The 136506-nt window shown below is 38.3% G+C and overlaps 30 protein-coding genes across 32 annotated transcripts in view; 12 read left to right on the top strand and 18 right to left on the bottom strand.

The window, feature by feature from the left end:
- Nucleotides 1-8154, top strand: part of LOC117788835 — a 13222-nt gene extending 5068 nt beyond the window's left edge. The window contains exons 3-5 of the mRNA XM_034627721.1: nucleotides 6795-6991; nucleotides 7053-7362; nucleotides 7757-8154. Of these exons, the coding sequence (XP_034483612.1) occupies nucleotides 6795-6991; nucleotides 7053-7362; nucleotides 7757-8140 (891 nt within the window). The 3' untranslated portion in view covers nucleotides 8141-8154. The remainder of the gene's footprint in view (nucleotides 1-6794; nucleotides 6992-7052; nucleotides 7363-7756) is intronic.
- Nucleotides 8155-19330: 11176 nt separating this feature from the next.
- LOC117787877 (larval cuticle protein A2B) lies at nucleotides 19331-21910 on the bottom strand. Its single transcript, XM_034626500.1, has 5 exons — nucleotides 21859-21910; nucleotides 21643-21792; nucleotides 21360-21456; nucleotides 21056-21280; nucleotides 19331-19749 (listed from the first exon to the last, which is right to left on the bottom strand). The coding sequence occupies exons 2-5, from the start codon at nucleotides 21730-21732 to the stop codon at nucleotides 19601-19603; spliced, it is 561 nt and encodes a 186-aa protein (XP_034482391.1). The 5' UTR covers nucleotides 21733-21792; nucleotides 21859-21910; the 3' UTR covers nucleotides 19331-19600.
- Nucleotides 21911-29156: 7246 nt separating this feature from the next.
- Nucleotides 29157-30731, bottom strand: LOC117787876 (cuticle protein 7). Its single transcript, XM_034626498.1, has 3 exons — nucleotides 30646-30731; nucleotides 30384-30527; nucleotides 29157-30218 (listed from the first exon to the last, which is right to left on the bottom strand). Exons 1-3 carry the CDS (start codon nucleotides 30658-30660, stop codon nucleotides 29805-29807), a joined length of 573 nt encoding a protein of 190 aa, XP_034482389.1. The 5' UTR covers nucleotides 30661-30731; the 3' UTR covers nucleotides 29157-29804.
- A 13423-nt stretch (nucleotides 30732-44154) lies between these two features.
- LOC117788101 lies at nucleotides 44155-49055 on the bottom strand. Its single transcript, XM_034626767.1, has 5 exons — nucleotides 48992-49055; nucleotides 45266-45494; nucleotides 44871-45201; nucleotides 44748-44759; nucleotides 44155-44672 (listed from the first exon to the last, which is right to left on the bottom strand). The coding sequence occupies exons 2-5, from the start codon at nucleotides 45473-45475 to the stop codon at nucleotides 44599-44601; spliced, it is 627 nt and encodes a 208-aa protein (XP_034482658.1). The 5' UTR covers nucleotides 45476-45494; nucleotides 48992-49055; the 3' UTR covers nucleotides 44155-44598.
- A 2295-nt stretch (nucleotides 49056-51350) lies between these two features.
- On the top strand, nucleotides 51351-53502 carry LOC117788879 (CUE domain-containing protein 1). Its single transcript, XM_034627804.1, has 2 exons — nucleotides 51351-51628; nucleotides 51717-53502. Exons 1-2 carry the CDS (start codon nucleotides 51464-51466, stop codon nucleotides 52527-52529), a joined length of 978 nt encoding a protein of 325 aa, XP_034483695.1. The 5' UTR covers nucleotides 51351-51463; the 3' UTR covers nucleotides 52530-53502.
- A 588-nt stretch (nucleotides 53503-54090) lies between these two features.
- LOC117788878 (ras-related protein Rap1) lies at nucleotides 54091-56978 on the bottom strand. Its single transcript, XM_034627803.1, has 2 exons — nucleotides 56775-56978; nucleotides 54091-56296 (listed from the first exon to the last, which is right to left on the bottom strand). Exon 2 carries the CDS (start codon nucleotides 55627-55629, stop codon nucleotides 55075-55077), a length of 555 nt encoding a protein of 184 aa, XP_034483694.1. The 5' UTR covers nucleotides 55630-56296; nucleotides 56775-56978; the 3' UTR covers nucleotides 54091-55074.
- A 163-nt stretch (nucleotides 56979-57141) lies between these two features.
- Nucleotides 57142-59379, bottom strand: LOC117788877 (HBS1-like protein). Its single transcript, XM_034627802.1, has one exon. It carries the CDS (start codon nucleotides 59270-59272, stop codon nucleotides 57242-57244), a length of 2031 nt encoding a protein of 676 aa, XP_034483693.1. The 5' UTR covers nucleotides 59273-59379; the 3' UTR covers nucleotides 57142-57241.
- A 559-nt stretch (nucleotides 59380-59938) lies between these two features.
- LOC117788075 (transmembrane protein 134) lies at nucleotides 59939-63465 on the top strand. The gene is made up of 2 exons (XM_034626740.1): nucleotides 59939-60679; nucleotides 62198-63465. The coding sequence occupies exons 1-2, from the start codon at nucleotides 60501-60503 to the stop codon at nucleotides 62547-62549; spliced, it is 531 nt and encodes a 176-aa protein (XP_034482631.1). The 5' UTR covers nucleotides 59939-60500; the 3' UTR covers nucleotides 62550-63465.
- A 1997-nt stretch (nucleotides 63466-65462) lies between these two features.
- Nucleotides 65463-67190, top strand: LOC117786952. Its single transcript, XM_034625383.1, has one exon. It carries the CDS (start codon nucleotides 65567-65569, stop codon nucleotides 67127-67129), a length of 1563 nt encoding a protein of 520 aa, XP_034481274.1. The 5' UTR covers nucleotides 65463-65566; the 3' UTR covers nucleotides 67130-67190.
- LOC117786951 (FACT complex subunit spt16) lies at nucleotides 67162-72208 on the bottom strand. Of its 2 annotated transcripts, XM_034625381.1 has the most exons (9): nucleotides 72140-72208; nucleotides 71614-71877; nucleotides 71251-71550; nucleotides 70008-71188; nucleotides 69083-69949; nucleotides 68754-69022; nucleotides 68547-68694; nucleotides 68300-68410; nucleotides 67162-67661 (listed from the first exon to the last, which is right to left on the bottom strand). In XM_034625381.1, the coding sequence occupies exons 1-9, from the start codon at nucleotides 72206-72208 to the stop codon at nucleotides 67502-67504; spliced, it is 3369 nt and encodes a 1122-aa protein (XP_034481272.1). In that variant the 3' UTR covers nucleotides 67162-67501. The 2 variants fall into 2 exon arrangements, with proteins under 2 accessions (XP_034481272.1, XP_034481273.1); XM_034625382.1 differs by lacking the exon at nucleotides 68300-68410 and having other exon boundaries at nucleotides 67502-67661.
- Nucleotides 72209-72599: 391 nt separating this feature from the next.
- On the top strand, nucleotides 72600-76681 carry LOC117789026 (WASH complex subunit homolog 5). The gene is made up of 7 exons (XM_034628011.1): nucleotides 72600-72783; nucleotides 72842-72944; nucleotides 73001-73192; nucleotides 73249-74481; nucleotides 74548-75932; nucleotides 75996-76367; nucleotides 76431-76681. The coding sequence occupies exons 1-7, from the start codon at nucleotides 72662-72664 to the stop codon at nucleotides 76582-76584; spliced, it is 3561 nt and encodes a 1186-aa protein (XP_034483902.1). The 5' UTR covers nucleotides 72600-72661; the 3' UTR covers nucleotides 76585-76681.
- A 354-nt stretch (nucleotides 76682-77035) lies between these two features.
- Nucleotides 77036-79697, bottom strand: LOC117789027 (phosphoglucomutase). Its single transcript, XM_034628012.1, has 4 exons — nucleotides 79540-79697; nucleotides 79235-79481; nucleotides 77470-78688; nucleotides 77036-77405 (listed from the first exon to the last, which is right to left on the bottom strand). Exons 1-4 carry the CDS (start codon nucleotides 79615-79617, stop codon nucleotides 77267-77269), a joined length of 1683 nt encoding a protein of 560 aa, XP_034483903.1. The 5' UTR covers nucleotides 79618-79697; the 3' UTR covers nucleotides 77036-77266.
- A 558-nt stretch (nucleotides 79698-80255) lies between these two features.
- Nucleotides 80256-81523, top strand: LOC117789028 (translocon-associated protein subunit beta). The gene is made up of 3 exons (XM_034628013.1): nucleotides 80256-80389; nucleotides 80571-80946; nucleotides 81004-81523. Exons 2-3 carry the CDS (start codon nucleotides 80572-80574, stop codon nucleotides 81199-81201), a joined length of 573 nt encoding a protein of 190 aa, XP_034483904.1. The 5' UTR covers nucleotides 80256-80389; nucleotide 80571; the 3' UTR covers nucleotides 81202-81523.
- LOC117789029 (probable trafficking protein particle complex subunit 2) lies at nucleotides 81520-82133 on the bottom strand. The gene is made up of 2 exons (XM_034628014.1): nucleotides 81949-82133; nucleotides 81520-81892 (listed from the first exon to the last, which is right to left on the bottom strand). Exons 1-2 carry the CDS (start codon nucleotides 82033-82035, stop codon nucleotides 81560-81562), a joined length of 420 nt encoding a protein of 139 aa, XP_034483905.1. The 5' UTR covers nucleotides 82036-82133; the 3' UTR covers nucleotides 81520-81559.
- Nucleotides 82134-82443: 310 nt separating this feature from the next.
- Nucleotides 82444-84305, top strand: LOC117787514 (T-cell activation inhibitor, mitochondrial). The gene is made up of 2 exons (XM_034626061.1): nucleotides 82444-83095; nucleotides 83157-84305. Exons 1-2 carry the CDS (start codon nucleotides 82571-82573, stop codon nucleotides 84102-84104), a joined length of 1473 nt encoding a protein of 490 aa, XP_034481952.1. The 5' UTR covers nucleotides 82444-82570; the 3' UTR covers nucleotides 84105-84305.
- Nucleotides 84306-84421: 116 nt separating this feature from the next.
- LOC117787515 lies at nucleotides 84422-85827 on the bottom strand. The gene has a single exon (XM_034626062.1). The coding sequence runs from the start codon at nucleotides 85810-85812 to the stop codon at nucleotides 84490-84492; it is 1323 nt and encodes a 440-aa protein (XP_034481953.1). The 5' UTR covers nucleotides 85813-85827; the 3' UTR covers nucleotides 84422-84489.
- A 500-nt stretch (nucleotides 85828-86327) lies between these two features.
- Nucleotides 86328-91845, bottom strand: LOC117787523 (organic cation transporter protein). Its single transcript, XM_034626068.1, has 3 exons — nucleotides 91267-91845; nucleotides 87696-88138; nucleotides 86328-87628 (listed from the first exon to the last, which is right to left on the bottom strand). Exons 1-3 carry the CDS (start codon nucleotides 91653-91655, stop codon nucleotides 86478-86480), a joined length of 1983 nt encoding a protein of 660 aa, XP_034481959.1. The 5' UTR covers nucleotides 91656-91845; the 3' UTR covers nucleotides 86328-86477.
- A 2844-nt stretch (nucleotides 91846-94689) lies between these two features.
- Nucleotides 94690-95691, top strand: LOC117789228 (brachyurin). Its single transcript, XM_034628322.1, has 2 exons — nucleotides 94690-95271; nucleotides 95332-95691. The coding sequence occupies exons 1-2, from the start codon at nucleotides 94710-94712 to the stop codon at nucleotides 95640-95642; spliced, it is 873 nt and encodes a 290-aa protein (XP_034484213.1). The 5' UTR covers nucleotides 94690-94709; the 3' UTR covers nucleotides 95643-95691.
- A 1235-nt stretch (nucleotides 95692-96926) lies between these two features.
- LOC117789227 (brachyurin-like) lies at nucleotides 96927-97934 on the top strand. Its single transcript, XM_034628321.1, has 2 exons — nucleotides 96927-97503; nucleotides 97562-97934. Exons 1-2 carry the CDS (start codon nucleotides 96942-96944, stop codon nucleotides 97876-97878), a joined length of 879 nt encoding a protein of 292 aa, XP_034484212.1. The 5' UTR covers nucleotides 96927-96941; the 3' UTR covers nucleotides 97879-97934.
- LOC117787141 (brachyurin) lies at nucleotides 97866-100064 on the bottom strand. Its single transcript, XM_034625582.1, has 4 exons — nucleotides 100045-100064; nucleotides 99183-99611; nucleotides 98947-99122; nucleotides 97866-98581 (listed from the first exon to the last, which is right to left on the bottom strand). The coding sequence occupies exons 1-4, from the start codon at nucleotides 100062-100064 to the stop codon at nucleotides 97941-97943; spliced, it is 1266 nt and encodes a 421-aa protein (XP_034481473.1). The 3' UTR covers nucleotides 97866-97940.
- Nucleotides 100065-101953: 1889 nt separating this feature from the next.
- On the bottom strand, nucleotides 101954-103333 carry LOC117787794 (protein tantalus). Its single transcript, XM_034626407.1, has 2 exons — nucleotides 103173-103333; nucleotides 101954-103107 (listed from the first exon to the last, which is right to left on the bottom strand). The coding sequence occupies exons 1-2, from the start codon at nucleotides 103241-103243 to the stop codon at nucleotides 102327-102329; spliced, it is 852 nt and encodes a 283-aa protein (XP_034482298.1). The 5' UTR covers nucleotides 103244-103333; the 3' UTR covers nucleotides 101954-102326.
- Nucleotides 103334-105608: 2275 nt separating this feature from the next.
- LOC117787796 (serine protease 1-like) lies at nucleotides 105609-106471 on the top strand. Its single transcript, XM_034626409.1, has one exon. It carries the CDS (start codon nucleotides 105631-105633, stop codon nucleotides 106423-106425), a length of 795 nt encoding a protein of 264 aa, XP_034482300.1. The 5' UTR covers nucleotides 105609-105630; the 3' UTR covers nucleotides 106426-106471.
- A 3121-nt stretch (nucleotides 106472-109592) lies between these two features.
- Nucleotides 109593-110430, top strand: LOC117787798 (serine protease 1-like). The gene has a single exon (XM_034626411.1). The coding sequence runs from the start codon at nucleotides 109603-109605 to the stop codon at nucleotides 110389-110391; it is 789 nt and encodes a 262-aa protein (XP_034482302.1). The 5' UTR covers nucleotides 109593-109602; the 3' UTR covers nucleotides 110392-110430.
- A 564-nt stretch (nucleotides 110431-110994) lies between these two features.
- Nucleotides 110995-111843, bottom strand: LOC117787799 (serine protease 1-like). Its single transcript, XM_034626412.1, has one exon. It carries the CDS (start codon nucleotides 111821-111823, stop codon nucleotides 111041-111043), a length of 783 nt encoding a protein of 260 aa, XP_034482303.1. The 5' UTR covers nucleotides 111824-111843; the 3' UTR covers nucleotides 110995-111040.
- Nucleotides 111844-113256: 1413 nt separating this feature from the next.
- LOC117787797 (serine protease 1-like) lies at nucleotides 113257-114122 on the top strand. The gene has a single exon (XM_034626410.1). It carries the CDS (start codon nucleotides 113285-113287, stop codon nucleotides 114083-114085), a length of 801 nt encoding a protein of 266 aa, XP_034482301.1. The 5' UTR covers nucleotides 113257-113284; the 3' UTR covers nucleotides 114086-114122.
- Nucleotides 114123-114403: 281 nt separating this feature from the next.
- LOC117787795 (serine protease 1-like) lies at nucleotides 114404-115394 on the bottom strand. Its single transcript, XM_034626408.1, has 2 exons — nucleotides 115133-115394; nucleotides 114404-115067 (listed from the first exon to the last, which is right to left on the bottom strand). Exons 1-2 carry the CDS (start codon nucleotides 115360-115362, stop codon nucleotides 114500-114502), a joined length of 798 nt encoding a protein of 265 aa, XP_034482299.1. The 5' UTR covers nucleotides 115363-115394; the 3' UTR covers nucleotides 114404-114499.
- A 2009-nt stretch (nucleotides 115395-117403) lies between these two features.
- On the bottom strand, nucleotides 117404-118386 carry LOC117786401 (serine protease 1-like). 2 transcript variants are annotated; one of them, XM_034624619.1, is made up of 2 exons: nucleotides 118089-118386; nucleotides 117404-118023 (listed from the first exon to the last, which is right to left on the bottom strand). In XM_034624619.1, exons 1-2 carry the CDS (start codon nucleotides 118346-118348, stop codon nucleotides 117456-117458), a joined length of 828 nt encoding a protein of 275 aa, XP_034480510.1. In that variant the 5' UTR covers nucleotides 118349-118386; the 3' UTR covers nucleotides 117404-117455. The 2 variants fall into 2 exon arrangements, with proteins under 2 accessions (XP_034480510.1, XP_034480511.1); XM_034624620.1 differs by having other exon boundaries at nucleotides 118085-118160.
- Nucleotides 118387-119615: 1229 nt separating this feature from the next.
- LOC117786403 (serine protease 1-like) lies at nucleotides 119616-120565 on the bottom strand. Its single transcript, XM_034624621.1, has 2 exons — nucleotides 120303-120565; nucleotides 119616-120237 (listed from the first exon to the last, which is right to left on the bottom strand). The coding sequence occupies exons 1-2, from the start codon at nucleotides 120563-120565 to the stop codon at nucleotides 119679-119681; spliced, it is 822 nt and encodes a 273-aa protein (XP_034480512.1). The 3' UTR covers nucleotides 119616-119678.
- Nucleotides 120566-129653: 9088 nt separating this feature from the next.
- Nucleotides 129654-130613, bottom strand: LOC117787610 (serine protease 1). The gene is made up of 2 exons (XM_034626181.1): nucleotides 130326-130613; nucleotides 129654-130268 (listed from the first exon to the last, which is right to left on the bottom strand). Exons 1-2 carry the CDS (start codon nucleotides 130580-130582, stop codon nucleotides 129704-129706), a joined length of 822 nt encoding a protein of 273 aa, XP_034482072.1. The 5' UTR covers nucleotides 130583-130613; the 3' UTR covers nucleotides 129654-129703.
- Nucleotides 130614-131778: 1165 nt separating this feature from the next.
- Nucleotides 131779-133333, bottom strand: LOC117787273 (brachyurin). Its single transcript, XM_034625755.1, has one exon. It carries the CDS (start codon nucleotides 133215-133217, stop codon nucleotides 132096-132098), a length of 1122 nt encoding a protein of 373 aa, XP_034481646.1. The 5' UTR covers nucleotides 133218-133333; the 3' UTR covers nucleotides 131779-132095.
- Between the last annotated feature and the right edge of the window lie 3173 nt (nucleotides 133334-136506).

Raw genomic sequence — 136506 nt, 5'->3', positions numbered from 1 at the left:
CAAAATACGCATTTGTATGGACGGTTGAGTCGTATAAATAGCCTGGGAACATGCTGGCAATTAATCAAAGTGCATAAGCAGATTTCATTTGGCGTCGATTTGATTTGTGTTAGTCTGGAATGTATGCAAAAATTGATGGATGACCTGTTGGGATAAAGGTCTTGGGGTATTTAACGAAATTGCCAGCAATTTTAAGTTGCCAAGATGAGTTGGCTCAATTTAGAAACTGAAACTGACATTCTAAATTTTGGTTTAGAAATGGATTGTACATTCACAAAACCAGACAAATCCAACGCCAATCAACTATCATAATTCAAGCATCTTCTTGAGTATGCGATACACGAAATCGATACCATCGACATCGCCATCTTCAACACATTTCTGATCCGAATACATTCAAAAACGTGTGCGCTCCAAATGCCTCACAAGGTTGTTTGTCGGCAAACTGCAATTGAGACTTGAATTATGGCTAATACTTGAGGCTGGCTATGGCCAAAAAGCTGACTAGGAAGCCGACTTCGCATTGTATGGAACAATGTTGTTTTTGTGATACGATTGCCGAGCTCGAGTACAATGCGAGCAATGCAACGAGCCGAAACGGTAATAGAAACAGAAACCATAGCCAAGACCAAATCCAAATCCCAAAAACCGATCAATGACTAAGACCAAAGGCGAGACCTATGCCAAAAATTAATTCGAACAAATGTTTCAGCTCTTAGTAACATGAAACAAGTTTGTGTCTCTTGTTATTTTGTCTTCTTGCAGCGTTGAGTTGCGCCTTCAAATTGGCCAACATTAAGCTGTGACAAATGAGCGCAGTCGCGAAAAATGAAACCAACTACCAACAACTGCCAACTTCTACATGGCTATCAAAAATGTTTGGCGTTAAAAAGCCATGTCAAAATTTAACGCCAGCTTAGATCGCGCATGCGCAGCGTTGGCCACAGCTCATAGACAGATAGACAGACAGACAGACAAACAATCAGTCGAGTTAAAGCTGACGGTAGCATTGTGGGGGCGATGTGTCATGTTTGTTGTTTTTTTTCTTTTTTTTTTTTTCGTTATTTTCGTTTTTTTGCTGTTTTGTTTGTTTGCTCTGGCGTTCAAGGTCGCTCGATTCAGTGCGCTAATTGATGGATGCCTGCAATGAGCGACAATTTGCCAAACCTTGAACTTCTACTCCAAAGAAGCGACTAAGCAAATCGAGGGGCTAAGCTAGGCTAGGCTAGGTCATGATAGTCAGCGCTTTATATGCAAATGAGGCACATTACCTGTGCCTCGTTGTAATGCTACAACAACTACAAGCAACTAATTACCTGACACGCTTCGTCTGTTTGCCAGCTATAGATGAAGTCATTTGGTTGTTGTTGTTGCTGCCTGCCATCTTAAACCCTTTATTTATTGTTGTTCTCTGTGTAATTCTTGAACGTCAGCCTGAAGGTTAGTCAAGCCGTCATTCTGTCTGTCTTTCACTTTGAAAAACGCGTCTGACTGGCCATTCAGAGATCTGCCTTTGCCGGATGTCTTCTTTTGATTCAGCTTTGTGCGAAAAGCGATTAACATGTAAATTTAATGACCATGTACCATGAGATTACAGTGTAGAACGCTAAATTTATGGTTCATATTTTTGATTTGGACGTATTCACAGCACACCCACATTACCTAACATAACTATATCCATAGTTGTCTTTCTGCATATATCAGAATTTATATACTTATATACTAAGTAAAGCTCAAATTTCCTGTTTTCCCACAATAGCTAAAGAAGCGTTTATAATATAAAGTTTAACTTGGCAGTGTTTTTTGATGTAATGCTTTTGTGATAATTATTTATAACTCTTCCTTTTCACATATGTTTTGGGCAAAAAAAAAAATAAATCAGCGAGTCAAATCTTATTAATACACTCGCATATTTATTTGATGACTAAAAACATTTTTAAGCTGTATTTAATTTTGAATAAGCTATCCTTATATTTATTAAGTCATTTTAAAAATTATTGTTTTAATAACATATTCAACTGTGCGAAATAATTCTAACTGATTAATAAATGCCAAAGAATAATTCTTATTTATAGCTTTATTCACGATAAGTTATGACAAAGTTATAATACCACAATGCAAGTGTATGAAATATAAATACAATATATTCTATAGGCTATAAATCAAGTCTTAAATGTCGATGAAAGAGCTAACATTTAAGTGCTGATAGAAATCGTTAATCCAATTTGGCAGTTCATTGAATATTTAATTGTATCAAGACAGATCATGTTGAAAGTAAAATGATTAATGAGTTTCTTCTTCTTCCCTTTGAACTATAATCGAACTCTGGCCACTTTCATAATCATCTAAGCCATTGTCTGACTATGATCATTTCACATTTGGCTCACTTTCATCGCCCACAAATGGTATGGGTGATATTTATGTATATCATTTTCAAAACGTAAGCAATTATCAAATATTCATTATTCATTTATCGAATATCATTTATCTTATTTATTATTATGCAATTGGAGCCCGCATTGTGAGCTTGCAAAACTTTATTACAATGCACAAAATGATATTTATTGAACTCGTTTAGCCAAAAGACCCCAATATATACATATGCTCCATATCAATAATTAAACTGCAATACCAAGCCCGCAGTAACCCCCAGAAAATTTGAAAAATGAAATGGAAACTCTGTTTAAGCATTGCCCTCATGCCACAAGTGAATTATTATTTCAATTAGGGCGTTTAAAAAATGATTATGGCATACTTACTATTATCGTATTACAATTTGAACGCGCCAATTGGTAGAAATTGTTCAATATTCCAGCACAATATTATTTTTTATTTTTATTTTCTGTTGATAATGTTGTGTAATAAAAGACAATGAGCATTGCGCCGCAGATAAAAGATTGGACCACACCGGACAGCTGGCGCCCCCGTACACTCCCCCTGCCCCCGCCCTCGCCCACGCCCGCGCATTGCACTTTTTGCTTGGCCACATTAAATTAAATCTAAGCTTGACCCAAAAAATGCAATTCTACAAGTAGTCGTACTACTTAAACGGTTTTCTTGGCTTCAAAAAAAATTTCGCAAAAAAAAGTAGAAAAAAATAAGCACTTAATTTGCAGCCAAAAAGCTGAGAAACGAATTCAAAAAGCCAAGCGAGTTATTTGATAATAAATGATTATTTTCGAGCTAAACTGCGTTAATCACAGATAATGATAATGCCATGTAATGTGCGCTGTACTCGTAGTTTACGTTTGCTCACTGCCTTTTTTATTGATTGTTTTTAATTAGTATTTTGTTGTTGTGGTTGCGGTTAGAATTGACACGCCCCGTTTGCCTTAATCGCCTGAGTAGCGCCTTCCTGCTCATTACGCCAAGACAACACAAGACAAGACGAGACAAGACAAGTTAAAGGAGGCGGCATTGAGGGCGGAGGCGCAGAGACCGATATCAAAGAGGGAGTGCCGTCCAATTAATGAGATCCACAGCTGCTGTTCCACCTTTGAAATGTGCTCGAAATTGAAGTTCATTCAACTGGCAGGTACTTTTCGGCAATTCGACGTTATTTTGGAACATTTGACTAAGCCAAAAAGCCGACAAACGCACAGATTCCCAGTCAGATTCCCAGCCAGTTTCCCATTGTTCCCCCTCGCAATTTTTAATTAACACGAAAAACTGCGAAAGCGGCAAGAGTCGACAAAGAAAACTTTTCAGGTAACCACAATTAGACTGTCAATTGAATGAATAGTGGTACACTCAGAGAAAGAAACAAGGAAATAAATTAGAGATCATAAAAGTGTTCAGCAATAAACTTCTACTGGGAAATACTATAAATGTAAGATTGATTTGGATTATCTTAGTACAATGCTTACATTAATCTACTTTCTTACATTACTCTTTTATTATTGTCTTAAGAAACTAATTTTGTATTTCTTCTTTTTTATTAACTTCACATCCGTAAACGTATTTAACTGCGAATCACAAATTAAATCGGTTTAATTTTCAGATTACACAGTCCACTTTTTTTTAAGTGTTGTTTCAATTTGGAGTTAAGTAAATTTCAAGTTCATGGTCATTGTCATTATGTCTCGGAAGTGACAAGAGCCCAGACAAGCTCAAGCTATGATCATAATTGAGTGTCCATTGTTACAAAATAATAATATTTTTTGATGCCGTCATGCCACTTGACAAACTGGAGCTAAAGCTGCTCAAGTGCTACAACTGCGCCATTTAAATGTCTTAGAGCCCTGCTTGTTGAGCTTTTGGCCAACTTATTCGATCTGTAATTGAATCAAAGCAGCTAAATATGATATGCAACTTAAAGACATTTAATTAGCGATCATCAACTGTATTGCAACATTCATTTTGATGTAACTGAAAAAGCCTATTCTCTTTTACCAGCTATCGCATCATAAACTTGGCCATTAAATCAAACTGTAAAAGTGACTGCTTAAAGCTCTTGTTAGTTGAATTTAAAATAATGTCGTCATTGCTGCAATTGTGAATATTTATTGACTTGTTTAGCCATCAAAGCAATATAAAATTCGCAGCTGAAATGTCAATGAAAAACTTCAAAAATCAATCAGTCTGTTCGAGTATGTGAGAATATATTTAATGACCAGCAGATACCCTGGCAGACCTCGAAATTTAACACCAGAAGTTAATTGACAGACGGATCATTAAGATGTATTTCTGAAGAAAATAAAATAGAAATACCTAGTAAATATTTTGTAGATAATATTAAATATTATTTTACCTTGAGCATTAAACTTAAACTGATTCTTCCACATGTCTTTTTAAATGGTTTTACGTTGCTATTGTATCGAAATTCTGTAAAAATAAATCTTCACAATCTCTGATCTGTGTACATATACATATGTGTACATTCATCTCGACATGCAGTCAATCTTACCTCGCCTGACTCAGCTGCTCTTGCTGATCAAGATCGATGCCGTTAAGATTGACGTATACACGCTCTAATTTGCTTTCATTTTATTGCTTACAAGAAGGCTTGACTCTGATTTGATGTGTGGTTAATGGGGCGCATTAAAGTGGGACATCATACCCTATTAACACGCCATCGCAGAGCACAATCTATAAAAAGCAATGGGGAAGGGAATATCATCTTCTGTGTGTGAGTAGTGAGTGCAGTCCATTAAATTTACATACTATTCTACAAATATAAACCACTCCATCTACTTCACATTGCGGCCACAGGGTATAAAAAGTAATATGAGCACTTAAAACATGCAAAAGCTTTGCCAACTTTATTTATAGTGTTGCATCTAAAAGTGATGTGCCAGCACATCACAGTGAGTCAAAAAAGTATATGCATACGAGCACCGCTCACTCATTTGTTTACATGTTTATCGTAATTGCTTAAGCTGACACATTCAATTTGCAACATTCAACGAATTCTGATCTTTTGAAAAGCCATTCGAAAATGAAGCTAAGAGAATCGCAAAGCAAAAAACAAAAATAATAAAGAGGAGCAAAGGTGCAATAAGTCAGACAGTCACCCACACACACACACACACACATGTTCACTGCAATGTTGCATGCAGGTGGCATCGATAAATCAGATGTATCGATATCTTTTGTGCATATTGTCAAAAGCGCCGACCGTTTGACAAATTGGCAACATACAAAATTTGGCCAAGGAGAGCGCCGATTGCCGATTGTCTGTGAGTTGGCCAACTTGCAAGTTGCAACTATGAACAATTTTTACATTGTAAAAATCTGTTTCCCCCATTTGTCCCCCTATCTGAGTTCCGCCTCGATTCACATTAAGCACCTTTCGCGCGGTTTTTGTAGCGTTTTAAATCGCATTAGCATGTTTAACGGCTCCTAATTGATCATTAGCGGCAAAAGCACTTGGGAGCCGGTGACAATGTTCACAATGCATAAATAAATAATAAAGAGTCATAAAGTCAACAATGTTTAAGCTTTCAAACGGTTTTTATATATGTAGTACAATAATAAAAATTAATTCATAAAATACAAAAAAAAATAGTCAATTGTCAGACAATAAAAAATCGCACCTTTTTAAGCCTTGTATGAATGCAACGTAATTAATCAACTATAAATCCATTATTAAACAAACTATTTCAATTAACAAAGCAAATATTTTCATTATAAATATTTATCATAATAATAATAAATAAATCACAAAGACAAAGAATGACTTTTAACTTTTCAACAAATTTTGATCAGACAAACAATTTCTAACAGAGAGTCTGCTTTAACTTCAACATGTTAAATTATGTCAGTATGTTGAGAAATTTCTCATATATATAAAAGCAACAATAAGAGTGTAAACAACAACAACAAGCAGACGAAACAATGCGAGACAATGCCATAATGTTAACAACAATTTGCGTTGATTATTATATTTGTACGCGTACAAACTTGACATTGTTGTAAGTCGTCATGTAATTAATGTGTTATTAAATTTTTTAACTTTTGAATCGTTTTGTATCTTATCGAGTTCAAGTGCACCATGCTCGATGCATCTAAATAAAGCGTATTTAATTGGTTAGCAGAGCATTAAATACGCATTCGATTTGCAAACTATGTTGAAATTGTATAAACTAAAAGGCAAAGCGAGTCGAACGAGTCAAATTTTGTGGCAGGTGCAAATAAATTTGTACAACATGTTGCGACTGTGTTTTTGGATGTCAATACCGAATGGAAGTTTCTTAACTTTGTTAAAACTTAAGTAATCAATGTTTAATCTCTAAATTTAATTTTTTTAAATTATTTTTACGTAGTTTTATAAAATTTTTAATTACTTTTTACAGCAATCAATTCTCCTGCTGCTAGTCATCTGCCTCGGTGCGAGCTGCCAAGCGATACGCGTCGACTGGGGCACAAACACTGGACCGATTGTGCCACCGCCGCCACGTACCACGCCCACACCGCCACGTCAGCCATATCGCGAACCGGCGCCAGTTTGGGAGGATCAAAGTGATGATATACCCAACCCGAAGCCATATGTGTAAGTGTAATAATGTTACATTTAACTCGACTTTTCATTTCTTATTTTAAATGTGTTTCAGCTATGTGCTGCCGCCTCCGTCACGTCCACGCACTTGGATCATACCCGCCGGACCCTATGCGCCGGCCAACTACAACAATCTGCCGCCCAAGCGCAACTATGGCGATCTTTTGACTCCGTACAGCACACCAGGAGCTGGAGCTGGAGCGGGAACGGGAACTGTGAGTGTGCCCGCCTTGGCAGCACAATATGTGCCCGGAGTGGGCATCAAGTACACTGCAATTGTGCCTAATAAGCTGCAGGGCAAATACAATGCAAAGACCAAGAAATACAAGGCCTACGAGAAGGCCAAATATGCGCCATGGAACTATGTAAGACAATATGATAATCGCAAGCGTTATCTGCGCTACTGATATGCATATATTAAGAAGAGTATAAGGAGTCGTTGACGTTTTTGTAAATTGCGTGTACAACATCAAATTAAAGCCAAATGAAAATGAGAAAAAAAATAACGAAATCCCAACTACAACAACTTAACGCTTTTGACACTTTTATAAATGCTTTTTGCACAAGAGCTACACCTACATACACACACACGCACACACAGAGCAACACGCACACCCACCACTCGCCACCATTCGCCACCAATCGCAATCGCAACAACATTTGCTTCATGCTCATTTACCATTTCCCCACCACATCCATATCCATGTCCATGTTCATGTCCATGTCCATGTCATAATCACATGCATCATCTCTTTGCAGTTGCAGCTGCTGCCAGCGGAGGAGAAGCCGCTGGATTGGCAAGCGCCGTTGAAGGAGCAGCAGAAGCAGGAGGCGGAGGCTGACGCTGAGACAGAGATGGAGGAGTACAACGAATTGCCACAACAGTCAGTCAGCTCCTCCACAACTGTAGCGCCCAGCAGCAGCCCAACTGCCGCGGCAGTTGCTTCAGAAATAACAACAACGTTAGCAACAAGCACAACTACAACATCCACAACACAAAAGCCAACAATTACAACAACAACAGACATAACAACTGTTAAGCTGGCACATGAGAAGAGCGCCTATCTGAAGAAGCACAACAAGCTGAAGAAGCTGATCGAAATGATGCAGGCTCAAAACAACTCATCTTTGACCTCAAGTTGAGCATGCTAAAAAAAGAAAATTAAAAAAAGGAAAACTTTAAACGCAAACTTAAACACAACATTTACTTTAAGACTTGCCCAAAATTTGTAAATACATAATAATAAATCGAATAATCTTTCGTCTATTCCTTTGATTCGATTACATAAAACCAAAACAAAAGACTTAGGCAACAAACTTGCCCAGTTGCGTGCAGCGGCAACGCCGCGGCGTTAAATTGTGCTTTAATTGCACACGCCGCATGGCAAAAGGGTAAATACTCACTTACTTGGACACCCCAAGAGAGCATAGAGCAGCGTCTAGCGGCAAGGTAAACTGTTAGTCAAAGAAATAACGGTCGGTGTTATATTAACTGAAACCATGATTGGTACTTTCTTGAACGGCTTTTCATAGCCGGCAGCTAAGCGCAATTAGTCTAAGCAATTAGCAATCGCTGTGACGGCTTCTCTTGGGGGCCCATCATTTAAATGGCGGTCCCGGAGTTGATCACAGAGCGGATAACTGACGACCCTGACCGCTGCTTTAGCGTCAGCCTCACAATACATGCAACACATCAACGACATCATTAGCAATCGCTGTCGCAGTCGGCGTTGCAGTTGCTGCAGCTACACAAGAACAACAACAAAAGTGAACTCTAAATTTGGTATACAACTCTGCATGTATGTGTGTGAGTACTATATGTTGCAGAAGTCATTAACCGCAGCTAATGTTCGTCGCATTGTCAACGGTTTTTTTAAATATTTTTTGTAAGTTTTAATTGTGCGCGCTTCACAAAAATACACATACACAAACACACAATATTGGCACTCATTAATAATAATTAAGGTGAACAATTTCAAGCAGAAACGAAGCTTCAATATTTCGTTGTATTACACAAAACTCTTTAATTAAATTCAATTAGTTAAATTTGACACCAATTTTCGTGCTCATCAGTTTGCCTTTTTAAAATTAATTAATGCTGTGTGTGTGGGAAAAATTTGTTATAAATTAAATATACAGGCAGCTATAATTAAAATGTACTTACAATTATTTAATTGCGCCCATTTTAATTTCAATAATAATAATTATTAAATAAATTTATTGCAAATAAATATTTAAAATGTTTTAAAATGACAATTTTTATGAATATATCACATAAATTCAAAGTTTATTCACTTTAAAACATATGAGTATATATCTGATATATTTGCAATTCAATTATTCACTTTTAAGATGTTCAATTTTAAATGGGAACACGACGAAAGAATTTCGGCGTCATAATTCAATTTTCAAATCAATTAACTGATTTAAATATTTGGCGAATACATTCGTTGGAGTACGTTCATTTGCTTGTATATATGTAAAAAGAATTTTTTAAATGTTGTTTATTTGTTATCCATTTCAAATCAATTAAATATTGTAAATTTACTGCCGCCGCATTGAAGACTAATTTGTGTAATTTGAAAATCTCGCTAAATGAGAATTCATTGATTGGCATTTGTATCGAAAGTGTGAGAAACAAATTCTTAATATTTCGCAAGGACCTTAAATCACGAATGATATATAGCTAAAGCAGTGGCAGTCGCTTAAGGAAACCTTAAAACATTGCTTCCGTTCAAATTCCAGAGCCGAAGTTTGCATTGGCCAATAACAGCGACGACACGACGACAGCCTTGGTCACCTCTCACCTCGCAGTGAACGCCGAGCACTTCACCTTTCGGTTTCAGGTGATTGTGATTGTGACTGCCTGAAACCAGATTCCCGCTGGTCTCGATTGCGGAAATCCGAAATTGTGGGTGGATTTTCGCTGAATTATGTAATAAAAGGGCAAGTTTGGGATATTGACGGAATTAAATAGAAATTCAGTATATATTAAGCTCGCCTACATACCAAAAATTAACAAAAATTCTAGTGTCTTACATAAAATTATTTCAATTACTTTACTTTAATTCAAAATATTAAATAATTCTTTGCCTATTTTTGTATGTGCAAAAACAATTTAAATAAATAATTTTGAGCTTTTAAATCAGTTTAAAATTTTTAAAAACAAACTAACCACAAAATTAATTTTTTTTTGTTAATTAACAATATTTAATTATACATATTCATACTAAATAAGTAGTAAAATTATTCTTTATGTATTTTTCAATAAATACACCTTGGCGATAATTGCGGCAATTTTTGTAAATTTTGTATGTGTAAATGTAAAGTAGTTAAAAAAATAACATACAATTATTTATTTATTATTTTATTTACAGCAGAATAAAGTTAAAGCAAACAAAAGATCCCAAAGACCTACGAACACCTAAAGATGCTTGATTGTTTTATTAAGCAATTATTGAGTTATGCATTTATCATTGATAATTTATTTATTTATCAAGACCACATCAAGTACTCTAGTTTAGGAATCTGATTTACCATCCCTGGAAGGCATCGCTACAGCAGCTCAACGAAAAATCACGATAAATGTTGTATATAATTTTAGATTTTTCACAGAAAACTAGACTTATGGCTATGAAGTAAGTGCAAGTTATGGATAAAAAAAATTGTAAAATATTTTCGCACTAAACGAAATTGCAAGTCGATTTGCTTTGAGTTATAGAAGTTCGAGTAATGCAAGTCTGATTGTATTAATAAATATTATTGCACAAATCATAAAAACTTAGATAATTGTATGCGGCATGCAATATGACTGGATCACCCTTCACCTTTGGCTCACACGACTTTCGTCATAATTATGTGGATAGACGTTATAAAATTCAATACAAGTATAAGTATATATGGCAGTTACACTCTGCGTATGCGCAATCCCAATTTAAGACTCAAACGTGTGATCTGTCCGTGTGTGTGTTAGTGTGTTGTTGTGTGCAGCTGGCGAAATTAATTTGATTAGAAACGAGACAAAACGAGTCTGTTGTATAGTGCTTAAAAAATCATTTGAAGTTTTGGGACAGCGGCCAGTTTGGGAGCAGTCAAGCTGAAGCTGGCCAATAAAGCAGCTGGGCGACTTCCTAGCCTTTTGCTACTGATGCTGATTACATAGTCACGTTGTTAACTACATCTTCACGGTGCACAGAGAGCAAAAAAAAAAAGGGAAAAAAATGAAACCTTGCAGCGTGTGCTGGCTGGTGCAGTGGCATGCCACTGTGGCGCAATCGCATCGAATCAGAGCCGACATCTTTCACACTTCGTTAAAGGTAACGCGGGCAAAGCCACCGCCAAGGCAATTTATTGTCAAAAGCGAGAAGCGATAAACAAAAAACAGAAGAAAAAAAACTGCAATATGCACATTATGGCCAAGACTCGAGGCCGCTTCTGTAGTTGCTTATGATTGTCTGTGAATGTGGCCCTAACGTGACGGGCCACTCCACACAGGCTGGACTATGTCTGACCCCGTCAACAACTGTCCGGCGTCCGGACTGCACCCGGACTCAGACCGGACCCTTATTTTTATACCCGTTACATAAAAAAAATTTAAAAGTATATTATGTTCATTGGAATGTATGTTACAGGGAGAAGGAGGCATCTCCGAGCCTGTAAAGTATATATATTCTTGATCAGCATCAACAGACGAGTCGATATAGCCATGTTCGTCTGTTTGTCTGTCCACTGCACCCACAGATAAGTAAGATAATACGTTTTTTATGATTATTAACGTTATCTATTAATATTAACCTGTTATCCCTCTTAATCGCATCAAGATTGGACAAGTAGAACGGCAGTAATAGGTAGCCAAAGTTATTAATAATGAAGGCAATACTTGCACCCAAAATTATGCAGTAGTTTTTATTAAATAGTAATTTCTATAAAGTACTTTTAAATACATATATTGAAATAAGAAACGGGTATTCTACAGTCGGGATCTTGACTATAGCATTTCCGACTAGTTTTTTTTCTTGTCTATGCTGGCGATTGCTCCGTTTATGAGCCCGTCTAAAGATCAAGCAACTTTCTTTCTCTCTTGCATCATGATGGTTAAGTTAAGTTTTTGCTAGAGCACGTTTCGTTTAAATACAAAGATTTGTACAAGTACAAGTGACGCCATCGCCATCGACATCGCCAGCACCATCAACATGGCAAACAACAATTGGCTGGCCAGCCTCAAAGCCAGGCCTTAGCATCAGCATCTTAGCCAGGCCCATTCCGATTTTCATTCCCAGCTACAGAGATTTGATGTACAGTTCGCAGTTCATAAAAATCAATGCCCTTTTGATTAGCTACAGCTGTAATTGAGCGTTGAGTGGGGATTTGTGTTGTTTGTGAAAGGCATTCGATACCCCATAATAGAGAAATTGTCTAATTAAGCCTGCACTTTTGAGCGCGCCTTTCAATTGGCCATGGGCATTATTACGCATACGCCCCATGGCCGTACTAAGCTAACGAATCTAGACATTTCTTGCGCCTCATTACACAATTGGTTCAAGCAATATTTGAGCATTTCAACTGCAGGCTGCAACACAAAACTGAAAGCAGTCAAGCATCCCGACTGCAATTCTTTTTTTTACAGCCAAAAATTGTTGGCATAAAGTTCAGGTTTGAGTTATTAACATAAAATTATTGTCATAATTTAGGCTCACGATGGGTCGATTGACTATAATCATGGCGCATCTCCTGACTCTCTTGCCTTAAATGGCAGCTGTTGGCCAGAAGGCAAACGCGTTGAAGTAAACAGACAGGCTGACAGTGAGACGGGCTGACAGGCGGACAGGCGGACAAGGAGACAAGAGCCTGCCAGACAACTGGCAGACACTAGGCTAGGAAAAGCCAGGAAATACGAGTTTGCAGCTGAAGCGTGTTTCCTTTGGTTTGTGTTATGTTTATGGCTAATTGCAAAGCCCGAAAATCACTTTGCTCTCTTTTTTGATTTTCATTTTCATTTCTATGACATTTTCCAAAGCTGGCTAATATTAAATACTTACAGATATGTATGCCAGGCCAAGAGAGACAGCGACAACTTACATGTGCCACATGTTTATTCATAATAGTGGCTGCAACACGCAACTGGAGCCGGACCGGCTATGACTGCAACTGCGAGTGCGGCAACAACAGTTACAGATTCCCAATAGACGTGCTCATATAGCCTGGCTAAGTCAGTCAGTTAGTCAGTCAGTCAGTTGGCCGGCTTGTTCGGGTCTCAGTCCACATCCCGACGCCCCATCAATGTTAAATAAAAACACTTTTTTCTATAGATTTGTTGCCAGATTTCTTGTTTTCCTTGCAGTGTTTACATAATGAAATGGCCTCGCTGTCTCCCGGCCAACTTTGTCCAGTTGGCCAGTTGTCCCGTTGTCCAGTTGCTGCTGCCACGTTAAAAGTTTGCACAGCTATGCGGGTGCCTATCTCATTTGCTGCACTCGTAAGCACGTATGAATCTGTGAGCGAGATAGCAACACAGTTAAAGACTGAGAGAAAGGGAGAGCTGCAATCGTGTCATCAGTTGCTAACCTTATTCAATGCTTTTTGTTGTTATCGTTGCTATTGTTGTCATTGTAGTTGTTACTGTTGCTGTTGTTGTTAAGATTGTTACTGATGTTGTTGCAAAGACCTCGCAATGTCGTGGCGCTACCGTTAAGTTGTAAATGTGCAAGCTACGAGTACTGTTAACTCCACTGAGCAAAATTATAGTTAACAATGTATTTGCAAGCAATATGTTTGAAAATTAAGTACTAAAACTTAACAGAAATTAATGAGGCAAGCCTCTAAACTTTGACAATTACTTAGAGAGCTTCCTAAGAATATTTCAGAATTGTTTTAATAATTTCTATTTAATTTTGTATGTATAAAATTTATTATTTATTTAATGTACAAAATTTACTTTTATACTTTTAAATGTTTTTAATTTGTATGTTTTTAATCATTTCAGCTTTAATTTTAAATTTTTAATTTTACATATTTTCTATAATTTTACAATAATTTTAGTTAACTCTTCTTGGTTGACATTAAATAAATAAATAAATACCAATTTTACATTATTTTGATAAAAATTGATACGATATATTTGTCATATAAATCTCTGTAAAACGCACCTGTATTTACCTTATCTACAATATACAAAGAACTGCACTCACATTTCAATTTTAAAGCCTAAAGGCAAGTGCTATTTTGTTTGACATGTTTGATATTGTCGTGTTTATTTTCATAAATTTGCCAACTTAAGTAAATTGCATTTTTACCACTTTCTTGTCAACTGTTGCTTACTCTTTTGTCTGCCCGAATTTGTAGGTATTTGATCAGGGGTTTTTAATTTCCAAAAACACAAACCTTGACTCTCGAGTCTTGATTTAACATGATTTGCATGCCTTTAATTGCCATTTTGTCATAAAAAATGCACAGTGTGTGTTAACTGCAGTTGCCAATTAAAATGAGCCTACTATAAAATCAAGCGAAAAAGACTCTTTAAAAAAAGATCGCTTAATGCGATACGAATGAAAAAAACAACAATAGCAACAGGAATTGCTTCGATTCGGCAAGTCAAGTGAACGAAATTGAAAACGCGAACCAGTTTTCAATGAAAAATTTACATAATGTGCTCCAAATGGGCAGCAGGTAAAAATAAATCTCTAGACAGGTCAACAGCATAAACAACAACAAAACGCCAAAGCAATGACAATGACAATTGCATGCAAAACTTGCGGAAAAGGCCAAAACTAAACCCCTTCCCCTCTTTAAACCCCCAGCAACTTCAGCCCAAACATGCAAATTGAAGTTCATGGAAAATCAATTGCATGAAAGTTGCACCAGACTAAATGAAGGGGAACTGGAGCTCTGACTATGAATATCTCTGAACATGAGTTGAGCCTGGCAATTTATGCTATTGAACTTTGCTTTATGCAAATTGAAATTTACAGTTAACAGTTAGTTCAGTTCATTTTTTGGCAGGTAATTGTTGAAGTTGTTAAACATATATATACTTCATTTTTTACAAAAAGGAAAGGCAGGCCAAAATATTTGAGTTTCTTCCTTAACACTCACTTTATGAATTTATGAATTGTTTGGTGTTGCATGTCGTGTGTGTTGCACTTGTGCGTGTATCAATGGCAAACACTTGCAACTTGCAACTGCCACGCATGCCACAATATCTAGAGTTTTGAAGTGCACACTTTGATTTATTTACACTCCGCAGAGTTGACTTGAAAGTTGTCTGTCAGCTGCGAAGATTCTGAGACTGAAACGTGCTTATTATTAAAATTATTATATGTATGAATATAGCTAAGGCTTGCAAATTAGGTCAAATGTAATGTGATTTGGCAATCCTGCTGCAATTGCAACTCCTCCTCCTCCGCCACCTGCTTCTGCGTGTCCTCCTCCAACACGGCTGCCACTTTGTTAACCAACTTTTGGCGCTTTTGTTCCACAATAATTGCAAATGGTGCACTCTTATGAGTGCCCCTCATGTATATAGTGTGTTCGTGGTCTCCTTTGCTACCTATTCAATAAGCCCCCACCTTACGAGCTAACAACAAAAGGGCATGATGCCGCAGTTTGTGTTTGGGCCACGAATAAAAACAGGCCGGCAGTCGCTTGTAACCACAAATTAGTTTGAACACCATAAAAAGCTGGCAACAAAACTGCAACAACAGAAAAAACACTAAAAACCATCAGCAACAACAAAGCAAATCAACATTAAAGCCTTGCAAAATGTTGCAAAAAATGAAAATCCATGGCAATAATCAGCAAACCCGTTCAACATCAACTGGAAAATCAGTTGTACATTTTGTTGATTTTGGTTTTTCTTTTCAATGCTGATAGCAAAAGTGACGCATCATATGGGAAGCTCATTGTTGTTGTTCTTAATGCTTATGAGCCAATACAACACACACATAACAAACACACATATTCTCCACATTTACAACTCATTTTGCAATATTGAAAACGTGATGAGACAATCTCTTTAAAAGGGTCTTGGTCTTATGTGCGGCGATGTATCTAATGGATACGTGAATCTTAAGAATCGCCAAAGATGTTTGCACAATCTACAAACAATAAAAACAAAAAAAAAGAATAATCAAATAAATAAACAACAATAACACAAATAGAGCCATCAACCAAATGGATTTCAAAGGCGCTTTAACCGCTCTAGCCATCATTTAGACGTTTTACTGAGCGATTCATTTTGTTTACGTTTTCATATTGTCTATGCAAAAACCGCAAATGGAGTTCAAGAGAGTTTGAGTTAAGTATTAAATGCGATTTATTTGTGGTTTATCTCTCTCTTTTTTTCGTTTTCTTTTTCACACTAATGTTGAAAACTTGGCTCGATTAACGTTTTATTTTAAAGTTCAGCACGTGGCTAATTCATTTTCCGTTAACGGAAATACTCTTCTTAATAGTTTGAAGATTTGTTTAAATAGCGCATAATGAAATACAATTTGCTATATGAGATTCAGCTAAAATATTTGTTAATTCGGATTTAAGTGCTATGTAAACTATTTATAGATTTTTTTCTCGATAAAAGACAACTACAAACTCGATGAAATAAATTATTCATTATAATTATTTTAGTTTTTAAATATTCTTAGAGTTCTTATTATTGTAATTTACAAAAATAAAAAAAAATATTTTCTATATGTAGTAGTATGTACACTATTTATTTTTAACGAATTGCAGCTGATATAAATGCAATTAAATAAATTTGAATAATAATTGTGCAAGCTAAATTAAAATATAAAATTATTTGAGTCAATAGAAAAATGTATAAGCTAAGTAAATAAAATCAACTGCAATCAATTAAAAAACCTGTCACTCATGCATTTAACTCCACAGACAAGACGATGGCCTAATAGACCTCTTGATAATCTCGACAGCTAAGTCGAACAGCCTTAAGATTATCTAAAATAATCTAACAACTAATACACAGAATGCAACTCCCAAAAGCAATTAACTCACACGGATTGCTTACAATTCTCAAGCAGTATAAGATCAGATTTGTGACTAGTGGTGTGACTGGTTTTACTAGGAAGTTGACTTAAACAATATGATTAACATCTTCAAAAAAAACAAAAAAAAATACTCTGTCAATTGAGCTATCCCTGCTCGCTTTTCCTTTACATAATCTCATTAAAGCCCTTCCCAATTTCGCCCGAAAGCAAGAAATACTTGCGCTCTACTTCGCTAAATCCATTAAATTTTTGGTAATTTCGTTAACCTCAGATGTGAGCCCAACAGTCCGCATACCACCCATCAAACATTTCTCAGCTAAGAAAAATGAGGCTTAAATTATTGGCTTGGCATTTAACATGACAGCCACATTAAATTGTCCACTTTGGCAACCTGTGCCCGCACCATATATGAGTGTCTCTTGGTGTGTGTTAGTGTGTGTATATACACAGATATTTGTTTATATATAAATAAGTATAAGCAAGTTGGCTGCCGGCGTTGCTATAATTGAGGTTTGGCGGCGCTGACACTGCCCGGCTCGGTTTGTACCGCCTTGGACCGTCTTGGTCTGGGCCGGCTCAGTTCGGGCAGAAAGCCTCTGGCTTTAAGTATCTGGGCGCGCTCTCTTAAGGAAATGCAGCAGCAGACGGCACGTCAACAGTTAAAAGATTTTAATTGTCACTTTCGTTGGCTATTTTCTGTTACCGGGCGAAAATTTCAAAAATTTTAATTCAAATTTAATGCGCTCAAATGAGTGAGCATTGTGCAAGAGACCACAGACTCTGGATGAAGTATTCGTATAAAAGCTGTTTGTATTTTAAAAGGCTTTCGTGTTGTTGTTGGTGTTGGTGTTGCAAGTGCAACTCGTAATTCAATCACACTGGAGATCACTTACTATGCAATTTAATCTACATTTTATGCAAAACTTAGAACTGAGTCGCAATTAGGAATCTCTGGGACCAGTTGCTGAGTTATTCCGGCCTTGAGCCAGTTTAAGCCGGCACTAAGAAGATGACGTCGGGTTTGTAAAGTAAACCAGATAATCTGTCGGCTATCAAGAGTTGAGCAATGATTTCAATGGATAAGCTAAATGCCTGTAACTTGAATTTGTAGTTGAATCACAGCTGGACCGGTTGTAATTATGAGCAACTATTACAAAAGTTATTAAAGTCTAATTTAAATCGAATACATGTGCTAATTAGCCAAGTGTTAAATTAAATGATTTGTTAGATTTATGTTGTCTTCTGTTTCAATTTATTATGCAGGCACGATATTAAATCTATTTCTATATAAGTCGTGCTTTAATTGTGAAGAACATGGTTATAATGGGGCATATAAGTGATAAAAACTAAGTGCAAACATAAATTGTGAATTGAAATTCTTAACATTTAAAAAGTCTAAAAATTTTAAATCAGTTGCTTATTCCAAAGTAAATATTTGCCTAAAAGTCGTCTATAATTATAAGCAGCCTCAAAGTATGTTAATATTGTCATTTATTAATACAAAGCTTTCAGCTTTAGTGCAGTTACAAACCTCCGAAAAGCTTTTAAGTAAGCCAACTTAAGCTTTGAGTTTTGAGCCAAACTTATGTCGCTTTACAGCTTTGCTCTCTTGATTCAATTGGTCAACGGAAACAGTCGGAAGAAAGCTTTCAATTGCCAATTAAGACATACAAATAGCCCAACTAAACTTTTCAAATAAAAAAAACTTATATAAGAAAAAACTTGGAAATTTGTTACTGCTGCTGTTTTTCTTTTGTGGCAACATCGAGAGAAGAGCGGAAATCTCCAACCACGCTAACTATTGTCATTTATTTCAATAAATAAAACTGCGCTCAATTGGCCATGAATTGTTGCCGCAATGGAAAAAAAATGTTATGGAAATATTCAAATAAATTTCATTTCAATCGTTTAAATAATAGCAAAATACTTGTATAAGTGCAAATTATAACGCCAACGTTAAAATCCAGTCTATAAGGTGGGAACTGTTGCATCTCTTGCCATTTGAGAGAAGAGCCCACATAAGATTGTTGACTTATGGAACACTTTTATGGATAATTACGTATAGATGAAAAATATTTTTCGCTCGCAAGATCATTAAGGCTGAGTGTAAAATCGATTCCCAGACTTGTTATACTAAGCGACATTTTGCTGGGATAAATATGAGTATAAACTAGTTTAAACACATTAATTTTTTTATAAGCCATATAAATTATGAAAATTCAAATAAAAAATCGAATGGTTACACAAGTGGAAGCCATTTCAAAAAACATTCTCATTTCTACTAATATTTTATTAGTTAATCCTTTCAACTCCCATTGCCATTTAAAAAACACAAATTTTCACTTATGAAATGTTGTTGAAACTTTATTTTACAGAAAAATTCACAACTTAAATTAGCATCCATATCGTTATTATCTTACTCAGCGTCGTGTGAGTGTGTGTGTGTGAGAAAAAGGGTCAGCAAGTTAATAGTGTGTGTGGTTTTCTAAGCGATCTCGTTTGGCAGCCACACAACTGCAATGGAGTCGACATAAATACTCGTAAATATAGCCAAGCTAGGGTTGTTTATCTTTTCTTTTATACAAACTAAATACGCTTAGAGTACTTAATAGTGTGATGTCGCATAGGGACTCGCATAGTGGCCATAGTGTCCGGCATCATACTGGGGCACGTACTCATACTGAGCCTGGTTGTAGTAGCCATCATCGTAGTCGTAGTGAATGGGCGCGGCAGCGGGCGCATAATGTTTGTTAACTTAAAGTACAAAATTACCAATAAATATTATCAGAGATTGCAATTGTTGTAAATATGATTCAGCAGCTGTCGCTTATTGTCGTTGTTGTTTGTATTATTGTTGTAAATTGGCTCAAACAATTTTCTATACATTTCTTTAGTTTTGGCCCATTTTGTATTGTCACGAATTTGTACGAATTTGTAACAAGCAAAGTCAATTGGTCACAGGTGTTGTTGTTTTCGCTAGCTGTTGTGACTTCCTTTTCATCTTGTGTTGTTGTTTATGTTGCTGATGCAAATTGCTGGTGAAGTTCGTTGCCTAAGTCTTTTGTTTTGGGCTTTGGCAAAAGTTTTGCGTGGTGCGTTTGCTGTGCGATTCTTAATTATTAAAATGGCAGCCACAATTAAAATAATGTTCACATGCAGTCACAACAACAACATTTCCCAGCGGCAACAACAAAACGTTGCGACATTGAGAAAAGATGTTGGCTTTGGGGCTAAAAACGGAAAATGGGCAACACAATTTTCCGCACAGTTTTTCAGAAAAAAAAAAAGCTGATGCGCTGCCGGCGCTGCTGCTGCTGCAATATGACATAATTAGTGTGGGAAAATGATGGGAAATATGAGACTGAAAGATGTATGCAAAATGCAGAAGCAAAACTTGAGCTAATCTCTTGATCAATGTTGAGGAAAAACTCGCTCATGACATAATTAACAGTTGCGCGGGCGTGTCAATTGTATTGCATTAGTCAACGCAACAAAATGTTACACATTTCACGATGCGATGATTCAGTTTAATCGCCTGACTGCACACCAGCTAATTGCCAATGCAAGGGGCATATTACAACATGAGTGCAAGGCAAACCTAAATGATGATTATGTATTAAAATAGAAATATGGTAAAGATATGCATAAGTGTATTGTAAACTGAGAACTGTTACGAATTCAGTAGGCTGCATAGTAATTGTTAGATGTAAATGCCTCCGCTGCAGTTGTTGTCGTCGTCTGTCTGTATGTATTAAATTCAGTAGCCATCACATCGTAGATGTCATCATAATCGGCTGGGCGCAATTTGCGATATTGATTGTTAAAATAGTTGGCATGACGCCTGAACAGCTTGAGCATGCGATACGTGTTCATGCCTAGAAAAGCAACAACAGCAAAGTCAGCAATGCATTATCTACCACACTAACAATAACTACACAAACCAACAACAACCACAACTAGCTGAAAGTGCGTGAGGGCGGCTAAAGAAAGTGAGTGCTAATCCAGTTTAGCTTACCAGGAAGTATCATAATTATCATATCTATAAACTCATTGTACTCACCATAAGGCGCTGGTGAGGCAACCACAACAGGAGCAGCCACTGGTGCCACATGTGGTTCGTAGTGGGTCAGAATGGGCTTGTGAGCCACAATGGGGCTTGTGACCAACGATTGGGCGTGCACAGTGGGTCCAGATTTAGTCACAACAGCATTAAAGCCATGAATGGAATCGGCTGTATAGTCAACAGTGCGAATGGAGCCATCAGGTTCGACCAGCGAGTATTGACCTGTAATGGATGGGAAAGAGAAAATAGGCAAGGAAATTGTAATTTTGAACATAGTGTGTGAGTAAATATTGTGATTTACCCTTGACAACATCGCCATCACGAGTTTCATGCTGGGATTTCACATCACCGGTGGTATGATCTGCCACGCCATAATTGAAGGCATATTTAGGATGATCCTTATAGATAAAACAAAGCATATTAGGAATTAACACAGCTTTAATAACTATGCTTACAATTAAATTTTTATATATCCAAGAGCAACTTATTTAAATATTATTTTTAATACATTTAATTATTTGGGTATAACACTTTTGAGTATAGCTCTCATTGTCTCTTGTATTTCATTTTAAACTGGAACTCACATAGTAATCCACAGCATATCCTGGCCGCGCCACAGCAACACTGGCGAACAGAGCCAACGAGAGGATAACAAAGCACATGAAATTGGCCATTTTGTATAAGATTTGTATTCTTGTATTTTTGTATGAACTTTTCTGAGTTTTGATAATTCGCTAAAAAATAAACAACACAAGATTCAGTTAGCACTTTGCACGATCCTTGGGTGGTATTTAATTTACTTTTAGTACTGCAACGGCAACAGATACAAACAACGCCAAGTTCACCGGAATACTGTGGCTATTCTAGTTTCGAGTTTCCATTTAAATAAGCGCAAAATGTGCGAAAACAGCGACGCAGCCGAGCAGCCAAGCAGCGCAGTCAGCGTCAAGACTCAGTCACTCAACTGTAGCGACTTGGCTGATGCCGAAGTCGACGCCGACGCCGACGTTGAAGTCGTCGTTGTCGACGGCTGCGTGGTGAGTATGACGTTGCTTTGTGGGGGCCATGTGAATGAAGTTGCAGCATGGATTGGGATATTGCTACACTAACCCCGTTGAATGAGGTCTGGGTATGTAAGCAGTGCAAATTGGCGACAGATTTCCAGAGCTGTGCATTGTGTATCTTGTGTCTTGTATCTGTATCGTTTTATCCCACATAATGAAGTCATCCGCAGTGGCAGTCACTTTTCAGCTAGCTCAGAATTATGGTATTAATCATAGCTTAATCATTAATTTCCTTCTACTAGCAGCCGCAACTCAAAACGAAAGACTTAGGCAACGAACTGCAGTGCAATAATTATTTGCCCTAGACGATAACAAATAGTATGCAATAAAATGCAATTTATTTTAACAACTTAATTCTAAGGAAAATCGCTATAAAATATATCTTGTTTACCTTAAATGAAAATCAGGTCAAGTTGCAGTCAAAAACAAGAACAATAACTGCAATTGTTGTTGTCTTAACAAAAAGCCCTAGTTATTTGGCACATGCGAAATTCTCAGTGATCTGATTGAATGGAAATCCAACAAGACAGCAACAAAAAGTCCAAGACTTCTGAAGTTCGCTTTACCCCTAAGCCGCCAACTAATTCTTGCCGTCTGTTGAAGGTCAAGCGCGTCAGCAAAGTTCAAACGCAATTCCATTCTAGCCAGCGAATGAAAGCAAAACTGGCTCGCAGAATAGCACAAAAAAATATGACACCGGCAATTTAAACTAATTTATATTTTTTATTTTAACTCTAACTAGTTATGGTAAAGTTTTTAGTTGCTTAGCAATCAATAATAAATTAACAATACGCCATTTTATAATAAGTCGCCATTGGAATTCTTTTACGACTGTCTAAAGGATATAAGTTACAGCGAGAATACGTTTAGTTGAGTCGTCTGTAGTACATTATGTATATTTTATGATCTATTTATTATAATTATTACCAATTTAATCTCAAGTATTTGTTCTTGTTATTTCTAGCTTTTAAAAGCATTGTTCCCACGAATATTGTACATCAAAAAAATTAGCTAATTAAAACAGAAGCGACTGATCGTTTTTATAATGAATAAATCATACTCTTGCTGAAAATGAATAGCAATATCTACATAAAATGTATGAAATTATTAAAACCTATAATTATGTTATCTTAAGCGTACTTTTCTTTTATTAAATAGAAGAAATAAATATATAAGCTAAATTTTTTTGAAGATATGTGATAGTAGTAAAAACTATACTTAATCAAATAAAATCTTGTGCATAGTGATTATTGATATTACACTTACATTTTACGTTATGATGTTCTTAAAAAATTAAAAGACAACTACATGTCAGATGCTAGAATACCCATTGTAAGAGTATATTTCTTCTTATTTTCTATAAACTAAGTGGTTAATTAGACTAGGTAAAAAGTTAGCAATAGTTTGTGGCATTAAACAAATGATATGCATGTGAATTTAGCGCAAATTGTTAACTACTCGGAGATAATTTGTCATCGTGAAGTACAGAAGAGCGAGAAAGAAAGAGAGACTTTATTTATATCAAAGAAACCGATCGAGAATATATATATGCTATTAAGCGAGTGATTTATGGTTTCGCAGCTCTAAAAAAAATCATTCAAAGAGTAATAAGATAGCTGAGACAATTTCAGTTTAAATTTCTGTTTTCAGTTGGAGTCTAGAGATTTGCTCATCCTTGAACCACGTCGAGAACGTGCCAATTGAGGTTGGCAGCTAACAAACTTATTAGAAATATTGACAAACCGCAAGAGTCACAGCAACACCAAAACTAAAATAACAACAAAAACAATTTGTGCTCAAGTTAATAATATGCGCTAGTTTATGCCCAGGTCAAAATTTGAGGCAGCTGCCCATTTTCACATAATTAAAAACGAGGGGCGTACTAAAGACTCTAATTAGAGTGAGCTCCATATGCGAGGAGTGCGCGAAAAGCAACAGAAACTATTTTTCTTTGATTTTCTTTTGGCTAACAACCTTCAGCACTTGCATACAATTGTCTGCATCTCCACCTCCGTCTTTGGCTTTATTTTTTTTCCTCTAGTTGAGGTTTAGGTTTCGGACTGCGAACTGCGGTTTGTCGACAGCCAAAGAAAAAAAATATAACTAAATATTAGATTAAGTCAATTTGCATGTTGGCCACGCAGACATGATAACTTGATGCTAAATTCTTGAGTCTCTTAGACTCTCTTGGGAAAATCAACCAACGATTGTCGGCATTTTCCGAAGGTTTTCCATATGCAGCAGCTTGACAGATTTTCAGGCAAGCAGCCGCATGACACATGTGCGTGCCTTCAACATGCAACATTGTATTTCTCCCTCTAACAAATGCTGGCAATTAAACAACAATAAATATAACTAAGTATCTGTATAAAACGTTACGTACACGCTAATCTGAAGAATAAATTGTATATATATTCTTTTTATTGTTAAATGTGGCGTGCAGTTTGACTTTACGACAGAGCGTGTGGCATGTGGGAGTGGAATTTCCATTATGTTCACCAAAATAATGTAGAACATAAATTTTAGAGAGCTTTAAAATATAATTAAGTAGATCGTTTAAATATGAAATATAGTTTACGATTCTGAGATTATAAAATAGCTAATTTTTACAAATTCAGAAAGTGAATTAAAATTAAATTCTTCTGCACAGACACAAAAATACTTTATAAATTGTAAAGTTTGTTTATCATGAAATAAATTAAAAATTAAAATGGATAAATGTTATTCATTTAAATTATTGAAAAAAAAATTGTAGAGATTACTTGATGTAATAACTTAATATATTTAAGTGTATATATTTTACAATATCGTACTTTAATTTTGTTTTTAAATAATTTGTTGTATATTTTTTCATCTCTCCTGCAACCTTTATCCATAAATACTAAGCACTAATTTGCAAGTTCATTCTGGCAATGCAATTGAAGATGTGCCAACATCTTATGAAGCCGCACATTTAAGACAAATGGTGTTAAAATCTGCCCAAGGCAGCTTAAATTGAAGCTAGTTGTATTTTTGGCCACGATGACGACGATGATGGCGACTTTGACTTAGTTTACTTTTAGCCACCGACACATAGTTGGTCACCTAATTTGAGCTTGTTTACACAGACTAATTTGACAATGGGCAGTGGGCAATGGGCAATGAGCATTACTAAGGTACGAGTACATTGCCGCTTGCAACATGCGAAGGCGACAGCTTCGGCTTCAAGGTGCGAATGTTGCAAGTCGATGTGGACTGCAGAAAAAGAAGAAAAGAAGTATGTCTGTGTGGGTGGGCATCATTGTTGTCGCTTAGTTGGACATGGCTGAGTGCCTCAGTCACTGCCGCATCTATGTCCGGGCCAATTGACTGACCATTGTTAACAAGAGCTTGTAACGCGCCATGAAAATGACCCGTGGCAAATGTGGCCGCTGTAATAAAATGCAAATTAATGGCTTCCAGCCCCAAAGAGAAGCTACTATAAATTTTCAGTTGTTATTGTAGAGCAAGCGAAAGAAAGAGATAGAAAGGCAGTGAGCGAGATAAAGCTGGAAGTGAATTCTCGCACCTTTTCGCCAATTTGTTGCAGGCTGCTGAGCTCAGTCAAAAGATGTTGCTGCTACCTGCCATGCATCAAATTAACCCTCAAATAATCCAGTTAGCTTTGTTATATAATTGACGCTGACAGGCTGCATGCATAACTAGCCAGGGCTGATTATGCCACAACCATGATACACATCTCCTCCTTCATGTCTTGGAATTTTTACATGATGCTGTTGAAGTGTCTATTTATGCGCGGCAAAATTCAAATAGCTTATAACTCTAATTATGTCTGCCCAGTTGGTTACTTGGTCAGTTGTTCACTTGGTCAGTTGTTGTTAGTAGCTGCTCAACATTAGCTAATTATTAATGGCATTTTTCAATTACGCAGACAGGCGGCGACATTTACATTGCACAGTGGTGTGAATAAAATGAAGAAGTGAAACCTGTTAAGGAATAATTGAAAATAAGTAAAAATATAGACAGAAAAATGTGAAAATGAGTATTAGTTATCTAAGTAAAAATAGATAGAGAATAAGCTTAAATTTTCAGCTCTATCAGGGAAATATAATTTATATAATATTATAGTAAAAAAAATTGTTCAACAAAAGTTATTTTTCAATTCTTATAACTAAAAATTGAATATAGAAATTATTGTTCAATTAATAGTATAAAAATTTAAAATAAAAGTTATTTTCAATTTGTATAGTAAAAAATTAAAAAAAAAAAATAAATAAATTTTCGTATAAGAAAATTAAAGTTTGCTTCACTGTACATCTCACAATTGCGACGCATCTTAGAGATCTAGTAAGAAGTCTGTATGAGTTTCAGTAGCGCCAACGCTACATTTGATTATCTATAAATTGTATTAACAACTCGAGCTGCCGATGCATATCTTCAGCATGTATCTTAATGTTGTTCAAGTGATCCAAGCACGTGTTTATGGGTGAAGGGGGGGGAAACGATTGAACGCTCTGAAGTTACTTGAATGTCAACTAGTAGAATCAATTGGTCGAGTGCAAAACAAAAACAAAAAGTCGTTAGTAACTGTCATTTATTGATGAAGAAGATTGCCAGTCTGTCGCATACATTGCTGATATTTTGCTAGAATTGAAATGTGAGTGCGAAAAGGTTATTGGAGCAGCTGATATAGTTAGTACTATTCGTACAGGTTTCTTGCCAGTCACCGGGGGAGACATTGAGCTGATTTTACGTGAGCTTTTGGGCCAACACGTAGGCGTATTAGATTTTCGCCAGCTAGCGGAACTTCCTTCCGGCATTTCCTAGCTAACACTTATCATAGAAACCTCAACCTAAGTAAACAGATGACCTTAACTGTTAAAGAACCCGTCCACAGGGCAGCTGCCAAGTCTGCCAAATGCCCAACTTAAGTCTTTAACTAGGCGCTGTCTAATTAATGGAGTGCACGTAAAATATTTAAAGTTTTGCTTTGGTTTTTGTATTGTTTCATTTTTTTTTTGCCGTACATTTAAACGCTTCGCTGATTTTTTTTGATTTTCAAGCAATGATAAATTCGTCTTTGCACCACTTTTGAGGCGTCTTTAACGTTTCTTTTGTACCCAGACATTCTGCTCAAATTGAATCTTCAGGTGGGGACCATTTAAAGATCAATATATGTATATTTCGCATTCTTATTTTATTTTTCTGGCAGTTCACACATAAAAGTGACGGAAGTACCAAGATTTGTTGCACGGCGGAAGCGACAAAACAACAACACAGACGATGCTCTTAAATGTTTATGTTTATAACTTATTATTTACATGAATGTGGCACACGCCCCCGAACTTGTCACCGCATTGACTGCCAATTGGTAGAGGATAATTGGAGCAGGCTTCCGTCTACTTGTGGTTGCAAAGGGTTGATGGGAAAACTATGGAAGTGTCATTAAAGCTGAGCTTTTGTGGTTGCGAATGATTAAATGCTGCTGCATCGGAAATAGCTGTTTCATGACCTTCTTTGATACCATTTTATGTCTGATAATATAGAAATACTAATTGTATATTATTTTTGACGCATACCAAAAACTTACGACCGGTTTTAGTTTTTATTTCAAGTTTCAGTTTAAAAGTAGATTTCGAAAATCAAATATATTGTCAGCCTACAAGTATGCAAAAAGCAAACAGCAAATCTAACGCCATCTAACAATCATTTTAAAATTTAGATTTGGTTTTCCATTTCTAAAACCTAAATCGTTAGACGAAGATTTCTTAAATTTGAAAATTTAACAAAATAAATTAGAAGCTCGCCAACCCTAGACTCGCTTCGGTGGCGTTGCTATAGTCGAGCATACTCGACTTTCGGTGACCCCGTACTTACCATAAAAAAAGCAAAGACTGGAAAAAAAAATTATAAAATATTTTGACTGTAGGAAAATTTTAAATTTTAACAAAATTATTTTTTTTGTAAATAGATAGATATTTTCGCTTATATTCATCGCTTCGGTTGATTTGGATTTATCTAAATCATAAGTTAAAAACAGTATTTTGTTTATTTAATTTTTTGTATTACTTTTACAAACGCGAGAACATTCACTTTTAGGCTCAAAAAGTTAGTAACGTTCTTTATAAAAATCTATTTTTGCATTAAATTAATTCTGTTATAATAAATGAGACACACAAACTTTATCATTATATGTAATTCTTGCTTTTAAAAATTTTAAATTTGTATTCTATAATGTATTTATGCCGTTTAGACCCTGTAAATATTATGTAAATGTACGTATAAGCAATTAGAATATTCTAGTATATGGATACTCTGTAAAGGTAAGTGTATTCTAAAATTGTGCAAAAGTGCATAATATTGTACTTTTTGATTTTATGACAAACTTAAAAGGTATTTAAAAGCGAAATGTCAGTGGAAAGAGACAGCTGCTTTCAGTGTACAACCTTCGTCTTGAGTGTGAGAGTGTAACCGGCAATTCGAGCACTCTAGATAATATGTTTAATATGTCTACACCTGCTTAATTCTACCTTCACTTTTAAGCTTCTCACCCACAAATTAACTAACCTATACTGTATACATGGTCATAAACATTGCATGGGCTAACCAGCAATTTACATAACTTAACTTATTCAATTTGCTAAATCCGAATATAAAGTGCAACCATAATTATTGTAAATGATAAACAATTAAAGTCGATTGAAAGCGCTTAAATTGTGTGCTAATTAAATATGCTGTCATCGTTGACCGTTGAGTTGAAGCAAGAATATAAGTAAGGGTATAGATAGGGTTATAATATTATAAGATAGACAATAAGAAGTATGTAGAGTAAATGTAAAATACGGTTTGATTTGAAGTAACGATGAAGGGAAGAGGAGGAGAATTATGGTTATTATGAGGAGTATAATTTAGAGAATAAGACAGGTTAAGTTAATAAATATGAGTCAGAGTATAAGACGCGATGAGTTGTAGTAAAGATTGTAAAAGTGGTAAGAGTATGCGAAAAATAAGAGTTGAAGAAAAGACGAGTGTAAATAAGAATATAAAACAAGGTATTTGATTTTTGTAATTCACTACATTTTATATTTATAGCATTTTGTCGCAGTTTCAATTAACTTAAAATTACACAGAAATTATAAGACATGTTACAAGATATAAATTCCCAATTTATATTTGTGTTATGTATATTCCGTTCTGTAATCCTTTTTATAACTTGATCATCACGATCTTGAACTTCTTGATCCGCATGATGTTCAGTTGCATCTTTCATTTCGTGGGCGTGGCATTGTTGATGGGCGTTCGTAGTATTTACAAAAAAAGATGTTGAATGTTTAAATTACATAGAGAATTGCACGAAAGCTGTATGTGTGTATGTGAGTGTGAGTGTGAGTAAGTGAGTGAGTGAGTGAGACAGAGACGGCGCATGAGCATATGAGCAAGAGGGATGACAGATGCTGGAGAGGTTATAGTTGTGGCATTGCTCCCGATTGACGCTGTTCTGATTGATTGATTGATTATTTACAAAGTGAATGACTTGAGTATTATGCAGGCTTCAACTTCAGCTTTATCTTCAGGATCTGCTTCAGGAGGCAATGGTGAGGTCGTCAACGTGTCGTCGCGTGCTTAATAAATATGAAATAAGTAGACGTGTATTTATTGTTGGTTGTGGAAGGGTGGGCGTTCATCTTGCAGTTCCAGGTTCCTTAGTAGTGGGCCACATGCGCATGGGCGTTGTGGGTGGCATAGCCGTAGGCGGGCACGGCAGCGGCATGATGCGCCAGGGAGCCACTATAGGGGACAGCTGGAGCAGCAGACACATGGTGGGCAATGGCGGGAGCGTGAGCAACCAGAGGAGCAGCATGAGCAACCAATGGGGCAGCATGGGCAACAACATGGGCGGGTGCGGCATGATGGACAGTGGGAGCGCTCTTGTGGACGACGGCGTTGAAACCGTTGTGGTCATCGGCGGTGTACTCAACGGTGCGCACCGAACCATCGGGCTCAACCAGAGAGTAGGAGCCCTTGACAACATCACCATCGCGCACCTCATGCTGGGACTTCACATCACCAGTGTGGGAGTCGGCAACACCGTAGTTGTAGTGGTACTTGGGATATGCCTGTCAAAATATATAATGCAATCAGTGGCAAGTTGCAAGTGGCAAGATTGCATGCAACACGCCAGCAACAAATTGGCCAAGCCGACAATCGTGAGAAAATCTCATCAAATGTCAGATGGTCATATCGCACTTGGCCCTGGCACACACAGAGAACCGTATACTTACATGGTAGTCCAGACCCTCATCATGGTGTCCATGTCCATGACCATGTCCAGCATAGGCAAGACCTGGCCCAGAGGCGTAGAGTGCAGGACCACTGTGCAGGACTCCGGCGGAGGCAACGCTCAGGACAGCCAAGCAGATCAAAGACTGTCACAAAATATAAGCACATTTGAAGTAAACATATATAGTAAATTAAAGACACAGTTTATATGATATTATATGTAGTTGCACTGTTAAAGGTGAACTTTGTATTCACAGCACTCACTTTGAAGAATGCCATTGTAATGGTTTTAGAGTTTGGAGTTTTGTTTGTCGGTAGACGCGTGTGTGCGATACGTTGAGCTGAATTCAACTGATAACTAGAACCAAGAAGGAAGCCGCTTTTATATACAAAGACAACGCCCGAGCTGCTGAGCTAAGCCGAGCCAAAAGCCACGATTACCAAGCCGACTCGAATACGAGCCAAGTTAACGAGCGAACGGTCAACAGCAACAACAACAATTGCCATTTGCAAGTGAAGCCCAAGAAGTTGGCATACCAACAACAATACATCCACAGCAACAACAACAACAGCAGCCGCAGCAACAATAAACAAAGTTATGCTGACGTCGACGTCGACGCTAGCAGCGACGCCAACGCCAACTGTCTGGCAATTATTTTATGCTTTTTTGAAAACGAGAGTGAAGTTCAGTTAGATTTAAGTAAGTGGAGTGCGCATTGTTGTTTTTGTAGTTGTTACAATTGTTGCTGCTGTTGCTGCTGCTGCGGTTTGTGTCTTTGCTTCGCTTTGAAATAAAAATTAACTCAAATTACTCATTTTTATGGGCTGAATGCATGTGAATGCGGTGCATATTCGCGCTTCAAGCTTAAAATTAGTAACATTAAATAATCAAAGTGAATCATATTTTAAAATTTCATTAAATATTTCAAACCTTTTATATTTAAATTTAGACTGAAATTATCTAAAATATTTTTTAAAAATACTTCAAATGTTCTACCTTGATTGACAATGTTATGGCCACATTAATTCTATTTATAATCATTTTTTTTTTTTAGCTTTTTAGTTTTATTAATACTAAAAATATTTTATAGTAAAATATCAACTAACATTGCAAATCGAATCTAGTAGACTATGGACTGGCGCGTAAACATCCAATTAATATTCATAAATATTCATTAATAGCAAACTCAATCTATGGAAAATCGCAAAATTCACTGATTTTCCATCAGCCATCACGATTTAATTGGTATGGCCTCTCCAAAGCTGCTCCCTCGCACAATACAAGTAAATGAAAAAAAAACTAATACTTGGAAAACTTGAATTTTTTTATTCTCTTTAAAGTTTTGAGCCTAAAAAATATTAGGTAAATATAAAGATATTATTATAAAATACAAAAAATTAAACGAGAAGAACTAATACTTGGAAAACCTGACTTTTTTAATGCTCTTTAAAGTTTTGGTCCTAAGAAAAAAAATATCTTGATATAATGAAATTATTATAAAACAACTTAAGTTTCTATTAAGTTTAACATTAAAATTTCTTGATAACATAGAAAAGTGAGTCTCAAATCGACTAACAATATTAAGGTACCCTCTGTAAGGTCATTAAAACCATCTAACAGCACGAACAAAATTAGCAATAAATATTGTATATATATGTATACATATTTATAATGAAACAATGGCTTCTAAACACATTTTAGTGGGCGGAGGTGTTGCCTCTCATAATGTAACTCAGATTGCATGCGCCTCTTGCAATTGTTATTGTTGTTGTTGTTTCTGTGTGTTCTTATGCCGACTCCACCTTCTACTCCTCCTGCCATAAAAGATACAGACTCCCATGATTCATTTCATTTTTGTGGCACACTCGAACATTTTTAATTGGCTTGTAGGCCGTTTTGCTTATTAACCAAAAGCGCTTGCGCAAATGAGCTATAAAGATGCAGGTTGTACGTATGTATATCTCTGCCACATGCAACAGCGGAACAGGGCGCCACAGTATTTTTTTATATTTTTATTTTTTTTAGGACAGTCATGGACTTGAACAAGTAATACCATAATCATTACCATAACCATTAACAGGCGTCATTTTGCCGTTTGTCTTTGTTTTATGGCATATTTTTGCTGTCGGAGTAATTTTTGTCTTTTGTACTTGCCCCGATTTGGCTCATTTAATAAATTGTCTCGAATTAGTAGCTCTGACTTGGTAGCAAAGGGGTATAAGGGGGGACTCTGCTTGACTGGCCAGCATGTACTTACAAAATTGAAGTAATCATCTCAAGGTTAGCACGACAACGACAACGACAACGAGACAACAACGACAAACAAATACAAACAACAGCAACGTGTAACGGATCACTAACAGTCGCAACAACAACACCAATAAGAGGCAACAACTATTTGCTGTTGTTTGTGGCTGCAACAGCTGCAACTCTCATTGCATTTTCGGAGACACAGCAAGGTAATAAAAACAACAACAACAACAACTTGGATATCTGCAGGCTGCCTGAATTAGAGCACGATCTGATTACTCCTTTTGTTTACCAAATGACGCACACTGTGCACACTGTGGCCAATTAATTGAATTTTAGTCAGCCATAGAAAATGCACATTGATAATCTTATTTTTCCATTTTGATTGATGATTGAGCCTCCCATATACCATATATGAACATGGGTTGGTCGCGTCAATGTGTTAAATCGGTCGAGTGGCTGACGAATCATTAATAAATAATTAAATATGTTTAACTACTATAAGATTAAAGATAAAACTTGATGTAATATTTAACATTTGAATCCCACTGCATGACTTTATGTTCTTTCAAAGTTAGTATTTATTATGATGTAAAAATTTAACGAGCAGACTTACTGAATTTTAACTTGAAAAGTTATTATTTATTATTATTATTAGTTATTATTACAATTACAAATTAAAACTAAATTACTTTGTTTAGATTGTTACAAGATTGTTAGATTGTTACATGTCATTAAATTTCTTAGTTTTATGAATATTACATATTAAAATGTTAAGTTCTTTACTCTTAAAATATTAAATCTCAGTCAAAGTTGACTTAAAAAGCTACATCATTTATTAGAACTGTATTTACTTTCCTTAAGGGGATTACATCTGATGATTGTTTACATTCACACATACAGACTTGAATTGTAATTTCAACCACTGTGCGGTTTTTGGCTGAACAACGATTTAGTGGGTTTGCCAGACAGACAGACAGACAGACAAACAACGATGACAATTACAAATTTGTGCAACGACAACAACGTTGTTGTTTGTTAAAGTGTTTGTTATTACAGTTTTGTCATATTGCTCGTTTCCTTTTCATTTAATTATTCAGCAATTGCTATGAATATTGCAACGTTCGCACTCATTTTTGCATTAGATCCGGTCAACAATTGTAGCCAGGGCTAGAAGTCCAGAATCAACTAACAACCGGATTCGCAGAAACGCCCAAGCTGTAATCCATTCGCTGACTGCCTAGCCATAACATAAACTTAATCGACGCTCGTCATGTTAGATACAGAGTCTAAGACCAACTTAGAGTCGGACTCGGAGCTGCAGTTGGAGTTGAAGTTGGAGTTGAAGTTGGAGTTGGAGTTGAAGTTGGGCACTTGAAGCTTGGGCATATTTCTAGATGCGGGTGCTTGAGCCTAACAATTGTTGACGTATTTCGCGCGATTGCATGGCAGGTAAGTCGCCAAGCTAGCGAGACTTTAGTAGCAGCAATTTCCATAAGCTTGCCCACATGCGAGAGGTCCAAAGAGACTCAACTTGATACCGAGTACTCGCAAAATTTGTTGCAATTAAAGCAATTTGTGTGCGTTGCAGTTGCCGTTTATGTTGTTGCTGCTGTTATTATTCTTGTTGTTGTTGTCGCTGCTGCCGTTGATTGAGTGGCAAATTTTTGTTTTGTAATGTATGCAATAGGCTGAGCAAACGGCCAAAACAAGTTCGTTGCCAGAGTCTTTCGTTTCATGGGATTCTGTCAGAAAAATGCATTTGCGCAATTGCATCGAAACGGATCCGTTTCCAAATTGAAATCAATTCAACCACTAGACATTAAGCTATAATTTAAATTAATTATCCAAAAACAATAATTAGCATTGGCTCATACACACACATTTTCAACAAAAGCAATTCATAGCAAAACCGCCACAAAAGTAAAAAAAAAAAGTATCAAATAAACTCAAGAAAGAAACATTAATTGCTATTCACATTATATCTAAAGAAAAAACGTTGAAAAAACTGCAGCGGTGGCATTTAAATTAATTCATTTAACTGCCCGTTGACCTTGATATGTGGTTACAAAAAAGAAATCATCGATAAAGCGATATTGGAAGCTGAAATCGACAATTATTTCGGGCAAAGAGCAAAAGGAAATTAAAAGGTAAAAATGATTTAATTGATTTTGAATTTCATATAGAAAACTGCATATCATAGTAGTACAAGAATCTCTCTTATCTTTATTCAATTTCCCGCCACCTTGAGAAACTCTAAAAGCGTTTCCATTAGTTTTACCAGATCAAACCGACCCAGTTACTGACACAAAAACCAAAGTGCAACCAGCAAACACAAGGTCGAAATGTTCAATGGATTTATTTGTTGTTGGCAGCTTTTCTTCATTTTGGATGTCGATTTGAATTTTGACTTTTTAGACAGCTTAATGTCAAAGTCGCCACTTAACTGTGGGCGTTGCTTATCAGCTGTCCAATTACATGAGACGGAAAAATCTGAACAACTACAACATAATCTTCGCAATTATGTCGCTTGAAAATTTACATAGTAGATCACGAGCGGGTTCCATTGTTTTCGGGTTTGTTCAGGAGACCGACGAGCGGCCTTGAGTGGCACTTAGAATGGGGCGACAATAAAAACCAAAAAGCAAATAGATAGACCCAGACCCAGCACAGTGGAGCAAAGCAACTGGCAATTTGCCATGACCAGAGCAAAGCGGATTCCAACTGGAGCCGCCTCTTGGGTCGCCTCACAATGACTTACAATTTGGCTTGGGTCATTTCGCAATGCATTCACCAGTTGCAAAGTTGCAAAGATACTCTGGCCAAGTGGGCGTGTCAGTTGCAGCTTTACAAAATTTCCGCTTTAGATTTTTGTATCGAATTCGCTTTTATATGCTTTTGTAATTGTTGGCATTGTCATTGTTGTTGCTGTTGTTGTTGCGCATTGTTCTGAGTTTCAAATTTGTGGCTCAGTTAGCTGATTTATTGGCTCTCGATAATGTCTATGTCTAGCTCTGGTCTGGCTCAGACTCTGTTCATTGTTAGACCTGCTGCGGACAATAGCATGTCGATATTTTTCCCTAGATTGCTTATCGCATATCCATATCCGGCTTAGAATCGCTTTGACTACAAGTTAATCCTGCTCGAGTTAGGCAAATGAATGGTTGCTCGTATTGCTTTTGACGCAACAACAACCACAACATGATATATGTATGGGCTATGCCGCTTCTTATGATCTGTGACACCCTCAGCCCACCACGTCCTCGTTTTCTGACTGACAACGGTGTCGTTAACCGCAGCGCAATTGTTGCCAATCGCTCGACAAAAATTACACAACTGACATGTGGCTACGGCTGCTGTAATCAAAGATTGAGGGCTCTGTCTCAACTCTGGGGTTCACTTTGGCTGAGGTGCACCTCAGCACCTCAACTGGCAACTGGCGTGGGTGTCAACGCCTTGTTGCCGTCAGAGAGCGCGTGTATCTATCACCATCACCATCGCCATCACCAACAGCAGCCGCTGTTCAACCAAATTCAATTTGCAACAACAAGTCCCGCGTCCAGTCTATAAACCGCCTTGGCTTATCAGCCAACTACACGATTGAGGTGGTCCCACAGGCGACCAAAACGACAACGACAGCGTCATCGACATGGTTTCTTGTCTGACAGTCTGAGGAAACTGTGGCCTCTCTGAATGTTGGCCTCCTCCTTTGATGTTGATCGTGAAACAATAGCTTTAATGACAAGTCGACAGCATGAACTTAAAGAGAAATTTTAAAAATTTGTTGTTATTGATATTGCTATATCTTTTGAAATTTAATTTTATGATTTTTGCAAATTCTTTTTCAAAATTAAAAAATAAAATAATACTTGTTCGGCAAATATTTAATAACATATTTTTGATTTCGGATTTTATTTTATTTTAGTTTTGTGCTCTAAATTTTTCTCCCCAATTTTGGAATTCTTATTGACATTTGTTAAAATTCATACAGGGAATGACTCCATTTTAATATTTTTTAATTTAATTTAATTTACTATGATTCGATTCCTTGCGCTATAACACAAAGCTAAAAAATAAATAACTAAATAAATAAATTTTTGTGTCGACTTATATTAAAATACAAAATTGCATTTGAGAGCAGAAAAAAATAGATTATGTTAAACGTCTTAAAATGATACAAAAGAAGAAACTTAAGCAGTGTGACTCATATTAATAATACTAATTATTATTATTCTTGCAATTGTAATATTTAGCTAAGTGTTAAATATTTCTTGGCGCTTTCTTTCCCTTTCTTCTTCATTTCATTGTTGCTCCAATTCAAGCTGCTAAAATGTAAGCAATTACAAATCGCGCACAACGGGCAGCTAGTTTATCAAGCTGAATTACCATCAATTTAAAACTCACACAAAATGTCAATTTGAATTTGTGTTGGCATTACCAAAGTTTTAATTACCATATCTGAATGAAACTTTGCGTGTGCTTGTGTATATGTCTTTTGGTCACAACTTGTTGCTGGCAACAAAATGATGGTTAATTGTTATTTTTGCATAGACTCTTAAGTAAAAAAAAAATTGGAGCTAAAGTCGGCGACAGCATGCATATTGCATTGAATGCCTTTCAGGCGGAGCTGCCTTTTGATTAGACGCCAGAGAAGCCTTACATAATAATCTAGTTAACAAATTGTGTCATGCAGAGCAACCAAATGGCCAAACTGACGGTTGCCGCTTAGCTGGATGCCGTTGTAGTCGATGGCAGTGCTGGAGTTGACTGGAGCGGGAGTCGGAGCGGGAGTTGGAGCAGCAGCTGCCTTAGCAACCGGGGCGGTCACTTTCGAAAGTGCTGTGGCAGCCGCCCGTTTTGCCAGGAGTAGCAGATCAAGCGACAGAATATATATAAATTTATATATGTATAAAAATATATTATTTGAATAGAAATGACTTGCATAACAGTCGGTTGGAATGCTTGTCGCACAATTGCGAGGGTGTTACCAGCGCAACTATAAAAAAGTCATTAAATATTTAAAAATAAATAATCCAAACTGGCAATCTACAATTTATGCACATTTTCTATTTTCCAGGGCGCTCACGAGTTTTTACCACATTTGTGCCTCTGGCCCCACCGCAGCCAATGTCCAGCCCAACCGCAACAACAACAACAATAAACCAAAAGTTGGCCAAAATGTTTAAATATGACAGAGCATGCAATAGTCAAACCAAAGAATTGAAGAGCTCAGACTAAAATAATAATGTATAATATAAATAAGACGAAACTTGGATACACTTAATTAATACTGAAATGATTTTGAATAATTTTAGAAAACAACTTTTTTTGTGTTAAGAGAGAAAAGAAAAAAAAATTCCTTGTAATAGAAATTAATTAAATAATTATTTATTTTTTATTTAATTATATATTTCTGAACATAAAATATTTGTATAACAAAAGTTAAAAGTACAGAAATTATTATGTTTATTACATTCCAATTCCACAGCAAAATGTGAGCATCCTATTTTTCTGAGCATAAAATATTTGTAAAACAATAGTTAAAAGTACAGAAATTATTAAGTTTATTGCATTCCAATTCCACATCAAAATGTGAGCATCCCTCTTTACAAAGTGTACTAAAAACAATCATAAAACATTTAAGTTTTTGGTTCCCTGCATTTGCCTGTAGTAACTAGTTCAAATTGGGTGTGGTTGAGGCAAGGAAAACTATAAAACTTAAAAAAAAAAAATTATGCTTTGCGGCGGAAAATGACTGAATGAAAATGAAAACTGGGCGAGCAAGTTGAGGAGTCGAAGTTAAAGTTGAGCGCATGTATTATTCAATGCGATTGTGGGTTAGTGGGTGAATGTGGATTTGAGCCAAGTGTGCACATTACAATGGATACGAGTACTCTTAAGTTGTTGTTGTTGTTGTGGTCGCTGTGTGACGTAGCAGTTGCATTGTCTGTTGATGGCTGAGCAAACAAAAGACTCAGTAAACAAACTCGAATTTAAACTGTTTTCTACGTAAGTGCAAATATTCGTATAGACTTTTATGATAATCTTATATTTTTGAAAGCTTTATTTTTCTATGAATTCGATCAGTGGTTGCCTAAAGGGTCGAAGTGTCTGACGCATGTAAAATAAAAAGTTAATGACTTTTTGAGAGGAATGAGGAAGTTTTGTATCTTTGATTTAAAGACTAATTTAAATTGGGTTTTTTTGTGTTTAACTAATTCTAGCGCCTAATAATCATTAATTACAGAAAACAATAGATACACACACACACCTCAATCGGAAATTCAATTTAAAAATACGTTTCATACACGATTTCAAGGCGTTGGCCCAAAGTTGCCCAAAGCCAAAAATTATTCCGACATGGAGCTGCAGTTCTAGCTCATAATATTATTATAACTTAGGTTCCACTTTCAGTTTTAATATTAAAATTAAATTAATTTTTTTCGACTTGGGCCAACTTTACAGTGTGAGAAACTTGGCAACTTAAAAGAAACCATTTGCGCCACTCCATAGACAGCTACATGATTAATGATCCAGACATGTGTGAGTGTTTGAATGTGTGTGTGTGTCTGTCTGCAGCGCACTGTAACTAACATAATGACTCAATTCAAGCTGGAGCAATGACAGAAAGAAGCGCATTAATTGGCACAAAATGTTGTCATAATAAGCTGATTTTATTTTGCAATTGCAACGCACGTAATTAGTTCATTTGCCCACAGCGAAGTGGTACAACAACAACCATACAAATACAACAACTATTTGTCCAGCTGTGAAAAACCATAGTGTGGAAAAGATAGTCACAAATTGTGTCAAGGTCATCGCAGCTGTGGCAATAAGTTGGCATTTTGCATACCTTTTTTTTGCCTCAAAAATCTCCTCACATACAAATGACTTAGGCAACGAACTTGTTTTGGCCAGCCACTAGAACGACATGTGCTTGGAAAGATGTGAGTATGAGTACTGCTAGTAAGCTCAGTCAGCCACACACCAGCAAGGTATGTAGGCTTCCACATGAAGTTGGAAACATGGAAAGTTAAAAAGTTCATTGATATAATATGAATGCAAGTCCTTAGAGTAAAGAATATTATAGCTTGCCAACTAGTGTTTCATTAAAATATCTGTTAGCTAGGGTATCTCCTAGTCAATTTCAAGTTTCTATTGTGTCCAGAATTGTTGACATTTTCAACACGAAACGAAACAAGTTACGCACGCTTACGCATGGCTCCGTTATGAATGGAATGAGATTTGGAGCCTGCGTGCAAAGTCGCGTTGTCGCCGCATTTTTTCATTCAGTAATTTTGGCCCCAGTCAATGGCAACACGGCACGCGCGAAGGCAAACGCAGTCTCTGTCTGTCTGTCTGACTGTATGTCTATCTGCGTGTGCAACTGACGTCTGTAACGAGTTACAGCTGTGTTGCAATTTCGTGTGCGTAGTTCAAGTTGAAGTTAATTGCAATTAATTACAAAATCATTTATTCCGTGTCAACTGTGGTGATTGAGCTACCATGTGACGTTTCTTATTTAGTAATAAGTAATTACATTTCTCACTTCCGTGCATAGATAATGGCACATAACCTGTCCTGATTTAATATTATGATAGAAAACTATTTACTAGTATATACGTGTATAAAGGAAGTATTACTTTAAGCACATATACAATCATTTTTGTTTATATATAAATTTTCCTTACTAACACTCCCACATTGAAAATTTGTTTCTATTATAAAACTACACGCTCATTAAATATAGGAAATCTAACTAGAGTTCCTATTAATAATCCAAGGACAAACTTCTTTCAAATTCAAAAATAAGTGTGAATTAGTAACTTGTAACTTCCAAAACTACGAGTTTAAGCAAAGACTATAAAAGTACACCTAATAACATACATAAATACACCAAAAAAGTATTCTGAAGAAATATTCTTATGCCTAACCTTAACTCTTCTATACTAAAGTTTAAAAAAAAAGTTTAAAGTCTATTGTTGTAGGTGTTTAGCTATAAAACTCCAACTCTTTCACAGCTTCCAAAGTTAATTTCGATCAGATAACATATAAACGAGACTACATTAACCCGCCCAGTAGCTAATGACATATACCCTTTTGTCAATTACGTATAATTGCATATGAATTAAGTTCATTACAGGTTACAGGGTATTTGCATCATTTAAGTGCATAAAATTACATATTTGGACGAAAACTACACAAACAGCCAAGAGAAAGAAAGACATCAAATGGCAATCGCACCACAAAGCAGTAACCACCAAGCACCAACCACCAACCACACTCCATATTCCGTATACTATACGCCGCCATTAACTCGTACCGTATTCACTAATGGCCTTGTCAATGCCGTTGCAAGCTTTGAGAATTTACATTCACAACAACAGCAACAACCAACACCTTTGCAAGACAATAATAAAAATCGCGCATATTTGGTAAAGCGCCACAAAAAAAAGAAAAATAGAAAAAGAGCGAAACAATTGCAATTGTTGTCGTGTTGCAGTTGCATTCATTGTTGCTGCCCATTGTGTGGCATGAGAATCTGGCTAAGGATTGGGAGCTGCAACAAGAAGTTGCATGTTCGCATATGAGAAATGGCAAATGGCCATTGCCACCGCCTCTGCTCCACATTAAGATTTCAATTTATTTATAACAATTTCAACCATTAATTAATTCTCAACAAATTTGTTAACGTAACGCGGCAAGTGTGAGTTTTGTGTTTATTTTTTAATTGGACTTTTTGAAAGTTCCATTAAAAGGCGAGTTTAACAACTGAATTAACTTAATTAACTGCTCAGGTAGTTAACTACCACATATATACTTTATTTACTTTTACTTTCGTCGAACTCAACGACTCGACTTGCTTATTAGATAATTCGTTTCAAATGTGCTGATCTGACCTTGACTTTAGACTTAACTATTGGGGTCTATCTGCCAGTTTAACAGCCTCAACGCTTGGCCAGTAAAACAGTAAGCTCTTTATGCTCAACTAACTTAATTCTAATTAAATTACACTGCCTGTAAAGTTGTAAATAAGTTTTCTTAATTATATATTTTTTTTGTAAATCGGTTAGGGTCGTCATCTCAAGATCGTTTAGAAGCGCGTGAAATATTTCCAAATAGACAGACAAGCATATAAAGATTAATTGTTGACTCAAATATTTTAAGCTGGCTGGCTTAATCCGGCTTTGCTCACGATTTAAACAGTCATATAAATACGATTAGCACCAGTATGGCTGGAAATATAGTAGACGAAACTGTTTTCGACCAACTGGACCCAACTTAGAAAATTAATTTGGCTCCATTTCCTTAACCTGTGGAAAAATAAATATATATCAGTTTCTATTTAGAGATTTAACAAAAAGTTTCTATTAACATCAGTTTTCTATTTTCCCCGCAGAAGGGGATAATGTCGAATTTTTGAAGCCAGTCAAAGAGAACTCGACTGACTGACTTGACAGTCCGTTAAAATAAAAAAAACGTTTAATAATTAGTTGCACAAATTATAAATATTTAAATCCAAAGCCAGCTGACGTTTTTTCTCTCGATGCAGTTTCTATAAAAATACATTTATAGCCATCAATTGTTACAGAGATTCGTGGGAAACTTTGCTTGTAAGAGATATAATTACAAATTGACTTATTAAGATCATAATTCTAGAAATCACTAGTTCAGACATTGATCAACAATTTGTCGCGATATGTTAAGCAAAGCAGAGACTGATCGGGTCTAATTACGAATGGATTTGCATTCCAAAGTAATAATAAAATAGCAGATTTACAAACTGAGAGACAACACGAGGCGGCTTTACGACTCGTACTTATGGTAGATAAATGTGTATATAGAGTGTGGTATGAATCACTTGGACAGAAAGCAGCCGCTGGCCAAGTGGCTTTTAGTTTTAAGTCGTACTTCGTAAATGGTAATTTCAAAGCCTTTGACGAAGCAACCAATTTGGATTCGTGTAAGCGCGTTAACAGAGAATAAATGTGAAGCACAGGCGAAGGTCAGGAGTGGCGATCGGTCGGTCGGTCGGTCGGTCAACTACGTCAGCCTCTGACAGGCGGGGCCGGTCGACAGATCTCGACTCGTAATCGTACTCGTATTCTTCAACTGCAGCCGGCGGGGCAAGCATTTAGATTTTCCCACAACCACAGAGGCGCGTTTGGGCGTTATGACTGTTGCCAAGTGTTCTCGTTGTTGTTGTTCTCGTTGCTGTTGTAGAGTGTTGAGTTGTGAGCATACTGCGCTTTTATGACTAACGGCGCCGCCATGACATTATACACGTAAGCCACGCGATTGTTGGCGATCGATTTCAATATTTTATATCCTGTAGTGTCGGTTCCGCATACGGTTGCTATAAATACACACCCTCCCACTGTTGATGTCTCGAACAAATTGCAGTGGCACTTGACCTTTAAGCCACGATCCGAAACTGTTTATGTTCGATTAAGATTGGGTCTTAAAACTAAATATGGAGTGTCTTAGCCAAATGTCTTTAATACAGTATCTAAACAAAAAGCTCAAGACATTTACACACAGAACGTAAAATATTAAAATTCTTAAAAAAGAAAAAAAAGCTATCGATACTTTTCAAAGGTTGAACATTTATTGGAAAGGTTCATGTCATTTATATATGAAAAACAATTTCGGTTTAATGACCACCACGGCTGACTTGGCAGTAGCCCATTTGATCCACCCAATTTTTGAGAATATTTTCAATTGCTTCGGTGCGGTTGTCAGCAATAGCAACTCGAATCTCATTCATCAACTCATCAATTGTTTCAGGATTATTGGCATAACATTCGTCAGATCACAGCTTCTTGAACAATAAATGTTTAAAATTAAATTCCACGTTTTAAATGGAGCACCCTTTAGATAAATAGTTTCACTGATATGCATTTGCACCCTTTAGATAAATAGTTTCACTGATATGCATTTAGACAAGGATTATATTTTTATTAACATTATAAGTAAATGGACACACTTTACTCTTTAAAACGAAAGGGTTAATCAAAAACTCACGGTATTACATACGAGCGTATATGAGTCTATTAAAGAAAATTACAAATATTAAAGCATTAAACTAAGCCCAAAAGTAAGCTTTAATTTTCAACACTAGAGCTTTTTATTCTACTATGAATACTTTTAGGCTCTGAACCACAAAGTCTAAAGTTAAGACTTTAAGCAAACAACTGGTTACTGGTGATAGCTGCAAACTATCTAAATCGTTATATTTTAATTTTCTAGTAAAGCATACGGTGGTAGCAAATTTTCCATATTAGCTGTACATAAGTCGCTTTTCGCACCCTTCGTGCAAAGGAAAATTATCAATAGTTTTACAGTACTGTTACGTCAAATTGGCTCACTTTTGCTGCTTTATAAAGTAACTTGAAAAATTTTACTCCACTTCTTGCTGTAATATAAATAATACATAGTTTATATTTTATTCAAGAAAAATAACCATCTATATTTAAGCTTTAGATTTTCAATAAATATGGTATAATATTGTTAAGCACTTAAGAAATAACAAACGCCATTTATAACTAAATACAAGAAGAATAATGCATATAATAGATTATAATAATTGTACAGCTACAATTTAACATTAACAGGAAATACTTTTTCGTATATATTATAAGTGAATGTATATTTATGTGGTGTATATATGTCTGTGTATGTGGTTGTATTTATATGTATGTATTTTTGCTGTACAAGAACAAACGCGAGATAGGTACAAATATATCGTATGGGATATATATAGGTAAGTACATTATTAACATATAGTATAGTATTATTTGAGTTCTTGCGAACTCTTTGGTACATTTCTATTTAAACAATAAACAATACTTGGATTGCATATAATTAACAATTATTTTGGAATTGCAGCATTTCTTTGTCTTGAAAATATGCATATATTTTACTTTTGGGCATTGGCTGTATATATAGATGTCTTTGGGAACTGTTTAGTAGGAAACAAAGGATCCGGCATTGCGTTTGCGCCCCATGTTGCAGATCTTAAAGTGGCAAGGTGACATGTCTGTAAGAAATTAATATGATATTAATATAAAAATAAATAGTTTACTAAATTTCTATATCCACATGCTGGACTTACATTGTCTACGAACTATTTTGCGAAATCATAATACGAAATACGGGTATAATAAATTGTACATGCAACAGTGAGTAATTAAATTAGATTTCATATAAATTTGAATTTGATATGTTTGCTACTCACATTGCACATTTTTCTTGATGTTGTGCTGATGGGAATTTGAGCCTAGTCTGAGACCCTCGCTTTGCTTCTTGGTGGGCATGGCAGCCATATCATCGATCATATTGTAGCGCTGCTCGTCTCCATCTCCATTCTCGCTCAGCCTGTGCAGACGTGCCAAGAGGTGGGATCCCAGCTGGGAACGCTCACGCTCATTGCTATCCTCCAGATTGGGCAGCACAGCATTGTCGTCATAGTCCGCAGTTAGGACCAGATCACGCAACGAGGGAAATTTGTTGACAAAGTTGTTGAATGACGACAATTGTTTTTGTTGTTGTTGCTGCTGGTGTTGTTTCTGTATAGACAACAGTTGGCCATGTGAATGGGTCTGGCTAAAGTCTGAGAGTTGTCACACTCACCAATTGCTCGCCATAGTAAAGGTTGTCCTCATTACCCGGCACAGAGCCGAGCAGCTCGTTGTACAGCAATTGCGTTGGCAGTGCGCCCACTGTGGGGCGTGGCAATGCATGTCCCGGTGACAGAAGCACAATTGACAGCAGCACAATAGAAATGGCCAACTGATGGCCGATAGAACCGCCGCACGTTGTATGTGACGCCAAAGTCATCATCACGTTGTTTTCGGTGGAACTGCGAAGTAGAAAATTGTAAAATGTTCACTAGGGTTGTCCATGTGTGTGTGCGTGAATGAGGTGAGAATTTGTTGACAACTTTGGCAAAGACAATTAACCAGAACCAACCCACATTCGCCTCCCACTCCCGTCCTTCTCAAAGTACTCAAAAGGGTTTCCTATTACACTTTTCAGTTGAATCAAACAAAGTTGTCAAGTAAAAATATGCGCAAATGTTTCTTTACTCTTTTTGTTGCTTTGCTTTTTTTTTTTTGCGTCCTGCAAATTTTTCAAGTTACGAGTTTGTTTTTTGCTTTTAAAGGGTTTCATCTCAAGGTGTTTGGTATTTCAATAAAGTCACGTTGCATTCGCTAAGTTCTTACATGGAAATAGGGCGCGTCCCGCTTTGACATTGCCTAAAAATATCATAGAGCAAGTGCCTAAGTCCTTTGAAGCCCCAAGCCCGCTCACATGCCACTTCAATTACTATGCCAGTCAGTTCATACTGGGTCAACTTGAAGTATAGCAGGGTTTGGGGATAAGGGTTCACGATTCAGAGTGATAGATACTCAACTGTGCGCGCGCCCGTGACGCGGTCTCCGACTGGCTTAATTGACATTTATGAAATATTAATGCCTAATTATGCTCAACTCTGACGCCAGCTCTGTAAACTGCTCTAACTGTAAACAAAAAAAAACAAGTCCTTTAATGTGGGGGATAAGTTAAAATGACCACTAAATAATGCCTTGTCATTAGTTAAAAGCGCAATTTACAATTATTAAGAAGAGTTTACTAAGGTAAGTTGACATTAAAAACTTTAAGAATTAAATGAATGCAATTACAATGTCTGAGGAAAGATAATAAAATAATAAATTATACTCGTTTGGAATAATAAAACTGGATATACAGAATAGCAAAAAGTAATCATAGTGCTCTGTAATATAATAAAAAAATCATAGCATATATAATAACGAAGAAGGGAAGATGACACATTTTAAAAATTTGATTTTTTAGGATGTGTCAACTCATAATATCAAAATCAAATAGCAAAAAAATATCATAATTCGTTAATAAATATAATTTAAGATAATTTGAAAGAAAGCTTTAGTATATATTAATAAAAAAATAATTATAAAGAAATATAAAATTATGTGAAACTTGCGATATATAATAAACTCTTTAACATAATTTGTTTATCTAAATTAACTCAGAAAATGCTCAACTTATTAGTCTTTAGTTTGATTTTGGAATTTTCTCAAAAGTTCACTATATTTTTTTTGATATTGTTTGATAAACGAGTTATAAAAATACACCGACTGTATTATAGATATACCCAACGAACCCCAATCATATTGATGAGCATGCCTATATATTGCCTGATTCGCAGCTGGCAACATACATATACTTAAAACATTAAATAATATATATTTTCATTTTTCATTTTTTTTTCGTATTTAAACGGCCTGCTCAAGTGCATGCAGCGATAAACTTTTGGCGACATTTGCATTGACTTACACGCTCTGCGTTTTGTATTCTATGATTAATGTTTAATGGGCGACTCGAAAGACTCGTAATCGTGGCAAACGCATTTTTATGCCTCTCCCAACTGATAATGCGCCGTTGTCGTGGCTAATTTTTACCACCCAACATACGCAAGGTATATATAAATAAAATATAGTATACATAGTTAGATTGTCGGCTATTTCAGATTCATCTCAGTTTTTTTTGAAAATCGAAGTCAAGGCCTAACGCGTACAAGTTTCATTGAACTCTCAGACTCTCCCAAGTGCATGCCACGCCCCATAATTACCTCAAAGCAAATGGGCGAACGTTTTCCCCATTAAAATAACATAACTGTCAGCTAAATTAGTCGGGGTTGGGGGTGTTCAAACACCTGTCGAATTTATTTGACAGCCTCAAGTGACGGCATTGTTATTAGAAATTAACCTGTTGCTTCCGAAGGTGATAATTGATAAGCATATTCATTTCTGCTGAGTGGTACCGATTGCCTTTCAGTTTCTAATTTAAATAGGTATTCGTGAGAAAAATCGACAAAAAACCAGTGCAAGGCAGTTTCCAATTTCATTTTGAATGATACGAAATTTGTTTCTTCTATATAAAATCCAACATTTAACTCAAAGTAAAAAAACAAAGGAGTCTTTTGAGAAAGAGTCGCAAAAGAAAACTTCAAGTAAAACTCTGAAAAATAAAGCATTCAAGATTTATAATTCCACTGCGAGTTTAAAGAATCAAATATCAACATCACTGTAACTTGTTATTATGAATAAAAATCTATTCAGCAATTCCAATTACCATTAATAGCCCATTGACTACAAAACCAAACAAAAATTCCACTATAAAAACAGCAAAAAACCAAATAGAATTTTTTTAGTAAGTTCTTCGAATAATCATACGCAATAGAGGAATATTATGTTGACTATCGTCTAGAACAATCTATCAATATAATAAAAACAGCTATTAAAATTGGAATTTAAGTTTATGAATATGAAATTGCAATTCCAATTATAGGGTGTACACATTGTATATCTATGGAATAATATCATCTTAATTTTATTAAGAAATCTTTTAAGTATAAAATCGTAAAGAATGGTATTCGGATAATTATTATTTTATATACAAATTTAATTACAGAATTGCATAAATTCATGATTCTAAGCAAAATGTTTGCTCAACTGGGGTATGCCAAAGTCGACTCTTTAGGTATACTATAGATTTCCCACTTTCGGTCTATACTTTATTGACTATAAAGTGCGTCATCAGCGTGTTAATAAAAATATCGCGCGACCAAAATATTAATTTCTTATCAGGGCACAAGTCGCATCTTATGACACGCCCTCTTTTTTCAAATAGCTATCATATAAATAAAATATTGCTTGATTATATACATATAAGTATTGTTTGTTGGGGTTCCAGCGGAACTAACCCCAAGTCTGAAGTTATCGCTAAAAGAAACGCTAAGACGACGCAGTTGTATTATTTCGTGACCTCAATTTAACAATTTCAAATCACGAGATTTGGGAATCGGCATTCCCCATTGATCAACTCTTAGAGAATGATTCGGAGTAAAAATAGTCCGCCCAAGTGCAGTTTAAATTACCAATTGGCGCTGATAAGACGACTATAATAATTTTAAATTATGTCTGTTTTAGTAGCATCAAATGAAATTTTAAATATATAAATTAAATTGAAATCGTACTGTCACATTTAAATGTACGCTGATAATAAGTTAAAATTGTGATGAGCTTATAAGTATAATAAATAAACATTATCAATGAACATAATTATTTTCCTAGGCGCCATTCGCATGAACGATGATTGGCCGAATTATTGTGTAAGTAAGTATGGATAGATGTGTATTCAATAGTATTTTAGCGTTGTATTCGATAGGAATTTAATAAGAAAAATCTAATTTATAAAAGAAAAATGCAAATAACATGAATTTTTTGAAGTTCATGAATAAAATATTACGTATACGCAATGTAATATTCAACTTACCTTTGAAAAATTATTCAAATGACAATAAACTTGGATTGGGATAGTTCTCTAATCTATTTCGCACTATTCACTTTACTTTTTGTAATTTATACACTTTAGTTTGACTTTTTATTGGAAATGTTGTTAACAGTTTTTACAATAGGTTCATTTATGACTCGCTTGACTAAATCTTAACCGTTAGGTGTGACACTGAAGAATAAACGCAAATCCGTTGCGAGCATTTGTTTATATAGGCGTTGACAGCGTTTGGGAACCGACGCAAAAAGGGTAAATCAACAGGTACAGTACACGCCGAACACACACACTTGAACAGTAAGCTCAACTAACGAGCGAGAGCTGAGACGACGACGCCGACACTTGTGACTTCGGCATGTCAAATTCCGGGGCTAAATCGGTGGGCGGGCGTCAGTTTCCAATGGACGAGTGGGCGTGTGGGCGTCTAGAATGGCGGTACTCAGTTGCAGTTGGTTATACGCAAGCAAACACTTGAAAGTTGTGTCACTTTTTTTAGGCTAATGTGCGAGTAATCGAATTACGAATTACGAGCAATTCTGCTTATATGTAGTATGATTTAGGGGGCTCCAAAAATAAGACGACTTTCGACAGAGCGTTCTTAACGCAAACTAAACACGACATTCAATTTGGAAATCTTTAACGAAGATTCACTGATCGTCTCTCTGTGAGCTGAGTTATTAAAAGTCAGTCTCGGTTTCAGACCTTCGGTGAACGATTGTCGTGCCACACTTTTGACAAATCTGTCCGATAAAGCTGAGATTTATGGCATTTTTTCTATAGCAGGAGAGAGATACCACAATGTATTAGTATACGCTTTGAAGTATAGGGTATATAAGCTGTTAGAGTGAATAGATGTTTTAGAATTTAAAAAAAAAATTTATTTTTTATATATAGGTAAAATATGCTCTAAAAAGTATTATTTTCACTGCTAGACAATAAATAAACTACAAAATTGGCTAATTTTATATGATTTAACAACAATACTTAATTTGGTTATTTTCTGTTTCCAAGACACATATCAATCTGATCATAAAATTTCTACCAGCATAAGGTTCATTAACATCAGTCAAGGTACTTTTGGCAATCTATGAGTTGAATATAAGAATTAAATACCTATGTCTATCATCAGGCAGAATACCCCAATTTATAGTTCAATAAACTTGCTATGGTCTCGCTAGAAAGTTATGAAAGTTAATTGGGTCAGTGTCGAACGGATGTTGAAATATAATGAGACTATTGCATTACCCAAAACTAAAAAATAATAATGTTAAACTTATATGTCAAGAAGGGTGCACAGTAAAGTATCATAAAAAAATATGAACTTCTCTTATCCATAAAAAATAACATACTTTTTAGAAAATAAATTCAGTTTAACAAACAGTATTGTTTCCAAAAATAGAATGGAAATTTACAAATTGTGCTATCATTTACGTTTTCGACATTAACATTGAGATAATACGGGATCATTATCATTTATGCTCAAATAATTAATGTCACATTTATAATTAAATTATGTGATGAAATACGGTTCAAAAATAACATCACATCGATGGAACATTCCTTCTATACGATTTATAATTATGCTTGTCTACTTACAATCTCATCTTTTCCCGTATTTGAAATGTGTACAATTTAATTAATAAAATTTTAGCTGACTCAGTCATTAAATCATTGTATAAAAATTTTGAATTCGAGCGGGATTCATATTATTTTTATTTCTTATTTGTGATCCCCAAAATATCGAATGAAAATCTCACCTCCGCATTGGCATTAAATTAATTTTTATGGTTACATCAGCCTGAAAATGTGAGATAAGCTATTTGAGGGTATCTCATCATTGTTCCGATAAGACCACAAACCATTATGACATGCTAATAAAACATTAAATATCAAACATATCAGCACTAATTGACACTTATTAAACAACGAGACACAGACATTGACATTCATGCCGGAACAATTGCTCACACGTGCTCACGTGCTGCTTATGCCGGCCAATTGGCAGAATCAGCAGTAATCACAATCACGAGACTTTCAAAGTGCAGTCATCACTGCTCGTAGTTAAACAAATTGTGCATTCGGATATGCAATTGAACTCATTTGTTAACATAACGGTACTAATAAAAAAGAATTAATGTTCAATTTACTACTACATTGATATGAAAATCACAGTATAATTATTTAAATTGCCGCTCATATTTTCCGCAAAGCCGAAAAGGTTTTCCAGCACTGTTAAGCTGCGTAAACAAACTCGTGCTCATTTTGGAACTGTTATGACGCTGTTAAGAGCGGAGGGGATATTGAAATGGGACTAGTTAACAGTGGAGCTCGCTGTTTATAACAGTTCATCGAAATGTTAAATATCAGAATGTAAAATATTCGTCTTCTTCTTTTTTCGGCTGTTCAGCTGGGGATATTAAGAAAAGGGGGGAGAAAATTAAAAGTAAGAAAATCATCATGGCTACATCTACGCTGCAGCTGGAATTTTCACAGGCAATGGCCGATTTCAAGAAAATGTTCCCGGACATTGACCGCGAAGTCATTGAAGCTGTATTGCGCGCTAATTTGGGAGCTGTGGATCAAACAATCGACCAACTACTTGCGATGTCAACTGACAACCAGGTAAATATATATGTATGTGTGTGTGTGTTTGTTTGTGTATACTAACAGCCTAATAGCTACTAACACTAACACTAACCGCATGTAATAGAACGAAAAACTGCGCAATGAACTGGATGCTAATGTCTCACCACAACAGAGTCTCATCAATCTCAACAATGCGGACAAGGAGCTGCGGCGCAATCAGCAGCTCATTGACACCACAGATGGCGCTGTCAGCAATCCCACAGAGGGCGTCGCTGCCGCTGCCACCGTCACACTGCTGAGCACAGCAACCGCTTCACCGAATCATCACAATACAGGCGCCTCGCCCAAACAACGTCCACTGGGCGCCTCGAATAAGATCAGCTCGACTAACAATACGCCCACCAAGCGAAGTCATACAGTTGCATTGTCCAGCAGCAACAACACATCGCGTCGTTGGAATCCGCCGATCCTAGGAGCTCTGCCAGCTGGTTTTCTGCGCATTGCTCCAGTGGCAGGTCAACAGGATTTTGAGCTGCCCGACGAGCAGTTTGCTCTGATGCTACAGAATGAAGAGTTTATGAATCAATTGAGGTGGAATCAGGATTTCATGAACGCACTGGAGAAGGAGCAGAGCGGCAAGGCCAAGGGCGAAGATGATGCACCATTCCAGGAGAGGCTCAAGAACATGGGAAAAATGTCGCGCAAGAAATTCCTACAAATGGCACGCGTCTTCACCTGGCAGCGTAATAAAAAGGTGACCACCGCCAAGCAAATTGACTCGCTGCCTTTGCGTGAAGAGCCCAGCGACGATGAGGACCATCACCATCAACATCAGCAATCTCAGCAGCAGCAGTCACAGTCAACTCAACAGCAACCGCAACAGCAGAGCCAGGTCCAGCAGCAGCAGCAACAGGGTCAATTGCAGCTGCGCAAGTAAAGTCAGGGCTACCAAGAAAGTCTGGAACCCTTGGACTAGGGTTCCTTTGTTTGTTATCTTATCCTTATCTTATTATCTCATTGGGCCATAATAACGTACGTCAAGGTCATAACATGTTATGATTACTTGATGCATAAGTAAACTCGCGCTAGTATTCGTAATCTCCCCCTTTATATCGTACTCGTAGTAATCTCAATGCGAGAAATCTCCGCATATTTATGTATGATTCTAGTTTTAAATGTCGTCTAATAACCTAAAGTGCAATTTTCCCCCTTTACACACACTTCCACAAAATTCCCAGTGCAATATCTCCTGTGAATATTTTTTAAATATATTATACTTATTGTTTTTTTTTTTCAATTTTCGTTGTTGCCAAATTAGCATAATTAAGTTTTATTGAAATATATGTATATTTATATTTTTAAATGGCAAGAACATGAAGTTGGACTGATACGAAATGCGTTAATTAATAATTGAAAGCATCACAGCAAATAAAAATTATACATATATGATATGATATGGAATGAAATGATATATTTATGTATATCTAGAGCACTTGCTAAAACTCAAAACTAGTCATTAATAAAAAGAACGACAGCACACCTACTCAATTTATGTACAGTAATCAAGCTACATTTATATCTTTCCATTCCCATACCCATACCCAATCCCTATATCCCCATACTGGCCGATTCTTAGAAGTTATAAAGTCCATATTACGTATTATTATATCCGCCTGCGCTTCTACTCTCGTATACATCGTAAATCTCCAGATATACTATATTATAATGTCCATATCAACTGTTGATACTGAACAGATACCGAACACCATCATGTATGGACATATACCATCCATAGTTATGATGGCTAAGCAAACATATGCAACTATTTGATTGTAACTGTACTTGTATTATAAACCATATTTGACAAACTATTATATTCATATTCCAAGTATAAAATACAGATAAATATTTAAAAAATTCACGTCTTATTATTTATAAAGTTCTTTTATATCTGTCAATCTAGATAGAGCATCTGCGACCGTCAGCGGAATTGATAAAACTCTCTCCCGAGGCAATAAAGATCAGTATTAAAAAAATTCTTGATTCTTACATGAATTTATTTAATTTTTATTTTGTTTTTGCTTTTAAATTTTTTTGTTTTTTATTTTTTATAAACATAATACATTTATTATGGATACACGTTGGTTTTCATGTGTGTTTTTGACTTTGATTTAAGGGCATATTGGTTACTTGTTACCTGTTACTGTACTATTATGAATTGTATATTCCTTTTTTTTTTAGTTTTTATTTTTATTTTATTTATTTTTTTTTTGTAAATTTATTTCGTTTTGGATTGACACTTGACGACGAATCTTGTGTTTCATACTATAATTTATTTGTTGGGATTTGTTTGTTTCGTTTTTAATAACAGGATTTAAATCGTTTTACATGCAACAATTGCAATTGCAATCAAAATTCAACTTTACTTTGTTATCTCTACTGAATGATTTCCTTTCTTCTGCATCTTCTCATCATCACTCTCTCAATCTCTCCTTCTCTTTGTGTATTGGTTATTGTTTAATTATAAATGTTGCATGCTCTCTGAGCATGCCGGAGTGTCAGTGTGCATGTGTATGTATGTGTGGGTGTGGGTGTATGCATGTATGGTTGATGTGTGCAATTTGTTGTTTTGTTAAATTTTTTTTTTGTTTTGTTACTTTTACTTACACAGAAATTGATCATTTTTAAACAATTATTTGTAAATTTGTTTTAAACTAATTACTAAAAATGGATTTTCTGGTTGTTTGCAACATTTTGACATCTCATTTGCATACAATATTTTTATAAAATATGTGATTTTTTTCTTTGTTTCTTTCAAGTTTTCATTAAGTGATTTTTAGGCATACAATTGAATTTAGATTTACGTTTAGCTTAATTTGATTTTATTAATCATCTCTCATTTGCTTATTGTTTTGAAGAGCAACGACATTTTTTTATATTATTATATTTCGTGTATTTATGGATCTTCTATGAATTTATGTAATATGTATGTAGATAAATTTTTGTATTTTCGTATAATTATTGTATGTATGTTTAATATGTATGTTTGTATAATCGAAAAGAATTTGAAAAAATAAAATAAATACGAATGTTTTTAGTTTACGAATGTTTCCATCATTTGTTGCGTATATTGCATAATTTTAAAAAACGGCTCAAAAACGAACGACAAATATAATTGTTTTTGTTTATAATAATTAATTGTTAATCAGCAAAAATAGCATAGTAATAATAGTAGTAGTAGTAGTAATAGTATGTAGTAATAATTACAAAAACTTTGCACAGTTAAAAACATTGTCAGTTAAATATTTATCTTTTTCTTTTAGTTTTTTGTTTTGTATATTGTTCTGTTGGTTATTGCAATTTTGACAATCTTAAATCTTCCTTTCTGGGCTGTGTATGCTTGTTACATTTTACTTTTTACTTGTTACTTTACTCATTTTTTGTTTTCTTTTCTTTTTGTTTTGTTTTTTGTTTTGGAAGTCTTATAGCAGAACACATAGGGACTTTTTCGGTTTCTTTTGTTTCTTCTCGGGTGACTTCTTATTGATCTGCCTAACCAAATCGTAGAAAATATCATTAACATTCACTTTGGCTTTGGCTGAGGTCTCCATGAAGGCGCAATTGAATTGAGTGGCCAAGCTCTTGCCCAAATCCTTGCCAACGACGCGCTCCTCCTCCAGATCGCATTTGTTGCCAACCAGCACCATGGGCACATCATCCGTATCCTTCACCCGCAATATTTGCTCTCGCAGATCCTGCAGATCGTTGAACGTCGACTGCGCCGTTATCGAATAGACAAGCACAAATCCCTGTCCATTCTTCATATAGAGATCCCGCATCGCTGTAAACTGTTCCGTGCCGGCAGTATCCAAGATTTCCAACATACATTGCTGGCCATCCACCTCCACCTGTTTGCGGTAACTGTCCTCGATGGTGGGATCGTATTTTTCCACAAAAATGCACTGCACAAACTGCACAGTTAATGCCGATTTGCCAACTCCTCCGCTGCCCAAAACAACAATTTTGTATTCACGCATTTTGTGTCCGACAATTTATAGTTGTGTGTGAGTGTGTTGTTGGTATATTTTAAAAACAGACGCAGGTAGTTACTAACGTAGGCGGTTAACGAGGTGGTTCAGTTGTTGTTGTTGTTATTATTGTTGCTGTTGTTGTGCAAATGTTTATTTAAAACGCGACCGCGTTCTCTTTTGCTCTCTCTCACTCGATTAGTCTCTCTTTTGTGCTTAAACACAACAAAAAAATCACTAGTTTTAGGCGTTGTTCGGCGATTGCTTTTGGGTTGCAGTTGCAGTTCTTGCAGAAAGCTTTTGTTGTTGTTGTTGCTGTTGTTGCTCGTGTACTGTTCTTTGTTATTGATGATAACCTTTGTGCCAACAAACAACTATATATGTATATGTGTGCGTCGTCTGTTTGTGGTCTCTCTCCCTCGCGCTCTCGCTCTCTCTGAATTTCTCCACTCAGGTAGTAAAGGTGCGAGCGTGCGTTTCGTTTTGGTTGTCGTCAAATTGTTGCTTTTTGAGGGGACGATAAATAAAATTACTGCAGCTCTGCTATCCCTGCCGCCTCTGCCGCGACTCTCTGACTACGACAACAACTTCCGTTTTACAGCAGCAATTGATATCTGTTGTTGCTGTTGCGTTGCTGTTGCCGTGCAACAATGATTGCTGAGTACTAAAGTGAACACTGTGGAATGTAAGAAAGCAATAGATGTATTTATAAATTAGATTCCACTATAAATTCGTATTGTTTCGTTTTGGTTTATTGGTTTTGGTATGCTGGTGCTTGTGCTGGCACTGCTTTTAGGAATTTACTGCACTCTTTTTCATTTATTTTTTTTTTTTTTTGTAATAATGAACTCAAAGTGTTCTCCTCGCTCGCTCGCTCAGCACAATTTCGCTCTACCCTCAACATTTTATGATTCATTTTTAGAGTTGTCAAGTATCCGGTTAAACTGTTGAGCACACAACAAACAATGCGCACACTTGTAGCGTGCAAGCCAGTTTGGTCTTTAATTAAATGAGAAACACAAATTATTGCAGCTGCAAATGCTTACAAACGCACACAAAATGTTGATAATATTTTATATTGGTATAAACTTTAATTGGGGCAGGGGGCTGCACCCGCATGTCACGCGCACGGCAACTCTATTCGGAGTTTTTACCTTGTTTGCTGCGCACAAACTGTTGTTTCTGTCTGTGCAGATTTCACACGATTTGCGAGTTTGTAACGATGCGTGTATGCGTGTGCAAGATAAAATGCCACGGCTCGCGAAATGTGCAATTTTTTATTGATAACAATATTAAATTCTAAGGCAAACAGATAACTTTTTTCGGCTTAGGCGCTTCTGCTTGCTAGCTCGCTCACACGCTCTAAAGTGATTCATTTTCGGTGTTGCCACACCTTGCAGCAGTGTCATTCGTGGCGATAGGCGATAGGTGCGCCCAAGTGGCAATACCCAACGATAACTGTCCTAGGAAAATATAACGCATTTTTGAATTGTTATCGTGTTAAAGTCTATACAGCAACAGTTGGTGGCGCAATCTCAACTATGTTTTTATTATTAACAAAAACAAAACTAAAAGCTAACTAAAATTTCGTACAAGTGTAAAAAAGAAGGAGCAAGCACTCTTAGCGTATTTTAGTCACCATGCCAGCGGCAATCGTAACTCCCGCCACCCGCAGCATAATCCGTCCCAGTTCCTTAAAGTCGGCATATCGCTCAATGCAAATCGGTCGAGAGGTTTCCACCTCGACAAGTGCGCACGAGTTGTTGCCTAGGCAACGCGGCTTCTTTTTGACAACCTCTCCGGTGCTCTTGTGTATTGATGCCGTCAGTTTGCAGACAACAGCCGGCTCGATGAGCGATTGGTGGTGCAACAGTACCGGATAACCCATTGTAATTGGCACCTTGACATTGAAGACGATGATGCGGCACTGGAAACGTGTCGTCACGGGTATTGGCATCTGCGGATCACAAATGATGCAGCCGACTGTAATGTTGTTAATGTCAACGCCGGCAAGTGTTACGGATATCTGGTCGCCGGCAAAGACACTCGTCTGTGTAAGCTCGTCCATGGTGAGGGCTTTCACCTGCGCCTGCTCCCGACTCGCACCCACCAACACCTTGTCATTCAGGCAGAGTACGCCTGTCTCGATCCGTCCCGAAATGCAAAAACCGGAGCCGGTGCCCTTATAGATGTCCGACACGGACATTCGCAGCGGCCGATCAATGGCTCGTTCCGGCACCTTAAAGTGCTCGATGACATCTAATAAATGAGGTCCTTCATACCAGGCTTTAAGGCCAGGCTCCTGTGCGGCCTTTGTGAGATTCTCGCCCGTCAGACCAGAGCACGGCGTAAAGCTGACATCAGACTCCTTGAAACCCGCCTGTTTGAGGAAGGACTTCAGCTTGTGGACAATCTCTTGGAAGCGCTCTTTGGACCAGCCCACTGTGTCCAGTTTGTTAATGACCACGCCCAGCTGATTGACTCCCAGTGAGCGCACCAGAATGGCATGTTCCCGTGTCTGTCCGCCCAGTTCAAAGCCGGACTCGAACTCGCCACGTGTGGCATCCACAACGAGCAGCGCCACATCCGCTTGCGTGGCACCAGAAATCATGTTTGGTATGAAATCTTTGTGGCCAGGAGCGTCTAAGAGAGTAACTATCTTGGATTTGGTCTCGATGCGCGACTGGCCCACATCCATGGTGATGCCGCGAGCACGTTCCTCCCCAGTCTCGTCCAGCACCCAGGCATACATGAAACTCTGCTTGCCCAGCTTCTTGGACTCCTGCTCATGTTTGTGCATAACTCGCTGGGAAACGTTCCCTGTGTCGTACAATAGATGACCCATCAGTGTGCTCTTGCCCGCATCCACGTGTCCAATCACAATCATATGTATGTGGCTCTTTTGCGAGGATCGCTCCTGGTCATACAGATGCTGGGCATTGCGCTGCGCCTGATCCTTGGATACCTTAAAGATAGACGTGGCACTTCGACCCGCCTCGTCGCCTCCCACATTGATATCGACTGGCGTATTCCGGCCAGAGACAACCGGCGAGGCAGGGGCCTTGGGTGAAGCTATATCGAATCCGCGCCGGGCATCCTTCTGGGCGGACAGCGTAATCTTGGTGGGCGTCACCTTTGGCGTTGTCAGAGCCGTTGTGATGGCCTTTGTTGTGGTCGTCGGATTCAGTTTGAGCTTTTGTGGTCGCTTCTCCTTCTCCTCCTTCTTGTTTGTCTCCTCGTTTAGAATCTCATCGAGTATTTTCTGTATGTTATAGTCAAAGCGCATTGAAGTCTCAACGATGCGACGCTCGGAAACGGCATCTCCCACCACACTACGCACTTCATCGATGCAGGAACTTAACTTGGCCTGGTCCATCTCATCCAGTTCCGGCATTTGGAAACTCTCCGAATCTCGTCTGGCTTTTTGATACGCCTCATCCTCATCATCGTCGCCATCCTCGGCCTCCTCTTGAATGTCCTTGTTCTTGTTAATAAACGCCGACATACTCTGTTGCCCACGAGCTCGGTCATAAAGCCATTGTTGATCCGTTGGCGAAACACAATCGTCGTCTACGGAATGACCGTAGACATCGTCGTAGCCATCATATTCGTCGTTGTAGTCCATGCCGCGTACTATTCTGTGTCGCGACATCTTGCTGTTTTAATATATTCCCAGTGGTTAAAGTTTATATTTCACAATTATTAAAAACGAAGACCAATTGGTGAGAATTTCATCAATTTGCATTCTATCCACAACGTTGCCACCTGGCCTAAATGCTGCCACCCAACCGAAAGGCTGCCACCCTGTTTTATTAACCGATTCGGCAATATGTACCATTTTGAGTCAATTGTCTAAATTGGTAATTTAAAATTTGTTAACCTTTTTTATGTAAATTTCTTAATTTTGAAGCTAGAGTTTTTTATGTTTTGGTAGCGTTTTTGTTGGAATATCTGAATTTTTTAACATATTTTTCAGAATAAAATTTGTAACTTCTCTCCCCTTGTGATGAAAAGCCTAAAACCTTCATTAAAATGTTTACCTTAATTTTATGTAATTTTGAGGTTTAAATTAACATCAAATATAATTATTTTTTATTGAGTTTTTTCCGTTTTTAAGTTTGCTATTTTTTTAGTGATGGGCGACAATATCGACAAAATCGGCTCGTTAATAATAAAGCTGCCAACTTTTTTTAGTAGTCAGGTCGCAACCAACAACAAGTTGACAGGCTTATCAATCTCAGTGTCGTGATGCGATAGTTCTGTTAAATTCATTGCTTCTCACTGATTAATCGCGTAAGCTGTGTTACTTAGCTGTTATAACTCTGTTATCTGTTATTAGAGGTCGTGATTGTGCGCAAGTAGACAGCTGTTTGAGTCTCACTCATAGTTCTTCTACCAAACAAGTCGCGTAACTAACCAATTTAGTGTTTAACCTTTGTTTATACAAATATATTTAAATATGAAATGTTGCAAGAACAACATAAAAGTATTCAACAGTGTTTTTAGAAAAGTTGTAGTACCCACTGTTAAATAGCAGTTCAATCGAATTTACATTTTTTTGGTCACTGTTATGGTGCTGTTAAAAATGAAATAAATGCGTGGTGTGTGTTGTTGTCTTTGTGTCGCGTTAAAATATTAAGAAAAGCGCTGAAAATTGTTACGGAGCAATCAAAAAATCATTAAAAGGTTAATAACACTCAGTTGAATGTGGCGAAAAATGCAGGCGACGCAGCATTGAGCGCTCGATTTTCTTCGAGTATTGAGAACTTAAACGTACGCAACCTACATACAATTTAATAACAACAAAAGCAGCAACAACAACAGCAGCAGACACAGCTAAAGAAAACAGAACACCAGCAGCAACAACAACAACAAACAGTATGTACAACAACGGCACAAGGGGCTTCTCCATACACGATGCATTCGAGGAGGAGGAAGAGGAGGCGATACGTGTCTACGGCTCCACAGTGATATCAACGCCAATGCGCGGTGGCGTTAGCGGCAGCGCCAAACAAGGTCGCTCCACCGAAGATGTATCCATACGCATACAGGATCCAAAGTAAGTGGCGAAAACAAAAACAAAAAACAGAACGAAACAAGTTCGCCTGTTTGTCTGGTTTATTCTCAGAATCTCAGTTCTCGGTGTCTCTCTGAGCGTGGGTAGCTGCTTGACAGTTGTTGACACCATTTTTGAATCACAACAAGGAAATTTTGTTAATGACCCCCTCTCCACGCCTCCCTCCAGTCTTCCCTTCATATAAAACAAGAGTTCAATTTATTAAGTAAACTAAATTGGCACTTGCAGCGCAAACTATTTAGCAACCAGATTTAAAACAAGCTTGAATGAGTCATTTGATGAAGCAGCCGGTATTATTTTTAGCGCTTACTTGACAATAGCTAATAAACTTCTTTAAAAATAATTATGACACTTCTTAACAATTTAAATAATTTAATAGTCAGTTTAATGACTCAAAGTCCAACTGACTTGCATATTTCATGCAGCTCAGGCTGTCGCCCTTTACCTTTTGTGGGCGCTGCTCTTACTTACTTACTTCCCGCTTCCTTGCTCTTGCCGGAAGTGCTTGTCGGACATTTGCATAAATTTTCTAGAGTGTGGCACTCTTTGCCTAAAACTGAACGTTAAAGGCGCGTGCGTGCTTCTTTCATTCATACATAAATATTTACAATTACTTTTGCTCTTCTATTCGCGATTCCATTGGATTCCATTATGAATGCATGCCGTGTTTTGCCGTAAGGCAAAGCCAACAACAACAACAACAACATGAAGAAGATGGAAATGAAGAAGACTGCAAACAGCATCGGACGTAATTATGGCGACGTCTGTCTTGTCCAGTGTCTGACATGCATTCATCCTAATTTGGCATTCAATTGTAAAATCGTTGCGCATAAATTTCGTCATTCCTTGAAGAATTTTGCACGACACCCAACACCTAGGCACGAGTGTGTGTCTGTGTGTGTGTCTTTGTGTGTGTGAATCTGTGTGTGTGGCCTTCGGTTGCGGTCGCAGCACAATTGCACTTGTGCGACTTCGTTGTAATCGAGTAATAATACATACAGTCAGCACAATATTTATTCGTACTCGTACTTTTAAATTACACTACAGGATTTAATGATTCAAAATATTCCCCCAAACTAAAATGTTTATTTTTCTTCTTAATACATACATACATATATGAACACAAACTGTATAATTCAGTGACCCTCAGCTTATTTGACCCACTACTTTTACATATTACGAATTTGAAATATAGTATTAATTAACTTGCAGAAAGTGTAAAGCTATTCGGCTGGGACACATCTGAAAAACCGCTAAATGCCAGATTTTTTAAATTAATAAACAAATTTAAAATAATTGCAAATATAAATTATAAAAGCTTAGTGTACGAATACAGGTTGGGCTGACTGTACATACTCACAAAGCAGTGTAACTTATGTTGGTGTGAGTGCAGCTTCTCTTTTTGATAGCCCCACTGATAAGAAGATTGAAATTAATAATTTAAATTGCGACTTGCTTCTCATTGATTGTTGTTTTTTGTTTGTATAATTATGTGTACAGGGGCTACAACAAATACGCAGAGGACACAACGTCAAGGGACAGTGACTCGCTAATACAGGAATACGGTAATCTGCCCACGGAGGAGACAAACACATATTGCTGGCGGCATCCAAAGGTCCGGGAGAATTGGCGCACTGTTCTGGCCGCCTTTACGCTGCTTGTCGTTGGCACCGGTTTATTTGTAATGGGCACCTTTGCCATTGCCGATCCACACAATACATCACAGGGTGTTGTATTTTTTGTTGCTGGACTCATTTGCTTTATTCCGGGCGCCTATCACGTCGTCTACATTTGGCTGGCAGCCAAAGGATATCGAGGGTTTGACTTTTATCACCTGCCACTGTTTACATAAGCAACAGAATAATATGTAAATTGTATGTCGCATTGGTTGATCCAATTCAAACCGCAATCCCTGTCTGTCTATATACATAATTATATATACTTATATATAAACATTTATTTTCTATGTATGGTAAATAACTCGAAAAGTCTCCTTTTGTGTAACTGATAATTTAATGTGTGTAGCGAAACAATTTCAATCCAAAATTCGAATCTTAGCAATAATGAATGTATGTATTTTTTTAAACAATTATTTTGTTATAATTATTATATACTCAGAAAGCTTTTGGTATACCCTCAAAAGTGCAAAAGATACGTATGGTAAACCCACACACACTTACACACATCTCATACACACACTAAAACACATTCGAAATTTATTTAAAATATAACAAGAAAAACGAAAGACTTTGTATATGATGCTAATTGTGAAGCGCGCGTTAGTGTTTAAAAATAATAACAAAAAAGAAATTTAAACTGTAATTTATTGAAATTTAATTGCACCAAAAACCAAATCGATAAAAACTAACGAAATGTTTTACGATTTTCAAACACGAATCTATATTTAATAAAAATATGATTAATAAATATATGTATATGATTAGGAAGCGTTCGATAAGAACGCGCCTTAAATACTTAGTATATAGATACAGTAATCTTATTTAACAAATTTTAATGAGAACTCTTCAAAGAAAATATTTCAAAACAACAAAATAAAACCAAAAGAGTAATCTGTTATTGATATAAGTGAAAAGCGCTGCTATTGCAATATGTACGTTTTTTTATAGCTATAAAAGTAATGCGCTATTTTTTCTAACCCTAAATAACCCTACCCGTCCTCTAATAAAATTATACACTCAACTCTCACAGTCATTACACACACACAAACACACTCAGACAGACGCCTCATCAGATTTCATATAGAAAAAGCAAAAAATGATGATTTAATAATATTTTTTTATTCCGCCGTTTAGTTTTTAATACTGTATTTTTTAAGTACGCTGAATATGGTTGTATGTAAAAAACAAAAAATAAACTTTTTTGATTTATATAAAAATTGATATATTAAAAACTAGGCACGTTTTTAATACATGCCTCGTCTATACTCGAAATTTATGTATTAAATATTATTTAGAGCTTTTGCTTTGACTATTGTAAGTAAATTCATTTATTGTTGGTTTTTTTAAATGCAAATTAAATACCTTTTTGAAATTGTTTATAAATTGTTTTTATTATTTGTTATTTTCATAATTTCTTGGAAATTTAAATTTAGAATTCTTGAAACATAATTTGTGGTCGAGAGTTAATATTATATTATTTATTTTTATTTTTCTTACTTAATTTATAAATAAGGAAGAATTTTTAGCATTCCTTACTTTCTAAGACATTGCAACTCACAAGGGTTTTAGATTTCGATGGACCATTGTGTTGGGTAGAAAAATGAATAGTCTATCTGGATTACAATGAAATTTTCAAATAATACTCAATATCTCTATTTGGTGGGATCATTTAATATTTAGATTGCAAAACTTTCATTATCATGGACTAGTAACTACATGTGATTATACGTGGGACTTTGATATCCAATTTTGTTTGTCGTACGATAGTTTGCACACGCCAATGATAAGTAAATAAATATATTTTATCTATGGTCATGGTTTATTAATTATTTTTTCTTACTTGCTTTCACATATTTTGAATGTTATTTAATTATAAGAATATTTATTTATACATCTTAAGCTATCACATTCCCATACCATTATCATTCATTATGAAATCTCATTGATTGAACACTTTAAAAATCGGTGGATAGGTTGATTGATTTTTAGATTTAGTGATTGGCAAGGATAATGACAAATCAAATGCGTTGGCAAAATAATGTTGCTCAATAATACACCAAAAGAAATAAGAGGTATATAATACGGTATACTTATATTTACAATGTATTTTTATTTTCAATTAAACGTTGCTCGACTTTGACGATTAATTGATGAATGATGATTGATCGTTAAGCTTTAAATGTGGTTAGTCAAGTAAGCTGAGTGAAATAAAGTGCATAAAATTAACTGACAAGCAAAGTTTTTTTTTTTATATCTTCATACAGTTGGTCAAGTACTTTGTTTGACAAAGAAAAAAATTTCATATTGTATTAAAAACAAATCTTTTCTTGTTTCTTTTTTTCTTATTTGATTAAAAATAGTTGTCTATAGTTCCCTAGCAGTTGAAAACAGAAAAATTAAGACCCGCTGGGTGAAGCTTGCTTAAAAAATATAAAACTTACATATTTGCTTTTTGTTTATATTTTGGTTTTTGTTTCAGTCATTTCAATCTCAATATTCAAATTTAAATTTAAAACTAGGTTGAAAAACGATGATGAAAGCTTAACAAACTAATTGAATTTTCAGTTACGGTTATTCATTTCAATCGGTTAATACAGGTTAAAGATTAGGGTCCTAATCACTGCAAAATAGTTAAGCCCTTCGTTAAGCTTGCTCTAAATATAATAAGCAACTTACGGAAAAATTAAATAAAATTAAAAAACTTTGAAAAGGTATTTTCCAATAATAGGGAAGTTTCTTCGTTGTTAAAAAAATTACTTGAATAACTGTATATATTATTCTTGTTGCTGGGAAGACAAATTGTCACCAGGCATCGACCAAACATCGACAGGCTTAAAGCCGGGAGGAAGCAAAGGGTGTGCAGGGAACAGAAAGAGAAGCCTGGCAACGGTACAACGTGGCGCCAGTGGAATATCCACTATGGATAAGCATAACCATAACCGCAACAGGAGGTGAGGCCTTTTAGTAGTGCATATCCCCAAGTTCATTAGACTTTGATGGCCGACTCACTGCGTCTCCCGCTGCTGGCAATGGGTTAATGCCTGGCGCTGGGGGCATAAAGCGTTCAACGGCACGAAATGGAAAGTTTTTTTCTCTATTTGTTTTGCCGCACATAAATCCGTTTTAGCCAAGAAAAACCTTATAGCCAAATTCTAAAAATAAGTAAGGCAATCGAAGCCAGCAGAGATGTATGAGCCCGAGGCTGAATCGGACGAGGATTGCGAAGTCTACTGTAAGTAAATATAAAGCTCTTGAGTCGTTAGCCATAGTTGCTGAGAATAACATGTCGCTTATGTTGGATTACGCAGTCCTCAAGCCCGTCAACGAGTACAACATTGTGGACAAGATTAAGGAGGCCAATAAGGAGCTGTTTGCCCTAGATGATGATGATGAAGCTGGAACGACTGCTGGCAGCGAAAATGTTAATAGTAGCAACAATCGAAAGGTGACCTTTGCCTTGAATTTGGAGAACTATGAGCCCACATCTCAACAAACTGTACAGGAGCCGGAGCCGGACTTGCAGATTCCCAGTCCGCCGGATGAGCTGCTGCAGCAGTTGGCGCAGCTGAAGCTGAAACCGGAACGTGAGCGATTTGCGCCCATTGCCGAGGAGCCGATCAAGGAGCAGGAAAAGCCGCCGGAGCAGGAACCTCAGCTAATAGAAAAAGAGGAAGAAGTGGAGGAGGAAATCTGTGAGGAGATACTAGAGCTGACTGAAGTGGACAGCAACCAGAAACAACCAGCGACAACTGTTCCAGCCAGCATGGACTACGAGGAGGATGATGACTTCTCAGGCGTGGATGAGGATGATTTGACGGCGGAAAGAGAAACAACATTGGTAAATGACACACAGCAGCATCGCATTAGTCGCCAGAACACCTTTGACTGCAACTACGATCAGACGGAGGGCGAGTCGGATCAGAGAAGTCTCACGAATCTGCTCACCGAGTCCGACTGCGAGGAAGATGAACGTGCCGTGAATGAAGCACGTCTCAAGTTGCGACAGGCCTACAAAAGTCTGTACAAAACGCTGGATGCCAGTGAGCAGGCGCAGATCAACAGGCTGACTTCCAATGGCAACGAGGAAGTGGAAGACGATGACTTGTCCATCATTGCAGCCAGCTATATACCCGATGACTTTGAGCTAAACGAGCGCAGCATTTACTACAAAAATGAGGACGAAACGGAGCAGCAGCAGCAGCTAAGAACGACGTCGCCCAACAACAGCAACACCATCAGCAGCACCAGCACCAAGACTTTCTTCAATTCCCGCCGCTTCAGCTTCAGGCGAAGGGCCAGACCCACGCCCAGTGTGCAGCCGGATATTAAAATGAACTACAAAATCTGTTGTGAGCATCGACACGCGTTGCAGGACAAACTGCCGAGATACACCGGCTACATGTCCGAGTACGGATTAAGTGCAAAGCAGTTGCAGCAACGGGAGCAGCAGCTGCGCAGGAAGCAACGTTACAGCATGGAGCAAACTCTGAATCGCAATGAGCATGAGCTCAAGAAGATGCAGGATAATGAACGCGCCTTTACCACGTGGCTGAAGAACAAGATGCGTTATCCCATCAACAAGACGAGGAACATGTTTGACACGACACGCAGGAGAGCAAGTGTTGCTGCCGTCAACAGTCCCAATTCTCACCAGCAGCAGCAGCAGCAGCAACATCATCACCAGTTAAATCGAAGACGTGACAGCAACGAGGTGCATGCTTATCGACATCTCTTGGGCAGCTGGAACAAGTAGAAACAATAGAATCTTAAAACGCTAGTTTATTACATACAAATATAATCGTATTATGTATAATTATTTAATTTGTAATACAACTTGCAAAGAAGAAGCCATTTAAGGAGGAGGAGGGTGTTACAGTTTCAACAGTGAAATACATCAAGTATATCCAGATATTTGTTGTTTGTTAATTGTTTCCAGATGTGTGTGTTTGTGTGTGTTTCGAGCGTTACAATGACAGAATGTACAAATGTATAAAATAGACAAAAATTAATCTAAAGTTAAGGTATACTGTGTCTCGACTGTTCTCTGCTTATGTGTGTATGTGTGTGTGTAAGTGTTCCTGTGCTATTTTTTGCATGTGTGAGTGCTACAGCTAATTGTGGATCCTTAATGCCGCGACTTCTTTGATTTGCTGTGGCCATTGTCTCGACTGTCCTCACGCGAGCGCTTGCGATCCTTATCCTTGCTGCTGCTCTTGTGTCCCGCTGACGAGGAGGAATGATGCTTGTCGCGATTGTGATACTTATCCTTGGACGATTTCGATGGGCTACAATAAACCAAAGCAATACAAATTGATTAATTAATTCAATAATTGCGCCTGAAATGAGCAAAATTTTGGTCGAGAATGCAAAGTTCTTGCAACAAGCAAAAATAGAGAAAAAATGTGTTGTAACAAAATCAATTTTGAGCAGAATTTCTCATAGTTTATGAAGTATTTTCTATAAATTTATAAAAAGCAGATTAATTTCATGATTGAAGTCGGTTTATAAAATAAAATAATAATAATAAATAGATGTTAATAAATGTTAACAATTAATCGAATCGAAAGTAGTAAACACAAAAGTTCAGTCCAACTATATTTAGTAATTTAAATTTGTTTTCCATCGAAATTTCAAATTAAATATATTTCTAGACAATTACGGAATATTTCTAGTCTTTTTTCATAGTTCTAGTTTTCAAAGCTGAAGTATCAAATAAAATTAATAATTATAAACAAAACGAAATAAAAAGAATAAAAACGAAACAACTAAGAAAAAAAACTTCATAAAAATCAAATCAAATTTCCAATGTTAATAATGTTCTTTTTAGTTTGAATAATTATTAAATATGTGAGTGTTGTTTTCTGTGCAAGTGTGTGTGAATTCATGGTGTGTGCAAATGTGTGTGGTGAATACGTTAACAAACCTAGATGAGCTGCCATGTTTGGAGCTGGAGGATTTTAAATGTGAAGAAGAGGAGGAATTCGACTTATGCTTTTTACTGTGCGACGATCGCTGCTCCTCACGCTCGCGACGACTGTGTGTGTGCGTGATGCGGAATAGTTATTAAATAAATAAATAAATAAATAGAAGAGAGGATTTGTTTCAATTGGTATTTTGAATACGCTCTTTAGGATTAACAACAATCAATGTGGTGAATTCTCTCTGCATACCTGTGCTTGGAGCTCTTGCCGTGTTTCTTCGTTTCGAATTTGCCATTGCGCTTGTCATCGGTATTGTAATCATTGTTACGATCCTCTTCAGCGGCTTCGCGCTCCAGATCAGACCAATCCTTGCCAGACTCCTCATCGGATCCCAGTTCTAAAAAGATAAATTATTAATAAATTTGTATATATTTTTAAAAATAATATTTTGCTTACCATCGCTATCATCGCTTTCGTCCTCGGAAGCCTCCGAGTATTCGGAATCATCTTCGTCGGTCTCATCGTCGGACTCAGCGTCTGTTGGATTATAGGCTTCATCCTCTTCCGACTCGGCAGACTCGTTGTCCGCTTCGCTGCCTGATTCGGGATCCAAAAATGTCCAACCTCCCTGCTCAAAGAAGCCTTCGGGATCATCGGTAATGGTCTTCATGATCTTTTGCCAGTTGAGCGATTGAACGCCCTCCGAATAACGAATGTCGCAGGAACTGCAAATGTAAAGGATTGGATACAAATCAAACGAATAACAAGCTAGATAGATTGCGTACTTAAGCCACTCCTTAACGTGATCCAGCATGTTCATGGGAATGGCATTGACCATGGCCACCTTTTTGATGTACTCCTTGAACACAAAGATCATGTCAAAGTTTCGCAGATGGAACTGTACGCGCTCAAAGTGAACTAATTCGACATCGTCTAGGGTGATAACAAATGGCGGCCATTCTGTAAGATTGACCAAGGATCCGGATGTTGGCTGCAGCGTGACCGTACTGCGGAAGGGCGCACCAGGGAAGCCCAGCTCACGGAAGGGTGTATCGAATTCGACCTGTGCCTTTGTCATCGCCTCGACCTTCTCACAGAAACTTTTGAACGCCGTTTTTAGTTTGTGGCGCAACTCTCGCTCCGCCTGCTCGGCGGCCAAATCATCGCGATCGTGCATGTGCTGATGCTTGCCGAGATCTGTGGTAATCTCGCCCACTTCCGTGTAAAACTGAACATCCACATGCTTCTTTTTGCCAAACATGATTGCGTATTTGAGATGGAAATGCAACAGGATAATCATTTCACCATCACAAGGTTGAAAGAATGCGCTCTTAATATTGTTGTACAGAATGTCCACCTTATCGCCGCGCACGGAGATGTAGCGGAAGCCATTGGTGTGTGCCTCCAAACTACCTGTCATGCGCTTGGTTACAATGTTGGGACGAATGTACAGATCCTTCAGCTTGGGATTACCCTTGTTCTGTGACAGTATCAACGTATCCTGCTTGACCAAATCCTCCTTTTCACGCTCCTCCGCCTCACGGGTCTTGAAGCGTTTTTGCACCTCTTTAATCAACCGAAAAGCGTTGTTTAGATTTGCTGACGGAGCTGCCACCTCGCCATGCTCCTTGACATTCGAACTGCGATAGGTGCTGCAAATCAATTATGATTATTATAAAATCATTTAAATGATAACAATCTAAAACTTACACTTCCTTGACAAAGGTGGCTTCGGGCTGAGGATAAAGTCCGCCTTCGTTTCGGCCCATTGTGGCGCCAGGATGAAAGAAATTGATACGCAGATACGTGTACTCGCCCTCCACAGATTGGGAAATGTTCTTAATGGTGGAGATGTGGAATGGCACCTGAATGCCAAAGACGGGCATTATGACCGTCTCGTATTTCTTGTCCACATACAGTTTTAGTTCCTTTACTTCCGGCTCTCGTGGAATTTGGCTCATTGACTTGTAGGAGACTGTGTTCTTGCGCACCTTCTCCACCTCCTTGGAGTTGCCCTGCTTGGCCAGACGTTCGCGAGCACGTTCGTTCAACTGTTGCGCCAACTCACGTTGATGCTCCTTGCGTTTCTCTTCAGTGTTGATCTCGTTACGTAGCTTGGAATCTAGCACAGCGTTACGCTTACTCCGACCTAGTATCTCAGTACTCTGATCTGGCTTGGTAGGCTTCTTATCATCGACATCCTCCTCCTCGTCATCATCGTCTTTGATGAAGATGCCAACGTTTTTAATTTTCTTTTTGGACGGTGTCATCACACTGGCTGGCGCCTGATCGCCAACCAACACAGTGTCACCAATAAACAGAGCATAGGTTTTGCCTTCCTTGTCGGCAGCATCGGGATTAGTCAAATTCGAGATGCCCACGTGCAAATTGAAGACCATATTCTTTTTGATGAGCGCCTGGCACTTGGGTCCAATGACAATTGAATTCTCACGGAATTCCAGGCCCATGGCAAAGCCAAAGCTCTTGGTAAGATTATCCACCATGCTGGGCTTCTCCTTTTTTACATAGGCCAGCGTTTTTTCATAGACTTCACAGAGCTTGGCATTAGGTATAAGCAGCTTGAGTATTTCCTCCTGCACGTTTACCAGAAACGTGTAATTCTCCTGCATTGCCTCTGTGGGATTCACCAGAAAGGTGCGCGATATATTGGAGCAATAGGATTTGTAGCGTGCACCCAGCGAGCAAACAATCACTCCAAAATGCAAATGATTTTTATCGGCAGCCGCAGAGAACTTTAAACTGTAAGCGCCTCCAGATTGAATAATGGGTGGATAGGCCATATCAAGTAATCGAGGATCCAAGCCACTGGTGTACTTCTTTTCTCCAATAGCTGCCTCGCAGCCGTCCGACAGCTTTGTGTGCTTGACTTTCTGCAAGTATAAATAAGAGGAGATTAATCTATTAACTTAATCTCAAAGTTAACATGGCTTACCCGATCAGAATCAATGATGTCCATGATTTCATCCTTCAAATACTTGTTGAATATGTCCATGGATACTAATGAAGCTTTACGTACATTATTTATCTCGGACTCATCTTTGGGACACATCAGATAAGCAATAATCGTGCTGATGTCCACATGTTCAAATTTCGCGGCCGTCAGCATCTTTTTCCAGGCTTCGCTAAATTCACCTGGGAATGCATCCTTGGTGAAAACGCCCAGCCTTTTGCCTTTCTTGGAGTTCTGTATGGTCTTGATGAGCTTTTCAAAGTTGGCCTGATCTTTGTCCGTCTATTAACGATAATTTCATTAATAACTGAATGTGAATTAGTTGATGAAATGTTTAATACTTACACGATCACGAACGAGTAGCTTTATTTCCGGCACACCCTCCTCGCTGATGTTCTGGGCCTGCTTCAGGAACTCGATTTTCTTCTTGCTGGTTAGAAAATAGATGGCATCCGAGGCAAACACAGAAATTGTATCTGTCAGCTCGTAGCCAAGCAGCCAGAGCTGCAGGGCCATTGATTTTGAGTAGATAACATCTTCATCCACGCCCACCACACTCATGATGCAGTCCAGATTACTCAGCGCATCATCGTGGCCAGTGCTCGGCGCCTGTCGATAATTCAGATTAACAGATTTACAAATTATTGCCGCGATTAAAAAGCCGCATCTCATGCGTTCTAACCTAATTTGTGACTGCATTTGTTTTTGTTTTACCTTTTTTTAGTCAAATATTACCGGCAATTTCACAATATTTGCTAATTTGTGACTATCTAAATGTCATTCTGAAAACAACGTGGAGCCGGAAAACCTCCTAAACTCTTTGATATTGTGTCTCCGGCAGGGACAGAGATAGAGACCGAGTCAGACTTACCTTCCATTCTGTGTAGAGGCGTTTAATTCGCCGCACAAATGATTCTTTATCTAGCACAAAGCTCGACATGTTGTCGTTTCAAACTTAATGCGTTTAATAGTAATTATGACCGTCTAACTCAATAATTTAACACATTTATATTGCAAATTCCGCCAGACGAGCGTTTTGCAAAAAAATGCGCGGCGACAGACGCGTGGACATTCACATGTGAACGTTCAACATATTATCATCGACTTGACGCAATCGAACTACGCTCGATTGTTATCGAAATCATCATTAAGTTGCAGTGCTATGTAACAAAAAATTTTTTAATAAACGCTTTTTTAAAATTTTCATTTGTGCAATAAATATGCATATTTTAATAAAAATGACTCAATATTTAAAATAAATTATCTTTTATCAAGTAAAATATTTAATATAACTAGCTTACATCAAGAGCACGCACTAAGATCACGAACCCATCTCTAGGTTTTGGGCGTAAATAATAAACAGCTGTTGCGGTGTTTTGATGTTTTTGCAAAAATGAGCGAATTTCTTTCAGAAAACAATGCGTGCGGACAAAATTTGCTTAACATCGTATCCGTAGGCAACTCAATAGTTGCCGAAATACTCCGCCTAAAAGAATACGTACCCAGCATCTACAGGTAAGACTTATTTTTAGATAAAATCATTTGAGTTTAACTGTGTGTTTTTTTTTCTCAGATTGGACAATGCAGCTGACAAGCAAAAATATGGCGAAATTATATTGGATTTTAGCTACTTTAAAGTGGCAGAGGCGCACGAAAAAAAGATTGAGCAGAGTCAAGTAAGTAGAATTAGCTTAAAAACTATATAAATATTAAACTTTCAGTATTTGCTTAGGAGCTGAGCGACTTGGACTTGGAAACACGAACGAATCATCTGCAGTTGATCACACGGTTTTATTTGGCTTTCCAGAGTGTGCATCATTATGCCACAGACTTGCAACAGTACATTGAGGAACTAAACACTGGTTATTATATACAGCAAACCCTGGAAACCGTGCTACAGGATGAAGAGGGCAAACAGTTGCTGGTAAGTCGAATTAAAATTAAGTGAACAGCTTAAGCAACTATTTACTTTGTCTGCAGTGCGAGTCTCTCTATTTGTATGGCGTTATTTTGCTCGTGCTGGACTTTCATATACCTGGCGATGTCCGCGAGCGACTGCTGATTGCCTACTATCGCTACAGCGGCGGAGATGCCACGCCCAGCGGCGATGAAAGCAACATCCATGATGTGTGCCTGCTTCTGCGCTCCACTGGCTACATTCAGCCGGCACAGACTAAAGCTCTGGTTGCTGGCAGCCAGTCAGTGCCTGTGCCTGTCCAGAAATATCCGGAGGCTTACTTTGCACGCTTTAGCTTCGATGCGAACTTTATAGATTTGGTGTTGGCTCGTCTGCGCTGTGATGATATCTACAATCAGTTGGCCATCTATCCGCATCCCTCACATCGCAGCACAGCGCTGTCAACCCAGGCTGCCATGCTCTTCGTTTGCCTCTACTTCTCACCCCAAGTGTTGCACACTCAGGGTTCCCAGATGCGTGAGATTGTGGACAAGTTCTTCTGTGACAATTGGACGTTGTCTATTTACATGGGCATCACTGTCAATCTGATTGATGCCTGGGCGCACTTTAAAGCCGCCAGTAGTGCAGTGTCCAATGTGGTGACACCGGTCGCCATTAAGACGCTCTGCCAGCAGGAGCGGGAACAACTTCAGAAAACACTGCAAAAGACCCAAGAGATTGTGCGGGAAGGAGTTCTAGACGACGCCTTTGTGCTGGAGCATGCCAACCAGATTATTGTGCTTATGCGACAGGCTAACGTATTGCTCCGTTGGCATTGCCTGCACACAAGTCCCGCCGTATTCGTTGTGTCGGGCCAGGCGGCGGCTCCAGTACATCAAATGCTTCTGCAAGAGCTGCAGTTTGATCAGAATAAGCTCTACAATCTGCTGCTCAACTGTGGCCAACTTGAGTTGACAGTCCGAGAATTGCTGGCAGACTTGCAAAGGGATCGAGAGAAGCGCTGGACGAGTAGTCGCGAGGAGGCAATGCAATATCTGCGGGAACTCAGTGAAGCATTTGCGGGTTCACGTCCGTTGACCAAGATTGAAGCCAATCCACAGCTGCAACAATGGTTTGGTCAGGTGGCACAGCGTCTCCAAAAACTGGACATTGTCAAGCCACAAAAGGCGGGTCGCTTGATCATTCAAGTCATGCAGGCGCTGGATGAAGTTCAGGAATATCATAATCTACATGCGAATATGCTGGTGAAACAGCAGCTGCAGGAGACGCGGGATCTGTTGAACCGAATGGCTCAGGTGAGACACGATTAACATCTTCTGTTTTTATTATAAAAACATATATTCGTTCTCTGTATTTCACAGTTGATCAACCTCAAGGAGGACATCGAAATTCACATACAGATGATCAGCGACTTTAGCTACGCCTGGCAACTGCTTCAGCGGGATTTCATTGGTATTATGCAGGATCACATCAAGCGTCAGCCACGGGCAGTCATTGGCATAAGAGCGGTATTCCTGAAGCTAGCCAGCACCTTGGAGGTGCCGCTGATGCGCATTAATCAGGCGAAGAGCGAGGATCTTGTCTCCGTGTCCAACTATTACAGCACAGAGCTGGCCAACTTCTTGAGACGCGTGCTACAAATTGTGCCCGAAACGATGTTCAGCATTTTGGCCAGGATTATACAGCTGCTGACAAATGTTATCAAGGAGTTTCCCACGCGCCTGGAGAAGGATAAGCTGCGGGAGTATGCGCAGTTTGAAGAGCGCGCCAAGGTGGCACAGTGGACCAACTCCATAGCGGTCTTTACCAAAGGAATTCTCATGATGAAGAAGACATTGGTGGGCGTCATCGAACTGGATCCCAAGCAGTTGCTGGAGGATGGCATTAGGAAAGAGCTGGTCAATCATTTAGCAAATGCCTACAATCTGGGACTGATCTTTACACCTGAGAAGGGCAAGACGAACGTGCAGCTGCTGCAGGAGAAACTCCAGGCGCTGGCCAAGACAATCGAAGGATATCGCAGATCTTTCGAGTACATCGAGGACTATTTACGAGTGCAGGGATTACGTATATTGCTGGAGGAATCTCAGCGTATCATTAACTACAATGTGGAGAAGGAATGCAATTGCTTCCTGCGCAATAAGGTGCAAGAGTGGCAATCTCGCTTCCAATCTCAGACCATACCCATTCCCAACTTTCTACCACTGCAAGGTGATCCAAACAAGTCCAACAATTTCATTGGAAGATTAGCACATGAAATACTACGCTGCACGGAGCCGCGTCAGACCATTTTCCTGGATCTCAAATGCACCTGGTATGATAAGCGTCCACCACATTCGGAATTTCTTGCCGGCTCTGGATTCTTTAGTGTGCTGCGCGAGGCAATGGCGCCAGCTGGCATGGTAGGATTGGAACGCCTTTACGCCCACATGCTGGCCGATGAACTGAAGCGCAATCTGGACAAGCTGCAAAAGAATCTGACATCGGATCGCATGTGGTGCGATGCTCTGAGCACCATGACCAAGGAACTGGAATCGCGTGACTTTCCCGGCGAGCTAGCCAAGCAGCCCATCAAGTATTATCAGAGCTATACCCAACGCTGGCTGAAGGTGTGGCCTACACTCCTGGACTGGATTTTATCCCTGGGACACAAGCAGCTGCTGCGACAGCAAATTGCCAGCGAACTCAGTTTCAGCAGTAAATGCGATGCAAAATTGCTGGAGAACACCACGGATACACTGAATCGGTAATTGATATGATTACTATGATCATTTCCGGTTTTAATTAATAGCATTCCTCTGTTCCACAGCGCCTTGATGTTGGAGCTCTCGTGCAACAGCAAACTGTGTGATGAGCAGGGCGTGGGCATGTTGACTGAACTGCAGGAGATACTGCAGTACACAGGGAACTACGAGCCACTGGAGCAGATCTTTGTGACCACCAAGAATACGCACAACATGTCCTTGTTTCTGTTCCTCTTCACCATTGCCCACGTTGGACGATTGCAGCATTCAAAACACACGGATAGCCTGCTGCCAAAGTCCTCTAAGGATAACATAGACTGTGTGCCATTAATTATGGGACTGCTCACTGTACTTCAACAGTTCCACAGGAATGTGAAAATGCTCTACATCTCCTACATGAGTCAGTATGTGGTTACAGTTGCAGAAGCACAACTCACGTGAGTAGTTAAAGAAATTGGTGGATCAAAGAGATCACTTAATAAACGTTTCCTCCATTTTAGGGATAAAGAGATGTTGGGACCCGAGGTTGTCACCATGTTGCACTTTCTGCTGGCATTTGTCCGCTTGGCCCGCTTGCCACTGAGTGTCCTGGAGCAGCGCATACCCAACATGATACTAAGCGAGTTCGATTATCTAGCCACACCCGTCAAGTAAAACTTGTCGCTAATTAAATCACTATTCCAATATATAAACGGTTATACATAAACAATGCACATGTTATAAACAAATAAAGTAAATAACTAAATAATGATAAGATTGGTATTCCTGAAGGAAATCGTTGAAAATTTTTACAAAATTATGACAGATTGAAGTTTTCGAAAAAGTGTCAAGTATGAAAGAGTAGTAGACAGTGATAGTAAAAAATTGATTTTTCCAATTTAGACGTAGATCGGTTAAGATTTGATAAAATTATGACAGTTTGAAGTTTTTGAAAAAGTGTCAATGGGAAAAGTATAGAAAAAAATGGACAGTGATGGAATAAAATTGAATTTTCCAATTTTGATGACGAAGCAAATTAGAGTTGAGTTATACATTTTTCAAGTTAAATCAACTAAAACTCAAAAATAAAATTTGGTTGCCTAGTTTAATTAAAAGAAAAATTGAGTTTGTGTACAATAGAATTGGTACATGCATATATATTTAAGGAATATAAATTAAATATCAGATTGTGTGAGGATTCTCGGACTTATTTTATTGCTTGAATTGTTGCCACACTTTGGTTTAAGCTGAAATAGAACTTCTGAGGTGCCAAGTGGATAGATTCGAAAACCAACAACAATATCGGATGCGATACCTAATTGGCAGTTGATCAAGCTTATCCCTCAACAAACTCCATTTATGTGATGACTGTGGGTGCACTGCGTCCGGTGAACTTGGGCAGCTGTGAGATTTCTAGAGCAATGTCGATGAGTGGCTTCAACATGACACTGGCCTGGCCCAGCACATTTTCCCTCTCATAGGAGTCGATGTACAAGCTGCATTTAAAATTAAACAATTTAATACAAATAAAATATAGAAATTGGAAATGGGAATATTTACCGCACGGTGGCACCGGAGCTTCCTGTGCCGCTGAGACGCATCACAATGCGGCTGCCATCGACGAAGACAATGCGCAATCCTTGCTTGGTGGCCAGAGACTTGTCCACGGGATCAGTATAGCTAAAGTTGTCCGCCTGCTTGACCTTGTAGTCCTTGCCTCCACTGGAGAAACTCTTGCCAATAAACTCGGCTGCGGTGATGTTCTTCTCCATGGTGGCCATCATCTCGTTGCAGGGCTCGAGATCGCACTCCTCATAGTCGTAGCGGGTGAAGTAGTTGCGTCCGTAGTTGGACCAATGCTGCTTCAGTATATCCTCGATGCTCTTGCCCGTGTGCTGCATGACGGAAATCCAGGCCAGCACTGCCCAGATGCCGTCCTTTTCACGAATGTGATTGGAACCGGTTCCGAAGCTCTCCTCGCCACACAGACACAAACGACCGGCGTCCATGAGATTGCCAAAGTACTTCCAGCCCGTAGGCACCTCAAAGACCTCCTTGCCCAGTTTCTTGCCCACCAAATCAACGGCGGAGGCGGTGGGCATGCTGCGTGCAAAGCCCTGTACGCCATTCTTCTGGAAGTAGGGTATCGCCTCCAAGTAGTGTGCGATGACAGCCAAGGAATCGCTGGGAGTTACAAAGAAGGCCTTGCTGCCAATGATCATGTTGCGATCACCGTCACCATCAAAAGCAGCACCAATATCGTAATCCCCCTTGGCCACCGTATCGACCAGATCCTTGGCATATGTCAGATTCGGATCGGGATGCAGTCCACCAAAGTCGGGCAATGGAGTGGTGTGCACCACCGAAGCTTCCGAAGCACCCAGACGATTTAGGAAGATCTCACGCACATAGGCGCCAGTGACGCCATTCATGGAGTCAATGCACATCTTCAGTGGCTTCCCATTGGACTTGCCGCTGACAAAGTCACGCAGCTTGGCAAAGTCAAAGATCTCCTCCATGAGACTCACATAGTTGGCCACCGAATCAATGACCTCAACCACAAATGGTTTGCCGGCCACATCATAAGTGCTCACGCCCACCTTGGAGATGTCAATCTGTAGTCCACGCACCAATTTGTAGTCCTTAATCCCAGTTGACAACTTGTAAATGTTGTTGGTAAAAGCATCCGGAGCTGGGCCGCCATTTTCACAGTTGAATTTGATGCCAAAATCATTCTCTGGGCCACCAGGATTATGAGAAGCGGTCAACACAATGCCACCTTTATTAAAATAAAAGAAATTCAATTTAATAAAAATTCTACTTATAAAAAATTGCTTGCCGAATTCTTTTTAAAGATGGTTTTAAAATATGTTTTAAGCTATTCTATTTGCATTACAAATTAAGAAGAAGTAAAAGCAATTGAGATAATAAAACTTTTTTGTTTTAAATTAAATTCAGGGATTGTAACAATTAATTTTAAAAAAAATCTAATATAAAATATTACAATTTTAAATTTTAAATAAGGGATGAGAGCAATCGAGATAAATAAAAAATACAAATTTTAAATAAGACTTATTTTTTAATATTTATAACGAAAATTGAACAGAAATATTTTTCAATTTCGAGCTACACTCTAGTCTTCAAAATTTTGAAGGCTTGCCGTCTGTAATTTCCTATATGCAAAAGTTGTGTTTTTGTTGACCTTGGGACTCACAATACTGTCTAGTATAAGTATTTAAATATGTTTTTTTTTGCCTAGATTATCAGTTATTGCCTTGCGGGGATTACATGCAGTTGTTTGTGGTGATTAAGTAACGACACCTACCCAAAGCCTTGTTGTGACGTATAAGACTGGAGACGGCGGGCGTCGAGAGGATTCCATTTTGTCCGACCAGCAGTTTGGCAACGCCATTTCCCGCTGAGATGCGCACGATGAGTTCAGCGGCCTCCTTGCAGTAATAACGTCCATCGCCGCCCACAATGAGTGTGGAGCCTGTCAGAGCAGCACCGTTGGCATCCAAAATGCATTGCACAAAGTTCTCCGTGTAGTTTGGTTGAGTAAACACTTTTACCTGCAAAGTTCAGTAAAATTTACAGATCACTGGGATTTCTTGTGGATTCTATTCTCACTTTTTTGCGTAATCCGCTGGTGCCTGGTTTCTGACCCTCAAAGGGTGTTGTTTGCACTGTTTCCACGCTTAGGGACATTCTGACTATAGTTTTCCAGCTGCTGGTTAAATTCCGACTACCAACTTGTCTACGCGTGTGATGAAAACTGAACTGAGCTGCTGCGTCGCGTCGCGTAGCCGCGCTGATAAGCGTATAAACCGGCTGTAACGACTCTGATAAGCGCTATCATGCTGAGTGCGTGCAAAACAAATCGTCACAATTATCAGTTCTTTTGCTTTTTGATGAAATTGCGTTGTCATTATTATCAGCAAGCGTTTAAATAATAACAGTTAATTATTTTCGTACAATTTATGCATTTCAGAAATGAATTGCAAATGGAAACGCATAAGTGTCGCCGCAATGTGTAGGGTGACAATGTCATTCAAGGGCATTCACAGGTGCCGGCTCACCAATTTCCACCCACACGTTGTCAACAATGCTGCCCCAGTTGTTTACATGTAAACTTAAATATATTTAATATTGTTAATGTATATTAAAAGCTGCAAAAAATAGTTTTAAAAAAATTCGCAAATGCATAAATAAATTAGTTGACAGTTTGTTATTGTTTTGTTGTCTCTCAGCTGTGCAAATAGAGTTGCTGCTGTTGCTGTCGCAAGTAATCGGTTATCGATGTCGATACTAAACTTTCACAGCACTCGAACGAGTCGATACAACTCTGTACTCGTACGAAGTTTGACAGCCGACAGTTTACACGTCACGAAGCAGCCAGCCACGAGAAAGCAGCCGCCGTAGTCGCTTGCGTTTAGTTAGTTTTATTGAAATAGCTGCAAATTAAGTAACAACAATTCATGTAAGTTGCTAATAAATAATATGAATAGGTTTTGCTGTGACTACAAAGTGTTTATTAATCGCTTTTGTGTTAATATCGAGCATAATTTCATAGAAGAACTTGGCCCGCTTTCATTTTACGGCAGTCGGCCCTTCCACGTCAACAAAAAAAAGTGAAACGTTCCAACATTTTTATCTTGCAGCATGTTTAGAAAAGCGTTAGCCTTGTGCGCCCTGTTCGCTGTGCTCAGCGTTTGTGTCTCCGAGGACGAGACACGCGCCCGTCTGCTGGTCTCCAAGCAAATACTTAACAAGTATTTGGTTGAAAAGAGCGATCTTCTGGTGCGCTACACAATCTTCAATGTTGGCAATGGAGCTGCTACCAATGTGCAACTGGTTGACAACGGTTTCCATCCCGAGGCATTTGAGGTGGTTGGTGGTCAGCCCACAGCTACCGTGGAACGCATTGCTCCTCAGACCAACTTCACTCATGTGCTGGTTGTGCGTCCCAAGGCCTTTGGTTACTTCAACTTCACGGCCGCCGAGGTGTCCTACAAGCCAGTCGAGGAAGCCGAGACGGTAAGCCATTAACATAATAGGTTTTTAAGTAATATTGCTAATTTATTTTTTCTGCAGCTTCAACTGGCCATCAGCTCAGAGCCTGGAGAGGGCGGCATTGTCAACCTGAATGAGTACAACAAGCGTTTCTCATCGCACTTCTTTGACTGGGTGGCTTTCGCCATCATGACACTGCCATCTCTGGCCATTCCCCTTATCCTGTGGCACTCGTCGAAGAGCAAATATGAGCGTCATGGCAAGAATAAGAAGCATTAAGTCACTCCAGACTCGTGTCTCTTGCATTGGAACAACATTTTAAAAGAGATTTATTTCCACCCACTACAATTCCGTACAACATAGTCGCTTTAATATCAATCCATGCGTTCCATGCGTTCATCCAACAACCACACATTTTACATAGTTTAGAGTACAGCTCCTATTGGAATTGTAAAGGGTCCGACGAGCCAAGTATAGCGTTAAATCGTTTTAGATTTGATTCGAAGACGCATTGAATAATGAGAATTGAAGAAATCCATTGAAAGTTAAGCTATTTTTGTGTCATTAGACTGGTTTTCTAAATAAATTAAAATCAAATTTACATTTCTATTTATGTTCTATTATCTACAAAACAAAACTACGATAACAAATATTTGCGACCAAAAATTTCGCATTTCTTCTCAAACATTGGAGACTTAATCAGAGTATTAATCTTGTAGAATGCGTTCATGGAATGCTTAATGTACGTATCGTACATTTCATTAAAGAAATTTTTGATTCCCTCGTCGTTTTTGTTGTCGTGGACAATAATGAAGCGTATCTGGGATGCGGTGATGAAGGCGGACACAAACCATTGATTAAATCGATCTATTGACTTTAACTGCATATTTGCCGTCTTCCACTTGTGCTCATCCACCAGATCTAGCGCTGCATGGGCTATAAACTGGCTGAGATGCCTCTGATCCTCCTTCTGCAAATGGAAAATATGTTAGTTGAAGAAGTTACAATCAATAAGCATCAACTTACACGCAGTTCTTTGTTTACGGTGCTGAACTCCTTCTCATATATGGGATTGTCATTGTGGCCCACAATTACAAAATAGTAAGTGGACATTGTGGGCGTTGCGACTTAAAATTATGAATAAAATAAACAATTCCAATCTGGACAAGAAATTTCTTCACAGCTGATTCAATCTTATTTAATGTGATGGCAGCTCTGTCCATAAAGCGTTGCCAGCCAGCTTCAAAATACATTTTGTAAATAGGTATGCAGCTCATCATTTAACAAAATAAAACAGATAGTGCTGAATACCATTTGAATAAAAAAATTTAATTAACCTGATTAACACTTAAAATTACAATTAGCCAGTATAAATCAATTGAAATTTTTTTTGATACTTAAATTTAGGCATTACATATATTTTTATTTAGCGCTTAAGCACCGTATGGCCCTACTAAATATATCTTGACATTTTGCAGCACTGCTAAAAAGATTTGTATATATGTGATCAGCTGAGTAGTCAAAGCGAAATAATTTTTACTTGTAAATCAAATTTTGAGTAAATAACAGTCGCTGTTATTTGTATTCCGTGTTCGGATGTGTGTGACCGCAGATCAGGCAAGCAGCGTGCTGCTCTAGTAGTTACGTAATGGCAACAGCTTTGCGCCTGGGCGGCGAAATGGCAATGGTCGCACTTTGTCAGGCGCAGTCCATTCATAAATTTGGAATGGTGCGACGAGCTTTGAGCCATGATTTGACAACGGCACTGCGTCCCTTCTACTTTGCCGTGCATCCGGATTTGTTTGGACAGCATCCGGAGCAGAGGCAGACCAACGAGAATTCATTGAAACTGCTCAGCGCACATCTGGAGGCGCTCTATCAACATAGCTATCCCAATGATGATGCCAAGGTGCTCAAGTTCTATGTGCGGGAGAGCACGAGTGCAGAGAAAAGGGATTCATTCAAACTGGTGCAAATACGAATGGACAAAGGTACTCGGGATCCCCAGAGATTTATCCAGAATCTACTGGAGTCATGCAATCTTTCCACTGATTACATAAAGACCGTAAAGCCAACGATGCAGCAAAAGCCTCAAGAAAGCATGGCCAATCGTCCCAGCCAGGATTATCACTACAACATGGAGTTTGCCGAGTTCGAGAGGCGCGTTAAGAATGTAAATTAACTTTATTTATATTTACGTATTATCTTCAAATGGGTTCCTTTTATTTCCATAGGAAGCCGCTAGTCGCCGTCCAGTTCTGTCCAGTTGGTTGGCGGAGAATGCGGCCACGGCAAGACAGCGCGCCAAGGAGACAGCTGATTTGGAAGCTGAAATAGACAAGCTGAAAAATGTGCTGGTGAAGGATCTGGAACTAAGCGACGCTCGCTATGAGTGTGGCTGGAACATTGAGCACTATCGTGGCTGCCTTAAATCACTGCAACGTCTCGCCCAAACCCATCGCGCAGAGCTGAGCACATTACGGAATAGGGTTGTAGTCTTTGCACCGTTTACGGGCGTCAGTCTCGAGGGTCACGTGATGCTCTTCACCGGCGACGTGCAGAGCAACTGGATTGACTTTATCAAAAACATTCCACAGCACGATAGCTACCTCAATGTAGTGCCGCTCTATGAGCTGGCGCTCTCGCAGGTGTTGCGGGGCATTCAGATCGGTCGCCGCAAGTTTATGCCCAAGACACAAGCACGCGGTTACGCCAACTACCTCATGAAGGTGACGACCTCGCTAAATGATTTCCTGAGTAAACAAGCGTATCCAGATAAATGGCCAGCCAAGCTGCAGGAGTTCACAATTGTTGTCGAATCGGAGGCGGGTCCTCTTATGGTCAGTCCAACGGGACAGTTCATTACGCCCGCCACCTGCCCCGGTGCCATACTCGTAGACTTTATTACGCAAAATATGAAATTGGCAAGCGAGCGTATGACAAAGTATGCCACGGATAAATATCTCGAACAGAATCTTATTGAGGAGTGTTTGCGAGAGCTTAAACTGCAGGCATTAACCAAAGATGACGCCGTTACGCCGGATAAAATGATATCGGCGCTAACTGATTTACGCCAATGTCGACCGCAACATTTTGAACAACTCAAGCTGCATATATCCCATTATTACTCAGTGCTCACAGATGGCATCGTTTGTATACCCTGGGATTTTATGCAAAAGTAGTCCATGCACGACCTCTTTAATTCTCATGTGCCTTACGAACGTTCACAGACAATAAGCATTCAATAGAAATTTATACATATTAGCTTTAAATTAACAACGTCAAGTAATTGTTATAGCCATAAGTACAGATATTATGTCTATAACCAGATGCTAACCCAATCCCATAAATAAATTATGTATTTGTTTTAATTTAAAAATAAATCTACCCTGCTGATTGTTTTTCCTGCTTAAAAACCTGCTCATTACATTAAAAGGGGAAGCCCGTAAATCTTTAAGTTTATTAGAAAGATACATGCATTAATTTTACTGTTGGTAAATTAAATTCAAATACTTAAAAGCATTCATTTATTTATATTTAGTTACATTTGAAAAATGTGTTTGCTTTTTAGGCCGAGTCACTGCAATCCTCGATGCTCCAGATGCACTCCCAGTGATTGGCGCCAAATTGTTGAGCACTGCGTGTATAAACATATCGCTCCTCGCCATCCCAGTACTGAGGATTCCCGCCACAGAGCACCGAACTGGATGTGGCAGCATCGTAAAGTGCCACGCCTCCGCCCTCTACCTGAACAACACTCCACCAACTGATGCTATCGCGACTGTACACGTTTTTCAAGATGGAATTGCCGGCGGTTTGATTGCTGGACTCTATGGCAATGTAACGATTACGCCAATAGGCGCTATAGAAGGCAAATTGTAAGCTATTGTTGGTATCACCATTTCTACGCTGCACATAGTAAGCCGCCTTTTTGAAGTCCCGGGCATTGGTGCAGATCAGATAGGTTTGTGGACACTCGTATATGTAGGCATTGTCATTGGTGACGTTGCGCAGGCAAACCTTCTGGGCGGTGTACAATACCCGCTCATCCGAGGGCAACAGGGCGTATACGTCCAGGCGCAAGGAACGCTCCACTTCCTGACTATAATTTGCGTGCTCCAACAGTTGACGCACATTGTCCTGCAAGGCTGGCAGTGCATTGGGTTCCAACTGGAACTCAGTTCGCTTGGTCAACTCCAAGTTGGCCAGGGATAATTGAGTTAAACTGGCGTTAAGGTTGCCCAAGCGCTGCACCACACTCAACGTGGATTCCAGGGATAACACCACATCGAAGAGAGCCTCCAGTATATCGCGCAGATAATCCAAGGTGCTTAAAGTGAGACGCTGCATCAGGTTGGTGACCAGTGGAAAGTTGGCACTGCGACTGTAGGTGTAAAAAGGCGCCGATAGCAACTGAGCACTGCGGGAGACGAAGGTCTGATAGATCTTCTCCAATAATTCTGACGGCACATCCGACTCCTGCTCGAGGTGCTCGTAGAAATCCAGAACCTGGAGGGGATTATGGATTTGCCTCGTCTGCTGCAGCTCCAACCACAGTGCCTCATAGATGGCATGCTTCAGTTCCAAGGTGTGTGCCTCACTTGCCAATAGCAGCACGGATCGAGCACGTTGCCAGTCGCCATTGATCTCGGCACGGATAATGGACTCCAGGTCAATTGGACTAGCTTCAGTTTTTTGTGGCGCAGAATAATCAGAAGCAGCCAACACATTAATGCGAAGCAACACATCAAATGATGGAGCAGAGGAATTAAGGTCTTCAGAGGAATTCAGGACTGCAAGGAGCTTGCTATTGCTTCCATCGATGGACAGTGTGTCCCCGCCTTGGAGACTGAGTCCAAGAAACAATACCAGATAAACTGCCGCCTTCATTATTTCTACGATTACTCACGATCCCACACAGCGATCTTCTTATAAAGCCCAGTCTCGCGCCGTTTTTATTTGTAGTTGAGTCGGATATTTGCATTGGCATTTCATAGAATTTCAGCAGCACAGATAACAGACAGCAAATTGGCAACTGATAATTTGTTTGCAATGGTAATAATTTGTATATTATGGCTACACACTATAAAACGGTATCCCACTTTTGAGTGCGTAGCAAAAGAGATTGTCGGCTTGCTATTTAATTATATTTATTTTAGTATTAATTTCTTAAGGTGCTCACACACGACAGACATGTGCTATGAGATTGCTTTTGTTATTAATTTGCTAAACTATTATTGAATAAAAAACTAAGAAAAATTTAAGTTGCGCGCCGTTTGCATTTTTTAATACATTTTTCGAACTATCGAGGCGCCCTCTAGCAATCGCCAAACGAACTAATGGCGCAGCAATCGACAAATGGCGCTGGCATATTTAGTTATCGATTAATATAATTCAAATGTTGGATCGGTTATGAGTTTTTTATTAGGCCAAAATGGCAACGATATTACTTAAAATTAATATCACATCGTTAAAGAAATCACTTAAATTAATGAAACTTATGAAAATGCAAGACTATAATTACTTTATATCCTATACTATAAGTTATTCACATCTTACAATTTGGTGGAGTTTCGAGATTGAATGGATCGGCGTAGAATACTTGAGCGCAGCTCACCTCGCGTCGAAGCAGTGAGGGATGCACCTGTTTGAGTGCCACGCACAAAGGCCTGAGAACGCACCTCCTCCACGTCTGTGTTGCACTTGGTGTCCTCCTCGTCTAGCTGCTTGGCTAGACAGGGGAAATCCCATATACTCTGACCACGTCCAAATTCTTCGCCATCGCTTAATGTCTGTGGCAGATCATGATGCAGTGTCTCGGGCAGCAGCAACGATAGAAGACCACCAAAAATGCCCAGCAGACCCAAAATGATCAGTGGCAGAGCCGCCGATACGTTGGCCAAGTACACCACAAAGGGTGCAATGATGCTGGCCACATAACCCATGATATGGATAAAGGCCACGCCCTGGGCACGCACCACCGTTGGCAGAATCTCTGCGGCATACTGCAGACCAATGTTGTAGCTGATGTTGACGAAGAAGCGACCCATGATGGCCAATGCCGCCGAGTAGACGCCCACGGGCACCACAGTGGCCAGGAGACTGAAGATGCCACTGGCAACCATCGAACCACAGGCAAGCCAGCGACGTCCAAAGCGATCCAGAATGACGGTTAGAAGCGTATCCGCTGGCAGCTCCGTAAAACTCGCCACAGTGAAGGTGAAGAAGATGTCCAGACCCAAGGAGCCCACATTACGCACATGACCATCGAAAACCAGAGATATGGCCATCCAGATAACAATCAGGAGCAACGTGGTGCGACGTAGGCGTGGTGACTTGAACAGATCCAAGACTGAGTAACTGGCATTCTGTGCCTTCTCCTGATCCCGCATGCGTTTGCAGCTGTCGCCGAAAATCTGATAAGTTTGCTCTGGTACTTGGCGTCCATTGCGCTTCTCCAGCTTCTTGAGAATGGAAATGGCCTTATCCACCTGACCCTGGGAGACCAGCCAACGCGCCGACTCCGGCACCACCAAAGGCGTCAACACCACCAGCAACAGTGGTGCCGAGGTGACAATCGTCAGCAGCTTCCAATCCGCAATATAGTAAGCAATCCAGGGCAAGAGGCAGGCGGCACCCGTGAAGAAGATGGCAATGGACATGTTGGCAACAAAGGTGCGATACTTGGGACCCACATACTCCAGCACTGGCAAACAAAGGTAAATATGAGTAGAGAGTTGATTAGAATTCAAGGTGAGCCAAGTTTCACTTACCCAATATGTACATCATGGTGAAGCAATTGTCGAAGGCAAATCCCACAAAGAAACGCATGGTGGCAAACTGCCAGAAGTTGTTAACAAACGCCGTTGCCACGCCCGCCACAAGACCCATCAGATTGCAGCTGATCAGCGCTGGAATGCGGCCAAAACGATCCGCCACCCAGCCAAACAGCAATCCTCCAACAATGGCGCCCAGAAAGAATATGGATTGGGCATATGTGGGCAGAGCAGCATCATCGCAGACCCAGTTCTGTTCCGTGGCCACCGTGGAATAGGGAATCTCCGTAAAGTTGTAGGACCAGCCACTGCGACACTTGACCTGCGGCCACTTGGGATCCGCCATAATCAATCCCTTGGCAAGCACTTCCGTATAGTTGACATCGTACATGTAGCAATTGTTGTATTCCCCCTTCACCATGGGTATTGACAGCGCCAATCTGTGGAAGAGAGAGAGAGAGAGAGGCGAAAGGTGCCACAATTTGGGGTTAGTCTTGACTTTCAAGTATTCGAGTTGTCGGAGTCATTAACTCATCAGGGTCAGTTGAGCGAATTGTCGTCGTTCTCAGCTCCAAAAGTCTCGCCCCTCAGCTTCAGCCCCAGCCACAAAAGACCATAGACAGCATAATTATCTCATGATCTTGACTAAATCCGCTGTCTGCGGCTACTGCGATTGAATCGTGTACGTGTACTTAAACAGATACGAGTACGAGAAGTTGTATATGTACAATACATATGTATGTACTTTTGTCTTAAATTATACACCATGCAAGATTGATTGTTAGACCCCCCTCTCTATAGACTTAACAATAGTTATAACTCAAGATTGATATGTCATGCGGGAAACGATCAAAGTTTGTTGCTGTTTAATTGCCAATTTTATGACGGGGTTTACTTTAAGCACAACCAACTGATATATGGATTTACTATGGGTCAGATAAAAAAAATAAATAATATAAACAATAATGTGTTTAAAGAAAATCATTTTATAACCCCGCTCGACAAATGACTTAAAAGACCAGATGAATTTTTTATAAAATTTATTTATAGGTTTAACATCTACTATTCTTACAAAACTATTATTCGGCTTAGAAAACTAATTTTCTATATGAAGCTAATCGAACTATTTGATAGTCATGACATCAGCAACAAGTCAATTAACACCTCCTAATTTTCTGTAAATAATATATTGGTTTATTTTGAGTACTGTAGATAAATTAATTAAATTATTTGAATACTAAAAAACGAATGTATGTTATATGGCGAAAGCTCGAAACAGTAAAGACTCTTTATGACTGAATTGAATTTAGCTTGAATTTAATTGTTTTTTCTGTCCTGGTTTTAATTCGATTTATCTTAATATTTTTAGAAAGTAGACTAATATAAAAAACCTGTTTCAAAAATCAATAATATTGGTCTTACAATTTTTGTTTTGATAAATAACACAACATTAATAGAAAAATACAAAAACACAATTTACAATAAAGTTGTACCTTCTTGTTTTTATAACTTTTGGCTTTTGACGCACTTTAATTTAAATTTTATTAGTAAAACATTCATTATGATTAAAATAAATTAATTTTGCAATGATTTCCTGATCAAACCTTTATTGTTCGTTAGCTTAACTTTCAAAATATTGCACAACTAGTTCTTTAATTGAATTAAACGTCAATTAATGCATATTTACTTGTTAAGTCAAATAAAATAAGTATAAATACTCTTATAATGTTAAATACTTTCTATTGAATTTTACGAGTAATAGAAGAGTGTTGAAGCCGAAGCATAAAATTTGTTTTCTCTCTCTTTTTTGAATGCGGTAAGTTTTAGCTCGTGCTTTGCGTCGCCACACAACATTAGTTAGTCAGTTATTTAGTTAATATTTACAGTCTGTGTTGTTGTTGTTGTTGCTACCACGATTATTTCACTTGTGAGTCTGTTGTTGCTACTGCGCTGTCGCAACATTCGCTGCTAATTAGACTCCCGCTGCCCGCCGCCCGCTGCCCACTGACCACTTCGACTCGGCTGCTTATCTAACTGCCACTGCCACTGCCACTGTATTGGAATTTGCCTTCGCATTGACTGCCCCACACTCTCTCCCTTCATGTGCCTTCCCCTAAAGATGCCTGTTCGTAAGGTTCTTTGCCTTATTAAGCCGACGCCCAACTTAAAAAACCAATCATGGCACAAGGTTAGTCGGCATTCTAAGCCAACTTAGAGCATTTAGACGAGTTAATGACTTTGGTCAGAACACTCGAATTTGTTTCGTTTGCGTTTTCATTTTAATTTAGTTTCGATTTGAATTGAAAATCGTTTTGCTGCTGCTGCAAAACACGTTTGTTAATTATAATTTGGCTAAGAATAGGCAGCGTTTGCATAGAATACATAGAAATCGAATTACTGTTCGATTTAAAACTCTGGTAACAGCCCAGTTAGGGCACGCAAACCCAAACCGGTCGATTTCAAGGCAATAATTCAATAACTGCCGATCAAAGTCAATCTAAATAGTTCAAGTAAAAATAATCGATCACAGTTTGCCTTTGTGAAAGTTTACGGAACCGCATAGCTCCAGAAAATATGTGTTTGCAATACGCACAATTATTTCCGTCTGATCAAGCGACAATTTCAGGGAAACTATGAAAGTAGCATTGAAATATTTGTAACTATTAGTTCAATTTTTAATTGAAATAACTTTTAAAGCATTTAAAGGCTGAGTCAGCTCAAAAAATAAATTAATTTCAAACATGTTCCTTAAAATCACTCATTTTTTTAATATTAGCATAGAAACTTCAAAAAGATTTGAAAAGATCTATTTTTAATAAAAGTTAGAAGCTATTGAAATAATTGAGCTTTTAATTTATATTAAGATTATTAATTCAAAAGACATTCTAATTTTTAAATGATAAGAATAGAAGTTCAACCTTCGCTTAGAGTTTTTGTTCTTCAAAGCTCTCGGTTTCTATTCTTTAGTTTTTTGGCTATATTCAAGGTCAATGCTTAATAACAATTCAATACTGTAAATTATATTTCCATTTGCGAGATTTCCTCAATATTTCAGTAAAATCCACTTAACGGTGTCTATAGTAATTTTGCTAGTCCAGAAGTAGCTATTTCGGACTCGTCCCATTCAGAACGATTATCATAAAAATAAAAGCCAACAAAATCAACATAAAATTCACATAAAAAACATTAAATTATGCTCACTCGCTTCTAATTGGATGCAAACGACATTCCGACTAACCGAAAGTGTTGTGCTTGAATATTATAATATGTACTTAAACTACTGTAGTAATTAACGCGTCGTCTATATCAACTTTTATAAAGCCATTACGTTTGAATGTCCCCCACACACACTTAGACACACTCACGAGGCGATTACATGAATTTGCAAGTTGGAATAATCTTAGATTTGACCAGTTTTTGGAGCTGTGAGTGACGATGACGTTGATCTGTTTTGTTTTATTTTGTTTTGTTGCCAAATTTACCTTGGACGGGAAAACCCGCTGGCTTAGGATTTCTCAAATGTGTATGAATCATATTCATTCACATTTAGAACTCGTATGGAACTCACCTGGCTTCTACATCTAGGGCATCCAGTTCGGGGACATGACACCAATGTTGTTCGGGTATGAGCGTGAGAAATATTTGCGAAAAGTAGACAAAGGCCACAAAGAACGAGAAGGGAATCATGCATAGAAACAGAATCTTTTGATATCTGCCAAATTCGCCAATCATTGGTAAAATGTCATCAAAATCGATGGTGGGCGCAGTGGGAGTATCTATCAGATCTTGTGCTTTTTTATTCGATAAATTAAGTTGCAACTCCTTTGTGTTGCCACCACTGCGACGTCGTGGTAAATTGTCAGCCGTGGTGTCGCCTCCTCCGCCCGCTCCATGCGGCTGCTCTTCGTGATTATATGCTTCATTGACGAAGTATGCTTGCTTGGCCTGACCTTCCATGTTCACTGTAGTTGTAGTTGTAGTTATTGTAGTTGTAGTTGTATTGACCTTGATGTATCTATGTCACTATATAGAGACTTGTCGAGCTTGGAGCTTGTAGCTGAGTAGTTACAAAAGAAATTCACTTGGCGGTAATCAAAGTTAAATGCCAAAAAAAGACCGAACTCGAGAGCTGACGGCGCACGCGCGCGTTTCCGTTAATGTTCTTCAACTGAACTGAGCACGCGCGCCGGATGGCGTTTATATATCAGCCAGAAAAGCCAGAAAGCCAGAAAGCCAGTAAGCCACCTCTGTAAGCCGATTCAATCGATTGACAAGCGGCAAGCTTCGTTAGCTGCACTTGTCGTTAAGAACAAGAAATGGCAATGCCGGCAGCGAAAGTTGAACAGCTGTTTCGCACAGCTGGCAAACCGGTTCATTTATCGATCCTAATGGTCATTGCTCAGCCAGAGCATCCGCAGCAGTACCGCCGGCAATCTCGCGGAGGCTCATCTTTGGTAGATTATTTTTAGGTATTTTTTGCCAAAAACAACAAATGACAGACGCTCCCAGCCGCGGAAGAGCGGGTGTTCACGTGAATCACGCAAATATGCGTAACAATGAAATGCCAAATGTTCAATTAACATAAAAGACAACAAAACTCTAAAACGTCAGACAGACCATTCATATTTGTGATAAGTAAGTATAACAGCAAATACGGGGGATTAACCCCTTAAGGCAGCTGCCATAGGCGTTGGTTGACTCATAAACACCCTGAACCACCCAACCCAACCAAATACCCCTCCCCCAAAAAAAAATTAAATTTATTCCGAATGTGAATTTCATATTTTTTTGTTTCTTTCTCGAGACATTTGCCCCCGGATTAAAATGTGTGTTTTTGAGATATAAGCACATTACTACAGGTATGGTTGCATAATTAGTCGTATATGGAATCTGATACATATTATTTGTGCGAATTATTAACCGACAGCTTAAGCTTTACTTAAAACATGTTCTTATTATACCCTGTAACCATTAATTGTGGCTAAGAAGCGGGTATATAAATGTATCCATCTCTGTCTACCTTTTTTATGAGATATTATAGACTAGTTTAACTAAGTTTGGCTAATTTAATGATTTAGTATTAAAATTTCGAATTTCTTTAACAACAATTCTTTCAACATATTTCTTAGCTATTGACAATTTAATTAATAACATAGGTTTTTAGATGAAAAACATTAAGATACATTTATGCAAGTTCATTTAAATATGTATTCTAAACTTTCAGACTTGTGGCTTAGATATCTCATAGTCAACCATTATTAACTTTAATATGCTCACATATTACAAGTGCGAAAGTTGTTGTTACTGTTAAGCGCGGTTAAAATCCAGCTCAATCTTGATTTAGTTGCAGTGTGTTTTTGTTTTTTATGAAGTTACAATTCGCTAGTTAGCTACGCATTTAATGTTTTAATTAGCGCCGTTTGCAGCAAATTCAAGGACAATGTTTGTGCCCCTGTCTCAGTCTCTCGGTTGAGTTCATAGCACCCCGCACTTGAAATGACGGAGAACTAGTTGAAATTTGAGATCGATTGAGATCTAAATAGCATCATATGGCTAATTATTTGATTTGGTTTTGTTCGCATGTTTAGACCTGCTGGCAGGTGTCATTTGATATATTTGTTCGGATCAAATTTTAGAAAGTGCATATCATACGTTTATTTCGCCAGATCTCGCAAAGATCCATCTAATTAATGGGTAAACATGTGACAACGTATTGTTGCCCAGGAATACATTTTTATTATATCTTAATTGAAAAAACATACACTCGTATACTTAAACGGTTTATACATGTATCTTAAATATTAACAAGTTACTTTTCTTTTGGCAATAAATATAATAAATATCATAATGAAATATAAATGGACGTGTATCACACTTAGGATGTTTATAAATTTATCAAACATGAATTGAATATTTCTTTCAATACAGTTCCAAATTCTCAAATTCTTAGAAATTTCAAAAGTTCGTAAATCCTAGAGCACACAAAATTCGTTTTGATTATTTTTTTATAAATGTTTTGTTTCTGTGTACTTAGATTAATGTAACCTTCAATTGAACAAACATATATTTATGTATTTAAACCATTTCCGTTTTTATTCTTGGTTTTCTGCCTTTTCTGTTGTTGTACTTTATTAAGTATTATTTTTATACCGAAGTGGATAAATGTGCATAAAAGTTTCAATGAATTAAACAGTTACTGTGGGCAAAAACAAAAAAAACGTTCAATTAAAAGTCAATTTAAATTTGAATTAGGTGTGAGGAAGTGAGTGTAAGTAATGAACATTATGGATCTTAATGTATGTTTGTATAATGTCTTAATAGAAAGGTGCTTCGATTAGATTTTATTTCATGGAATACCTTTCACATTTATTTATACTCATAAAAAAAGCTCGGAAATGTCTGTGGTTCTTATCAATCTTATCTTCTATTCCTGGAAATCTTAAAGATAAGTTTATTGTAAGCTATAATCAAACGAAATGTAATTTATTAGAAATTAAATGAACATGAATATTTTACATTTCGAGTACAAATTCAGTCAGAACAGTTCGATATTACGTTCGATTGTGAAATATCCAAAAATTTAGCACTTCACTTTGTATGTGTCCAAACATGTCGCCAAAATAATTAGAACCTTTTGCTGAACAATATTTATTTAAATTATTTACATTGGAAAATAACCATATCTAAGTTCAACTTGACCCAAAAATCAAAGATAAAATTATAAATATGGTCAAGTTAAAGGTTTTCCCTGAATGGAGTTAAATAACCCAATTCATGGACATAACAGCACGCACCTTATCATTGCTATCGCCCTTATCATTATCAATGATTTAAAATATATACAAGCATAAGCTTAGTATAAGCTCTGCAAACATCACTATAAACTATTTTTTCCAATTGTAAATTAAATGTATTGCCCAAATCGAGATAAGAGATAATCCAAAATCAATTTCGTGCTATACGGCTATAAAAGGGTGTTCAGTTGGCCTATTATCGTCAGTTGAAGTCAAAATGAAATTCGCTTCTGCAACGGTACTCTTGTTGGCCGCCGTGATCGGCGCCAACGCCCACGTGGACTGGAGTTCAGTTAAGTCTATGGACATCGAGGTAGAAGTGCCTATGCTTCGTCGCTATGGTATTCCCGATGGTCGCATTACCAAGGGCAAACTAGCTGAGCCCGGTCAGTTCCCGTACCAGGTGGGTCTAATGCTCTACGTTGACGGAGGTGCTGCCTGGTGCGGTGGCTCCTTGATTAGTGATCGTTGGGTCGTTACCGCCGCTCACTGCACTGACTCTCTAACCACCGGTGTGGATGTCTATTTGGGTGCCTGGAATCGCTTAAACAAGGCGGAGGAAGGACAACAGATCGTTTTTGTTGAGACCAAAAATGTGATTGTCCACGAGAACTGGGAGCCAACAACCCTCAGCAATGACATCTCACTGATCAAACTGCCCGTTCCGATTGAATTCAATGAGCGCATTCAGCCCATCAAGCTTCCCGCCAAGACAAGCAAGGCCAACACATACGCCGGTCAACAGGGAATTGCTTCCGGATGGGGCAGGACCAGCGACTGTAAGTAATCCCATCCTGGTCAATGTTTAACAGCTTATTAATTCATGGTTTATTTTGTAGCCGCTGCCGGTGCTACCGACATTCTTCAGTTCATCGAAGTGCCCATCATGAACAATTCGGGCTGCTCTCCCTGGTTCGGAGGTGTCATTGGAGATGCCCAAATCTGCATCAAGACCACTGGAGGCACATCTATTTGCAACGGCGACTCTGGCGGTCCATTGGTGTCAGCAGAGACCAAGGAATTGATTGGTGCCACATCCTTTGGCATTGCTCTTGGCTGCGAGAAGGGCTGGCCAGGTGTATTCACCCGCATCAGCTCCTACCTGGACTGGATCGAGAAGCACAGTGGTGTGACCAACAAGGGTTTCTAAATGTTGTATTTGCTTAACTTAAAATAAAAGTTTATTCTCTTGCACATTTGAAAGCTTTGATATTTTAAAAATGAGGCCTTGACAATCTGTATCGGATGAATCCTCAATTTTATCAGATTGGAGTAGTGGATGATGCACAAAATGCCCTGAATTAAAAGTGAGGGTAGTTATGTAAATGATCATTATGGATCATAATGTATATCTAATTGTATAATGTCTCAATAGAAAGGTGCTTCGATAAGGTTTTATTTCAAGAAGTATCTTTAAGATTTATTTACACTCAAAAGAAAGGTTATTTGATTAGATTCCATTTCAAGGACTATCTTTAAGATTTATGTACACTCATAAAAAAAAGCTCGAAAACGTCTGTGGTTCTTAACAATCTTATCTTTTGTTTTTTGTTATCTCACAGAAAAGTACATAGTTAACCAAATTAAAATGAAATGAATTTTTATTGGAAATTTAATGATTTTAAATTCCAAACAATTCGATTTTAAGTGTGTTTGATAGTGAAATATCCAGCAATTTAGCACTTTACTTTGTATATGTCCAAACATGTCGACAAACTTATTCGAACTTTTTGCTGAACTTTTTACCGGATCAGGTACCTTAACCGTTTAATGAAAGTAACCGCTTAATTTTTAGTACCGGAACCGTACCCGTAACCAAAATAAATTCATTTTCATGAACCGAATACTGAAACTTTTGTAACTGTATGGTTTCGGTACATTTTTGCAATAATAATTTGTTATTTTTTGCATGCATATCATTTTTTTTTCTATTAAAACATAACTAAAATTTTTATTTGTAAAGTTGCTATGTCATAGGTTGAACCAACTTAAAACTGTCATAACTTAATCAAAAGTGAACCTATTTTCATGCGCAATGTTGTTATGATCATGTTACTATTTGTTTCACCGAAATAGTGGTTTCGGGACGTAACGGAACCGAAACCGATAGAACCATAGTTCAACTGCACTTGACCCAAAAACCAAAGATTAAAATAAAAATCTGGTCAAGTTGAAGGTTTTCCCTGAATGGAGTAAAAAAAACCCAATTCATGGACGTGGCAGCACGCGTCTTATCATTATTATCGCCCTTATCATTATCAATGATCTGAATTATACGACTATTATAAGCTCTAAAAATATCAGTAGAAACTGTTCCCAATTGTAAATCAAATGTGTTTTGCAGCCTGATTTCAGATAAGAGATAATCCAAAATATATGGCAGGTCATTTTGTGCTATGTCGCTATAAAAGATCGTCCAGTAGGCCAAGTAGCTTCAGTTGAAGTCAAAATGAAATTCGCTTGTGCAACGGTACTCCTGTTGGCCGCCGTGATCGGCGCCAACGCCGACGTGGACTGGAAGTCCGTCAAGTCTATGGACATTGAGGTTAAAGTGCCCACGATTCGTCGCTTTGGTATTCCCGATGGTCGCATTACCAATGGTAAACATGCTGAGCCCGGTCAGTTCCCATACCAGGCGGGTCTATTGCTCTACGTTAACGGTGGTGCTGCCTGGTGCGGTGGCTCCTTGATCAGCGATCGTTGGATTGTTACCGCCGCTCACTGCACTGACTCTCTGACCACCGGTGTGGATGTCTATTTGGGTGCCTGGAATCGCGCAGACAAAGAGGAGAAGGGACAACAGATCATTTTTGTTGAGAGAGATAACGTGATTGTCCACGAGAATTGGGAGCCAACAACCCTGCGCAATGATATCTCACTGATCAAACTGCCCGTTCCCATTGAGCTCAACGAGCGCATTCAGCCCGTCAAGCTTCCCGCCAAGTCAAGCAACCCCAACACATATGCCGGTCAGCAGGCTGTTGCTTCCGGCTGGGGCAAGACCAGCGACGGTAAGTACTCTAATCTTCATTCATTGACAACTTATTAATCAATGGTTTCCTTTTAAAGCCGCCACCGCTGTTACCGACATTCTGGAGTTCATTGGAGTGCCCGTCATGAACAATCCGGGCTGCGCTCCCTGGTTCGGAGGTTCGGAGATTATTACGGATAGCCACGTCTGTATCAAGACCACCGGCGGCACATCGACTTGCAACGGCGACTCTGGCGGTCCATTGGTGTCAGCAGAGACCGGGGAATTGATTGGTGCCACATCCTTTGGCATTGCTCTTGGCTGCGAGAAGGGCTGGCCAGGTGTATTCACCCGCATCACCTCCTTCCTGGACTGGATCGAGGAACACAGTGGTGTGACCAACAAGGGTTACTAAACGTTGTCAACAAATCTTTGCTTAACTTAAAATAAAAGTTTATTCTCTTGCTGAAATTGAAGCTACAAGAAATAATAATTATTTTCGGACTTGGGTTTTGAATGAGGCCGTCGACTGACTGCTTCGGATGCATCCTCACTCTCATCAGATTGGAGTCGCGGATGATGCACGTCCAGTTCATCGGGCAGATCATCGTCAAAGTTCTGCTCGGGTCGCAGCTTGCGATTGTGTCGCTCCTTGCCATAGTTCTTGATGTATTGATCAAAGAAAATGGCCTCCGTGGTGTCCTGATGTGAGTGGACGCCCGTTTCATCGCTAATCCAATCCAGATACGAGGCCACCTTGGTAAAGGCCGCTGGATAGCCGCGATCACAGCCGTATATGCTGCCAAACGAGGTAATCCCCACCAGCACCCGTTTCTTCGAGTGACGCCGTTGCAACACCAACGGTCCACCCGAGTCACCATTGCAGGTGGACTTTGCATTGCGGCCACTTGTGCAAATGTTCGTGCCACGAAAGGACAGCGGAAAGTTGCGCTTACAAGTTCGATCATCGACGATCTGCAGTTGCACGTAGCGTAGCACATTACTGATGGCATGCACTCCTGTGGCATAGCGACCCCAACCGGAGGCAATGCCCAGCTTGTTCTTAAAGCTGCGATACTCATAATGTCGCTTTGGCAGCTGTATGGGATGTATGCGCTCTGGAATCAAAAAAAATATTAAATCTTATTACAAGCAAGAAAAAATTCAGGATTTCTTCATAATATCAATCCAAAAGTTTGTTAAAAGCTCGATAATCTCAGAATTTCTTAAATAGGAAAATACTTGATTAAAGTAATCTCTTTTATTTCGGTGTTAGGAAACATTTATATCATCGGGGTTATTAAAAAAAAATGTTTTTACTTGAATCAAATATTTTTGGCATGTTTTTCATCACTAAGTGTATTTTAATGTCTCAACATTAAACCGCATAAAGTCCTAATTAAACAATTTTACATTGAATTAATACTTTAAAAAGTACATCAGGAATTTTAAACTTGAATTTCAGAATGTGGCACAGACTCACCGTTGAAGCTAACCGCGTGTGGCAGGCGTATTATTGCAATGTCATCTTTCAGACGCTTGGGATTCCATGTGGGATAAATGTGAAAATTGCTGCTGGGCACCATAAGACGCACCTGACCGGACTCCTTGGCGTTCTTGATCTCATTGGCGCCCAGAAAGACCAAGGCGCGTTTGGCCCTGCAGAAAGGGGAGATTATTTAATATATGGAGGCTATCTCCAAATTTCGGATTTCCTACATATCCACGCAATGTGCTGCGGTTAGCACATGTTGTTCGGAGATTAGGGATCCGCCGCACCAGTAGAGACCTTTGGGACGCTGCAGCAGCATGCCCACCTGGTAGGGAAAACAGTGCGGATTGCCCACATCTCCGCCAAAGATGCGATCCATAGCCATAGCCCCTTCGGGCAGCATGCTATCCAGCAGCGGCGTCGTCTCCAGATTCAACACCAATGGCTCTCGTTCATCAGCGGTTTGAATGTTGTCTTCCCTGCTGCTGCTGTCGCTGCTGATGCGACTGTCGTCATTGGTAGCGCTCATTTCCGCGTCCAGTTCGGCGGACAGTGAAGTGGTTGTCGTCTGCGACAAGGCCATGCCAAACGGGCCCGGATACATGGACACTAAATACATTGGCTTAACCTGTTGCCAGTCCAGCGCCGCAGCAGCGCTGCCGACATGCAGCAGCAGCAGCAGCGCAACGCTGACGACGCAGCCGAGCTGCAGTCGGCGTCTGCGTCTGCGCGTTGTTAATTTTGCAATAATTGAATAAATTGCTGCTGATTGTAAACACATTTGCGTAGCCTTTTTTTGTTGCTTGTGTGTTGCATTTAGTTTTCAATTAATACTTAATTAATCTGCACTCTGCACAATCTGTTTCCTCTTTTTTAATTTAATTTAGATGGTTCACTTTTAAGTTTTCCCGTTTTTTGATTTAAAAAGCCGTTACGTACTCCACTCGCACTCGACGGCGACGCCGACTGCGACTGCAAGACTGTTTTAACGAACGCGTAATTTTATCTTTTCTTTTTTAATTTTTTGTTATTTTTTTTTTGGTTACTTTCTTTGGACTTGGACTCGGTGTCGGTCAGCGTCTCGTTTACAACTGTGGCGTCGCGCGCATGTTGCAAGCATTTTTATAAACTCTCTTGCTACAATTTCTTGCAACCGCTTTAATTATTTCGTTTATTTCGCTGCAATAATTTGACGTCGACAGCGACGGCAAACGCTGACTTCGCATACTTTCGCAGTTGCCGCCAATTGCATTCATTTGGTTTGATTTGATTTCGCCTCTTTCAATTTGCATTCGATCTTTACGCTCTTCTTCGCCTGCCACCCACTCACTATGTTACGCTTGCGCTGTTACAACCTTTGTGTCACATTTCTTTCTGTCTTTGTCATTCATCCAAATTTGTGTTGTGCCCTTAGACGCCGGTTAGCCTTATGTATGTGTGTATTAGTAAATATGTTAACAAGCGTCGCCAGCGTTGACGGCGCTGCTGCTTCGCTCTTTCTTGTTGTTGTTGTTGTTTTTACCATTTAAATATGAAAAGCAAGCTAAGTTGTAACTCTAGTTACTTATCCTCTACTTGCTTTGGCACTATTACATCACATGTGTGTTTGTGTGTGTGTTTTGTGGGTAATGCGCAGCATGCGGCAAAATGCTTTCATTGAGAAAAATTTCATGTTGTTGGTGTTGTTGCTTTTATTGTGGGCAATGGTAAAACAAAAAAATATTACACGAAACATTTGTCTTTTGCATTTTTCCCTTATTTTTACCGCAAATAATGAACCGACAATGGGCCAAGCATTATTCATAAATCGGCTCTGGATTTTAGGGCTTAACAGTCAAGTGTTGCCCACTGTGCAGCATCTGCCACTCTTGACGTTGACGTTGCGCCTCAGCTTCAAGGTTATTGCCAGGCCACTTGGCGAGTCATAAACAAATTTACAGCATTGCTGCATTGTGTTGCATGTGGCCATTTGGAGAGTTCTATTAAGGAAATCGAATTTTCATTTACACGACCCCCTTCGATCACTTCGTTAACTTGTTGCATGTTTTTCTAGTTAAATTAATAATTCGTTAAAATAACTTTAACTTGGTGTTGAAAGTATTTCTTGGTTGGTAAGCTGGCACTGTTTTTGTCTATTTAGGAAATTGCGGCTTACTTTGTCTGCCTAGCGAAGCAAATAAATCAAATCGTCTCGCGATCGGTGATATGTTCGAATGTAATGAGGCTACAAAAACAAAATACAATCAGCGCCAACAGTAACACCAACACCAATAATAACAGCCACAGTAACAGTAGCAGTTGCAAAGCAGCAACTAGTGGCGTTGATTATGCAAATGCTTGCCCCCCGCTTTGTAGACCAACTTTTGCGGCTAACGTTTGCTTATTGTGCAGTTTATTTGATGCTCTTACTAACAGGTTTAATAATTTCTGCAAAGTTGGATCTTTCAATTTCAAATAAATAACAGTAATATGTTATTAAAATTGGTAAACAGAAAACTTTTACTGTTAACCGTTACCATTCTCGGTTGCAGGGTGGTAATGTTTAAGCAAACTGCCACAATTGTACCGAAAATGGTACATTAGTGCAAAGAAATCTAAAAATTGTACATTTTAATCATAAAAAGATGTGGTTTCCATGCCAGCTAAAAAAATAACAGTGGTAGTCTTGTTTAAGTTTAAATATTAAGAAAAAAAAATTTAAATGATCTCTTTAGTTTTGAATATTGATAGTGTATGTACACTTCGATGCTCGTTTAAAATTTTATAGTTTTCTTTTCTTGATTTGTTTTTCTGCCTGACTTTAATTTCGTGCTGTGCGTCGATATTTAATGCATAATCGGGAATTATGATTACCACTCTTGCATGTAGGTACTTACATATTTAATAGTAATAAGCACATACTTTTATATTATTGCACTTGTTAATGCACTTGCCGTTATTCAATTTAGCACCACGATCGTACTATTTACCAATTGATTAGTAATGGCCGTTGTATTTATTTGTTTTTATATACATTTAATTGCGGCAGTAAAATAATAATGTACGCAGTTCCTATTTGGTAAGATGATAATTTATTAAAACTACTGTTTAATACAGTTCTACCCATTCATTTAGGACCACTAATAATGTTGAACAGAATTGTATTCTTACTTAGCTTTAGTAATGCGCTATCAACAAACATTACATTTCAACGCAATAGATTAAGTTACTTCCTAGATGGAAATTAAATAAAAAACCTTACATTAAACATAGTAATTGGTATCAGTTCATTTGACCAAATGCCAAATTGCCCAGTGGGACATACATGTGGTTGGTTGGTCACACCTCAACTTCACTCGACTCCAATACACTTCAATTTCTCAGTCCTCAGTCTATTCGAAAGCTGTTGACTGTGACGACAGCGGTGGCAGTTGCATGTCGTCCATGAATGTGGTGACAGTTGCTCTCTCTGTCTGCAGATTGGAGTCCGTGCTACCGCTGGGTGCATCCTCATCCTCGAACATGGCGCTGTCGAGACTTTTGTTGAGACGGTCATGGAACTCAGTCATTGAGATCTTTTTGAGTACAAAGCGCTTGCCAAAGGTTTTCTTCACCTTCAAACGTCGCTTCTTGATCAGATTCTTGTTTTTGTTGAGGCCATCGTTGAATGAGATGGCACGACGCAGCTTGCGGGAACCAAACTTTACCATCTTGACCTGGCTAGTGATGGCACACTCCTCGCTGTCATCTTCGACATCGGCGGCGTTCTCATCGCTGGGCTCCTCGAATATCGTTTCGAGATTGGCGGGCGTGAACTTCTTCATGCGCTTGCTGGTGTAGATTTTCTCGATGCTCTTGAGAGTCTGTTCATTGGTGTGCAGCGTTTCCCTGCGCTTCTTTTTGCTGGTCTTCATGATGGTGCTGCAGACGCGATTGAAGTTGTCCTTGGACACACGAGCGGGCATGCGACGACGCGAGACGCCACCGCGATGACCATAGCGGTGACTACTGCTATCGCTTTCATCGTTGTCCTCGCTCCGGCTTAGCTGGGAATCTATCTCATCCGACTGGTCGGTATCTCCAATTTCCGATTCCCACACTTCGTCCATTATGCCAGCCCTAGGCTTGAAATTACAGCCAAAGTTGTTGGCCGGTGGAAAAATCGGTGCAGAACTGCAAAAATGCATACATTTTTTATTTTTTAGCTGTGCGCTTTTTTGTGACTTTCTCTCACTTACCGATTTTCGGTCAAAACAACCTCCTTTGGTTGAAAACTTATTTTCGCGAAATTGTGAACAATGTTTTCCATTATTCAATGTCTAACATTCTGCTGTTCTTGACAATTTACTTTTATTTTCTCTCTTCAAATTGCTTGTTATTTACACTTTTCCTTAACGTTTGTTGCCACTGTTGCCAGCTTAGCAACTTTATAGCTAGATCTAGCTATTTTCATAGTTCGTTTGCTAGAGAAATTTCAAATTGAAATTAGCTGGAAATCTGGTTATTTAAAATATGTATTCAGCTTTGTTTTGCTATAAATATTTTTGGTAAAACTGTGAAAAACTGCACACAATAACAAATGTAAAAGAGTTTAACAGAAACAGCTATTGTTCCCCCCAAAACTTGACAGCTCTGGTGAGAAAGACTGCCACCCGGTCCAAAGGCTGCCAGCCTGCAGAATTGACCGATATGGCAGCTTGTTCTAATTTAATCAAAATGAAAATTTGGTTGCACCTAAGAAAATTTACCTAATTTGGAATTTTTCTTAATATTGAAGATGACATTTTTTAAATTTTTGTAGAGTTTTTGTTAGATTTGTTCGGTTTCGGTTTTTTGATATATTTTTTTTTTAGAAATTTGTAACTTCCCCTGTGGGTGAAGATCTTCAAACCTTCATAAAAATGTTTTCCTTAATTTTATCTAATTTCGAAATTTAAATTTTCATCAAATTATTAATTTTTTTTAAAGTAAGTGCATTTTAAAACTGGCGTTAAGCTTAATTTAAATTTTGCTAGTGTGTACACACTTGGCGCTGTATGTGTTAAGTGCTTGAAACTGTCACCATGTTAAGTTAATTCCACAAGATGGCGCTTTAAAACGGTTACATTTAAATCAGACTACTAAATGTGCATTGTTGAAGTTCTGCAAATATTTATAAAATTCTAGCCAAAAATTTAAATTTTGGAAAAAGGTACAAAAATGTAGAATAACTTTGTTTGGAAATATACTTATTTTTTAAGTACAAAAATCAAGCCAGATCAAACATTTCTAACGAGTGCCAACCTTCGGCTTCTGTGGCGTTGGTTGCCTTCTGATCGCTAGGTGGTGCTTTATAATTTGTTGAGCCGGGCTTTTCGGTTGCATTTGCAATAATACCCTGTAAAATTCTTTAGTTTCATATGTCGGTCGTAGTATTTTAAAATCCATAAAAGGTGTGAAAAATCTGTTTTACTATTTTTGCAATAATCTATAATTTTGTAAAAAAATATTGATTTGGTTATCTGACGCCGACTGAGTAGCTGATCCTCGATCTGCCCTAATGGAGATTTTCCCTGGTAACATCCGAAAAGTATCTCAAGCTGATGGCGTCGCTGTTTTTGCACATGGAAATTGTTTATTTGCACTTGAAATTAAGAATTTTTTACTTTTGCGTCACAAATATGCAAAACCTTTTTGGCATGCTTATTAGACTCAAATAGGAAATAAAATTATTTTTGCGCATTTAAAATAAATTTTAATTAAAATGTATTTTTGAACTTTCATATATATAAACAAAGAATCTTTTTAGATAGGTTATTAAGTGGGTGCAAATAAGAATAAATAAATAGAAGGTAAATAAGATAAGCCAGCCAATGACATGGGGGCTTATCAATGTGTATATGATATATTTCAGCTATAGGAAATGTCAATGTGCGTTTGTTATAAAAACTCCTTAGCTATATTGAATTAAATTAAATTAATCGTAAGACATGAAAGTGTTTGTTGCATTAACTTTAGCGCTTGTCGCCGTCTCTGCGGAGATTTTGGAACAAGAGTATCCCAAGGACTTTCCCAAGACTACTAAGATCGAGGGACGCATTACCAATGGCTATCCAGCCCACGAGGGTAAGGCGCCATACACCGTTGGCCTAAGCTTCAACAACGCATGGTGGTGCGGTGGCTCTTTTTAACTCTATGAAAACATGTCAGATTTTCATACCGAATATCATTTTGATCATACAATGGCCTCTATATTATTCCTGCCTCTACATTTAGGTTATTTAAAATATATTAAACTTTTTGATAGTAATCTTATGTATAGTATAATAAATTATTATATCCGTTGCAGCTCTAACGGGAATCCCCAAAGTTGTCAATTTACAAATTTCGACTACCTATCATATTTACATCTTTTTTGAAATTTATAAATAGTAATAATTTTACTTTTTTTTTAAGTGTTTGGAGTATACAAAATGATTTGACTGCTTAGATCAGTTCGAGTGGCAATTGAAGAACCGTGTCTGCCTACTTGGAAACTTGCCTCGACTGTCAAGCTGTGAAGCTTGTTATCTGCATTTTTGATGGAAAGTGTTCAGATAGATTAATATACTCGCATTGAATGAGTACCTGATATCTGAAGAGGGGGGTAAGATATGATATGGAAATAGTATAAATTCAGGCATGTATCAACGGATGAACAGCAATCGTGTGTGGAACATGAAGGCATTCGTAGTATTCGCATTGGCCATCGCTGCCGTCTCTGCGGAGGTAGTCGAGCAGGTCTACCCCAAGGATCTGCCAAAGTCCGATAAGATCGAGGGACGCATTACCAATGGCTATCCAGCCTACGAGGGCAAGGCTCCCTACACCGTTGGCCTGGCTTTCAATGGTTGGTGGTGCGGTGGCTCCATCATTGGACACACTTGGGTGTTGACTGCTGCTCACTGCACCAACGGTGCCAGCTCTGTGACCATCTACTACGGTGCCACCTGGCGTACCAGTGCCCAGTTCACCCACACTGTGGGAAGTGGCAACTTCATCCAGAACCGCAACTGGCCCAACCAAAATGGCAACGATATCGCCCTGATCCGCACTCCCCATGTCGATTTCTGGCACATGGTCAACAAGGTGGATCTGCCCAGCTTCAATGATCGTTACAACATGTACGATGGCTGGTGGGCTGTTGCCTGTGGATGGGGAGGCACCTACGATGGCTCCCCTCTGCCCGACTGGCTGCAGTGCGTCGACCTGCAGATCATCAGCAATAGCAAGTGCTCCCAGACCTATGGACACCAACCCGATGGTATTCTCTGCGTGGCCACTCCCAACGGCAAGTCCACCTGCCAGGGTGACTCTGGTGGCCCATTGGTTCTCCACGACCACAACAAATTGGTTGGTGTTACTTCCTGGGTTTCTGGCGCTGGATGTCAATCTGGACACCCCTCTGGCTTCACCCGTGTCACCGCTCACCTGGACTGGATCCGTGACAACTCTGGTATTGCTTACTACTAAGAAATTGCATTACTTAAAATAAATCAATATCATTGAACATAATGAATATAATCAGTTTTTCATTACTTCCTTTTCTTTTTCATAAAACAATCTAAAATGTCTATATATAGCTTACATATATGTATAAGTCTAGACATCTAAATTATTATTATTATTGTTGCCATATCAGAAAGTACTCACTATCAGTAGAATAACGACTTTGATTTACTTGGACTACTGTTGCGACTTTTTATGAATGGCTACTCGAAGTGCGTAAAAATTAAGTGCGATGACAGTAGTAAATCCACGTCTGGTGCTATTAAAAATACCCCCAACATAGGCAACATTTACTCATAGCTTTAAGTTTGTGGATCGATTAGATTAGAAACTTAAGTATTTTGAAATTTAAAGAGCCCGATCATCTCGATAAGATTATAGTAACAACGGATGCACCATTTGAAAGAACATTCGCATAAAATTTTAATATTTTCTTTGCTAGAAAATAATCTTTTTAAAAGTCTATAACATGATAACTTTTCCATTTTTTTTCCAGTCCTATCATTGGGACCGGATGCGATTATTACTGAAAATATGCAAATCATAGGTTATCTTATCTTAGAAAAGTACTGAAACCGACATTTTTAAATCGTAGTATCTAAGCAAATAAATTAAAGTATTTTCAAGTCTACTTTAAATGATTACAATTGAGTACACTTTCTAGATTTTTTGTGCGACTTTTTTATGGAAACTCCGAGCAATCAATTGCTAGGATTGAAAATTATCTATATTTATATATATTTTACTTTTGTTTCATAGATAATTTACAATTCTGATAAGGTTAAGAAAAAACCTTAATGTTAATATATTGACAAGACTGTCTTTTACTCTCTGAATTTTGACCCATTTAGAAATCGGTATTAATTAGATTTTTAAGTTAAAAGCCTTTGGTGCTGTCTGCAAATACGTATAATTAATTTGCTTGAAATAGTACTTACAAGTTGAAGTATTTACCTCTCCAACAACCTGGCAACAACATTATGAGTATTTATTTTAATTATCAGATAATATTTCCACCCAACTTTGTTTAATTTTTATTATAAAATTTTAAAATAAGTGTGAATAATGAATATTGAAAATATGATACAAATTTTAATTTTTTTTTTAAATTTACCTGATCCTTTTAATAGTATAATTTTCTTTATAATGAGTGAAAAAATACTTAACTATAACAGCATTAAAGCATTGCTACTTCGCACTTCAGAAGTTGATTTTATCACAGCAAATAGATAATGATGACCTTATCAAGAATACAACAGTGTTGTTAAAATCTCCCAATTTCTATGAATGAATCTTAAAAAGTGAGTACGAGTAAATCTACGTATAGTACAAATATAAATACTCCTAGTTGAGTAATATTTTCGTTTATGGGCTATAAATAAAATTAGTTAATAAACTGAAGATTAGATTCTGAAAGTCTTTGCGTGCGGGCTCATATTATTTGATTGGACATAATACACAAAAGTATTTGTACTATAAAAGAAACACATACCTGTCAGATGAACCAAAGGATTTGACCAAGAAAGGAATACATGGATCAAGGTTAATCATTTGGATATAATTCGTAAAAAGCTTAGGGCTTGTAATTATTTTAAGTACTTCATTATAATCACGGCTCATAAAATTTCTTGGAGTTTTATTAGAGCCCAGTCTGCTCGATAAGTATAATGTCTAGAAGAGGGCTTGGCCAGTAATACAAATTTAAAAATTCGAATGAATATTTTGTCGATAGAAATACCCTGTATTTGCAATATGTGCAGACAGTAAATATTCAATGTTTTACGTATGTTTGCACACAGTTTTCTATTAATAATATGTAAATAAATTAAAACCTTAATTTTTGCAAAATATTCATATTTTGAATAACAAAATCGATTTTATTTATTTATCTACTATGGTTCTTTTTTGATTTTACTTATAATTCACAACTCAGTACAGGGCATCTTTAATTCGTACTTAACTTAATATCCAAAGTGTCATAAATAATTCTTTGAATACATTCTGTGTAGCACAAGCTTTATTAAAATCACCTTGTAAATCTTAGTCAAAACTACATACCCGCAATATGCCTATCTAAACTCAATTTTTACCACTGTACTGATATTTTTGCAAATAAATTATTATAATAAAAAAAATTGTGCAAAGTGCTCCCCCCTTCTAGCTTGAAATTTTAAAGGCATAATTAATGAGACCGGATGAGATTATTACCGATTGGCAACATATTGAAATTAATGCAAATAATGGTGAAACTTATCAGTTAAATGAACTCAACCTACTAAAACTTTATAATCCTGTTATCTAAAGAAATAAATTATTAGTTTCAAGTTATCAGAGTAAGTGCCACACGCTACCTTAAATGATTACAAATGATTATCAAGTACGAGTACAATTATTAGTTTAATGATGAACATTTTTTCTCAATCCTCATTTATATTATTGAAAGGTGCCTTATTTTAAGAAGAATATGAAGCTAGTTATATAAATAAATCCAGTACAATTAATGGAAATTGCATGATGTTTACTAATTAGAAAAGTTTAAAAACTTCACCAGACAAACGTTTTGTACTCTGAAGTGTTTACAACTTAAGTTGGGTTTTAAAGTGCCCTCTTAAGGTATTGATTTATCAGTTAACAAGGATGTAAATATATATTAATATCCACTATATTTATTATTATTTCGATTACTTATTGGCTTATATGGGCTCTAATTACCCTCGAGTCTATTCCAAGATATAAAATAGTATTAAAGGCTACGTTTGTCTTCAAATTTGCAGTTAAGCTCTTGTATACCAAATATTAGACATATATTTTTAAGACTGGTAAAATTATTATCAACGAAAAGCTTATGTCTGACTTATGACTTAAAAAAAATAAAATGAAATGAAAACAATTCTTTTATTAAAAATTTTTCTCCATCAAAACTTTATTTAAATGAACTTTTCTGTTCATAAATCTTCAACTTGTCTCAAAACTAGATTAGATATTGGTTTCTCACTATAAGACACTTTTATAGGGCAAATTATTATTCTGGAAAAATTATGGCCCATTCACTTGAAGATAATGAACCTAACGACATTACGAGATTACGTTTGGTATAAAAGCAGCAATTTTGCCCTTAGGAAAACAAGTTGTACATTCAGCATGAAGGTGTTTATAACAATCTTAGCTTTGGCCATTGCCTCCGCTTCTGGCGCTGCGGTTCCCTCCGACTCTGAGAAAGTGGAGCAACCCGTCAACCTAAAGGACATTACTGGCCGCATTACCAACGGCTACCCAGCCTACGAGGGTAAGGCTCCTTACACGGTCGGCCTCGGCTTCAGCGGTGGCTGGTGGTGCGGTGGTTCCATCATTGGACACAACTGGGTCCTCACTGCCGAGCACTGCACTGGAAACGCCGATTCCGTCACTGTCTACTTCGGTGCCACCTGGCGCACCAATGCCCAGTACACCCACCGGGTTGGACGCAATGACTTCATTAACCATCACAATGCTGACATCGCCTTGATCCGCATTCCCCATGTGGACTTCTGGCACATGGTCAACAAGGTGGATCTGCCCAGCTACAACGATCGCTACAACGACTACAACGGATGGTGGGCTGTTGCCTGTGGCTGGGGAGGCACCTACGATGGTTCCCCTCTGCCCGACTGGCTGCAGTGCGTCGACCTGCAGGTCATGCACAACTCTGAGTGCAGACAGACATATGGTGGTCATATCCAGGACAACATTCTTTGTGTGAAAACTCCCAATGGCAAGTCCACCTGCGGTGGTGACTCTGGTGGTCCCTTGGTCTCCCACGATGGCAACAAACTGATCGGTGTTACCAACTTTGGAACTACCTCCTGCACATCTGGCGCTCCAGCTGGCTTCCAGCGTGTCACCTACCACTTGGACTGGATTCGTGACCACACTGGCATTGCTTACTACTAAGCTTATAATTAAAACAAAATAAAGTTTATTCAAAAATAATCTATGCTTCTTGAATTTTTATACCAAAATCATTGATCAACTATTTCTATTTCTATTTCTGGATCAACTCATACTATAGAAATTCGAGTATTTTCTTATTTAAAATTTACTCAACTTCAACCCTATGAATATCATCTTTATTATATATACTTGTGTTATTTAGGTTAACTTATCTAGTATTGATTGAATTCAAGAATTCAATTCAATTTACTAAATTAAAGCAAGTATGAAATTTTCAGGATATATCAGGACTATATTTTTTATCATCCATGTTGTGTAACGTTTAAAATGTAATTAAAAAATTATACTTATTTATTTATATTGAAAAAATATAAGAGTTATTTCGTAACTTAAAGATACAAAATGCTTTATAATTATTATTTTTCAGTTATTAAATTAAATTATTAAATTAAAAATAAGAGTTTTTAGCAACTTTTAGGTGAATAATCATCAGATAGCAATTTGTATTATAAAACTTATAAAAGTTACGGTCCCTAGTTTCTTTCAAAATAATTAACTATTTAGGAATCTAAGCAGATTACGAGTATTATGAAATGCGTTGTTGGTTTCATTTTAATTGCTTTATTTATTGCGTTAAGAGTGTCATTAATTAGTAGTAAGCAATGCCAGTGTGGTCACGGATCCAGTCCAAGTGGTAGGTCACTCGCTGGAAGCCAGATGGATGACCAGATTGGCAACCGGCAGCAGATACCCAGTTGGTAACACCGATCAGTTTGTTGCCATCGTGGGTAACCAGAGGGCCACCAGAGTCACCACCGCAGGTGGACTTGCCATCGGGAGTCCTCACACAGATGATGTTTTCCTGGATCAGACCACCATATGTCTGACTGCACTCAGAGTTGTGCATGACCTGCAGGTCGACGCACTGCAGCCAGTCGGGCAGAGGGGAACCATCGTAGGTGCCTCCCCAGCCACAGGCAACAGCCCACCATCCGTTGTAGTCGTTGTAGCGATCGTTGTAGCTGGGCAGATCCACCTTGTTGACCATGTGCCAGAAGTCCACATGGGGAATGCGGATCAAGGCGATGTCAGCATTGTGATGGTTAATGAAGTCATTGCGTCCAACCCGGTGGGTGTACTGGGCATTGGTGCGCCAGGTGGCACCGAAGTAGACAGTGACGGAATCGGCGTTTCCAGTGCAGTGCTCGGCAGTGAGGACCCAGTTGTGTCCAATGATGGAACCACCGCACCACCAGCCACCGCTGAAGCCGAGGCCGACCGTGTAAGGAGCCTTACCCTCGTAGGCTGGGTAGCCGTTGGTAATGCGACCTTCGATTTTGCTGACCTTGGTGATGTCCTTGTTGTGGACAACTTCCTCGAAAGCCGAGGCAGAGGCAACAGCCAACGCCAATAATGTTATGAACACTTTCATGTTTTAGACAAATGGTGCTTCTTTGATTTGAGGGCAGATCTTTTATAGCTGTGCTGGTTGTAAAAAAATTGCGAATACAGAATTCTTATCGGTTAGTTGGAAGGTTCATAAATATTCCTTGGACACTATAAAACTCTCAGAGATAATTGTGATTTAGTTCATTATTTCTTATCTGATCCTTTGTGTATACATAGATTCTTTATACATATAAACATAATTATCTAAAAATTATTGATTTGGAATTTGTTTACGTTTCGATTAAACTTGAAAGCTCTGTAATATGGGATTTAACATACCCTAGATTAGTGAGAGTGTTTTTGTCCATAGTTACCACTTTAAATAATATCGCTACTTAAAAAAATTTAATAGAGTGCGGGCACTTATTTAAAAAAAGCTTAAGTAACTCATGCAAGTATCTTTAAATTATTACATACATCTATCGCTAATCCTTTTCTCGAAATTCGATCATCTGCAGACAATTGCTTTAGTTAAGTGGGTAAAATTTTGCACAATTTTAATCCAAAGTTATTCCTATATTAGACTCCATGTATCGAAATAAACCTTTTCATTAAAAAAATATAGTAATAAGAGATTTGTATGAATTACGTCTTCTGAAAACGCTTAAAAAAATGTGTATATATTTCTGAAACATTTCAGCTTGAGCTAAACTTAAAAACCTCCCGAAAACAATCTAAAATTTGCAGCATTGCATAAATATTGTAGACTAGATTTATATCTTTAAGTACAACGAATAGAATATTGAGATATATCAAAGAACATGCTAATTTAATCGCATCAATTGCAGATGTATTCTGTTATGCCCATTAAATCCTATATATGGATACAGGGTACTCAGCTATGGAGACATAGGCATTTCGAAATGAAAAGAGGAATAATTTTGTTATATGCAAAACTGAAGAGGCCCTTAGCGCTTTCTTATCATTGACTTTTTCTTATTGATAAAAGTAAATATTTATGATCCATAAATATTTTTATTAGAGAATGGTAGAGGGTGTTTGAAATGTGTCAGCATTTCTGAATTACTCAATAGAAGTATAATATGTCGTCTCCGTTCATAAGAAGGATCTATCAAATAATTGAAGACGTAAATTCTGTAAAAGAAATTTAGCAGTAAGGGGAAAGGATAAGATCAGATTAGTAAAGAAATATACATTTTTATTTTTGATCATAACTCAAAGATGATATCATATTTTGTTGATATCTTATATTCAGAAACATACAAATTTTATCTCCAAGTGTATTTATGTTTCGGCAGCCGGAAGTGAACTTTAAATTCGAAATGGCTGATAATATAAAAATATTTACAATCAAGCTTGAAGCTTGTAAAGATAATACAAATAAATCATTCACACTTTAAGATAATTCGTACGAACAGAACGATCCATTGAACGGCTATAAAAGCAATGATTTTGTGAACATTTCACAAGTTGCAATTAGAACATGAAACTATTCATAACAATTCTGGCTTTGGCAGTCAGCGCTGCCTCAGCAGGTCCCTCGTCAGGCATTGCCTATCCCAAGGATCTGCCGAAATCCGATAAGATCGAGGGTCGCATCACCAACGGTTATCCCGCTTACGAGGGCAAAGCACCCTATACCGTTGGCTTGGGCTTCAGCGGCAACGGTGGTGGCTGGTGGTGCGGTGGTTCCATCATTGGACACAACTGGGTCCTCACTGCCGAGCACTGCTCCGGCAGCGCTGAATCTGTGACCGTCTACTTCGGCGCCACCTGGCGCACCAATGCCCAGTTCACTCACTGGGTTGGACGCAATGACATGATCAACCACCACGATTCGGATATCGCCTTGATCCGTATTCCTCACGTGGACTTCTGGCACCTGGTCAACAAGGTGGAGCTGCCCAGCTACAACGATCGCTATAACGACTACAACGAGTGGTGGGCTGTTGCCTGTGGATGGGGAGGCACCTACGATGGTTCCCCTCTGCCCGACTGGATGCAGTGCGTCGACTTGCAGATCATTCATAATTCCGAGTGCCAGCGTTACTACGGTACTGGTCTTATCCAAGACAAAATCCTCTGTGTGCGCGTTAACGATGGCAAATCCACCTGCCAGGGTGACTCTGGCGGTCCATTGGTTACACATGACGGCAATAAACTGGTTGGTGTTACCAACTTTGTACCTGCAGCAGGCTGCCAATCTGGTGGTCCATCTGGCTTTGCGCGTGTCACCTATCATTTGGACTGGATTCGCGATCACACTGGCATTGCTTACTACTAAAATGCACAGAAAATAAAATGATATATTGAATATTAATTAAACAATTTTATTGCGAATTTATATGCTTGTACCCATTGAGAATGCTGTATTTTTCCCATCCTTTCTAAGAAATTTGTTATAGCTTTCTATTTTGGGTATCACACGCAAATTTGTCAAAATTGGAGCATACTTTTTGGGTATGAATTAAGTCTAATTGCTGTTGAATTTAATTGTTGTTGCATACTTTTATGCGAAGAACTTTAATTCGTTCTTTAGCACATTGTCTTTTTAATGATGATAGTCATGGTTATATTGATAGAAAACTGAAGTAATACAAGATTATCAAGATAGATATGCTTTCTTGTCTGAAACAATTGAAGGTCTAATAAGACCTTATACAGATTATTTATTAAAGTATGTATTTAAAATTGCAGTTTAGTAGTAAACGTCTGAGACGCTTCTGATCCATTCCAAGTAGCTGGTAACACGGGTGAAGCCAGCTGGCTCACCAGACTCACAACCTTTGGTGGAAACGAATGAGGCAATCCCAACCAGTTGTTTCTTGCTGACCAGGACCAATGGGCCACCAGAGTCACCCTTGCAGGTGGAACTCTTGTGGGGTGTATCGGTGCAGATGACATTTTTGTTGGCGACAATAGAGCCATAGGTCTTACGGCAGACTTCTTCGTTGACAATATTGAAGGTCTGGTATTGCAGAGTTTCGGGAAGATCGCTATCTTTATTGGAGGTGGTGCCCCAGCCGGAGGCGATAGCCTTCTGCCCATCGTAGGTGGAGTAGCTGCTGGAAATTTCCGGCAACTTAACGTTATTGATGTATCGGTTGTATGGTAGCTCGAATGGTAAATAGATCATAGAGATGTCGTTAGCTAGTGTTCTGGGATTGTAGCCCTCGTGCTCTATAAACTCATCGCGGCTAACTGTATAGGTGAGTTTGGCGTGGGATCGCTTGGTGGCACCAAAGTAGGCGATCACCGAGTGGGCACTGCATAAAAAGAAGGAAAAGTTTATTAATTTTTTTTGATTAATTCAACAGGATTAGCCACTTACTCTCTGGTGCAGTGAGCAGCAGTCAACACCCACTGTCTGGCAATGATTGAGCCACCGCACCACCAGTCGCCCTTTGGGCTGGAGAAACCAAGTCCCACCTGGTAGGGGAACTGATACTCGTCAGCGTTATGGCCGTTGGTGATGCGACCCTCAATAGAGGCTGCATCCTGTGGCACGACGCCAGCGGAGACGGAGGCAATAGCCAGAGTCAGAACTACGAATATTTTCATGTTGATCGTTTGAAGTGCAACGAATGATTTTCCACTGATCAATGCAGCCATTTATATATAGTGTCCAAAAGGGGTATTATCAGTAGACAAACCCCCATAAATCAACGTGACATTATAAGTTACCCTTCCGCCTTTCCTGCTCTTAGTCTCTACATTCAACTGTTTGGCAAAACATTTTACGTTTTAAACAGCTTAAGCGTGTGCTATGAGTATTTTAAATTCTATATTCTATATCAGGTCTTCAAGATTACACTACAAGTGCCACATTTAAGAGCACTTGTAACACTTATCTGATAAGAACTGATTTTTATAATTAAAATCAGAATGATTAGAATCTGATAAAAAATTTGTGTCGAATTTATGATTCATTTAGTTACAATTGTAATGAATGGCTCTAAAAATACATTTATGAAAATCTTTTTGATAATTATACAAACTTTTTCAACAGATCTTAAAATATATTAAATAGACTTAAATTGAAATACCCTTTATTGATTATTTTTAATACGCGTCGGCTTTTTGACAATAAGTAAATAAGTTCCGGCCCAGCACTTACAGAGTTAACATACATATTCAAACCCAGAGTCAAAGAGATCAATGTGTCTGAATATGTTCTTTTTTAGACCCTTCAAGACAATACTTTGTTGTAACTTATTAGTGAATACGTTTAATTTTAGCATATTTTTCTTTGGGTATGAGTTTATTGAGTTTAGTTGTTTTGAATTTATATATTTCGGAGCCTACTTTTAGGCGGGAGCTTTAAATTTTGCTTATACTTCTGATGGGGTCTTTAAAAGCTCATCGCAAACTTTTTCAAGCATCTTGTCTTTAATATAATGTCAATCATGATTACATTGCTAATAAACTGTACTCCTACAGGAGAAATTATGTTTGTGAAGTCTGTTTACTAAATCCATATACCCTGAGCCCATTGAAAATGGGCAAAATAGGGTATAATGTGTTTGGCAGAATGTATTTAACAGGCAGAAGGGGATATAATATATATATATATATATTTTTGATCAGGATCAACAGCCGAGTCGATTGAGCCATGTTCGTCTGTCTGTCCGTCTGCCCGTCTGTATGAACGTTTCGATCTCATAAGAGCTAGAGACATCAAACTTGATATGTAGCAGATCAAGATTGTTTTTATTTTTGGATCAGACCACTATATCGTATAGCTGTCATAGGAACGATACATCGAAAATGAAGTTTTTGTATAGAAAAGTTTTTTGTGTGTTGAGATATCAGAACCAAACTGATAGAATATGCATCTGGGCTGGTATTATACATCCTAACAAAATTTGGTTAAAATCGGTCTACTATATTATATAGCTGCAAAAGAGACGGTCAATGGAAAGTTAAGTCTTAGTATGAGAAAGTTTTTTGTTTTTTGAGATATCTTAATCAAATTGATAGAATATGCATTTAACATGGTTTTGTCCATCCTGGCCGAAGTTCGTTCAAATCGGTCGACTATATCATGTAGCTGTCATTGGACCGATCGGTCAAAAATCAAATTTTAGTATGAACAAGGATATTTGTTTTTTGAGATATCTTCACCAAACTGTTAGAATATGTCTTTAAGTTGGTTTTGTACATACGAACCAAATTTGGTTTAATTCGGTTCCATATATTATATAGCTGCCATAGGAACAATCGGTCGAAAATCAACTTTCAGTACAGAGTACCTGGGCACAGGGTATCCAACTGTTGAGCGTGCTCTACTGTTGACGCCCATTAGTTTTGTTTTTCTCTACTTGAAGTTGGTTATAAAATGTTTTTCAAAGTTTGGCGTTTTGGTTGTTTAATGTAGTGAAAAATTGTTTTAAATTCGATATTCACTATACCCAAAGTAGGCTGTAGTTAATCTTTATATACAATAATTGCATTAAGAATATATTTAAGGAGGCGTCTGGGCGGAATCTTCTGATTCATATTCTTAAACATAGATTCTGATTCATATAACAAACTGCAAATAAAACAAATGAATAAAGCAAAAAGTGCAGATAATTGATAAAAATAATTAAATAAGAGATTTGTTATTTTATAATTGCATTTTATTTTGAGTTATAATTTCGTTGAAAGTGAATTTATGCATAGTAAATGCCAGTGTAGCTCCTGATCCAATCCAAGTAGCTAGTCACACGTGTGAAGCCAGATGGAGCACCAGACTGGCAACCAGCGCTAGACACATATGAGGTAACACCAACCAGAACTCCGTTGCTGACCAACACCAATGGGCCACCAGAGTCGCCCTGGCAAGTGGAACTCTTGTTGGGGGTGGCAATGCAAAGAACATTCTTGCTGGCAACTGCACTGCCGTAAGTGCGTTGGCATTGATCGACGGATATAATATCGTAGGTCTGATACTGCAGGTAGTTGGTAACACCGGCTGCTGCATCGGAGGTCTTTCCCCAGCCGGAGGCGATAGCTCTCTGGCCGGCATAGGTGGAGTAGCTGTTCGCCAAAGCTGGCAAAGCGACCTTGTTGATGTAGTAGGTGAAGCCCACAGCAGGTGTTTGGATCAGAGAGATGTCGTTGGCAAGTGTGCTCGGGTTGTAGCTGGCGTGCTGTCTAAAGTTGGCGCTGCTAACAGTGTAAGTGAGCTTCGCGTTGGTGCGCATGACGGCACCGAAGTAGGCGGTCACAGATTGGGCACTGTGGAAGAAGGATTTCACGTTCATTAACTTCATTTGAGCAGTCCTTGAAGATTAGCTACTTACCCGGAGGTGCAGTGAGCAGCAGTCAGCACCCACTGGTTGGAAATGATGGAGCCACCGCACCACCAGCCACCGCTGGAGCTGGAGAAGCTTAGTCCCACCTGATATGGGAACTGACCCTCCAGGGCGTTGTAGCCGTTGGTGATGCGACCCTCGATTGAGGGCTTTGCGGGCATGTCACGAGGATGCATTGGGACATCCTGTGGCATGACGCCAGCGGAGACGGAGGCAATAGCTAGAGCCAGAACAATGAACACTTTCATGATGATCGGTTGTGGAAACACGATTGATAATCCATTGACCAATGCGTCGTTTTATATACTGTTCTTATCAGTTGCCATAATATCTAGATTTTATTGACATTTTTAAATACCCTTCTGCCTTCCTTTTGTCTTTGCCTCCGACAAATATCTGTGGTTATTATTAGATTCGAGATTCTATCAAGTTCCCCAGATTACTCGACAAGAGCCACTTTTAAGTGTACTTTAAACATTTGCCTGATAAGAATTTCATGCAATGGCGAAAATCTGAAAATTCCGATCAGACAGATGATAAAAGGAAAATTATGAAAAAGATCATGTCGTATTTATTATCATTCAAGATATCATTACTTTAAAAATAAAAATTAAAAACTTATATATATTATGAAATATTAAAATGTATTATTCCCTATCATAATCCACTTTATCAATTAATCTCAAGATATGGTATTTTAAACTTAAATATTATAGTTCATATACTTGAAAGAATTGATAACAACCGCAAAATAAAATAATTTTTTTTGATTATAATAATATTTTAAACACAAGTTAAAAAAAAAGACTTTCTTTTTTTATTTATAATTTCTTTAAGATAATTTATTTAAATTATAAACGTTTAAATAATTTCACGGTCTACGTTATGAATCGCGTTTACTTCGTTTTATTAAATAGATTAAACAGGTTGATTTACAATTGGACTTCTAAAATTTATATTACCATTTATATTTTATTAATATTAATTTTAAACGCAGACCCTACTTAAAATTAAGGACTTACTCAAAAAATTATTAAATTAAATGTAAATCATTTCAAATATAGTTTATATTTAATTTAGAAAACAGTAGAAATAATATTTAGGTCATTAAAGACTTAATCAAAGAAATAATGATATAAAAACTTTATGTAAAAATTCTAAAGTCAAGTTAAATCGCTAACAAAATTTGCATTTTTTATACTAAAAAATGTAAATGACTTAAAAAATAGAGTAAAAATTTATGTTTTAATATTTATTATACTTTTTTCATTAAATGAAACCAAGGATCGAAGCAAAACCATAAATCTCCCTCTGTGGACGAGCTACTAATCAGATTAAATGTTCGGATATGAAAGCTTAATGCAGGAGACAAATTTAAAAGAAAGAATTAGTGCTTGACTTGTGATAGTTTCTCAAAGTGAGTGCAGTGTTTGAAATGGCTAACTGAAATGGCCTACGCTATTCGTTCCGTATCTCTAAATCATTCATGTCGAAAGTTTCTTAAGTTAAGTTAAATTCAATTTTAGTAGAGCAGTTTATTTAGATAGTTTTCATTAAAGAATGTCGTCAGGAGTGAATTTAAACGCCTGTGATGTCCCTGATCCAATCCAAGTAGCTGGTCACACGGGTGAAGCCAGCTGGGGCACCAGACTCGCAACCAGCGCTGGACACGAATGAGGTAACACCAACCAGTTCTTTGTTGCTGACCAGGACCAATGGGCCACCAGAGTCGCCATTGCAGGTGGAGATCTTGTTGGGGGTGGCAATGCAGATGACCCTTGAGGATGCGATCAGTGATCCGTAGGTGCTTTGGCAAGTGCTGACGGACACAATTTTGAAAATGTCGTACTGCAGAGTGCTGGCAACACCGGTAGCTGAGTCGGAGATCTTGCCCCAGCCGGAGGCGATAGCTTCTTGGCCGTCATAGGTGGAGTAGCTGTCGGCCATAACGGGCAACTTGACTTTGTTGATGTCCGCGGTGAAGCTGACAGCGGGAGTTTCGATCAAGGAGATATCGTTTCTCAGTATGGCAGAGTTGTAGCTGGCGTGCTGAATAAATTTGGAGCTGGGCACTTTGTGGGTGAGCTTGGCAATGTTGCGCACAGTGGCGCCATAGGTAATTGTCACATCGGAGGCACTGGAGATAAGTTAAATCATTTTAAATGTACTGGAAGGAGCATATCTAAAAGATTGCTTTCTTACCCGTCGGTGCAGTGAGCAGCTGTCAGCACCCACCTAGTGGCAATGATGGAGCCACCGCACCACCAGCTGCCGCTGGAGCTACCGAAGCTAAGTCCCACCTGGTAGGGGAACTGACCAGGAGCGGCAGTCTTTCCGTTGGTGATGCGACCCTCAATCGTGGCAGCCACAGCGGGCATGTCACGAGGATGCATTGGGGCACCCTGGGGCAGGACGCCAGCGGAGACGGAGGCAATAGCCAGAGCCAGAACTACGAACACTTTCATGATGATCGTTCAAAGAATAACGAATGATTTTGCACTGACCAGTCTAGCAATTTATATACTCTACAAAGCAGTCTTATCAGTAACTTATTTGTTATCAGTCAAGCCTTTGGTTTTCCAAGTATGAGATATTCCTCTCTCGTCTGCTCTCTTTCCGGTTCTTAAGAACAACCGTCTAAATAATGATTTCAGGTGGCCAAAACAAAATTCATATCTGCCAGAGTTCTTGAGATAAACCTGCAATTAAGTGCTCTTAAGAACTGAGAGTGCCGCAGAATTTGGAACGTGGGCACTTGAGTGATACGAACTGATTGATATTTATGACGGCAATAGATTTAATTTTGATATAGTATTAGGTTTCCCAGAAATAGTCTGTTGAACTCACCTTTTGCTAAGTGTATTATTATTATATTATGGCACATTTATAATTGTTATTATAATTCTTATTCTCATTTCAGTTCATAAATTAATTTAATATTAATTTTAATTGGTAGTTCATTATATAATTTTTAGTCTTATTAAATTATCTTAATATTTTTTATTGCCGACTGCTTTTAGTCGAGTATTAATAAAAAAATAAATAATTTATATTGTGAGACAAGCTGACTTTTAACTTGATTTGATATTGATATTAATGGGTAAATGGATCATTGGTTGATTGAAATTAAATTATAATAATAAATCAGTTCTTTGTATTTATATATAACAATATTATATATTAATTTTATAATTATATTTATAATTTTACCAAAAATTTCTTAAGGTTATTGTCACTTCAATATCAGAGTTTCAGGTGAATCCTTATCGATATTGATAAATGAAACAACATCTGAAAATTAAAACCGAATGGATTTTGTTATCTGTGCTGAACTTTAGCAATGTCCAGATATGTTATTTTTAGCTTAAATTTGACAATTCATGTGGTTGGGAAAAACACCTTTAAAATTGATAAAAAGAAGCAGCCAGGAAAAGAGTAAATAAATTTAGTAATACACAGATTGAATGAACTGAATTTGATTAGTTGAAATGCGCCGTAATGATAATTGATTGTGTTCAATATTATCGCTTGAGTACAAGTACTTTGACTAAATTTATGTTTACCCTTAGCCTGAGTCAAGTGGCGGATTTTCCTATAGATTAGCCAAATCATTGACTTGTGGCATACACTCGAATATTCCGCATACGCAGCGTTGTCCCAAATGTTGCCAGGTCATTCCATTAAAGTAGACGCCTGGGCGTTGGGCAGTTGAATCTGGAAAATTGAAATCAAATCACTTTACGTGCTGGGCATGCAAACAAATCAACTAGGGCACAAGGACAACACATCTTAAGACAGTTGACCAAGCTGAGAAGCTGCAACATTAGCACATAAAAACAATTCATTGCTTGTGATGCTGACACATGTAGTTGTAGAACAGAATCTGTCTGGGTCATAAATGCCGAGCACATTGCGTCCTGCAGGATGTGTGCGTGAGTTGCCTAAACTCAAATAGTTTTCGACCAAAAACATTGTGTGACAATTTTGGACGTTACTGATGATCTAGAGATTGACTTTAAGCTTTCTCAATCGGATTTGCTAGGCAACTTAAATAAGAAATGTGTATTAAGACACTCTCTTTCCACTGTCTGATTGCAATGAATTGCTGCGCATTTTATATTTTGAATTCCCAGACCATTCTCTTTCTATCTCAGTTTGTTAAACAAATGAAACTAATTTTGTAGAAATATTTGCCTTCATTATTGCAGCTTTAAGTGAAATCAACTCTGGCAGACGGCCCATCAATTTTGCAGCACTCGTAGCACTTTAAATTGCCAGCTAGCATTTTCTATATTACGTATACGTAATGCGCTTACAGCTCATTCAGTCACACGCACATATACGCTTATTAGACGCATATCCTGCAGCAATAGAAGACCTAACAACAATGTCCAGTCCATGCTCAAGTATCCTTGCCTTCTGTGTCTGCCGCTCAAGTTGATATATATCTGTATGTGTATATGTGTATGTAAGGCATTCGAAGTGTCCCCCAGCAGCGAGCTCCTTTGACGACGACAAACAAGATTGCAGCAATAAAATTTCGACAAGTGAACAACAAATGATAAACGAAGCAGCACACGATAAAAACCAGTCCGAACAAGGGAGAGAAGGATGGCAAGTGAAAGGCGCATTCGAAATGCTGCTGGCTGGTCTAAGGACCAAGGAAGAAGGACCACAGAGAAGGTCATCCTGCTTTCGAAAGCAACCTAATGTGAGCCGCATCGATTACGCTCTCCGGACACAACATTCCACTCGTCCTGTAGATGTTTTTGGCTGCTTTTTCATTACATTTATTTGCCTTGGCCCATTGTTGTTGGCAAATAGAAAACTTTGCACAGTTGCGTTAAATTGTCATCGTGAAATGGCCGTCGCCGGTTGCCTGTCGCTTGCCTGTGGTCAGCTTCCGAACTGCTTGCTTGTTGACCAGAATTAATGACAACTGTCTGGCACAGCTGACCTATCCGGCATTCCTTGATGACTTATCACATTGCCACTTGAATAGCTAGTTCCATTTCCAGCTATAATTCAAAATTGTGAGACGCCTTCTCGCTTGTCAACGGCAGCCGACTCATTAATCATTACAACGGGTCGTATGAGTAATGCATTTATCAATGTTCCTTCTGATAATGCTGGAGATGTTGCGAATGTTCTCAGGTTGTGCCGCACCAAACAGATTGCAGCTTGCCTCAAGATGTTGGCGCAAATGCATTTTTAAAACTTTTCAACAGCAATTTGTTGTCGCACATGATTTACGCACACAATCAATGGCACACTCACACATGCGACTACTTACACAAATACTAGCATAGAGTTAAGCCTTATACCATGCACTTACATCTCAGTTTGCTGCAACAACTGGTCAAAGTTTGTGTCGCAATTTTCAACTCGGTTTTTAATGCGCCTCGTATTGAAAAAGTTTTATTGGCACAGCTGCTTGTCAGACATGTAGCGAAAACCTGAATACCAATTTTCATTAGCTCAACTTGTCAATAAAATCGACTTAAAGCGACCATATAAATATTCTGCTAAAGCTTTAAGGACAGGTAAGATGGGAAGATTTGGAATTCTTTAGCGAAATTTAATCGTTGGTCCAGATCGAGTCTTTATTTTATTTTTCATTAATAAGAAATATGGGGAGATTTGGAATTCTTCAGCGAAATTTAATTATTGGTCTAGATCGAGTCTTTATTTTATCTTTCACTAACAAAAAATATTCTCATTTAAATTTTAAAGACTTAAGATATTTTTAGACATTTCAAAAATATTTTAAATTAATAGAAAATAAAATTGAAAATAATAAAATTAGATAGAAAATAGAAACAGAAAGTCCAGACTAACGCAATCTTCATATTTTGATATTTTAATTTCGACGAACTTATTACTTCGCCTCTCTCGGCGCTTTTATCGCCGACTGATGCATATTACACATACGCCCTGGCTGCCAATTGCTGGTTTTGGCAATAAAGAGGCTCTGAATAACTGTCAATATATTTTTGACACAAATCCGAGGCACAGACGACAAACACAAGTGACTGGCATTAAATTTTATGAGACGGGATCAAACTATGTAATATTCCACATAGATATCAATGCCTTTTCAGCCAAATATTTGAGTTTCCTTTTTGTCCTCTTTTCGTTTGCTATCAATAAGCAAATAGCTGGAACACTGACTTTTTGCATATGAAAATGTCTTCTGAATAAATATAAATATAAATAAATATAAATATACATATATAAATTCCGGGCATACAAACAAATCCTTTTCGATAGGTTGGTTGCCATTCGGCTGCCGATTTTTTTTTATTGTGCTCGAGGTTTCATTTCTTTCTTGTTTTTTGTCTAGTCGACAATTGGATTTGGGAGCGCCTTGGCATGTCTATGCGAAATTGAGGGATTTACTCGCATCGATTGCCAGAGAATAGCGAGACAAATACGTGTCCCAGTCTCGAGACACAGCTCAGCTTATTGGCGCATGCAAAATGATTGCCACTGGGCGTATCAATAGCACGCTTTCAGATTTTCCCAACTCCTTTTTGCTTCCTTTTTCAAAGTATCTAAAATTGCAGGCTGTGCTCGGTCTGGGCTTTTGTGCAATGCAAATAGTTAATATTAAATATTATCAAAAAGCAGCTTAATGCAGTTCCCTTTCTTTCGCTTTTTATTATTCGAGTATGAAAAGTAAAGCCTTTGTTACAACTTTATTATGTATATTTTAAAAAACATTATGAAAGTCTATGCTAGTCTCGTAAAATGAAATATAACTACTCATCAAATTTTAGCATGCAAATATATATATGTAAATTTATATATTTCTTGCTTCATTTTTGTTGCTGGTTGGTAGGAAAATGCTTTATGGCTTATGAACATTTTGTTTGCCAATATTTTTCTTGTTTTCTTTGCTGTCCTCTTGTGGTGCTTTTGTTGTAATTTCGGTTTATTGTTTTCTATATATTTTTCTGCTTGAACGCACTAAAAGCTACTCGAATGCCAGTCAGCCAAACAGTTGGGTATCCACCTGCTTACCCCCTCTACCCTCTCCTTCCCACTCCATTGTTCTATTCGTCTTTCTCGATGTGGCATTTGTTTGCTTTATGTCTTTATTTTGTATCCTGCCAAGAGGAAGTTGAGTGGGAACATGTATTATTTTTTCTGTTGAGCGATGGCTGCCATTTGACTGGGTAATGGTATTGCCTGTGAGTGTGTGTGTGAGTGTGTGTGTGTGTCTTTGCATGTGTATTTGTGTGTGTCTTTTACTTGATACGCTCTCTTGTCAATGGTAACTTTTTAATACTTAAGACAAAAATGTTTCAATTATTTTGTGTAAGTTTTGCCAAGTTATCAATAAATATTTGTACTCCTACTTGTATGGAAAGTATATTGTATGTGTCTTTGCTTTATTATATATTCCTGCAGTCTGAGCACTTAAGTCATTAACTTTTGCTGTCAATCAATTGTCACTCGCCAGGCAACAAAACAAAAACACAAAATAGAAACAGAAGAAACAGAGCATGACAAGACATTTTTGTGAAATAAAAATCAAGAAAGAAACGGCAGCAACAAAATCTTTGGGAAGCTGAATTAGTTGGCAACTGTTTGGCATATTACGTATCCAAATGCTCTACATATTAATAGATACTCACCTCTAGAAATAAAGTTGGTAAATCAATACAATTTGACTACAATTTCATATTAATTTAATTATTTTTTTTTTGTGAAAAGTTCAACCTGTCGATCTAATTTGGGTTAGCCTGTTTTTAATTCCATATAAAAACTCTGTGACTATTCTCTGCGATTCACATTGGTTTCTAAGCTGTACTTTTGATTCATGCTCGAACGCTTTTTGCTTTTAGCGGCCATTATGAGTATACCCCAGCAGAACCAAAGGTATTACCACTCAATCGGCACAAACAGCACAAAATCAAAAAACAGAAAAATAATATATATGTATAGAAACCGAACCGAAGCAAACCATCAACAAAAGTCTTTGTCTTTTGTGTGAACTGTTGAGGAAAAAAGCAGCGAACTTTGCCGTCAAGTCATTGTTGTAGAAGTTGAAGTGGTCGGGCAACGAGTTGGGTGTAAAAAGAGAGAGGGGATGCGGGGATGCGGGGATGCCAGGATGCCAGGATCTGTCTGTCAGGCAACCAGGCAGCTGCTTGAGCGTTGTTGCCGCAGACAAGTCAAGCCAAAGTGTTGTTTGGATTTCATTATACAATTATCTTGTTACCAGAAATAATGGTGTCGGGCCGGGCAACATGCCAAAAACATTCAATGAGCCTGTGATGCGCCTTCCTTTTGTCTGTCTGTATGTGTGATACGAGTATGTGGGTGTCAGTTAGTTCTCAACTCACTTACACACATGTGCTATTGTGTGTATGTGTGGCAGCCGGAAGCTGTGCGCGTTGGCAAAAGCAGTAAGTCATTAGCCAAAAAAAAAAAACGCTGCGCAATGGGGTAAAGTCGGAATAATGCGATAAATAAATGAAAATGTTTGAATTAAATGAATTAAGTGTGCGATACTCTAAGCATATGTATGTGTGTGTGTGAGTGTGTGTGTGTGTGTTGTCAGAATGAGGACTTTGTTAGAAACACTTTCTGTGTTGACTGTCAGCGCAAGTGACAGCCCGTTAAATATACATAGAACTTGAGTGTAAGTGCTCTTGGCCAACTCTCTCCTTCTCTCTCTCTCTGTCTCTCTCTCTCTTTCTCTCCCTCTCTACTGCTTTCTTTCTCGTAATTGTGTGGTAGCTAATTATCCAAACATCACTCAAACTGTCGCAAGCAAAAGTCATGGCAGTGACTTTTGTGACTCAACTAAAACTACAAACTTGGTCAGCTTGCCTGCAATAGTTTCGTCCCGTCATAGTGCTTGATTTATAATCGTCGAGCTACTTTATAGATAAGACTGCTGTCTGCTTAAAGTTGCCACTCATGCTGCATCAATATCATTATCATAATCATTATTATTGGCCGATGTGTTAAAACTCACAATGGGGTGGTTTGTGGCTTATGGACAGCCCAGTGGCGTGACCGAAAGGGGATGACAGAAAAACAACGGAGTAGCTTACATATTTCTCTGAAAATCAAATCGATTTCTGTTGTATTTACTCGAGATTTAAGCCCCCCTTTGCCTACGCGCCACTGCTGTCAATTAGCAATACACACTTGCGACTTTATGCGTGTGTGTGTGTGTATGTGTGTGTGTGTGCAATGTGCTGTCCTTGCAACTTTCATCTCACTCTAGCTCATAGGGCATGATAGCCTGGATTTTTTGTGTCTGTTTCAACTTAATTAATTATGTAGCCGACTAGTTGGCCATCCAAAAATCGTTAATTAACTTGATTGCTTTGAATCGACTGCGATTTGTTAGCCAGCATTGCATTGACTCTTCAGTCAGAAAGTTTTCACACACACACACACACACTCAGACACATGTGAGAGTCTGGTAGTCGTATAATTGATGAGCTGCCTCTTTGTTAATTGATTTTGCTGTGTGGCAAAAACTTGATATATATTTTGAAACCAAATTGGTTTTATTAGCTGGCAAGCAACTGACTAAATAATTGATTGGTTACAGCAATTGAAACAATATTGCTGACCCGGAATCCTTTTTCTCCCACTGGTGACAGGCATAAATTGAAGAAATTCAAAGTCTCAAAACTTACTCGACTGACCCAATAGCCACAAAGTGTCATGAGAAATATCGAAATGAACTTGTTCAATGATGCGACTCAAGTTTTGTGGGCCAACAAACCCAAAAGCCAAAAGAAGCACATACAATTCAATCAGAAAACTATAAACTACAAACTACGAAAATGCATTCGCAACTGAATTTGTGACTGTCCAAAGTGGAATTTAAATAAAAAACTTTTGCAATAAACGCTTGCGGCCCACGCGGCGTATGAGTAACCAATTTAGAGTGAGAGTCACGTCAAGTTGCCTACTTTGACATTTTAACTAACTTTTCAGCCACACACACACACACACACTAGCACATTCTTGTGTACACACAAAAAACTATGCATATACTCGCATTGTAACTTTTTGGATATATGCGATATTTTGTCATATCTAAGCCACAAAATATGAGTGCAACTTTTTGCTGCTGTCATAAATTTGCGCAATGCAAACATTTATCAGCTTGGCCGGACTCGCACTCAGCTAGCAGCAGTCTGTATTCGGATATTTTAAGTTATTACACTCGGAAAAAATACTAAAGAAGAGTCTAATAACGTCATGTCAAAAAAGACATTCTTTGATTTTTCTATATCGAACTACAAAATTTTAATTTGACAAATCACATTGTTGAAAAGCGAGAGTATTTTTAGTTTCTTTGTGTTTTTCTTGACTCAAAACTATGATTGACGGATTTTTTTCACAATTGCAATATTTTCTGATATGTAATTATTAGCAAAAAGCATTTTGAATACTTGGCAGTAGAAAGTTCTATATTTTTTTTTATTTTGTTTCTATACTCTATATTTTTGAAAACTATTATTATGTTTTGTTTAGATGACAATCTGCATTTTTTTCTGTTTTGAGAAAGTTCAAATTTTTATTTTTTTTTGACTCCGAGAATACTTGCCATACTTTTATCCTCTTAAATTAATAATATTTATTGATTCGATTGACTAATTAAATTAATTCATTGATTGACCTGCTCAGCACAGTGATTTTTCCGAGTGCAGTTTTGTAGTTTCGCATCCAGACTCAAGCTCAGCTGATTTTGCCGCTTTCACTGACTGACTTTGCGAGTTTTTGTCGTTGGACTTCGTTGAGTAAATGCTTTCTATTCAAACCGCAACAGCAGCATATGTGTGTGTGTGCTTGTGTGTCTGAAGTACCCTTTCCTTTAACGAGTACTCTAACCAAAAACGAATATGGTGAGTGTGCGGCAGACACTTCATTGTTGGACAACATTTTCTTTGCATATTCGTGTTCGCCTTTTATGCACTTTCATGAGATTGAAAAATTTAAATATTTACTTGCGTTTTATTATTAAATATTATTTTTTGTATAATATTTGAAATTGCTGGAAGCAATGTTAAATTGTTTAAATTTCAGTAAAATTTGCTTCTTCAATGGCATAACTTTGCTTCAAATTAAAAAAAAAAGGAAGAGAAAACACTCATAACAACGTAGGGAAAAAAACTTTAGCCATTATTTAAATGCGTTGTAATAATTTAAATGTTGACATATTGTCAGCCTGCCACGCCCACTTATACTTGCTGACAATTTTTTTCCGGCGTTCTTTGCGTTTTTTTTTTTCAGTTCAGTTGTTTTCTTTGCAGCTTTTTCTTTTATTGCGTTGCCGCGTAAATTTAATGAATTTTAATGAAAACTTATGTGCGATACGCATCTGCTGTCGCTTGTAACAGCTGCTTTCAAGCTATGTTATCCCCTTTTCCTTTTTTTCCCCTCATTTACATGCCAAAACACTTGCCATTGTCGAATAATGTCAATTTAAACTTTTGATGTGCGCGACGCCATTGGAACAAATTTGTGTATGTGCGTGTGTGTAAATGAAGAGAAGAAGAAGCAAAAGCATAAGGGATTTCGTTAGATACTTTTATTGTTTATGTGCAAGTTGAAGTTCCTGGTATTTAAACTTGGAGGCCAGTGTTATCGGCGATCCAAGTCAAGTAGCTGGTAACACGGGTGAAGGCAGCTGGATAACCCTTCTCGCAACCGGCAGCGGCACCGAAGGAGGTCAAACCAATCTGGATCTTGGAGCCCTTGACCACCAATGGGCCACCGGAGTCACCATTGCAGGTGGACCTGCCGTTGGGGGTTCCAACGCAAATGTTGGAGGCGACGACAATCGAAGTGCCGTAGGTTCTGGCGCATTCAGCGTTGCTGATCACTTTAAGGTCGACATACTGCAGGTTGTTGGCAACGCCGTTAGATGAGTCACCCAAGCGGCCCCAGCCTGAGGCGACGACAGTCTCACCCTCATAGGTGGAGTAGGAGTTGGCTCTAGCGGGCAACTTGACAGCAGCAATCTTGCTGGAGTAGGTGACGGAGGGGATCTTGATCAAGGAGATGTCGTTCCTCAAGTTCTGGTTGTTCCAGCCGGAGTGAATAATGATGTTGGAGCTGGGGACGGTGTGGGTAACCTCAGCGGAGGTACGGACGGTAGCACCCAGATAGACGGTCACAGACTGAATACTATAAGCAATTGTTAAAGTCCGATTCTCTTAGGATTCTTTGGTGTTTCTTGCTTACCCATCGGTACAGTGAGCAGCGGTCAACACCCACTGGTTGCCGATCAAAGAGCCACCGCACCAGGCAGAGGACAGAGCATTGACCCTCAGGGATAGACCGACCTGGTAGGGGAATTGACCGACAGTAGCGGTTTGTCCATTGGTGATGCGACCCTCGATGTCGTCAACAACGGGCATCACACGGTTGCGGTGCACCAGCTCGCTCTCGGGGAAAGCCGAAGCAGCCACGGCCAAGGTAAGAATGATCAGGAACTTCATGTTGATTGGTTAAAAGTCAACTGTGTATTTACCCAGCGAACTGTCGGCCTTATATAGCACCACAGCCTATCAGAAGTTCAGCCAAAATCAGGCTGCATTTCAACTGTAAGTCTCTTCTGATAAGATAGCCACTAGTCTTGGCTCACGTCACTAGTCTGGACGCGACATTCAAGTCAATATCGGATCGCCGTCTTACTCTTATCTCAAAACAGGCATAACCATTTTGAGCACTTCTGGAGCTCGCTGATTTGCTTCCCCCGATATCAATGGAGATACGACCAAGTTTGGCAAACAGCTGCAAAAGAAATCCATCAGCTTTGAAATTAATTTTATTTTCATAATTTTCTATATTTGAGAAATTATGGTTTTGTTGTGCACCTGATCCGATAAGCAAAGCCCTTACTAATTAATGCGATTTGCTGGAAATGTTCAGCAAAACCTACACAGAGAGAAATTATACCTCATTAAGAAAATAATAAAAATACAATTTTATAACAAAGAACAAATTGTGTTTAATCTTGAATTAATACAAAGTTGAGATACATTAAAAATGGAAACGAAAATTCGAAATTCTAGGTGATTATTGTGTATTTTTTTCTATGAACTTTTCTCTCGACTGGACAAAGGTGACGTGCATTAAGTGCTCTCAATTTTGATACCCATGTCCAACTAAATAGCTCTGCCTTTATCTCTATGTCTATCTTATCTTTAAAGACAATGAGCTGCTAGTTCCGCTCCAAGATCGGTATCGATAGTCACCTTGCAGATCTGAGAAGTTAAATGCATTTCTGTGCTTTAAGTGTCAATTGATTTGAGTCTATTTCATTGACAGATTTCGCAATTATTTATATTTATTTATAATATAGTATTTCTTTGTATTTATTTAATTCCCTTGGCCCTGTCACCCTGACCACAAAAGTTGTTTGATCATTTGTATTTATCGACACTCGCCGCGTGATTGCGATTTCCGACGCGTCGCTTTTGAGTGGATTTTATGTGTGGGTCTGTGTACACTGAACAACACAACAAAGTGACCACAGAACTGCGGTTAATTGCCTATTCAAAATACTCAATTAAAGCCGATTAGTCGATTGGCCAATTCTTTCCCAAACAAGATAAAACACAACAATTTTAACTTATTTTTTCTATCGAACGAACGATTGAATGTTTCTTTTATTGTTTTCTTTCTTTTGTAATTTTTATGAGTATTTCCCTATGTATATTTAGCAAGTATTTCGATTTCATTGTTTATTGTTATTTATGGCCTACAATATCCATTTGGGCCAAGAGCCAGTATAACGACAAACACTAAAGTTTAACTTGGCCAGGACTCGATTTCATTGTTAGTGTCGACTTAATTGGTTTTATTGTCCTGGACGTGCTCTGGCTGCTGTTCCTGCTGTCTGCCAGGGCTATATTGTTAAGCAATTAATGGCCAACAATTAGGCGTTAATTGCATTTAGCTGACTGTCGACTGTTGACTGTTGACTGCTGAATGCTGACTGACTCCCATTCAGTTGTCGCTGTCGAGACCCGCTTCATCCATAATCCACTCCAAATAGGAAGTTATCCTCGTGTAGACAGTGGGAGCATCCAGTTCACAGCCCATGGCGTTGCCAAATGAGGTTAGCCCTATCAAATAGCTGACATTGCGCCACTGATAGACCAGTGGACCACCCGAATCCCCCTCGCAGGCCCCTCTCCCACCACTACCATCGGTGCAAATGTGTCTCCTCGCGCTGACCAAGCCCGGCAAAAAGCGGCAAATGCAACGCTGCTGCTCCAACACCTGGACATTTACGTATTGCAATGGATTAACCTCCTCCACAGTGCGTGTTGCGGCATTCAGCGCATCTCCCATTGCACCCCAACCCGAGCTGCTGACTAATTGACCCTGCAACAGCGGCTGTTGCATGAAGCGACGTGCCAGTGCAATTGGTTGCACGCGTGCACTGGGCGTGGCACATTGGGGCAGGCGTATCAATGCCAGGTCATTATAGCCACCGAATCCCAAATAACCTGGGTAGATATTAAAGTCCTGCTGTTGCACCTCAAAGCTCTGCTCGGCTGCTGTGGCATTTGCGTAAGTTGTGGCACCCAAATAGAGTTTGCCACTTACTGCATCTGTCAGACAATGTGCCGCCGTCAGCACAAACTGTAGACTTATCAGCGAGCCGCCACATTGCCGCAGTGTTCCTTGGCGCAGTTGCAACAGCAGTGCCACCTGGTATGGAAACATGCCAGGCTCGGCAAAATCTCCACGAGCAATGCGTGTGCTGAATCCAGTTGCTGCCACTTGCAGCTCGTATGGCTCACACTGACGCTGCCACTGCTCATAGCCAACTTGCCAGCGCAGAGACATGAGTTCCTCCTCAGAGTCGTCATCCGTTTCCGGTTGAGTGTTCCACGCGTGCGCCTTACCAGTCAATAATAACAGTAAAAGCGGAATCAGTTGAGTTAAGCTGCCCATTTCAGAGATCCAAGTGGTCTCTTCACTCGAGTAGTTTGTTGTTTTTATAGCCCGGCACGTGTCTCGCTCCCCGCTGTTAATTGAATTTGCCTCTCCACCAATGCGAATTACATGCCACACATACACACACAAACAGAGAGAATATAAGCAGCTGCTGTTTGGCATTCAATTTCCACAGTTTCATGTAATTGCCGCACGTTTTGGCGATTATGTTGCTTAGGCCTTCAGCCTACAGTATTCTACCTTCCCCCAACAACCTTAACCTCCCCCTCTCAACTCCAGCCTTACAATCAGCATCTTGTCTTGACTGCAGTGCTTTTAATTACACACAGACAAGTTCAAGACTCGAATGAAAAGGCCGCCTTTCAATTGCAGCATTAGGCTTTTGTTTATCACTTGCTTATTTATTTGTTTATTTAATTTTATTTAATTTACAACAAATGCTTTTATTTTCTGCAATGTGCGCCTTTTATTATTAATTAATACTATTGTGATTTGTGGCAAACTTATCAATGGTTTTAAAAGCCTATTGTTGATTTAAAATGCCAGCGTTCCAGGAATCATTGAGTAAATCGTGAGTAACTGATAACATACCGTCTGATATCACAAAACATTTGCAAAGAAAATCAATAACTATGTTTTTTTGTTTTGCTAATTGTTGAAGAGACAAGAAGTCTATTGATAAACTTGTACAGACAAGCATGCCTACACAGAAAAAAAAATCCATTCCAAAAATCAAGTTTAAAAAACCTATTTTAGCTTGAATTTTTTAAGTATGTATGCAGGATATAAATTCTAAATTAAGTTAATACTTAGATAAAATGTCAACAATATTAAAAAAGGCAAAGAAGCATAAATTATTTGATCTAACAGAAAACATATATTACAGAGCCCCAAAAATAAAATTATTTTTAAGAAAAATCTGACTTGATTTAAGTATTTCATACTTGGTTTATGAGAATCCGGGACTAGCGACACCTTATTGTATTAATTTTAGCCCGGAATCCTGGATTATTTTTTTCTGTGTACGACAAACTAATTTAACAAAACTTGCTCTGTTTGTATTCAAATTAAATTATAAATAAGTATTCAAATTAAATTATAAATAAGTTATTTTTTTCGTCCTATATTAAAAATATCTATAAAAAGTAGTATTATCTTAAATAAATTTTATTTTTTTTTTACTTATAAAATTATAGATATTTTATTATATTGACAGCAACTTTATAGATCTTGTTTTTCCCTTTCTATGCTTAAGCCAATTTTATTGTATTTCTTCTGTTTGGTTGTAGATGTTGTTGTTGCTGTAGTTGTTGTTGCCATTGTTGTTGTTGCGACTATTGTAGTCAACATTCAGTTGCGACTGGAAGCTTAGCTTTACTTTGGCCCCGCCTCTGTTTTTATGTTTATGCGGAAATCTGCAGAAATTGTGTCAATATCAATAAAATTAGATTAGTATCGACATCAGCCCAAACAAGTAAAGTGCGTCAGCACCCACTCTCCCATTTATCCCTCCACTCCTCCGACACCACCATGTGGATGCGGGTGGAGATGTGCGTGGGAGTAGAAATTGGTTGGGGAGTATTCACATCCGTTATTGTGTATGGCGCAGGGTTTACATCCGGCTTGCGGCCTAACCTCGGGTACAGCCACTGTCTGGGAAATTGTCTGTGTGTGACAAATGCTCAAATGCCCTGAAATTGTTGCAACCCAACGGGAGAGCAACAAAAATTTGGAAGTAGAAAAAGTTTCACTCAGTTAAAACATGCGCCACACTTAATCTCAGTTAATTTTCTTAATGGAAAAGTTTTCACGGATTTTTCTTACATTCTCTTTTTTTGCTGTTTCTGTTGTTGTCGTGTGCCACATCAATTTTTCGTCCATTCTGCTTTGTGGCATTTGTCGCCTTTACCGTTTGTAGGCGTTCAAAGAAGGATCCGACCCCATGTACATAAATGGGCAGCCCTTGAAATTACTTTTGGTCCTTTTGGTCGGGCGTTGTGGAATTTTGGGACCCTCTGCGAATAATTTTCATAATGCGAAAATTAGAAAACTTTGTGCGCTAAAGTTTTTTTTGCTATTGGTTTTAAATTTTTATTGCTAGCGGCGGTCGTTTTGTCCTTTACACTTTCCGCCAGCGATTTTCATTTACTTTAAAGCTGTTTTCCTATTGATTTCGCATTCAACAACATTTACGTGCCATTATCGCATCGCTTACAAAAGCCTGGCGATACCCCAAAGCGACTCCATTTCCAATGCTGCTTTGTTTCTCCGCCTTTTCCCCCAGATTTCCCCGCCTGACAATGACGTAATCTTTTATATAAACACAGCCGCGCTCCAACACTTTTCACACGGCTGTCCAAGCTGTAGAAGCATTGGCAGAAATAGCACTCAATCCTCTTTTTTCTACTCCCACTTTTGCTCCATTTCCTCCTCCTGCTCCTCCTCTTCCTTTTCCTGCTATTCCTGCTTTTCCTGCGATGTGAACTGGCAACGAATCACGTGACGAATGATTGAGTGCACTTCTGTGTGCGCTTTTTCACTTAAAAATGTGCGATTTCAATCACTAAAAAGCAAAAGGTACACATCGGAAAATCGAATCAGCCATGGCTGACTGATGTCTCCCCATAATGGCTATGGGTAAAACCTGCTTGATTTTCAAATGCCGTTAACCACAAGGTGACTGAGCCACAGCAAACGGGGAAAAAACAAAAGGAAAACACTTTTAAAGGAAGTTGGCAATAAATGTTAAAACAAGTTATGTGCAAAATGTCCGGGACACGTGACAGGACAATGCTCTAAAAAAAACGGAAAATATGTATAAAAGTATAGTCCAAATTTATGTGTGTATAGCAGAAGAAGAACTCATTGGGTGTAGGAGTCTGGTGTTAAACATTCCGTGCATCAAAATGCCGCGCCACTTAACAAATCCCAAGTTGTCGTTGCGTGCCACGTGACTGGAATAGTCGAGGCAACGTCGCGTCGTGGCCACGTCGAGAAACAATAGCTTTGCTTTGGCCAGTTGGAATTTGGGTTCGTCTGTTTGTTGCTTGCCGAGAGTTGGGGCAAGTCCAGGAATAGGAATGGAAATGGTGTGCCGGGAAAACGCTTTCACGCACGCTCGCCTTGAAGCGTCGCCTGGCGACCTGCCGCGCTTAATTTCCGCTTGTAATGGACGCACGATAAATCTTGGCAAGCGTTTCCGTTTTGCCCACAAACCTGAAACCTCGAGAATCTCCAGCTGCACGCAATCGAAATACATCTTTTGTTTGAGCTTCTTGTTGCTTACACCTGAGCGACGCGACGTAGTAGCTTTCGGGCCATTCAAGCTTTTCAATTTGGCATCACGTTCAAGTTGAAGTTGAAATTGTAGCTGAAACTGTGGCATATTAAGCGGGACAAGGTGTGGCTGGGGCTTGGGGAAACAGAACCTTGCCTCAAAATTAGCAGCATA

Source organism: Drosophila innubila (assembly GCF_004354385.1).
Source record: "Drosophila innubila isolate TH190305 chromosome 3L unlocalized genomic scaffold, UK_Dinn_1.0 0_D_3L, whole genome shotgun sequence".
Lineage (NCBI taxonomy): Eukaryota > Metazoa > Arthropoda > Insecta > Diptera > Drosophilidae > Drosophila > Drosophila innubila.
The sequence above is the reverse complement of the archived record's forward strand: the minus strand, read 5'-3'. Positions and strand labels throughout refer to the sequence as shown.

Bases quoted from the DNA above. Each gene is read 5' to 3' on its own strand.
- LOC117789029 (XM_034628014.1), bottom strand. From the start codon at position 82,035: ATGTCCACTTACTATTTTGTAATTGTGGGCCACAATGACAATCCCATA. The intron at 81,893-81,948 runs GTAAGTTGATGC...TTCCATTTGCAG, and splicing joins CCGTAAACAAAGAACTGCGT to AAGGAGGATCAGAGGCATCT.
- LOC117787797 (XM_034626410.1), top strand. From the start codon at position 113,285: ATGAAACTATTCATAACAATTCTGGCTTTGGCAGTCAGCGCTGCCTCA.
- LOC117787273 (XM_034625755.1), bottom strand. From the start codon at position 133,217: ATGCCAAACAGCAGCTGCTTATATTCTCTCTGTTTGTGTGTGTATGTG.
- LOC117788878 (XM_034627803.1), bottom strand. From the start codon at position 55,629: ATGCGTGAATACAAAATTGTTGTTTTGGGCAGCGGAGGAGTTGGCAAA.
- LOC117786952 (XM_034625383.1), top strand. From the start codon at position 65,567: ATGAGCCCGAGGCTGAATCGGACGAGGATTGCGAAGTCTACTGTAAGT.
- LOC117789027 (XM_034628012.1), bottom strand. From the start codon at position 79,617: ATGTCCCTAAGCGTGGAAACAGTGCAAACAACACCCTTTGAGGGTCAG. The intron at 79,482-79,539 runs GTGAGAATAGAA...TGAACTTTGCAG, and splicing joins CCAGCGGATTACGCAAAAAA to GTAAAAGTGTTTACTCAACC. The intron at 77,406-77,469 runs GTAAATATTCCC...TTTTAAATGCAG, and splicing joins AGCTCCGGTGCCACCGTGCG to CTTGTACATCGACTCCTATG.
- LOC117789028 (XM_034628013.1), top strand. From the start codon at position 80,572: ATGTTTAGAAAAGCGTTAGCCTTGTGCGCCCTGTTCGCTGTGCTCAGC. The intron at 80,947-81,003 runs GTAAGCCATTAA...TTTTTTCTGCAG, and splicing joins CAGTCGAGGAAGCCGAGACG to CTTCAACTGGCCATCAGCTC.
- LOC117788877 (XM_034627802.1), bottom strand. From the start codon at position 59,272: ATGTCGCGACACAGAATAGTACGCGGCATGGACTACAACGACGAATAT.
- LOC117787514 (XM_034626061.1), top strand. From the start codon at position 82,571: ATGGCAACAGCTTTGCGCCTGGGCGGCGAAATGGCAATGGTCGCACTT. The intron at 83,096-83,156 runs GTAAATTAACTT...TTATTTCCATAG, and splicing joins TCGAGAGGCGCGTTAAGAAT to GAAGCCGCTAGTCGCCGTCC.
- LOC117787523 (XM_034626068.1), bottom strand. From the start codon at position 91,655: ATGGAAGGTCAGGCCAAGCAAGCATACTTCGTCAATGAAGCATATAAT. The intron at 88,139-91,266 runs GTGAGTTCCATA...TCTCTTCCACAG, and splicing joins GCCCTAGATGTAGAAGCCAG to ATTGGCGCTGTCAATACCCA. The intron at 87,629-87,695 runs GTAAGTGAAACT...TTTGTTTGCCAG, and splicing joins CACCATGATGTACATATTGG to TGCTGGAGTATGTGGGTCCC.
- LOC117788075 (XM_034626740.1), top strand. From the start codon at position 60,501: ATGTACAACAACGGCACAAGGGGCTTCTCCATACACGATGCATTCGAG. The intron at 60,680-62,197 runs GTAAGTGGCGAA...TTATGTGTACAG, and splicing joins ATACGCATACAGGATCCAAA to GGGCTACAACAAATACGCAG.
- LOC117789227 (XM_034628321.1), top strand. From the start codon at position 96,942: ATGAAATTCGCTTGTGCAACGGTACTCCTGTTGGCCGCCGTGATCGGC. The intron at 97,504-97,561 runs GTAAGTACTCTA...TTCCTTTTAAAG, and splicing joins CTGGGGCAAGACCAGCGACG to CCGCCACCGCTGTTACCGAC.
- LOC117787798 (XM_034626411.1), top strand. From the start codon at position 109,603: ATGAAGGTGTTTATAACAATCTTAGCTTTGGCCATTGCCTCCGCTTCT.
- LOC117787794 (XM_034626407.1), bottom strand. From the start codon at position 103,243: ATGGAAAACATTGTTCACAATTTCGCGAAAATAAGTTTTCAACCAAAG. The intron at 103,108-103,172 runs GTAAGTGAGAGA...GCATTTTTGCAG, and splicing joins GTTGTTTTGACCGAAAATCG to TTCTGCACCGATTTTTCCAC.
- LOC117789026 (XM_034628011.1), top strand. From the start codon at position 72,662: ATGAGCGAATTTCTTTCAGAAAACAATGCGTGCGGACAAAATTTGCTT. The intron at 72,784-72,841 runs GTAAGACTTATT...TTTTTTTCTCAG, and splicing joins TACGTACCCAGCATCTACAG to ATTGGACAATGCAGCTGACA. The intron at 75,933-75,995 runs GTAATTGATATG...TCTGTTCCACAG, and splicing joins ACCACGGATACACTGAATCG to CGCCTTGATGTTGGAGCTCT.
- LOC117787795 (XM_034626408.1), bottom strand. From the start codon at position 115,362: ATGAAAATATTCGTAGTTCTGACTCTGGCTATTGCCTCCGTCTCCGCT. The intron at 115,068-115,132 runs GTAAGTGGCTAA...CTTTTTATGCAG, and splicing joins GCTGCTCACTGCACCAGAGA to TGCCCACTCGGTGATCGCCT.
- LOC117788879 (XM_034627804.1), top strand. From the start codon at position 51,464: ATGGCTACATCTACGCTGCAGCTGGAATTTTCACAGGCAATGGCCGAT. The intron at 51,629-51,716 runs GTAAATATATAT...CGCATGTAATAG, and splicing joins CGATGTCAACTGACAACCAG to AACGAAAAACTGCGCAATGA.
- LOC117787610 (XM_034626181.1), bottom strand. From the start codon at position 130,582: ATGAAGTTCCTGATCATTCTTACCTTGGCCGTGGCTGCTTCGGCTTTC. The intron at 130,269-130,325 runs GTAAGCAAGAAA...AATTGCTTATAG, and splicing joins GCTGCTCACTGTACCGATGG to TATTCAGTCTGTGACCGTCT.
- LOC117787141 (XM_034625582.1), bottom strand. From the start codon at position 100,064: ATGCGCGCGACGCCACAGTT. The intron at 99,612-100,044 runs GTAAACGAGACG...GCATGTCGGCAG, and splicing joins ATGCGCGCGACGCCACAGTT to CGCTGCTGCGGCGCTGGACT. The intron at 99,123-99,182 runs GTAGGAAATCCG...CCCTTTCTGCAG, and splicing joins GCAGCACATTGCGTGGATAT to GGCCAAACGCGCCTTGGTCT.
- LOC117787877 (XM_034626500.1), bottom strand. From the start codon at position 21,732: ATGGCCAATTTCATGTGCTTTGTTATCCTCTCGTTGGCTCTGTTCGCC. The intron at 21,457-21,642 runs GTGAGTTCCAGT...TTTATCTATAAG, and splicing joins GATATGCTGTGGATTACTAT to GATCATCCTAAATATGCCTT. The intron at 19,750-21,055 runs GTGAGTACAATG...TTGTACTTTAAG, and splicing joins TGCCTCACCAGCGCCTTATG to TTAACAAACATTATGCGCCC.
- LOC117786401 (XM_034624619.1), bottom strand. From the start codon at position 118,348: ATGAAAGTGTTCATTGTTCTGGCTCTAGCTATTGCCTCCGTCTCCGCT. The intron at 118,024-118,088 runs GTAAGTAGCTAA...CTTCTTCCACAG, and splicing joins GCTGCTCACTGCACCTCCGG to TGCCCAATCTGTGACCGCCT.
- LOC117787876 (XM_034626498.1), bottom strand. The intron at 30,219-30,383 runs GTAAGTATACGG...ATATTTTGACAG, and splicing joins ATGAGGGTCTGGACTACCAT to GCATATCCCAAGTACCACTA.
- LOC117787799 (XM_034626412.1), bottom strand. From the start codon at position 111,823: ATGAAAGTGTTCATAACATTATTGGCGTTGGCTGTTGCCTCTGCCTCG.
- LOC117787515 (XM_034626062.1), bottom strand. From the start codon at position 85,812: ATGAAGGCGGCAGTTTATCTGGTATTGTTTCTTGGACTCAGTCTCCAA.
- LOC117786403 (XM_034624621.1), bottom strand. From the start codon at position 120,565: ATGAAAGTGTTCGTAGTTCTGGCTCTGGCTATTGCCTCCGTCTCCGCT. The intron at 120,238-120,302 runs GTAAGAAAGCAA...ACTTATCTCCAG, and splicing joins GCTGCTCACTGCACCGACGG to TGCCTCCGATGTGACAATTA.
- LOC117787796 (XM_034626409.1), top strand. From the start codon at position 105,631: ATGAAGGCATTCGTAGTATTCGCATTGGCCATCGCTGCCGTCTCTGCG.
- LOC117789228 (XM_034628322.1), top strand. From the start codon at position 94,710: ATGAAATTCGCTTCTGCAACGGTACTCTTGTTGGCCGCCGTGATCGGC. The intron at 95,272-95,331 runs GTAAGTAATCCC...TTTATTTTGTAG, and splicing joins ATGGGGCAGGACCAGCGACT to CCGCTGCCGGTGCTACCGAC.
- LOC117786951 (XM_034625381.1), bottom strand. From the start codon at position 72,208: ATGTCGAGCTTTGTGCTAGATAAAGAATCATTTGTGCGGCGAATTAAA. The intron at 69,950-70,007 runs GTAAGTTTTAGA...ATTGATTTGCAG, and splicing joins GCCACCTTTGTCAAGGAAGT to CACCTATCGCAGTTCGAATG. The intron at 68,411-68,546 runs GTATGCAGAGAG...GCACACACACAG, and splicing joins GGCAAGAGCTCCAAGCACAG to TCGTCGCGAGCGTGAGGAGC.
- LOC117788101 (XM_034626767.1), bottom strand. From the start codon at position 45,475: ATGATGACTTTGGCGTCACATACAACGTGCGGCGGTTCTATCGGCCAT. The intron at 45,202-45,265 runs GTGAGTGTGACA...TTGTCTATACAG, and splicing joins TTTACTATGGCGAGCAATTG to AAACAACACCAGCAGCAACA.